Here is a 144179-nt window from a genome sequence, read left to right as displayed (position 1 = left end):
GGATTTCTTTCTCTTGAGAAGTCAACTGAAGATCTAATTGCTCCTCCTGTGAAATTAATGTGTCATTTTTCTCGGACTGCTTTTAAAATTCTTTTATATTTAGGTTTTAGGAGAATTGCTAGGATGTACTAGTTATTATTTCTTTGTATTATCCTTATTTCGGTTTTCTTGGCTTCTTAAGTCTTTGGGTTGATGACTTTTAATCTCTTTAGAGCCATTAACTCTTTAAAACATGATTTATGATCCAGTCTCACTTCTTTACTGCTAGAACTCCAATTTCCTCACTCTTCTCCTTCTGAGACTTCAATTACATCTGTATTAGAACTTTTAGCTGTGTTTTGACAGTTATTGGTGTTTCACATATTTTTCAACTATTTTCTGATTTACTCAGTACTTCTGTTTGGATATTTTCTATTAACCCATTTTACAATTCATCATACCTGTCTTCTTCTATGTCTAATGCACGTAAATGTATCGATTAAAATTTCCCCCAAATAGTGTATATTTCAGTTCTAGAATCTCACTTTCTGTTTTACATTCAATTTCTCTATTCAAATTCTTTATGATTTTGCCAAATTTGTCTATATTTTACTGTATTTTCTTAAGCATACTAGCCAGCTATTTTAAAATCCTTTTTCCCCTAATTCTTATATCTAGTTCATCTATGAAACTTTCTCTCTTTTCAAAAGTTTTATTTCCTTCTCTTAGTTATTAGTCATTTTTTCCATAATTGAGATATCTAATAATTGATTAGATGTCACATATTATGTATCAAAAAAACTGTGGAGACATAATTTTCGTCAGAGGATATCTTCCATTTAAATAGAGTTATCTTTTCACTGCTATGGAGATAGAATGGGCAAAAATCAGTAAGGACATAGTGGATGATTACTAAAGAGACACCCTAAATTCTCAATTAAAAGCCTATTGAGGCCACCAAAGGTACAGATACAAATGAGACGTAGACAGAATCTTACCCAAACCGCATCTTAGTCCATGTTTGAACGAAGGTGATCAGTTATTCATTAAATTTTTTTTTAAATTAAGACTTTATATTTTAGAGCAGTTTTAAGTTCACAGAAACACTGAAGAGAAGGGACAGAGATTTCCCATATACCTTGTGACCGCACCCATGCATAGTTTCCCCTATTATCAGCATTCCTTACCAGCGACATACATTTGTTATAACTAATGAATCTACACTGATACATCAAAATTACACAAAATTGTAGTTTATATAATGGTTCACTCTTAGTGTTGTATATTCTATGGGTTTGGACACTGCATAAGGCCTCTAATTTGGCACATTCGAAAATCTTATCCCTCTGTTTATAAAAAATATTTATTATAAAATTATGAATAATGCAAAATTATTTGTAGCAAAAACCAAAAAATATGTTTGAAAACAACAGTACTAAAAATCTGATTTCTGAGGGAAATGTTAGGACACGTGATTGATTGATTGACTGAATGATTGGTTGGTTTGGTTGATTGCTTGATTGATTTAATAAGAGAGAGACAAAACACTGCTTCTTATGGTGAATATTGATTTTTTTTTCCTTTTGGAGCAGGCAAATGAAAGCTGTTGTAGCCAGAGAGGGAAGGAGAAAATAAATGAAAAAGGATGGTAAATTTTCATACCATGAATGCTAGATGTTAGGTTCTAAAATGTTTGCAATATATTGTGAAGAATGAAACATATGATGACAGGTGTTAAGCAAGAGAAATGGAATTTTTGTTAGGTTAAGTAAATTAAATTTCTTATTTAAGAAAATATATATGATTGATACAAATTAACCAAATCTATGCAATTAATAAAAGCATCTTAAAAATATGTTTTCACTTGGTTAAATAAAATGAACACCTGGATTTTTATATAAAGAAATATGGCAAAACACCGGTCATTGCTGTTTTTGTAGATACTATACATGTACACTGTATATAGATATAATGTATAATGTAGAAGATAACACTCTAACATAAGCTATATTTTAAAGGTTGCATGAAAACCATGACTGGCTTGTTAATTCATTTGCTTGTTTAGACTCTCAGAAAACTTATTTTGAATCTGAAGAAAAAGGAAGTTTGATTTTTCAGCTGAACTGTGACTTTTGCAACTTGAAATTCTGCTCAAATTTTCAATTATGTTTTTAAAAGTCCTTTAGACATTTTAATCTTGGCTTATGAAAAGGTATGTTCTTATATAAAAGTATGTTCTCTTTGATCAAAAATATCTCAATTGTCTTCTATCCTGAAACACACCTAATTTGCTTGACTTTATGGTCCCAGGTAAAACCCAAGACCACTGATGAGGAAGTAGCTATTATACATATGCAGAGACAAAGCACAGCACACTGAAGTCAGGGTTAGGAGTTTGATGCAATAGGAAGAGAAAGAGCAAAGGAGATTCTGAAGGGTTTACCTTTTATAGATCCAGGGGAGCTAATTTGGGACAGTCTTATAAAGGAGGCGAGTCACTGGGAGAATTTTCAAGAAGGGTTCAATCATCATTGGGCAGAAATCGGTGGAAAACCTGTTCTAGACAAGAGTGAAGAAGGAATGGTGGCATGTGGGAAAATGCAAAGCAATTGTGAGAAGATAAGATCTTGGGAGGTGATATTTCCTCTTTGGCAAGTTGATTTAACGTTGAATTGAGAAGTGTGTCAAAATAGAGAAAATCTCTCCATTTACAAATAAATGCAGAGAAGCCTTCTAAAGATTTCAACATTAAAAATGTTCCTGAACCCAAATCTCTCACACCATAATCAACAAGACAAAGACAAGTCTCAAATCCCAAAATCTTTGAAAGCTGAAGTTTTATTGGTGGCAAAATCTGACCTGGTCTGAACCCATACAGTGCTACTTGTGTAGTGTGCAGCTACTTGTGTAGTGTGTAGTCTTTCTTTACACACTTGATGAGACTATTCGTAAGTGTGACTTGACTGCAGAAATATTAATGTGCTTGATTGGAGTTCTGCCCCAAGACCTGGTGGAGGGAGTTGGAGGGTAGAGTGGATTTATGTATTCTATTAAGTATACAGGTATTAACTTTAAAAATTACAAATTTTTCTGAGGTCTGAAACACATTTGGTCTTAAAGTTCTCAAATAAAGGATTGTGGACCAATTAGAATCAGCTTTCATCCTTTTCCAGTGAAATAATACCAATTCTTCTTTGTTTCTTTTTTAAAGGTACTTGTTTTAACCTTTAAATCCATGCTGCAGATTCCCTGTGACTTCTTTTGAACTTTTTTCAAATTATTTAGGTCCCTTTAAAAGTTAAATTTGGAAACAAAACTGAAGTGAATATCTGACCAGTTATTATTTGGTTTATTACCATTTCCTCGTTTTCGACATCTAGAAGTATTTCTTAAAGGATTGTTGTATGCTCTATTAAAAGTAGATTAAATGGACATATTCTTCCTCAATATTAACTTGCAAATGGTCAGTATCTGATTGGTGCTTTGCATAGAGTAGGCTGTCAAGAAATGTTTGTTGAATTAATTAAAACATGACTGATTATAAAAGTCCTATTCTAGTTTATGCAATGATTTATGTTTGCTTTGTAAAATGTTATGTTTTGATACATACGTATTTTAATATGATTCCTCTATTTTCTTCTTCTATTTGTGCAATTCCTTTTTTAACTCAAAGTACTTTACCACACTAAACTTGTCCCTGCTACACTTTATTTCTGATGATTCCTCTTTATTAAGGTTGTTTTGAATTTAGGCATAAGCCCCAGATGATATCTGTTGTTCTTATGGTTATCTCCAAATCTAATGTGTGCTTTCACTATTTTATTTCCTAAAGGAATGACCAAGAAAGGTATAAGTTGATGCAGAACAGCAAAATTTGAAGTGTTCTGAAATATTTATTTTATACTTAATGCTGCTACCTTCATTCTGTGAGGGAACACACTATAAAGATAGATTCTCAAAATTGACAATAATTGTAGTTTATAGACATGACATCAGTATTTCAATTATGTTCCATTACAACTGAAAAATAAGCATGGCCTCTTTCCCCATGAAGCTCACATTCTAGTGTGGAGTTAAACACACAAACAAATTATTACAATACAGGATTTGAGTGCAGTCACACAACTATGTCAAAAGTACAGTGTTTTATAGAAGCTTGAAAGAGGGATTCTCCAAAAGAACATGATTGAACTCCCCATGATGAAGGGAAAAGAAAGATGTTTTGGGAATATTAAATAATGATAACAAAGGTACTAGTGACGAAGAAACTAAAGGGTACACGAAAACACAGAGACATGAGGGAAGACTTTTAAGGAACTTTAAGCCAACCAATGTGACTACGTCAAATACAGATACGGGCCAAATCAGAAAGGACCATCTGAGGCCACAGTAGAATTTGGGGCTTTGTCTGAGGGCATTGAAGCACATTGATGCAGGACCTTTGCATTTTAGAAAGATATTTCTGGCTGCATTCCTGGGGACCAATGGGGGGTTCAGGAACTGAATTTCAGGTGAGGTGTTGCAATATTCAGTGAGAACATTGATGGCTATGGTTGTAAGAACAAAGCAGTGAAAGGACAAGGGATGGTGAAAAGGATAGAGATTCACCTGTGAGTACAACATAGAGCCTTGGTAGTTTGAGATCAGTCATGGTGGTAGTTTGAAATCATGCTAACACCACAGACATTGGCAAACACAGAAATGGGCTTTTCCCCTCTGGACGGTCCTTTTTAAAGATTTACCACTAAAAACATATTTGAAATAGAAACACATTTATATTCTATATTTCTTAGGTTTGTAAAGACAGTTTTATTATATTAGTTATATTAGCTCTGAGACCAAGCTATCTATTAAATTATTTTAATTATTTGGAGTCTTTTACAAAAACCATGTCTCCTCTCTGTTTTGCAAGGAGAGAGAAGAAAAGAATTAGATTTGGGAGTTATCACAAGACTGGAAAAAATATGGAAGAAGCTTCTGCAAGTCTCTGGAGTTTCGGGCAGCCTCCGAGTTTCCAGATGTTTATATTCGCTCAGAGGGAGTTTAGAGTTAGAGTTGTTTGAACAAACAAAAGAAGTGCATTCTAAAGAAAAGGGTTAGATTTAAGAATGTTACCTTAAACCATAGTCTCTGTAATCAAAAACGACATTTAATCCTAAAATCTAAGTGGATTAATTTTGGAGATATATATATATATATATGTACACACATATATAGCAATTACAAATAGATATATTTACATTGTAGGTCATGCCTTTCCATTCTCAACAGAAATAATTGTTTTTAGTTTCTATGTCTGATTATAAATGCATTTATAATGAATTAGCTGATATAAAGTATATACTGTAATTAGTCACAGATATGAGAATTTGATACTGAAATTAACTTTAACAATATGCATAAAGTGCTCTCCTTTTTCTTCATTTTCCACATTAGAAATGTTTAATTTCTGCATATTATAGCTGCCCTTCCCTACCTCCCCCTTTGTCTTCCGTTCCTCTCCCCTCCCCCTCCCTTCTTTATTTTCTCCTTTCCTCCCTCTCTCTCTGTTTCATTAGATCTTAAATTAAAATTTTGAGTTAACATTATAATCGCATGGTTCAAAAATTTAAAAAAGAAAATTAAAGTACGCAGTGGAAAAGAGTCCCCCAGCCCATCCTCCATTATCCTTGTTCCACCCCTTCTTCCTCACAGGTGAAAAGTGTGACGTAGTCTCATTGCTGCTTTAAACACATTCTTGTCTATACCAACTATGAACATAACTTTTGTTTAGCATTTTACGTATTCATTTGCTCCCATACTTTTAGGACGGATCAAGATACAGGATAGGAAATGATCTAGGACATCAGCCCTGAAGCTAGTGGGATTTTAATAGTCTCAACTTTTTCCTTCTATTCCACCTGGGAATTAACAGAGGTGAGAGAACTGAGGTTTATCAGGAGTTAGAACAAAAGTAGATGGGATGAAGTAGACCCCAAGGTGGGGGAGACTGTCAGGGACAAGCCTTTGTAAGAGTGGCTCCATCCTGCATGGTCACTGCTTTCCTTCTGCCAGGCAGTTCTCCCAAATGTGCAGGTGAAGAAGTTTGTAGGCATAGATGCAAGGACATGTCTGCACAGAACTAAGAACTCTCAGGATGGGGACAAAACTCTGGAAAACCCAATCTACAGAGAGTGGGGTGCAAAAGACAATGAAAGAAATTTGATTTGAAAGAGGTTCCAATATGTCATCCACCCCACAAGTATATTTCATAGCTACCCAATCTAGTAATACATGAGTTTTATTCCCCCACTAGTTCCATGTTAATAAACACACCAGCAACATTTTCGTAAAAAGAGTACTTAGATCTTATACCTAGTCTAGTAATATTAATAAAATAAAAAATACTTTTCTATTATTTTTTATAAATGACATTGTTCACATGACATTTCTACAGTAGATATATTTTGTTTCTTGACTTAATTATTGGCTCTCTTTGTTTCCAACCCGCATTTTCTTATTTATGCATTTTGTCATATATATGTTCATCTCTGTTACCCACTTGAAGTTTTTTTGTTTTTGGAAAAAGGTGACAGATGGATAAATTATGAAAGAAAGTACTTCCAGGAAAGAAGTATTGATGGTGATATTTTTTTGAAAATTTTTTTTCTGGAACAATATATATAGAACTAAGCAAATTAAACAATCCAAATAAAGAAATGTTAGAGCTGATATTCCATCTGGGATAATAGCCATTTGAGTTTCTTGGGAATCAGTTATTTTCATGAAATAGCAATAGTATTAGTTTGATCCTGATTTGCTGAGTGGCTGTGCGTTCTCCCCTCCCGTCTCCCGTTTCCTCTGAAAATGTTCACTGTTTTAAAATCTCGGATGCACAAATAGGAGGTCACGGCTCATAAGTTTTTGTTTGGTTTGGTTATGACTCAGAATTCTATACCTACTGGATTATACTCACTCAACTGTCAACTTTTTCAGAAGGAATTAAAGCAAAACCTCATCACATTTACGGAAATGTACAAGTGAACATGTTGATTGAAAAAAGCAGATTTTCCAGCAGTGTGTACAATATGGCATTGTTTTGTTAAAGAAATACATATTTCTTTATAAATAGTTATTTCACAGGATAAGATCTGGAAAGGCATGTGTTCAGGTATTAGAAGAACCTTAGAAGTATCTCTGGGCAGTAGGAATATTTTCTCATTTATTACAGAAGCTTCATTATAACACAATTGATCATTATGAACTCACATGTGTCAGGTATAAACTCCTCATCACTCCCACATAGGTTATATTATTATAATAGCTAATATCCTGGGCCTCTTACTTAAATGTTACTACAGAAATTCATTTCACTAAAAAAAGTTAATAAAATCATTCAGCCAGTCAGTCAACGAATGTGCCAGAACAGTGCTTGGTGTTGGGATATAGTAGAAGACAAAATATGTATAGACATTTACAGGTTCATGGAACAGAAAAACAGAAATATGAATTATGGATTGCATTTACCGCAGTGTGTAACGATTTTACTTCAGTTCCTGTCTGTTCCTCGCTTGCGTACCTTCCAAAGCAGATCGGAAGACCTCATCAGGCAGGTTTACCTTGGTCTTCCTCTTCCCCAGGCCCAGAGTAATGTCTGGCATGTGGCAGGCAATCAATTAATGATTTGAGTAAGTAAATTGACGAAATACATAGAGAATTAGAACTATGAAGTAAATGAGTGGGGTGGTGATGTAGAGACAAATGGGAGGTGAACTTTAGCTTGGGTGGTTGGGAAAGGCCTCGCTGAGGGGCTTACGAGTATATATTAGCCAAGACCTGATGGAAGAAAAGAAAGCAAACCAGGTTAAGTCAAAGAATATTGATGTTGTTGTGTTTTTTTTCTTTTTCTAACTCTTTTAACCTTAATTTTTGCCTTTGTGTTTTGGAAAGTAAGGTTTGAGTCCTGTTGTCTAGGCAGATATGCCTCAGGAAAACGTCTTCTTTCTGTCTCCTCAGATACTCCCTCTAAAAGCATACTAATAGTTGTTTGAAAGAAAAAGTGAAATATAATCTATATTCTTTGAAGCAATATGTAAAAGAGACACACTTTTTGTAATTTCCCCTCCTGCTCTGAAATAATTTCTGGAAGAAAGTTTATTTATTTATGATTTTTTGAGTCGCTCAAGACTACAGATAGTATTTTGGTTTGGTCTGTTAGCAAATTTAAATGAACTATAGATCAATTATATTTTATCTTTTTAATAAACTTTAATAAGTGGGTAAATTATTATCAATAAATGAGTTAGCAAATTCAACACTTTAAAAGCATTATGTGTGTGTGCATGAGAGAGACAGAGAGATAGAGAGAATGAGAGAGAGAGAGAGAGAGAGACAGAGAGACAGAGGAGGGAATAAAGAAGGGAAGGAGGGAGGGAAGGAAAGCAAAAGAAGGAAAGAGAGAAATGACACTAAACCTTATCAGAGTGGCAAAAAGGTTAGCTCCTGTGCTGGTCTAGCTTTGTTTTCTTCATTTCATCTCATGTTATTCTACGTCCCCTGATGGCAGGTGATATGAATAAGTGAAGCAGCCATGTGCCTGCATATACTGTTATGCAGTCTCTGCATTGAGCAACTGCAGGGATCTTCATGTAATCTTTGTAGGTGAGTATATCTACTCAGACAATTCTCTGGACAGTGGTAGTATATTATCTTTAAAAAGGGCAACCCTTTCTAGTTTGCACAAAGGAATCATGTGGACTAGTGGTAGAGCAGGGACTATGGGTAATGGGGAGGAGCATATTCTGTCCAGGGAGCATCTGCTCCTCAATGGCAATCAATTGTTTTAGTGCAAAAATGCCATTCCATGATTGAAGAACATGGATCTTTTTCAAAAGAAGTTAGAAATACAGAATTTTATGTGCAATCTAATTTTTAAATACCTGTTCAATTAAACACATAAAATAACCATGACTCTAGGCTGGACGTAGTCCATAAGTCACTGATTACAGACCTCTGCCCCTGACTCTCGTAAACAAACTCTTTGGCATGAATAGGTCAAATAGGCTTTTTGCTTCAGGCATCTCTGTGAACCCCCAGAATGCAGCAGTATTTTTCTTTTGAGAAACTTTTGTCTAAGCTCCTGTTATGGCTGTTTCCTTGTAGAGTTAATATATTGTTCTGGTTCACTCACTTTCCTTCCCCTTCCATGTATGGAAGCCCTTTTGGAATGAAATAATCTCTTTTATTTACCCAGCATGATGTCACTTTGCAGTTCTCATTAAACGGCTCTTTCTCTGTCCCTCCATTGTAGCTTCACAAGTTACTGGTGAACAACTGCGGGCATAATATTGAGCAAAATTCTCTAAAATGGCACAAGCCAGGAAGCAATTGTAAAGTACAATTTTCATTCACAATGTGATAATGTTTCAAGAAATGTCATTTCTCCAAACCACAAAGATTGTATAGGTTGTGACATTTTATCAACAATCGGCTATATTTAGGTGATCACTGCCCTGAGAACTGAGAGTAAAAGTGTTAGTACCTTTTCTTTTAGGGTAAAAATCCTAATGAAGATGCAAAAATGACCTTGTAATTCCACTCAGTATTGTCAAATTCACATGATGACATACAGAAAGCAGAGAGAAGGTGACAGTTGCATAAAAGAGCTGAGGTGGTGAGGGAGAAATCTGTGTAACATCTACAGCAAGAACTATCCATACTGAGGAGAGGCAGGTGCAAAAAGGCCCTGAGGAAAGATAGAGCCACAATGTCAGGGTGGCTGGAGCTGAGTGAGCAAGAGGGGACGCTTGTAGAATGCAAGGTAAGCTTGATAATGATATGGCCAAATTCACTAGGATAAATAGGATGCTTTAGGATGTTGCAGGCCATTGTAAAGAACCTTTCCTTTCACTCAGGATGGTAGAAAGCCCTTTGAGATTTTAATAGAGAAGTAATCTATGACTTTGGTTGTAGCAGGATCTCTCCAGTGGCTGTACTGAGATTCACCTTTGGGCTGGGGTGGTCAGGGGGCATGGGCAAGCAGACTAGTGAAAAGGTAACTGCAATAATTCAGGGTGGAGATTCTGGTACCACAGACCTGAGTGGTAGGAGTGGAGGTGGTGACAAGCAGTCAGAGCCTGGAGACAATTTAAATATGAAACACAGGATTTGCTGATGGATTGGATACGAAGTGAGAGACAGTAATAAGGATGACTCAGAAGTTTAGTAAGAGCTTTTTGTGTGAAAAGGAAATTAGCTTTTTGTCAGTTGTTTGTGTTTTGAATATTTCTCCCACTTTTTCTGTTGAATAGGATTATGGGGATTTTGCCATGAAGTACGTTTTAATATATAAAGTAAAACGTATCTTTCTTTCCCTTTATACTTTCTGGATTTTGTATCATGCTCCAGCATTAGAAATAAAATTATCTGTAGTTTTCTAGTATTTCTATATTTCAATTTTAAGTTTTTAATTTATGCATCTGGAATTCCTTTCAGTTCTATTTCCTGATATTTAAATATTTGTTGTTCTGGCTTCTAAGCAGTCTTTATTTCTTGGTTACTCTTGAAACTTAATTTGTATTTAATGGCTTGTGGGCTCGCCATGACAACATTGTACAACTGCACATACCTTCTCATATCAAACTCAATGACACTCTCCCTGGTGTCCTCAAAGCTCTGTGAATGAAAGAGGGGCTATGTAATAAACCTGACAAGCCCAGGGCTTGACAAGCACAGTGACCAAAAGTAACCTCACAGGATGACCGGATCGTAAGTTCTAACTGGGCAGGTTGTGGTGGGCAGTCAAGTTGTAGGCTCATAGCTTCCTTAGCAAAGCTCAGTCTCTACCTTGCGTGAGCCCTGTCCATTGTTCTTATGCCTCTAAGATATCATACATTTGAAATGTCAGAGTAATTTTCTTTTCTAGACCCCTCTCAGGGACAACCTCCAGCATGTCAGTAAAAACCACCAGAGCATGGGGCCACGAAACATCTCATTGTTACACACCATCTCTATTTACTGTAAATGTTGAATTTAACTATACTGCACCCCCTAATGTGAAAGAAATCTGTGTTTCTCCATTTTACTTTTTATTCAATCCTAGAGATTTCCCTGCTTTGCTTTCTCTCGCCTCTTTAATATACCACCAATGGATTTCATGTATCTTCCTTATGTTTTCTCCTTTGATTCTAAATGTATAAAATGAACTGCAAAACTACCATTCTTCGGAGCATTTTCTCAATTTATTGAGATCTTGCTTCTGGGCATATCTTCACAAATTTGTCTCAAATAAGTTATTATACAATTTTTCTGTAAGTTTGCACATTCTTACATCAATATCTCAAAGCCTTCATTCACACTGAATGTCCTCTCCTTGAAGACTCAGTCCAATTACCACTTTTTCTTGCAGTGTTCTAATCTTTAAGTCATTTCTTCTTTCTCTTTGTTTCCATAGGACTTCATATTTACCTTTAAATTAATTTGGTAATGACTGCTTTACATTGTGTTGTTTGTTGCTTATCATTCCTTTTGGACTGAATCTTTTGAGAGTAATGATGGTGCCCGGCGTAGAAGTTGTTGTATGACAATATTCAGTATGTATTGTTAAATGACCTCCACCTACAAGAAGAATAACTTTTAAATTATCACTCTAGTAATTGGCAGGTTGCTGTTTGATAAAGTAATGAGTACTTTATTCATAGATTCATCAGCTATACATTGAATGTCTAACAAAAATGAAAACAGTCTGCTAGACTCTGGGGGCTTAATTTTGAGCAAGATGGATAGGGTTACCATAGTTATAACACATGCAGATGGTAATCGTGGTCATTAAGTTACATTTATAATTAAGTATACTCCTCATTCCATAAAGGCATTTAAAAATAGCTAATACCGTAATGGAAAAAAAATGTAGGAAGCATTTTCTTTTCCTCACCTCTATCTTCTTTCTAGAATTTTCTAATTAAGACTTCTCTTTCCTAAGGCTGTGGGCCCCATGAAGCTGAGATAATAAGGGGAGGGTACAATGGGTGACTGTAGCAACACTTTCTAAGGAAGAGAATAAAGACAGTCAAAGTAAATATAATTCTGAGTTAGTCTGTAAATGGCATATAAAATCAGGAGGGCAAAAAGGTTTTTTGATTGTCTTATAGACCAGTGGTTCTCAGTGGAGGAGGTGGCAATTTTGCACCCCAAGGGACATTTGGTAATGTTTGTAGACATTTTTGCCTGTCACAACTGGCTGGGGGGAAGGATTGCATACTACTGGCCTCTAGTGGGTAGAGTCCAGGAATCCAGCTTAATATCCTACAATGCAGGGGGCAACTACCTGCAATGAAGAATTATAGGGCCCAAAATCTCAATAATGCCAAGATTAAGAAACTGTGCCTTAAACGAAGGTTCTTAAAATATGAAGTCTATTTACCATGAATTGGCAAGTAAACCCTGCAACTATTTGTACCAATTTATCTAACATACTTATATCTGTGTTATTAAAGTCAAAATATTGAAGTAGATTGAATAAAGAATCAATTATGAAATTACATTATCATAAAATTATATTTGAGATTAAGCCTAAGGTCACAATGTAAAAAAGAGAGAGATACATCTGGAATGCATATCAGGTTGCTTTGCTAATGCCAATGTCATATAAACCATATTTATTGGTGTTACGTACTGTGCAGTCTATCCACGCAAGCAGACCTGCATGGGAACTAATTTATAATCACAAAGTAAACTTGTGAGCATGGAATCAAACAACAACAAAAACTTTCATTACTTATCTAAATGCTTAATGTGCATGTTGCTATACTGAGTAAACCACTTCATTCATCATTAAATCATAATTGTTTTAGCTATTAACTTAGATATTAACTGTATTCCAAACCTTTGACTATAAACTAGTCGTTACAAAAGGAAACACCAAAATGACACACATGACAAAACATTCTATGTCATTTAGGATAATTTTGTTGCAAGTGAAAAAAAAAATAACGAATCTCAAAATGTCATGGGCCATAAGCGGGTTTGCTATTTTACATAAAAAGAAGTCAAAAGGTGGTTTGGGTTTGATAACTAAGTCATCATGGATTCTGGGTCCTTTGGGCTTTCTGCTCTGCTATTCTCTATCTGTTGGCTCCTGTCCTCAGACGTGTTCTCTCATGGTCGTAAAATTACTGCAGCCGCACCAAGAACACATTCTCACATAGCAACGTAAAGCATAAGAAGGGGAATTCATTTTCATGAGTCCTTCTTAAAGCAAAATAACATTTCTCCTAGTTATTTCAAAACAGGGAATTTCCTCTTGTCTCGTTGAACAAACAGGTCATATGCTCATTCCTAAACTAATCACTGTAAAGGAATGGATTTACCATGATTGTTCTAGGTCAGATTTTAGTCTTCAGGCTTCTTTATACCCTCTCAGAGTCTTTGTTCATGAAATTGAAACTGATAAATTTTTTAAAATATCTATTTACGAATTAATTTTAAGATAGTAAACACATAACATGTTAACATAACATACTTTACATTAAAGCTATATTTCAAAAAATATTTAGTGAGAAGAGTGGCATTATTTTGCAATTTTGTGAATCTCTTTACTGTCTGGGTTAAGAGAATGTATCTAAATTCTCATATCTGCTTCTGTATTCACTCTGCTGTGATATGTTTTGTTTTTTTTGACTGAAATATATGAAGAAAACCCAGCCTCACAGAGATATATAGTTAGAAAATGAGAAATATTTTAATAGCCTTTTCAGATAGTTGTAGCTATTCTTCTTAGATATTACAACAAAACATGATGAGTCTTAGTATCTTAGAGGTTAGTTGTAATGTGGGATCTGAAGCCACATCAATGAATTTTTCTTATGCTGTCACATTAAAATCAATTGGTTTATTTTGCATTTTGAATGAATTTTTTACACATGCATGATTTTGTAGTATGTCGAATTGGTCACTTACAAATATTTATTCTCTGTTTATACAGATCTTCCAAGAGGTGACACATTTCCTTATATCAAAATATTACACCATCACATTTTTAATATCATCACTGATCTCATCACAAAAGTCTTTAAGTATTGGGAGTCTGAGGATATGCTTTCTAAAATTTGAATTTTCACTTGAAAGTTCAAATTTTATCATTGACAACAAATGTTCATAACTGATTTCCTTGAAGTGAGACACTCACTTTGTTTATTATCGAGAAAATGTCTGCTAAATATCGATGTCTGATAACAATAGTTCACCCCCTGGAAGTGAATCATCTTTCAAGTAAAAATGCTGTTCCATGAAAAAAGTGGCTAATTCAGCTCTCAACTCAATCACCAAATGCTTTTCCTTGAGCCAATCATTGCACTTTAGCATGCAGCAGAGATGCTTTAAGTGAATAATGGTAAATCCATTGCATATTAATGGGTTTATTTTGTCATAAAGAATGTTAAAATGACAGGTATTCAAGAGTCAAAATTTAATAAAATGAATAATTTTTATTACCTCATGAAGTAAATTCTTAAGTGAAATGGGATTTTTTTATTTTTCTTTTTTTTACTGTGAGTGTTTAGTGGTAAACAACATAATTTGGGCCATTGCTATCAGTTTTATCCACCATTGCTTTTGCACCATCAGTTCAAATGTCAACACAGTGAAAAGGGTACATTAGTATTTTTATGAAAATAATATTTTCAAAATATTCTCAAGGTACTGATATTTCATAATTTTCATAGTCTTGGATATTATCTGCTGACATTACTTTGAGAGCCACTGCTGTAAATTAATTGAAATTCACCCACTGGGGTTAGAGAGGAACTAACCCCTGGAAGCAGATAACCACTCAATACCTGAACAAACCTAGGCTTCTATTAGAAGGAAGTATGGCATGAATTGATAAGTGAGCAACTGATGTTCTACGCTATGGTTTTGTAGTACTCTCAAGATTAGCTTGGTTTATCAAGTGAAAATATTTCCTCTCAGGTGATATAAACCCTTATACATGTTTATGAAAATGTGTAATAAAGTAGGTGAGAATTAAGGTGGAGTTTAAGAGGGGAAAACATACATAATATAAAATGTGTCTTACAGTTTGTGATGCATTCTATACCTACTAATCTTATTCCCGTGCTGGTTAAACATGTTTCACTACTATTCCTTATTTTATTACTTTCCAACTGTGGTTTTAGGGAAGTTGCTTAGCCTCTTTAAGTCTCAATTTTGCACCTTGTAATCTGTTTTACTGGGTGGTTATGGATAAGCATATAGATTTTTTTTTTCTAGCAAGGGAATAACTTGATGCTTAGAGTTATTATGTTTCATCCAAAAAAAAAATTGGAACAAATATTAATCTGGATGGAATTCAAATGGGGTCACCATTAGTTACTGTTGACATATTAATACATTCTCTTTGAATTAGACAAACCTTTTTTTCTATTGTATGCTACTTTTGTACATACCTGTTGTAAGTACAAGGATATATTCAACTCCTGGATGATTTGTGCAATTATTTTCTTTGGAAGATGAGAGCATGTTCAGGGAAAGACTTCCATCTTCAGTTTTATTTGAAATATGTGTTTCCGTTTGTTTTTTACTGAGTAGAAGACAATGTCTCTTCAAGAAAACAACAGATGACCTTTAACATATGATGACAGAAAGACTATATGTGCTCAACGAAATTTACATAATTTAATATTCAGAGGTGAATTTAAGGCAGAACTCCTAAGTCCTCAAATTTTCTTAGTTTACTTTTAAGAGCCCAAGGATGCAGCATTGGGAAGTATATCCCAATCAAAATAGTAAGAGGAGATTTTTATTTATTAACCTTTGTAGAATCTAGTAAATTGCCTAAGCTCTTCTCTATTTCTTTTATTTGTTCAGATTTGTCTCATCCTTTTAAATGCCAGTTTGAATCCCTTCACTTCTATGAAGTTTCCCATAACTTCTCAAGGCCTTGGGAATTTAATTGTCTTCTGGATACCTACAATTTGTACCAAGTATTCTAATTTTTAATTCCATGTATTCTTGTTGTTTCATGACATCTAAGTTTATCACCTGGATTAGATAAAAAGTTTCTTGTGGTCAGAAATCGTAATATGTAATTTATTGTTTCACATTGCTTAACACAGAGATGAGTACCAGGTTGGTAATTAATAAGTATTTGTTGCTGATTTTTTAACTCTTTATTATAGAAAATTTCAAAATAATGTAAGAAACCCAAGAATCCATCACCAGTTTCAACAATTATCAACTTATAATCAATTTTGTTTCATTTTTATCCCTACATATTCCCCATACCTGGATCATTTTGAAGCACGTGCCTAACATCTTATCATTTTATCTGTAAATATTTCAGTATATATCTCTAAAGATATACCTTTCAGGTAAGAAGGTGAGAATACATTGAAAGACATAGGTCACAATAAGATTATAATACCTAAAGATAACTAAATATACATACATGATATATAACATTTTATTTGAGTTCAAAATTTTCTTGATTGTCTTATTTTACAGTTTGGTAGAATCAGGATCTATATAAGATTCAAAATTACAATTGATATAAATCTCTTAAGTGTCTAATAATCTCTAGGTGATTCTCTTCCTGTTTATGTTGGATTTTTTTGGTTTGTTTTTTCTGTGATTTATTTGTTGAAGAAAGGATTGATCTATACTGTTGAGTTTCCATATTTGTTTTTTGTTGAATATATTCCTGTGGTGTCATTTAACAAATTTCTCTTTATATTTCAAAAAAAAAAAAAAATTGTAGTTAGATTCTAGAGGCTTAATATGACTTTTTTTTTCTTTTATAAAAATTCTTCAAAGGTGAAAGTTAGGTTCTTCAATCTGGAGATACATAATAACTAGTTGTCACTTTTTATGATTTTAGCAGCCTTTGACATTCGTTGCATAAATCCATTAATTAGTGTGGTGACATTCTAAATCTAGACTTTATTAGTTGAAATACTTCTATAAAAAGAAACGTCCTGACAACAACCTGCGCCTACAAAGGGGCCCAACTTCCATTGGTTTAGAATTTGTACCAACTTATTCAAGAATTGTTAAAAACAAAGGAATAATTAGCTAGCAGTTAAGGGAGGTTAAGAGTAGTGTGTGATGCCAATAGAGAAAGACCAACCAGAAACTTAATGGCGAGATCGGAAAGAGACAGTCAAAGAGAACAAGGTAAAACCACAGTCATCCACTGTGCTCAGGGAGACGGTGTGTGCCCCAGGTTGTGTCTCCTTAAGAGTGATGTCAAAGATTGCATACTGTGGGGAAAATAGACTGCACTAAATTAGTCTGGCCAAGGCACTAAAAAAAATAAACAAGCAAACAACATCAACAAACATGGACCATACCATCAGTATTCAGAGTGGCTACAAAACAAAAATATCCAGCTTTCAGCAAAAAATGATGAGACATACAAAGAAACAGAAAAGTGTAACCAATGCTCAGGAACAAAACCAGGCAATAAAGGAGGCCTATGAGGAGACCTAAATATTGAACTTACCAGACAGAGACTTTAAAGAAGTTATATAAATATGTTTAAAAAGTAAAGGAAACCATGTTTAAAGAATTAAAGACGCAATAATAATAATGCCCCATTAAATGGTAGAAATTGAGGAAGAGAACAAAATGAAAGTTCTACAGTTGGAAAATATAATAACGAAAGTGAAGAGATCACTGAAGGGCTCAACAGTAGATTTAACTTGCAAAAGAAAGAATCCATGTACTCGAGGATAGTTTGATAAAGATTATCCGATGTAAAAAACAGAAAGGAAAAATAAAGAGAGCCTCAGAGAAATGGAGTATGCCTTTAAGTGTATTGAGATATGTGTAATAAGAATACCAGAAGGAGAGGAGTAAGAGGAAGGGGAAGAAAAAAACATTTGAACAAATAATAGCTGAAAACTTCCAATTGGATGTAAAACATCAATCTATATATCCAAGAGGTTCAGCAAACTCCAATAAACACAAAATAGATGAACAGAAACATATCCATACACAGGCACACCTTAGTCAAATGTTGAAAAACAAAACAAAGAAAACATCATGTGAACAAAAGAAAAGTGTCTCATCACATATAAGGGAACATAAGATTAACAGCTGACTTCTCATCAAAACAATGTTCTGAAAGAAAAAGAAATTGCCTGCTAAGAATCTTATATCCAAAAAAATTATTTTATAAAAATGAAGAGAAAATACATTCCCAGATAAACAAAAGCTGAGAGAATTCATCAACAGTAAAACTTCCTTGCAAGAAACACTACAGGATGTCCCCAGACAGTAATTTGATCCAGAGAAAACAAAGGGTGTCAGTAAATGTAATTATGTAAGTAATTAGAAAAGACAGTATAATTGTATCTTTCCTCTTTTCTTCACATAAAAATATTAAAAAGCAATTGCATTGAAATACACATATACTTGTAAAATTGTATTGTTTGGCCTATAACATACAGAAATGTGAATATTTGATAATGACAGCACAAAGGAAGTTGGTGGAAACAAAGCTGTTTTAGACACTAGATGGTAACTGAAATTCATATAAGAAAGTCAATATAAGAATAACAACAACAACAACAACAACACACACACACACACACACAGTGCCAAAACAATGTATATACATTTTAAGAAAGGAAACCTGTATTAAAATTGTAATAATATGTACTGATAACAAAAGATGAATACAAGTCACATTTGACTTCTGCAATTACAAGAGGTGCTCAAAGTGGTTACCATCAGTGTCCAGACACTTCTGATTATGGTGAACTACTGCTTGAGCAACATTGCGTTGACCAAAGTGTCCACTTGTATAAGAAACACCCCTGATATATATATTTCCCTCCTTCTTTCAACTTCTTGAAAAGACATAAAATTATGTAATGTAATTATTTTAACAATATATTATTGGATTTGTCACAAATGTAGATATAATATGTATAAAAATAATACCACACACACACACACACACACACACACACACACACACACAACAGGAGATAGAGCTATACAGAAGTAAAGTTTTTATATCTCACTAGAATTCAGTTAGTATAAATCTAAGGTAGGTTTTAATAAATTAAGGTATAAGCCACAGAGCAACCACTAAGAAAATAATTTTTAAAATGCAATTTAAAGATTATTAAAGGACTTAACACATTACACTAGCAAATATTTTCAAAATGAAAAAAAGGCAAAAGAAGTAACAGAGGAACAAATAACAGAGGGACAAAAATATAGTAAATAAGGCAAAATGGCAAAGTTAAATCCAATTATATCAATAATAATATTAAATGTGAATGCATTATTCAGTACAAAAGGCAGAAATTATCAGTTTGGATAAAAAGCTAAGAATCAATTATATGCTGACTATAGAAGACACTTTAGATTCAAAGGTTAAAAATAAAATGATGGAAATGATATGACATGCAAACTGCAACTATAAAAAAACTGAAGTAGTTATACCAAAATCAGAGAAAATAGACTTTAAAACAAAACTTGGTGCTAGAGATAAAATTTAATCGACAGAAGGAAGACTCAAATTATTAAAGTCAAGGAAAAAAAGAGATATTAGGAATACTATGAAATACTGTTTGACCACATATTAGATAACAAATGAAATGGACAAATTTCAAAAAGTTACAAACTATAAAATTGACTCAAGAATAAACAGATAATGTAAGTAGACAGCTGACAATTAATAAGATTGAAATAGTAATTTTAAAACTTCTTACAAAAAAAAAACAAAAACCTAGGCCATATTGCTTCGTTGGTGAATTCTACTAACCATTTAAAGAAGAATATGTACTATTTCTTCACAAACTCTTCCAAAAAATAGAAGTGGAGGGAATACTTCCCAACTCATTCTCTAAGACCACAATTACCCTGTATCAAAACAAGACAAAAACAACAAAAGAAAACTATGAAACACTATATCTCATAAATATAGATGCAAAAATCTTCAACAATGTACTAGTAAACCAATACAGCAACACACAAAAAAAGATTATACACCATGGCAGAGGAATATAAGGTTGGACTAACGGCCCCAAATCAATTAATGTAATATATCCTATTAATAAAATAAAGAACAAAACTATATGTTCATCTCAAGCAGAGAAAAAGAATTTGACAAAATATAATACTCTTTCATAATAAAAACACTCAACAACCTAAAAATAGACAGGAATTTCATCAATCTAATAAAAGATGCCTGTGAAAAACAGCTAATCTCACACTTAATGGTAATAGACTTAAGGCAACTGTCAGGAGTAAGCCAACCTATCTAGAATAAGATGAGAATGTCTCTTCTTGCCACTTCAACTTAACATTATACTAGAGGTTGTAGCCAGGGCAATTAAGAAAGAAAAAAAAAAGTATTCAGATTGGAAAGCAGTCCACAGAAATTGATGATAGTGAATAAACAATTTCAGTAAGCTTGCAGGATCTTATGATCAATATATAAAAAAATCAATTGTATTTCTTACTGCTTGCATTAAAGAATCTGAAAATGAATTTACAAAAATAGTTCAATTTATAATAGCATTAAAAAGAATAAAATAATTAGGAATAAGCTTAATTAAAGAAGACCTAAATAAATAGAAAGACATCTCATAGTATGGATTGGTCAACTTAATATTGTTAATATTGCAAGGCTCCCCAAATTGATCTACAGATTTAATGCAATCCTTATGAAAATCATAGCTGGCTTGTTTTTTGGTGTTTGTTTCTTTTTTGTATAAATTGAAAATCTGATCTTGAAATTCATAATAGTAATGCAAGGAACCCAGAATAGACAAAATAATATTGAAAGGACCATAAAATAAGAGAATTCAGTTCCTGATTTCAGAACTTACTACAAAACTACAGTAATCAATAGCGTATGGAATGGACATAATGATAGACATGTACATTAATGGAATAGAAATAAGCCCTTAGATTTACAGTCAATTGATTTTCAACAAGGTTACCCAGGTCAATTAATGAGGAAAGAATAGTCTTTTCAACAAATGGTACTGGGACAACTGGATAGCTATATGTAAAAGAATGAGGTTGGACCCCTATCTCTCACTATACACAAAAATTAACTCAAATAGGATTATAGGCCTAAATGGAAGAACTAAAACTCTAAAATTCTTAGAAGAAAACATGTACCTTCATTATCTTGGATTAGGCATTGTTTTCTTGGATATGACACCAAAGACAAAGCAACAAAAGAAAAAAATAGATAAATTAGATTTTATTAAAATTAAAAAATTTTGTGCTACAAATGTTACTGCCAAGAAAATGAAAGAACATATCACAGGATTATATAAAATATTTGAAATCATATATCTATCTGATAAGGGAATTTTTTCCAAAATATAGAAAAACTTTTACAACTCAACAATAGAAAGATAAATAACCCAGTTAAAAAAAAAAAATGGGCAAAGGATCTGATATTTCTGTAAAAAAGATATACAAATGATCAATAAGTCCATGAAAATATGCTCAACTTCATTAGTTATTATGGCAAAGCAAATCTAAACTGTGAGATACCACTTCACATTCACTAGAATGTCTATAACTAAAAAGACTAACAATAAAAAGTGTTGATGAGGATGTAGAAAAATTGGAAGCTTCACTCATCGCTGATGGGAATGGGGATATTTCAGCCATTTTTGAAAATGGTTTGGAGGTTTCTCCAAATGTTAAATATAGAATTATACATGAACAAGCAATTACACACCTAAGTATATATCTAAAAGAAATAAAAAGATAAGTATTCACAAAAACTGGTACCTGACTTTTCACAGAAGTTCTCTTTATAATAGCCAAAAATTAAAACAATCCAAATGTCCAGCAAGTGATGAATGGATAAACAAATGTGATGTATCCATAATATATAAAATTATTCAACAATAAAAAGGAATGAAGTACTGATACATACTACAGCATGCATGAATCTTGAAAACATTATGCTATGTAAAAGATTACATTGGATAATTTTATTTTATATAAAATGACTAGAATAGGAAAATCTATAGAGACTGAAAAGTAAGTTAGTGGTAGTCTAATCTACTGGGGCCGTGGGTGAGCTGTGGAGTAATGATAAGTTACTGATAATAGGTATGGGATTTCCGTTTGGAGTGATAACATGTTCTAAACTTAAGAGATAGTGACGATTTTTCAACTCTGTGAATATACCATAAATCATTGAATTGTAAACTTTAAATGGGTGAATTTTCTGGTGTGTGAATTGTATCTTCATAAACAGTTAATAAATTTCATTTGATAGATCTAAATACAATCAAGTCTATTTTTTAAATTTTTCTGTTCTTTTCCATAGGTCTATTTAATCACAACTACCACACTGTTTTAACTGCAGAAATTTAAGTTTCTGAGTTTGGAATGGCTAGTTGTCTCACATGGTACTTCTTATTTAGTGACTTCTTGAATGTTTACTTTACTATTTGAATTTTATTTATTATTTATTTATTTATTTATTGGAGTGATGGATTTTATTTTATCATTCAGGCTATCCCCAATTTACAAGCAAATTGTAAAGGGAGAAAATGGGATGCTTAGAATTAGGAAAGTAAATACTTCCACCAATATTTTAAAATACCATCTTCCAGGTTCTGAAGAAGTTAAGATTTTGTTTATATATTGTACACAGAGTTATTGTTACTCATTCAAGGCTACATTTTATATTTTTAGTATTTTGATTCCTATGAAACTTTTATCTTCTAGTCAGGGATTCACTGGAGCAGGAAGAGTTGTGGTCACCAGGTTAACATAGATTCTGGTTTGGTGCCAGTGCTGAACCTGGAGCGATTCAGCAAAAGCCTCAGAGCACAGCAAGGCCAGTCACCACCTGCCTGGGGTCTGCTGGACTCCAGTAGTTTTCCAAGAAAGAGTGCAATGATGTGGGCGGGGCTAGCTGCTCAGGAGAAAGTGCCTCCAGCTGTGGGATCCTAGCTGAGTCAGCAGGGCAAAGCAGTGAAGCTCACCAGGCCAGTCAGATTCAGATATTGGCCTGTGCGGGGTGAACTAAACACAGGAGAGGTGGTGTCTGCCTGCTGGCTGCACGGAAGAAGGTTCCTCACTAGGAAAATGACAACTGTCCTCCACCTGACGCCACACATCTCAGTCTGCCTACTTCCCGTATGCCTCCAAGACCCTCTGAGTGACTGTCCCTCTGCTGGAGCCCAACGTGAGTGTCTGTGAGTGACTGAGTCTGTGCGTGGTCCGTTTAAGAGGACTTCTGGGTTTCTCACTGCCTTCCATTCCACCCAAAAAGTTGGAATCCCCAGGTTTCACAGCCAGATATTGTGAGGGCTTTTCTTCCCGGCACCAGTACTCCGGGCTCAGGAGCCTGGTGGGGGGCTGGGGTCCGGAAGGAAATTTCGCACCTGAGTTATCCCTCCTGATTCTCAAACGTCACACAGACGTTTGGGGCCCATTCCGCGTCTCCACCCCTCCTACCAGTCTCTTCGTGGCTTTTACTTTCTATTTTAGGACTTCTGTTCGGCTAGACTTCAGATGGTTCTCCAGGTTGATTGTTCTATAATTTAGTTGTAATTTTGATGTGTCGACTGAAGGATGCAGGCACAGTATTTATCTACTCTACCATCTTGGATCACTCCTCAAAATATACAGGTTTTTAGATAGTAACCAGCACTAATTGGTTTGGAGGTAGGCTTTCCTTCTGGATTTGTCAATTCTAATATAAAATTTGTCCTCCAAATTTCTCTCTTCATCCTCTTCATTTTCTTGGAGTTATTGTTATAATGACACATACATAGAATTAGATGCATATCTCTATAAATACTACATAATTGTGACATAGTAGAATGTATAGACTTTGAAATCAAGGAAAGCCAAATTTTTACTTTAATATTTGTTCACTGAATGACTTGGGGAAATTATTTAATTTCTCTGAACCTCAGTTTCTTCATAGAGAAACCAACAGGTAATTTTCTTCATCTGAAAACTGATAGGTAATACATTTATGTCAACAAGATTAAAATCTTCTAAATGCCTAACAGTTCCAGACACAGAGTAAATACCCAGTCCAGAGTTGTTATTTTCATTATCATTATTGCCATTTTTCATAATCTGAAATTAAGTGACTAGCTTCCTTTGATGGATTTATAGGCAATCTAACTGCTATGTATGTGTCTCCTTTGGGAAGTTATTCGGTAGGGAGGAAACGAGTTTATTTTTCCTCTAAATTGTCTAACACTTCCACATTGCTAAATCCACTAGTTGATTTTTAGGCTTCATGTTAACACTTCACACAGTTGCTGTCTCCTCCTTGAAATACTTTCTGCACGTGCCATTCTGATAAATATATAGTGATATTTCATTGTGGTTTTAACTTACATTTCCCTAATGGCTAGTGATGTTGAATATCTTTTCGTGTGCCTGCTTACTAATTGTGTATCCTCGAGCAAAATGTGTATTCATGTCTTTTGGCCATTTTCTAATTGGTTTGTTTCTTCTTCTTTTTAATTGTGGAATTTTGAGAGTTCTTTATATTTTGAGAATTCTAGATGCTAGTCCTTTTCAGATATGTGGTTTGCAAATATTTTCTCTGAGAATGTAACTGTCTTTGTATCCTCTTAAGAGGATGTTTCATGGAACAAATGGTTTTAATTTTGATGAGATACAATTGATTTTTTTTTCTTTGATGGATCATGCTTTAGGTGACAATTCTAAAAACTCTGCCTAAACCTAGATTCCAAAAGTTTTTTTCCTGTTATTTTTCTAAAAGTTTTATAGTTTTCATTGCACATTTAAGCCTGTGATTTGTTTGGAGTTAATTTTTGTATAAGGTGTACGGTTTGGGTTGAGTTCACTTTTTTTTTTGCCTATGAATGTCCAATTGTTCCAGTATCATTTGTTGAAAAGGCTAGTCTTCCATTGAATTGCTTTTGCACTCGTGTCAGAAATTATCTGGCCATACTTGTGTAGGTCTATTTCTATATTCTCCAGTCTGTTTCCATTTAGCTATGTGTCTATCCCTTTGCCAATATCACACTGTTTTGATTACCACAACCATGTCGTAGACCTTGATATCAGGTAAAGTGATTCCTTCTATTTTATTCTTCTTTTTCAAGATTAATTTAGCTGTTCTATGGTCTGTGCCTTTACATATAGATTTTAGAATAATCTACAAACTTTTAAATGCCTTATTTGCCACTAGGGTATCCCACATTTTAACAAAGGTTTCACTGTGCTGACATTGACTTTATCACACAGCAGAGAAAGGCCTGAGAATATGGGAGAATGACCCATTAAAGACTCAGTTATGGAATTAGTTGGGTAAAAACACCTTTGAGGATGGGTTCCTTTCTGACAAGATACAGTATGTTCTCTAAACCAGATACCAGTATATGGTAGTGTTTCTTTCCTTCTTAGCCAGAAATCATGGATCTAGAACCAAAGGGTAGAAGTGGTTGTGGCTCTTCTCACGATTACCATTATGGACCTCTTACAGAATTTCTCCTTGTGGGGACAGAGCCAGGAGTGCAGTTTCCAGGCTTTTGGCCTCACATGGAAAGATGCTGGCTCAGGTAGAAAATGGCCATCAACTGTGATTGGATGGCCACCAGCTGTGGCTAGTTCACCGTCAGCTGTAACCTGTGAGCCATTGGCCACTAATATAACTGCTGTGGCTACACTAGCAGAAATATGGGGGCTAGCAAGAAGATGGTGGCGGGCAAACGCAGATTGCAGTTAGCACGGTGGAGTGCAGTTAGAAAGGGGTGGGTTGGTTGGCAGAGAAGCAGACGGCAGGTTGCAGATTGTGTGGCTCCTGCTTCCTGTGTGTCTAACTCAGCCGCTAGTGAGAATGTAGTGGTATGACTCTCCTACCTATGGCTCCGTGGGTGTTCCTTTTTGGCCTCACCATATCCTGCGTTCTTATGTGGGGAGTGGGACCAGAGACCCCGCCTGATGCCCTGCATGACACTCCTCCTAGTTCTATAACTTTGGATTCTGTTGACTGAATGGTGTTAGTTTACAATATAGGCTTACATGAGGAATCAGAATATTGGTTCCATTGAACTGGGTGTTAAGACTGCCACCTGGCCATTTGAAGCTTCTAGTCGCTTTTTATCAACAGGCAAAGAAGGAGTTTACTCTATTAGCTGGTTTTAATTCTGATTATCAAAGAGAAATATTGTTTGTGCTTCACAATGGGAGTGATGAAATCCAGTCATAGAAACTGTCATTCCTGGAGTGCCTTTTACTACGTCCCTATCTAGAAGTGAAAGTTAAATGAAGACTGTAGCCACACAGAGAAGACAACTGAGAGCTAAGTTCCTTTCACAATGAAGGTATGAATCATGAAGAGTGATGTCTAACTGTGGGGCTGGCAGAGAGGAAAGAGAACACGGAATAGATACTGAAACACAAGGTTATAATTACCAACTGCAGCCATGTAATCAAATGCAAAAATGAGGATTAGAGTAACTATGCATATATTTTCCTTGCTTTGTTATGATATTTGTATATATATGTTAACTAATCTTTCCCACATACCCTTCCCCTCCTACGTAACATACTCATAAGATATATTGGGAGTTGTGAATCTAATCGTCTTTAAGTGGAAGGATATCAAAGGGTGGTTGTGGTTTTACTGCAAGAGAAATGAACATTACTGTAAAATGGAAACAGTGGCTTATGGAAGTTTGGGTCTCCTTTTTTTTTTAGATGATGAGAATATCTTATACAAGAGATGGTTGTATTAGTAGGTGAACATGTGTCTATTTCATTTATAAGTTTAAATATGGTTGAAGGGTATGTGTGAACTGAGTAGCTACCAAGGAACTGGCAATCATTCTGGGTCCTTTATCTATCTATCTAAGTATCTATCGATCATTATTGATCATTATCTATCATCTATTTCTCTATCTATCATCCATCTATTATCTATCATCTATCTGTCTATCTATAATCATCACCTATTATCTATCTATCTAGCTAGCTAGCTAGCTAACCATTCATCCATCCATCTATCCTAAGAGTTCCTTTCTGATCAGTGAAATGGGAAGCGATAAAGACCTGGTTGTGGCATCTGACATTGTTTCCTGCCTACCCAGCTCAGTGAAGCCCTGCCTGCTCATGACCTTCCTATAGATGTGTTGCAGCCCATCCCCAAGCCTTCTCCAGGACCTGAAGTCCAGCCAGTGGCTCATTTCCCTGCTTCCTCACTTGGCGGCATTTGGAACCGCACTTGCAGCATAAGCCTGAGCCAGCCCATGGAATAGTGGGGTCGGGACCATTTCCAGTGAAAACTCTCAGGTTTGTAGGTTAAATGAGCCCTATTAAAAAAAAAAAAAAAAAAGGTTTTTTCAGGGGGCTCCCTCCATTTAGGGAACTAAGTTCAATGTGTTTTTTAACTCTCAGTGACTTGGTGTCTGGTTCCTTATCTAACTGACTTTGGGGAGCGTTGTCTCATCAAGCTAGAGAAAACGGTCAGTACAGTTAACAAATAGCTGTCACACCTGGTGCGAGTTGCTGCGGTGAGATACAGGTGAGCGACATTCCATTGTTTCCCTTTATCTTCACCTGAGGAGTCTCCTCTAAACTCATAGACAGGAGCCTCATTTCTTGGAAGGAGAACAAAATCAGAAACTGAAGGAGGCTACATGCTTGGCTTATAAGATCAAAACGAATAGTCCAGGAAAGATTGGGATGGAGACGGGATCTGGCAGAACCAGTGTTTTTCTTGATCCTTCAAATATGTAAGAGCCCTCTGAGCAGGAAGGCAGAGAAGAAATCTCTAGGGAAAGAGCTTGATGCTGGCATACGTATTTATGTTGGGTTGAGGTGGGGGGTTGCCCCATCCTCCTCTTTGGGACTAAAATAAAGAATAATAGAATGATGCGTGGATGTGGGCGTTAAAGGGACAAGTGTCCTGCTTTCTTCTTGTTTTTCCTTTTCCTCAGTAGGTGGTAGAATAGGCCTGGCTGCATGAGGGCACAGGTGTGGACCTGAGTGCAGCCTTAGAGTCACATCCCCTACAAAGCTAACTGAACAGCCAAATATCTTCTGCTGAGGCCAAAGATGGCCCAGATTTGACACTGAGCACAGGAAGGTGAAGATGGTTCTGGAAGGGGGCAGATGGGTGCTGTGGACTGTGGGCTGCAGGCCAGGGGAGGAAGTTTAAGACAGAAATGAGTAGCTCTTATCAATTTTGCCCCACTGAATACACTCGCAGCTGAGAATCAGCCTGTGGGGACAGAGCCAGGAGTGCAGTTTCCAGGCTCTCGGCCTCACATGGAAAGGTGCTGGCTCAGGTAGTAAATGGCCATCAACTGTGATTGGATGGCCATCAGCTGTGGCTAGTTGGCCGTCAGCTGTAACCAGTGAGCCATTGACCACTAATATAACTGCCGTGACTACGCTAGCAGCAAATGGGGCTACCAAGAAGATGGTGGCTGAGCTAGCAAGAGCGGATTGCAGTTAGCACGGTGGATTGCAGCTAGCAAGTGAGGTGGGTTGGCAGAGAGAAGTGGACGGCAGGTTGTGGATAGTGTGGCTCCTGCTTCCTGTGTCTCCAATGCAGCCTCCAGCGAGAATATAGTGGTATGACTCCCCTATCTGTAGCTCCGCGGGTGTTCCTTTTTGGCCTCACCATGTCCTGCTTTCTTATGTGGGGAGCGGGACCAGAGGCCCCCCGTGCCACCCTGTATGACACAGCCTCACAGAAATTTCTCTGTGACTGAGTTTCAAACTTAAAAGACTGAGTAAATTTGAATAGTGTACTTACAAGTGTGACTAGATTAATTTTTCTACCTACAGGTAGAGATGGGACTCAGAATAGAAGCCAAGTCCATATATAGAGAGAAAAAGAAAATTAAATAGCTACACACTTGCATCAATAAATATTTGGTTTGTTTATAACAATTGTCTCCTTTTCCAATCAATCTAATGTAGCGCCTCTTGTTCTATAGTAAAAGGTGGCAGAAGTATTTTTATTTTCAGCAAATGCAGAAGTTATCTTAGTACATATTGGATTGCAAGGGTGGTGAGTGTTAAGTCTTTTGAATAGAGCTCAAAATGCTATGATAGCCTGCTACTGTAATGAGTAGTGTAACTATTTTAAAAGAGGTTTCATAATTGGCCCTCCATAGTGCTTCATATATTTTAAAGCACATATATTATTCAACAGTGATTTTATTTCACAATTGACTGACCCCAATTTTTCAAATTCTTTAATGAGCTTATAAAAATGCTAACATTAATTATATATAAAATAATAAAAATTATTATTTTACTATAACAATTATTAATATTCTTCTGACTTACTTTTCCATTTCAAGAGAGCATGAAGTGATTAGAGTTCAAATTGTTTCTCTAAAAATAACTTTTTATGAGAAAACATTTGGAGAACTTAATAAAATAAAACTATAACTAAAAACAATAACTAGCATTTTCCCAAGTGATTTGTAGAGCAGAAGATTCATTTCAAATGCTGTTTTCATAGACTACTTTAAAGCAGTTGGCTTTATTCAGCTTCTATTTTTTTTTACTTAAACAAAATTATGCAAATATCTTATTATGTTATTTTAAGTCATTTCTTCACAAAAGAGCACCTAAGGTGTTTTTTTTTCTTCAAGGAATATGTGATTCTAGAATGCCTAAAAAGACTCAGAGCCCTCATTATTATTTGTCTATAAATTGTTAACTAAAAGGCTTTCTTGCAGAAAACAACACATATGTAGCAACTTTTCTAGAAGAGGATAGTTTGTCCATAAAGCAACTTGTAGTTGCCAGAAAACACACCTATTTACAGTGTGGATTCAATCTGTCATTCGAAAATTACTCTCCTTTGAGATCATAATTTTCTTCACTAGGGAAGATTTTTTTTTTTACCTTAATTCATATTAAAGCCTCATTCAATGACAGAAAGTTATAATGGACGACATCTCATGTCTGCCTCTTGATTCAGTAGTATATGCAAGCAAATGCATGATACTAACTCTTGATCAGTGTGCCCAGAGATGAGGCTCTTTTCCATTTTTCAATCATTTAGAAACATAAATTGCACATAATACTCAATACAGAGGAAAAAGATAAGCTGTGTTAGATCCATTTTAAACCATTAAGGGAGGTAATTTCTAAAATGGTAGCTCATGAGGGAGAATAAATGATCTTTATTAAAATGAAGGAAATTGCATACTTCCAAAATTATTTAAGTAAATAATTCCAACAATGGAGGAAGCAAAATTACCCCTTGGCAAATCTTGATAAATTATTTCTGCTTTTGGAATAGAGTTATCCAGGCACATGACCATCTTTGATTAATAATGAATGTGGTTTTAAGACCATCATAGCACTGTATTGTGTTACGAAGCCAGCACTAATCATTTGGAATAGAAGCAGCAAATGTGATTACTCTGTAATCAGAATAGATCAGCAAATGATGGCTCATCAGAGGAAAGTGTATAATATAACCATAATCCTATAAATTGTCCTTATATAATAAAACATGCAATGCAGCCCGAGTAGGTTCTGTTCAAAATGATTCAGCAATAACCTTAATGGAATCCTCTCAAAGAGGTGACTGTGTTGGAGGGGCTTCCAAAGAGGCCAGGGACCGAGAGAATGAGGAGGTGACCTCAAAGGCATCAGGGTAAACGTGAGTTGATATTTGGATATTTGGATTGCATTCCTTGCTTCTTTGTTCCCCTGAAAAATGCTGCCCCTGCTCTCTGTGTAACATCTTGCATCTTTTATCAGTGGTTATTGCAGAGGATATATGAAACTGACCTCAGTGTTTGGTTTTGCATTCATCTCTTCTGTTCACATGGACACTTTATGTATAATAGACAGCGCCGTCTCTCATAGCTTGGGTTCTCTGCAGGTTCTTTGTGTCAGAGGCACATTTAGACAGCCAGAGCTGGAGTTCTTCACATTCCTGCGTCATCTCTATAACCTTGGTGGATCCCTGTCTGTAAATTTGGGTCAAGTGTGGGAGATGGGGGAGCACCTATCCTGCTGCTCAATAGCTCAGTTTCACCTTGAGTGAAAGAAAGAGTACACGTTTACATTAATCAATTCATATTAAGGAGCCACAAGTTCTATGCAGAGATTTTTCAGAAACACAGACACTGACCTTTATGAAAGTGTTGAATTTTCAGGTTTCCTTCTTCTATATTTTCTCACAGTGGCCTTGTAACTGTTATAAATGGAGGTTGTTATGATCATGGAATACAATGGAAGTAAAAGGGGATTGGGAAAGCTGTTTCTCTGTGAGCAAGGCTAACTACATGTGAAGTTTTGTAAAAGTTTATTCTTTAGAGCTCGTCTTGAGATATTACATGGCCTTATAATGCACAAAACCCCAAAAGTTACAATGGTATCTGTCTTTACCAATTTCCCCTTCTAACTCCATGGAGGCTTTGGCTAATGAGGAAGTTCCTATTTCAAGCTAAGTGCCATATTTTACTAGATTTGAGACAGCATTACAAGGAAGTTGAAATAAACGTGATGCAAAGTGAAACATATAACTTTCTCTTTCATTTCTAAACTAAGTTTATGGAGAAGCAATACAAAGTAAGAAAAAGACCCAGACTAAGAGTCACTGACTGCTGAGTCTCTCCCTCAGGCCTACGTTTTCTTGTGTTTTCTTACAAGTATATGGGAAGGTTCATGTATCCCTCCACACTTCCATGGAGGGTGTATATCCTCCCAGAAAAGTGATCAGCCATCTGTTGTTCTCTATGCTCTTTTCTTCAAATACCGTTTTAGATAATGACACTTTATAAATGCTTTTTCTATGCTAATGATTTATAAGTGGTGTAATGAATTAGGAGTAAGGAGATATGAGTTCTAATATATTCTTTTTTTCATTATTCATCTCTTTTGCAAGTAAGGTTTTTGTGTATCAGTTTTGTGTAAAAGGTAGGGGCATTAAAACTTTATTTTAAGGTAATGTGTGTGTGTGTGTGTGTGTGTGTGTGAAAAATGCCTCATAGTTTTAGTGTCAAAATATTCAAACATTATCTACTTTAATGGTTTTAAGGGGATTGATGACACATATATAAACCAGATAGATTTATTTGGATAGTCATCTTTATGTTATGTCTTTTAAAGTTTTAATTTCTCCATACATAAAAAGGACTCCTATAATCCCCAGTAATCAGAATTTGAATTAAATCTATATTGAAATTATATGATTCGTATGCTATTTGAAGTAGGAAAGAGGCCAAAAACTTTTATTCCGTACATTTAGTATTTGGGCTAAGGAAAAGCATTGTTTCTCCATCTGTTTATAAAATTAAATGTAGCCTCCATTGTAGAAAATTTGGAAAGCATAGAAAGAAAAGAAAATCTAGCCTTACTACCAATTTTCAAATAAAGTTTGACATAATTTTTCTTTCTTAAAAGAGAAGAAGCCTGATGTCTATGGATACCTAAGGTTTACCTTAAGGTTCAGACCTATGGTCTGTCTAGCTCAGTATCTACTACTTCTAGAATATTCCATGGAAGTGCAATTGTCAGTGTAAAGTGTGGGATTAGGAACATGTTGCCTAGGTTTTAATTCTGGCTCTGCTAACTATTAGAGATAGAGCCTTGGGAGAGTCACCAACCTGTCCGTGCTTCCGTTTCCTCCTCTAACATGGAGTTAATAATGTTTACCTCGGGGTTTATTGTGAAGATGAATTGAGCAAATACACGTAAACAGGGCTTGGCATTTTTAAAGCATTCCTTAATATCAAGCGTTGATATCACACTCAACAGTCTAGTTTTGTTCCGAACATATTTTCTTTTGACAACTGATTTCAACACTTTAATCTGTGAATTCGAATAAATCTTTCGAAACAGTGTCCATTTCTCCTCTGTACCACTGGTTAAAGCAATGAGTGCCTCTGTTTTACTACACTCTATTATTTGTAGGACCTTCCAAAATCAAGACTCTCCCCTTCTTCTTAATACTTAGTTTGTTAAGTACATTTGTTAAGTATCCACCCCACTAGGCTAGTATCCTAATCGGTTCTTTATATGTCCTCAGAAGGAAAGTTCCTTACTGCGTGTTTGTGGATTTACCTTTCCTCATGCCTTGTCTTGTATCATCTCATCAACTGTGAAATGCACTGAAGACAAATAGCATATAATTCCATATATGAATGCCCCCATGACTTGGCGAATTAATCGATTTTAACTTTTGTCAAAATGCAGGAAGAATCTCATGCAATGCATAACTTTTGAAAAACATAACAATTGGTACCCAGTTCTAATCTCAAGGGACTGGAATTTAGTACTATTGATTTTCTTAAAGAATGTGCAGAGATCTTTCAGGACCACACAGTAAATGTCTGGGAAGGTCAGAACATTAAAAAGCATAACTGAGTTTCTTTTGTCTCCTTCCTTTAATGCACAGCTAAGGTGTTGTTGTGTTGTTTTGTTTTTCAGTTAATTAAACTCTACTGTCTACTGAATTTAGTGATATCCAGAGAACATTCTAAAAAAATCTCCTAGAAATATTTCAGGCTTGAGATTGGCTTTATTTCTGGGGTTTTCTCAAATGCACCAACTCAAGTTTGGGGATTTTTTTTTCTTTTTTGAATTTAAATCAGAAAAAAGAAAAGTTTTGGGCTATAGAAAAGACATTTGTGCTATGTAGGTCAACAGCAAACCATGGGATACAGTGTCAGCACCAGGACAAAGGATGAGAAAATGGGTCCTTATAGATAGACATTCTACAACGTAATATATCGCAATTCAACTTTTCAGTATTTGTATCACATCATGGCCAAAATATTGCCATTTATTTTATAATATATGTTTATGTGGTTTTTGTAATATGTTTTCTAAAGCATGGAAAACTATTCTACCACATTTTAATTCTTAAGTTAGAGGATAAGTACTGGCATGCAGAAATGCAAGCAAATTGAGATTTTCTTTTTTTTTAAACCATCCATTCTTTCATATAAACTATAACATTATATAAAAATGGAATCCTGAGTAGAACCATCCCTCAAAAAATGTAAACTATTATCGAGGTCTATAGGAAATAAGACACAAATGGCAAATAGAAATGTCAGAAGAGTGAGCTATTCTGAATGGTAGGGCAATTCAGAGCAGGGAGAAGTTGTGGGAAACTTTTTTGATAAAAAGTATTGGAAGGCTCCATGAGGGGCGGGGAAGCCACGGTGTGGATTGTGGAGGCAATTGAGGGGCCCTGAACACAGTGGAGTAGCGTAAGAAAGGCAAGGGGAACCTGTCGTTTTATTTGAGAAGAGTGGTAGGCACTTGTCACCACGTTGTCGAGGGCTCTGAATGCCAGAGGAAAGAGCTTCAACATGATCCTGCAATCAGTAGGAAGCCATTGATAACATTTGATGAGAAGATTGACTTGAGAAGATGGATAGTTAATCTAGCCATGTTGTTTAAAATGGATTGGATGGGCAAGCGGCGGGAGGAACAGAGAACATTTAGAATGACTAAAGAAAGGAAATGTAGCTTTTACTGAGTATTTATGCTTCCTACTTTCACACCATCTCATTTACTAATTAACACAGCATTTCCAGTGCATGGGAAATTGCAGCATGAGCACACTTTTGTACAGGAAATCAAGGCTCAAACTTGAGAAGCGGTTTGACAAAGTGTGAAGCTCTGTGGGGTATTAGGAACCGCAGATCTTGAAGCCTTAAGGCATTGAGTTCACAGCCTGGTTTTGCCTGGCTAACTAGGTCAGTGAAGTTGTAAAATTTCTCGGTGCATCAATGATCTCTTCCCCACACACCAAATCTGGAAAAAACCTGCCTTGTGGGATTGTTGTAAGGATTAAATGAGAAAACATGTATTAGAGCCACTGATACATTTTAGAGGCTCAACAAATGATTTGCCCAAGGTCACACAACTAGGATGAAATGGAGCCAGAAGTCAGACTTACATCTTTTGCTGCTCAGTCAAAGTCTCTCTCCGTTTCACTGCTCTGTCTGGTGAAAGCCTGTAGCTCAGGGGTAAGCAAGTGGTGCAGGGGAGAAGGAGCTGCAAAGCAGACAGAACAGACAGAACTGAGATTAGAGAGGTAGGACTGCGAGGAATTGGCAATAGGCCCAGTGAGACTGAAGCCAGTGAGATTGTAATGTGCCTTTTACGTGGACTTTTGTAGGGAACATTCTGGAACTCATCGTGAAAATATTATTTATGCCAGGCCACCCTGACACACTGCGAGTACGAGGATATCCATGTCAAAATGTTCAATGATGACCTCAGAGTTACAGGGGCTGGTTGGTTTTGTTTCCAGTTCAATCCTCTGTGTTGTTTCATGTAACTATAAACTTTACATCTCATTTATGACAAAGTTTTACAAGAAACGATTTTAGATGGTGGGGTGACTTCTTCCCGCAGATTCTTCTCTGCTGGGAATCTACTGTGTCTCCTGTACTCCATGTGAAAGTCAAATGAAGAAAAATGATTTGTCTTGGATAATACATGACATCTGACTATATTAAAATAGATAACGAAGAATTGATGTTTAATGTGAATAACACTAGAGAAAATTTGGTAATACACTGGCTCGTGATGGCAAAGGAAGCCACTCTTTCTCCTCCCACCCTGTCCCTTCTTTTCTAAAGCACAAAACTGTGCTTGTATTATTAAAAGAAATGATCTTTGTACATCAAGTTAATGAATTCTTTAATCACTTTGCGTTCAGCATGAAGTTACAGCATATTATGTTGTAACTTGGTGTGCTGTGGGAAATGTCAGCTTCGACTACCTTGTCTCCACTCCTTTTTAACGCAGTGCTGCTCTCACTGCACCAAGAGGATTTACCATATTTACCACCTCTGAAGTGGTGAGTGAAGGCTCCAGCCCCACTGTGCAGGCTGACCTGAGCTGGCAGGTGTAAGAGAAGAGGCGATATGGGCCGAGTGAGATCTTCCCCTCCTTCATGTGGATCCTCCAAAGGCAGAGCCTCAGCCCAAATTCTTTACATTAAAACTTATTGGGGTGACAATGGTTAGTAAAATTACATAGATTTCAAGTGCACAATTCTGTCCTACATCACCTATATGTCACATTGTGTGTTCACCACCCAGAGTGAGTTCTCCTTCCATCACCTTACATTTGGTCCCGTTTACTCTCATCTCCCACCCCACTCCCTTTACCCTCTTGTAACCACTAAACTATTGTCTGTGTCTATGAGTTTTTGTTTCTTTGTTTGTTTGTCTTATTTCTTTGTTGCTTTTAGTTTTATTCGTATATCTGACATATCAGTAAAATCATATAGTTCTCAACTTTTTCTGTGTGACTTATTTCACCGAGCATAATCTCAAAATCCAGCCATTTTGTCGCAAATGGCACTATTTCATCTTATGGCAGAGTAGTATTCCATTGTGTATATGTACCACATCTTCTTTATCCAGTCATTTATCAAAGGACACTTTGGTTGTTTCCATGTCTATTTTAATAGTTTAATTGGATGTCTCCTGAATCCTTGGTTTTACTACAGGGTCATTGAAGGAAGGGAGGAAAGGAAAAAAAGTGGGCATCCAGATTGTAGACTGGCACTTCACTGCAAACTTGATTAATAAAGTCGAATTTCCTACCCTGAGTAAGCCTTTCTATCTGTAAACTGGTAAAATTTTATTTAACACAATTTGAAAGGTATTTGGATAATATTAACAATGACTGCCATTTTAAATAGTATTCCTCCTGTAGAAAAACAAAGGGCCATTCACGTATTTTTCATAGACTATAAAATTATCCCAGGAATGTAGGTATTCTAGCAGACTTGCTCATCACCAATCAAACTTGCCTTCCATGAGGGAACTTTTAATTTGATGGCTTTGTGAATTAGGGTTCTAAAGCAAAACACAAATTCCATATGTTTTTAATAATAGTTTTTAAACACGTGGCTAGTAGCATTATTTATAATAGCCAACATACGGAAACAAGTGTCCAATGGCAGACTAAAGTATAAAGATGCGATACACTTTATACATAATGGAACATTACTCAGCCACATAAAAGAAGGAAATCTTTCCATTTGCGGCAACCTGGGTGAAACTGGAGGACATTAGGCTAAGTGAAGTAAATCAGACAGAGAAAGACACATACTGTATAATCTCACTTACATGCGGGTATTAAAGAAAAAGAGTTGAATTCACAGAGAGTAGAATGGTGGTTGCTAGGTAGGACCTGGAAGTTGAGGTAAATTGGAAAATGTTGGTCAAAGGGTACAAACTTCCAGTTATAAGAGGGATACATTCTGGGGACTGTATTATATATTTGAAAGTTGCTAAGAGAATAAACCTTAAGCAGCCTCACCACACACACAAGCACTAACGGGGTGTTGGATGTAATAATTAATTTGATTGTGATAATCATTTCACAGTGTGTATGTATATCATATCATCATGTTGTATACTTTAAATATATACAATTTTATTTTGCAGTTGTCTCTCTAAGCTGTAGGAAAACATGAGGCTGGTGAAAATACCATTTAGTTTTTAAAAATTAGGATTCTGTAAAAATACACCTAGCATCTCTGTTCATCCCAAATGACCTATAGCAAATATCACAGATCCAACCCCTGCCTTCTCCAGGAATAGTTTCTGGGAAAAATTAATAGAAGCAGAAGTAGAGTACATTTAATGAACTATCTGTAATGAACCATTTTTTGTAGGCTCATTGCTTGATTACCATTGGGCTGTTTCTGTTTTCAGGTAGGCCCCAGATTTGTGAGAATGTTTACTTTTCATGTTTTCTTTATAATAAACACTCATAATTACTTCTGAAGTAATAGCTAGTTGACTTGACATTACATGTTATTGTGATAAATTATGAAACTGCTCTGTGCTTTTTAAAATACACACACACACACACACACACACACACACACACACACACACAAAGAGCCATGGGAACACAAAGGATAACTTGATTTGGGGAAGGGATAGGACATGGTAGGTTTCCCAGAGGAGGTGCTATTTGCTCTGGACCTTGACGGGTTTGTAATAAGAAGATTACACGTACCAGGGGTGCCAAAAAAATATGTACACATGACTTGTATTCATCTTTTGTTATTGCTATATATTGAATATTACAATTTTAATACAGTTTTTTTCCTTAAAATGTGTATATATTTTTTCCGCATATATATGTGTGTGTGTGTGTGTATATATATATGTATATATGAAGAGAATCCCCATCCCCCCTTTTTTAATCAAGGCCCCTTCCTCTTATTTCTACAAGATAGTGTAATTATATGAGATAATTTGACTAAAATTATTAAAAATCTAAAAGAGGTATTTTTTAACAAATAAGATACTGAAGCTTGTAAGTGATTGCAGCTAGTGGTTTATCTACTGTAAATGTGAAATCTGTCATGCGTTATTTTTGCTGTTTTGTAAGAAATAATTTCCATGTTAGAAAGTACCCTTTAAAAGAGACTTTCAAAGGGAGAGAATCTAGTAATGTAGGCATTTAACATCATAGAGAAGTACTTCTTGAAATTCAAGGAGAAAATCAGTAACATTTTCTTACACTTTGTACACAGTTCTGGTTACCATGGACATACCAATTCAAGGTTATTTAAAAGCAAACAATGTGAAAAATTGATGCAAAGCAATGAAGAATATAAATTATTCCAGAAATTCTGCGTTAGTCTGGTACCCGTTAGTGAAAACCTATTATAATCTGTTTGATTTTGTCTTGATCTTCTGCAGAATAATCGTACATATGTGTGTATGTATGTATATATGTATGTATGTATGTAGCTTCTAGATTGCTTTTAAGATTGCTGTCTCAATGGAAGATCATGAACAGTCTTAATCTTTGTATTTGTAAAAATACTCCTCAATTTATTTAAATATGAATGAGAACAAGGTGAAGGGCCAATGCTATCACAATCATGGCATTAAGTGTTATGTGAATTAACTTATTTTTTGTTCATTTAACTAATACTACATATTGAGTACTAAGTAGGTGTTAAGAACCTTTTAAATATTAAATCTTCAAATACAAATAAGGCATGTTACAAAATCTTCAGTAGCTGGCCTAGTGGAAGAAAAGGATGTAGGAAATATAACCGATGTGATAATGATGACTGCTATGAGAAATCCGTACAGAAAGCCATGGGAACACGAAGGATGGCTTGATTTGGTCATGGTGGGGAGGAGGAAAAAGACAGGACAGACTTTCCGGAGGAAGTGTTGTTTGTGTGGACCTTAATGTGTTTGTAATATGGAAAAAAGAGGGATAAAGCATTCTCAGAAAGAGAAGTTCATCTGCCCAAAGTCATGGCACACCAAGTTGAGATAGAGGAAGTAGTTTGATGTGACTGGAATAGGTCACATCTAAGAGGCATCAGGAAAAATGAGCTGGTTAAGGCTAGACTGTAAGATGTTTTTTGCGCCACACCAAGAATACGTTTTTGGACTTGTTGACAATCAGAAATTAGTGAATATTTAAGAGAGGAAACAAACATTGATACATAAGTGATTTAGAAAGATAAACAATATGTGTGGATTAAAAGTGCAAGACACTGGAAGTAGGGAAATAATGACAATTTCAGGTGAGTGGTGGTAAGAGCTGGAGTTAGGCACCACTGTTAGTGTAAAAGAAAGGAGGAGAAATTGTAGAACTTTTTTAGTGGTTAACTGAATATGGGTTGGAAGAAGAGAGGGAATCATAGATGAATGTGTTTTCCAATGCGATAGTAATGCAAAGTTTTTCACAAGTACAGGCTTTCATTGGAGTCCTAGAATGTTATGTGGATAATCAGAAAAAAAAATATTGATCAATGGAATTTTGTTGGGTATGGAAATATACATATATATGTTTTTAAATTTTAACCAAGATTTTATTAGGCCAAAATCCCTTTTAAAAGAATGATAACATAAAAGTCTATCCTGTTTAAAGAGTTCCAACTTGCAGAGTAATTTGGAGGCTGAGTCTTGAATGGTGATGATGTTGGCATAGGAGACAGTCATTCAGATGCTCCTGCAGAGGCTCAAATAAATGGGGAAATATACTGCGGAGTGTCTGAGTTCTAAAAGGAGTACCATGTGAGAGTGGAATGAGGAAACTTGGCTGGTAGTAGAGTGGAAATCAAAAACTAAAAACTAGAAGAAATGGATATAGCAAGACCCTATCATTACAGTTTATAAGGCACTAGACAATTGATATTAGAGAAAAGTTGTATGACTGTCATAATATGAGAACTTTAACCAATAAATAAAACTTTTTTTCCAATGTCAAAAATATTCATACTTAGGAAATATCTTCTCCCCAAACGAATGCCTTTGCCCATGTTTTATTTCTCCAAGTTTTCAATTAGTGCATCTTTCTACAAGCTCCATCTCATCCCAATTTCTGTGTTGAGCCACTCATGGCTAATGCATTCTTAGCCCCCTCCATTTCTCTATCTCCGATCTGGTGAGGATCAACCCTTCTTACTCCAGTGGCATGAGACTCTTGTTGCTGACCACTCTCAGACTCCTCTGCTGCTGGTTAGATTCCAGAACCAAGTGCCTCAGAGATAATTACTTCTGTTGCTCCTGGAACCATAATTCCTTGTGTACCTTAAGTCTTATGTGTCAGATGTGAGCTTCTTATCAGGTTCCTGGCCCCATATCTTAGTCATTCTCTCTTCCCTAGACTGCAGCTCTCCTTCTCCACAGCCTGGGATTGTGTCCCAGAACCCAGTGCTGGCACCTGGAACTCTAATTCCCTGTGGATAAACACGTGGTATTGACTAGCCCCATGACTACCTCACTCTGATCTAATCAAGGTGGGCTCTGCCCCTCTGCTAGGACTCTTAACCCCCTCCTCGGTGCCAGCGGCGTTCTTGAATTGTGCTCAGCATGTTTGTGCTCTCTCTTCACCACGCTTTGCTTTTCCAGGTGCTTCATCATTGTTGCATTTTGTACTCAGTGCAGTCTTCACCCTTTGCCTGTCCTGATCCAGTTGATCAAGGATCAGATCCAGTCCTGATCCTGGTTCTCTCACCCCCTTTCACTTCCTTGGTTTGCAATAAAGAGACTTCAGGCTTTATTCAACAGTCAGAAAGAAGATGAAAGAGGCAAAGAGTAAGGAAAGAGAGAAAGAGAGACAGAAGCAGACATGCTGCTTTTAATAAATTATAAGCTATAATCACCCTTCTTACTCCCACTCTGCAGCCCCAGGCCTGCCATGACAGACGCCAGAGGTACCACTAACATGACCTTTTGCCATTGCTCAGGACACAGAGGAAACTATGGGGACCGAATAGAGAACTTTTGGGAGCCTGACTACCACTCTTCTCAGATATGACAGAAAACCCTGGTCCCTTATTCATGGCATGGTGAGGAGCGTGAGCAGCAGGATCTCCATGGAAACATACTGGGAAGCCATCTTCTAAACACAGTTCTGATTCTGCTTCATGGGAAACAGCTCTTTCTACTGTAATTTGTTCATGTATCTTCCAACGTTGTTTCAGGCCCAGAGTGGAGAAAGAGCACCATGAAGGCTGGTGGTGAGAATAGATGAAGCCAACTAACTCTCAAAAGAGGAGAGGAGGACTTAGCTCAATATTGATATACTTAGTTGGGAAGAAGATAATTCACATAGTTTTGATATTATTTTAAATAAGTAAAGATGGCTAGGGATCCTTGGAGAACATTGTGTATTCTTCTCTTCCATTAACAGATAACTTGCTTTGACCAGTCTGCTAATAAAATGTTCTCTTGGATTAATGTTTATATAAATGTGAAAAAATATAATTATCAACAAAGCTGAAGGTTCTATTCAATCTTTTGAATGACTTTTTAGTTATATAATAAAACATGAATATATTACTATGTGAAAAACTAAAACGTACATAAGGTTAAACTACTATTTAATCATCTCTTTTAAAATTGTACAGAAAATTTCTTTCAGTTATTTCTTTGTGTTTCCTTTTCACAAGTTTTTTTTTTTTTTTTCCGTTATTTTCATTTGGTACATTATACAAAGTGGCCCTCAAAGAACTCTGGAGAATTAAATGTTTGTCTTTTCAAGATAATTTTAGGTTGGTCTTAGATAACCTGATTTTGTTTGTCATATATCCTTCCTGGTAACTTGCTGTGTTGCAACTCTGGAGGGCAGAAATGTCAGAAAGGCAGAGGGAGAGAGTTGACAGTTCACAGCTGGATATTGTGTTTGGGCTCCCTTCCAGAAGTAAAGGAATATATGGAGATGCTGTCTCTGCTAAGAAAGGTATACAGAGACATTCTTTAGTTAACAGAAGTCTCACCTTGACTACCGTAGTAGTCTCCTACAGCTGCCTTAATAAGCTACCACCAACTTAGAACAATACCACCGGCTTAGAAGAATAGAATGTATTGTGTCAGTTCTGAAAGTTAGAAGTCCAAAATCCAGGTGTTGGCTCTTCTCTCTCTGAAACCAATAGAGGAATCCTTTCTTGCCTCTTCCTAGAATCTGGTGGATTGCTGTCAACATTTGGTGTTCCTTGGCTTGTAGATTCATCCCTTGGATCCTCTGTCTCCACATGGCATTTTCCTGTGTCTCTTCTCAAGAACATGGGGTTTTCATGCCCTGCCATATGACGTGCTTAAACTCAGAATTCTAAGTTCTTACCAAACCTACCCCAGGCTCCTTACTGTGAACACAAGCCTGTCATATCATACAGACTCTGAGCTTTTATTATGTGAAGTCATCATCCGTACTGGCCAAATCTGGAATTGTGTTCCAGTTCCTTAAATCCTTAATCCCTTTGCTCTCTTAGACCTTTTGTACTTCCTTCTAGATACCAGGCCCATCCCCTTAATTCCCTCCTTAGACACTGAATACTCCCCATGTGTTGCATCAGAGCAATTAAGGGGGTCACTCTATTTAGACACCATTTCTGTGGAAAGCTGTATGCTGAGTTCCAAACAGCCAACTTACTGTCGGATTTAGAGTCACAATCCATGATTATATTTTAAATTTTTGAGGCTTCGATTGGAAAGCCACTGGAGATGAACAAATCAAGACATGATCGTGAAAAGAGAGTTTAATATTGCAGCCAGATAAACTTGAAGTTTATCCATCATATCTATTTTAATTATATTTTGTGCTAGAGTAACTAGAAACATATGGCAAACAGCTAACTTGAATTACTTTTTACTTTGCCAAAACAATTTGCTCACATAATCTTGCAGCAAACATGGGAACTAAACAAAAAAGGAGGCTATTCTGAAGTGTCTCTGAAGGTTCCTAGATAGCCTCCCCCTTTCCAAAATCTGTGTCTTTAAGCTGTATTTCCCAGGGTGTTCCACCTAAGTAAGGCCTTCCTGGAAAGGGAAAGAGGAGCCAAAACCATGGCTTTCAGATACCTCCTTCCAGCTAAATGGGCAAGATGAGTGTTGGGAGATTTTGAACAGAAAGCTATTCCGATGTCCAAAGGCCAAAGTCTTGGGTATTTAGCCCATGGCTACCCGCTTGTACACTTCCACTTTCCCTCCACAGAGTAATCCTACTTCCTGAATATCAGCGATAAAAACTACTTTTGTTTACCAAGTGCCTTTGGAAGCCAGTCCCATACTATACACTAGTTTATTAATCTTTCTTTCTTAATCTAGTTAAGATGCACTGCAGAAATTGTAGTTTTGGTGATATGTGGCTGTGAAGTTGGGAAAAGATTAGGAATGAGAAAAACAAATAGTTTTATAAATTTACCATTTCAGGTGCAGTCAAGGTGGATTGGGGGCCGCAGTAACAAGGGCTGGAGGGGTGAAAGTGGGCTGCGTGAGGTGCTGGGTCCAAGAGAGGGAGTGTTTAAGCACTGCGCCATTCTTTCTGGTCTGCGCCCTCCCAGGTGAGAGTTCGGTGCTATTGATCTTTGAGGAAGGTGAATGAAGGTCTCTCCAGTCTGAGAATGGGTGTTTCCTGTCCTTTTCTTCACAGCAGGACTGGAGTCTGTAACTAGAAGAGCCATCTTCATTCTCCAAATCTATTTCTTGATTTCCAATATTTTGTACTCGAATTCCCTGTCACTCTGACATTACTCCCTTATGAAATGAACAGAACCAAGAGAGTATTTTGTAGGCAATGACTGTGGGTTCTGAAAGGGTAAATATAGGCTTTCTAGATCTTCTAGAGCCTTACACACAGCTCTCTTCTTGTGTAAATGATGATATAGCTTGCTCAGTTTAGTCATCTGTAGAGGTAAACAGAATAAGGAAAGTTCAACCTGCCTTGACCGAAATTCAAGTATGCAAGAAAGAAAACAACACATTTTTTTCATTTTCTTTAAATCTACAAATTTGCTTCTGAGTTCCTATCCCCCTGAGTTGTTGAAATGTTCACTTTGGGGCTATCTAGTCTCTGGGTCTCGTGTAGGACCAAAACACTGGGGAGGCTGTACCAGGCACTGATGTACTCCCCAAACATTTCATCACCAAGATACTGTTTGTACCGGCCTGCATGACCCCTTCACATCTTGCATTTTCAATGCTTCTAAGCTATGCTTGGTGCATACAAATTAATAGTTCAACAAATAATTCTTCCATATTATTAAAAAGGTTATGTTTGGATCTTAACCTTTAAATAACAGTAACTATTAAGGACTAACAGTAAATATTAAGGACTATGCAGTATTCAAAATATTATCTTAGGCTCTTTCTATGGATTTCGATGCAGCCGATGGGAAAAATTTAATTTAACAGGGTTTTTCATCTTTCACAGACTTTACTGACAATCTTTCTGGATGAACATGATCATAAGTTTAGTTCCTCTTATATTCGATTTAAATACTAGATGTTTAGTATTATTTTCTCCTCAAATCTATAGTCAAATAAGTGTGATATTAAGTTGACATAAACTGACATAGTCATTGGATAAAGGTAGAAAATATGGCTTAGCCTAATAAACTCAGAACTCTGTAGAAACTGCACCAGACCACCCCAATCCATGTGACACAGGGACAATACACATAGCTGAAGATTTTGCTCTGGAGCCTATAACCCACCACCCAGAATTGTATGTAGAGTGCAGTGTAGTTTTGCGTCGATCTGGGAGAAGCTGTCTATAGCTTCCCTTAATACTTCAACATTTCCATAGGAGCCCAACATAATTGCAGTATCCTTCCAAGGGGCCCTTGTGCTTAGTGAATTTTCATGCTTGATTATGACACTCAGGCCTCTCAATTGTAAATTTAATACCATAAGGTGATCCATATAAAACTGATTAAATTGCATGAAGGGGCATGATTTTCTCTCTCAGAATTTAGGTGTCCAAAAATCTGTCTTGCAGTTCTGATAGTTACTGACATGAATTCCTTTGGATTATAACGTGATTTAGTGTTTTTGTCTAGAAAATAGGAATTATATATTCTTCACTCTTTAAGTCATAAAAATGAATTGTGATGAATAAAGCTATTGAAGTCCTGTGAAAGAAATACTTGACTGCAAAGTATTCCCACTGTCAAGGACTCCGAATTGCATCTCTGTTTATTTAGTTTTTATTTCGTGGGCGAACAGGGTTATGACATGTGATCTTGTCCACATATTGCATTCCCACAGGCTCTAGAGGATGCTGCCTATCATGAATGTAGAACAATTTAGTAGAAATGTTAAGAGCTGGCTAAAAGGGAATTTTAAAATGCAGAAAGTAATTTGACAAAATTGAAATCTTTTATAATAGCACTGCAAAGATTAACATAATTACAGCACATGATAGTTCTGACACACTTTATCATTTCGTTCTTCACATCTGGAGATCATATGAAGTAGATTAGGAATTCTACTATAATTTCTACCAGCATGTGCTATTATTTCTTTCAATCAACCATGCAAGGCAAAGCTCACTCAAGCACATTAAGTCATTCTCCAGAGCATGATTTCTTTTGGTTATTTTAGAGCAGGTAATTTAATGGTGCTCTAGCACTCTCCCGTGACCAGCTACGAATAAGACCTCCAGGTACTGCATAGTTTATTCTTAGAGGTGGACTTAAGGACATTAATTTGCAAATGAATCTAAAATTCTCTATAATCTGTCTCTCTTCTCTTTGCTCATGCTCGCATATGCATACACACCCACAGCTGACTGAGTTATAAAGTGCTTTCTAATTGAAGGCAAAATATTTCTCTTTTCATATGACACTGAAGTGTTGTTTAATTACTGCATTGTTGGTCATTAAACCAGTAAGTTTATAGGAAAATACTGGAATAAATGAAAGAAACCCTTTTATTACATTTAATCAAAATATTTGAAATATATTTAGCACTTGTCATAGTAAGATTGTTATTGAATTGTATATGTGTATTAAGGATATCCATTATACTTGGACTGGCCTGTTTTAGAATGACTTTGCAGAGTTGGAATATAGAGAAAATAATGATTTAGTGTCTTGCTGAAGATCCCAGAAGTGTTGAAATATGTAGCTTTAAATTTAAAAAATATATTGAGTATTCTCAGACATTATACAAATACTCAATGAACTGAAACATTAAAACATTACGAATGATTTTGTATTAAAAGAAAAGTGGCTTGGACTAATCTCTGCCTCAAAACTTCATCAACTTTTCTATATCAAAGAATTTTTAAAATGGAAAATATATACGCACTTAATCATCAAATCATTCTATGCCTCTTGTTTCTTCCTTAGGTAAGAAGGGGAGTGCCAAAAAGAAAAAAAAAGTAGACAAGTTTGTGCTTTTATTATTTGAGTCCTTATAAGAATGAATGATTTAAATAATTATTGTTGATACTCTGTTTACCAAATGAGTCTGCTGAATGATTTCTTGGTGAAACCATCAGTGTGAGTAGAAAGAAGGAAAACACAGAAGCTATTTCTTTCCGATTTCCATCCATACCTTCCAGCGGTCTTTCATTATATTATGTCTGAGTCAGCATCCCTCACTTTTAGGATATTCCTCACCTATGTGCCCCCTCTTTGATTCCTCTTTTATCACATTAAGAGGAATGATGTCACTTAGCAACAAAACACATGCAATGACTGGGCATGACCTGAAGAATCATAGGATCAAAAAATGCCCAAGAACTGTAAATGTCAGACATTCTAGATTTACAGCTAAATTTTCAGTATTGTCTACCATGACCATCTTTCTCAAATTCTCCAATCCATCAGAATTAATTGTCTGCCGAACTCCACATTCATTCCTGAGTCATGTGCTATATTACTCATACACTCTCCTCATCTAGAATGCCTCCTCTCTGCTTATCTTAGCTAGGTCTCATTCCTCTTTCTCTGGCTGGTCATATTCTCTCTACTTCTTCCAAGTCTCCCTTCAACATTTAAGTCCACAGTGACTTGTCAACAGTGAATTTCATTGACCTGTTCTCTTTTTTACATATTTAATCATGTTTTGCATTATGATATTTAACAGAATGGGGAAATTTACTCACCTGAATTTCAGAAAAGCTGCTCTTTTTATGATAAGCAATCAGAGCAAGGAACTGAACCACATCCCTGGGAGCTCTGTTCAGTGGGAAGGGTCACGGGTTGTGGACGTGAGGAGCAGAGGATGGAAGACAGAGAACAGGAAGTGGATGGAGGGAAATATGGCAGTGAAGGGATTTTGTGGGTAGTGGTAGAACTACCGTGAAAGTGAAACTCCTGGAGCAAATTTGGAATATCAGAAGAAGATGTTTTGGGAATTTTATGATTTACTATGTTATTTCATCTCCTGTGCTATTTCGACAAGAAAACATACTTAAATAGCATTTTCCAAGGCTATCAAAATGAGATGTGTGTTTCTTTTGAATACACTGAGACAAGGCTCAAGTAGATGCAGGTTTAAAAGGCTTATAGAGGATGATAAAAATCCTTGAATTTTTTTTTTTTTTTTTTTTACTTATCTGAATGTTAAGCTCTTTTTATGTGTTTATGATATTTTCCTTAGTTAACTCATGAGAAGAGGAAATAAAGTTTGCTGCCTTATAATATGTGGTCTGAAGAACAGGACTAATCAGAGGATAAATGCTGCCTGAGTACTTCTGTAGAGAGTTCAGAAAAAATATTTTGAATAAAAGACTTCTGAAATTTGCTTTAAAAATAGAGTTACATTATGCAAAACTGTAAAGCCTACTTAATGTCTCAAGGAGATGTCAACTTACCACTTTTAAATAAGTGATTTTTCTGGACTTGAAAGTTGAAGTGACATCTTAGCTAAAATATCCATACAAATCTTTAATTCATGGCAATAAAGAATACAGAGTGCTAAATCTGCTACTTTAGAAGAGAGTAAATAAAAACAAGTGGCCGTTGATACTCGACATACTCCTTTGAGTTACTTATGACATTTTTAATTTAGTTCCCTTATTCAAATACCAGTGCTACTGGAATCTATTCTGGGCATATTATGTCAGGATGAAAGAGCATTCCCAAAAAATACAACTAGAGCATCAGGACCCATTTTTTTTCCCCTAAAAGTCAGACAGTGGAGTACAATGGGTAGTTTCTTATGTTGGATAATTTTAGGTAAAAAAAATTAAAATCTTTCCATCTGCACTTGTTAATAAAATAATGAATCATGGTGTAAACGTCTGAGGAATAAAAAGAAGTGGGAGGCACCAGAATCTATTTCTGGACCTACACATGATTCATGCAGTATATTTGGACAAATATCTAAATACTTCTCTGTCTTATTATCATTAGAACAATGATTTATTAATTCATTCATGCACTCATACAACATTAGTGAGTAACCATAAGGTACCCACATATAAAGATGAAAAGGCATAGCTTCTGGAAATCCACATTCCAGGGAAGGGAGATAACTATACAAACAAGTCATTATGATTCATTGTGGCAAGGAATATAACACATTTACTCAAGGTACAGTGGTGGAACAAAGGAATATGCAGGGTAGAAAGGGCCAGGGAAGAGCTCCAAGAAGAAGAATTACTTGAGTCGGTCTTGAAGAGTAGGTGGAAATTAGCCAGGAGGAGTTGGGATTCATTGTGGCAAGGAATATAACACATTTACTCAAGGTACAGTGGTGGAACAAAGGAATATGCAGGGTAGAAAGGGCCAGGGAAGAGCTCCAAGAAGAAGAATTACTTGAGTCGGTCTTGAAGAGTAGGTGGGAACTAGCCAGGAGGAGTTGGGAGAAGAGGATTCTAAGTAAAGGGAGCAGTATATGCAAATGCAAGAAAACATGAAAGAGCATTTTTGAGAGGGGTGTACTGTAAATTGTTTAATATGATAGCATAGAGCATGTGGGAATGGGGAGCAATGCAGAATGAAATGGGAGAGAGAAAAAAAGCCAAATACTAGAGGACTTATACTCTATGCAAAGAGATTAGTTGAATATTTTAATCATGATTATAATGTGATCTTATTATGTTTTCTTAGGAAGATTACTTTGCTGATCATGTGACAAATAGATTGCAAGGTGCAGAGAATAAAGTTAGGCAAGCCATTTAGAAGGAAATTACAATAATCCAGGTAGATAATGATGAGACTCTGCACCAGAACAATGGGAATAAAGAAGCTTGGGCAGATATTAACAATGTTAGGGAAGGAAAATGGACAGGAGATCGATGGAATCATTCAAAATGGGAGGCATGAGGCGAAATCATTGATCTAGAATACCTACTTTGATTAGTTGACAAGGTTGCCAGTTCATTTTGTTAACTTATTATTGGGAGAAAGACAATGGATTGATATTTGTGTGTGTTGAGTTTTAGGTGATGAGCAAAAATTCTTGAGACATTTCATTTTTCTTTCTCAATGGAGTTTTCTAAAGATTAATTTACAACTTTTCTCTGAGTCTAGGTAATTTCAATGAACTTTGTATTTCCAGACTTTTCTCTCACAGAAAGGTTTACCTATGCTCCCTTTTTAAAACTTTACTTCTGTTCGTTTTTCCCCTTTTATCTTAATTTTGGTCTCTCATCAGGTGACCGGCAGTCCAGAATCACTGGAAAATTTAGAGGAGGACATCTACAAATAACTTCATAAGAAACCATTCTGGATTTTCATATTGCCACTAACTGTTATTAATTTTTTTAAAGCAGTCTTATTTTTATTGATGTATTAAAATGAGTATTTAAGTACTATTTGCCCATGAACTTTCTATCGCTTATAAAACCCTTCCAGACTGTGGATAGGATCACTGTTTTCAAAATGAAATGGCATGTGATTGTTCCTTAAGTTTTCATGTTTTACCAAAAAATATCATTTTAAGAAAACTGTACAAAGGCTCTGTAAAGAAAAGAAGGGAATAAGGAAGAGAGGTGGGGAGGGAAATAAAGAAAAACTCTCTAAACCAGATATGAGAATAGAATAGGAGGTTTATATTCTAATATAACACTATCCTTTCTTCTGAGTATCTTCCCATTTCTTACTTACTCTCTGAAATAAAAGTTCTGTTTTAACATTTCTTCTTTGAATGTCTTTTGTCAGTAATCAAGATGACTTGAGTTGATTGTCCTGAATAAAGTATATTCTGTCAATTTGGAATTAATTGTGAAGACATGTCATGCCATGAAACAGTTCCCTTCTTTAATATAAATAGAAGATAGAAAGCAAATTACAGATAATTCAATCCATAATAGGCTGACCAAATGCCCTAAAGGGCAATATATTTATATACTCCAGTGTGTATTACATATACTAAACTTAAAAATAAATAAATAAATAAACCAGAAATAGTTGTGCTTTTAGCAAAAAATAAATCTAAAAATAAGTATCAATTTAAAAACGGCCAGAGAGAATATCTCTTTGTATTTTCCAGTTCAAAATTCTAAAAGGAACAGCTTTCCTATTTCTGCATGATTACATCAGTTTTCAAATGCAATCAAGCTCTTATTAAGGCCTGATTAGCAAATTCTGTTACTCGCGTTATCTGTTCACTCCTCCATCTCACCCCTCATGAAACACCACTATCATTTCATGAGGAGAGAAATATGAAGTCAAACGTTAATCAGCCTCATCTGCAATTTTAACAGTGCAGGCAAAGTATTTGGTGTGGACAACTTTGAAACTAATGACTAGGATAAAACAAAAAACAACAACAACCAAAAAACCTGTCTTAAAAAAGAACTTTGGTTATATTTTGCTCACCGAATACCATAAATATAAATAATTGATAGGTGGCTGTAGATTCTTTTTGAAGTAGAAAAGCATGGCTTTAATATGGGACTTTGTATTCCATAGAAGTTAATGACCTTTAATTTATCCTTTTAACTTATTACACAAATATACATTCATTATGAAGTTATTTGTTGACCAAATAATGTAACTATTCAAAAATCTAATAAATTACTCATTTAGTGTTTATTTATTCTCTTTCTTGTCTATCTCTTTTTCCTCAATTCCTTTCCTCTTTCTATCTGCTTTGCTTCTTTAAAAAATATACATATAAATTATTTTTCAAAGTTTCTTTTGGGTATTTCCAGTGGGTAATGGTTAATCTATTTTAAGAACACAGTAAAATGCTGCTTTATATTGTGAACAATGTAAATAAATTATACTGTTGGGACAATTTCCAATTGCAGATAACCTACACCTATGATATTTTGGTGGGTTTAATTGAATATAAATGTATTGAGGCTTAGAATTTTTATAGCAGTATATTATGTTTTTCTAATAGATTATAATGTCAGAAGTTTTAACATATAATTTAATTTCACCACTTTTGTAATTCAATGTAAACAAAAAGAAATTTTCTTTTATTAGCTTATTAATGAGATTTATTTGAATCCCCAGAATATTTTACAGTATATTATAATTTATTAAGTATGTTTTACATGTTATTATATGCTTATTTTATATTCTTTAAAAATAGACTTTTTCTAAAGTTAAAATAATCCATTCAAATGGCATAAGTGATAAAGAGCATATGGTGTTAGATAAATCAACATTATCAAGTGAAGAAAACTGATAGAAGATAATAGCTCTTCTCAGAAAAAAAATATTGAGAAAATGAGATTACCCTAAAAAAAGATTTGGATTTTCTCACTCATTTTCAAAAACTGTGCATTTAATCATATTTATCTAAGTATATATAATTTATAAAAAGAAACAGATTAGATATTCAAAATAATATAATTAATGCTTTAGTGCCATTTTTGTATGATTGCAGTTGTATGTTTATGATATAACTAATCATCCATTTCCAAAGATTTAAACATAGTAATGATAAAATTGCGTTTAGACTTGAAATCTGGCAAACTAATTCAAAATGAGAAGAGGACTCTTTGTAAGAAAACTAAAAAATGTGATAGTTTCTCATAGAGGTTGAAGAGAGAAGAAAAATATTGAATTCTATTAGAAAAACCCACCACTGCAGCAGGACTGCAACACTGTGTTGAAAAAGAATGCTGGATCAGGTGGCGAAAGAGACAGGTTCATTTTCACTCAAGACACTTTCCTTGCTGTGGGCCTCAGTTTTATCATTATAAAATGAGAGGTTGTATGGAGTGATTTTAATTCTTATCCAGCTATAATATTTTTAGATTTTTTATCATGATGCTTATTGATAATAGGGGTATAAAAAACATGGATAAAACCTCTGAAAAAACAAAACAAAAACAGCCCCTATATCTCCAAAGCTTGACTGAAATGACAAGGAAAAATACAAATAGAAGAACTTTATATCATCAACAGAAGCTTGGAGCAATGTACCATGCATATGCCACTAACTTTCAGGGATATCTACTATATAATGCAGATGGGACCAGACAATTGAGGTTAATGAAGCAGTAAATGCCTTGGGGAGCCAGAGAGGGAATCTTCACTGAAAATGTGTAACTTTTCCTAATTAAAACAATAAGGGATGCGGGTAAATGCTGGCCAAGAGATAGATAAAGAAATATTAATCCCCAGGGAGGGAGCTGCACAAAGCAAATAAAAACCCAGTGGATGGCAAGTTTCTCTCTCAAACATCTTCTCACTAAACTACAGAAGGGAACTTCTCTCTGATATAGCAGTAATGACTACCCAATAGGAGGTGAGGCAGCAAATGGCTGTTTCCTGCATGTAATGGCAGAACCAACCAAACAGAAAAGGCCCTGATTACTTGTGCCTTCACCCCCTTCAAGGGGAAAAAAAAATCAGCACAACTTAAGACACTGGCCACCTCCCAACTACCCACAGGCTTTTAGATTACTGCACTGATAGCAGAAACTTGCAGGAAGGAACATAAAATCAGAACAAACAATAAGAGCTTACAAGACAAATCTCCCACAACACTTTGGGAAATTCCTACCAAGCTTCATCTCTCCTCAAGCATGGCGGGAATAACTGGTGTGCCAGAACTGCCTCCAAAGAGCCAGTTGTTACTTTTTTCGGAATTTAGGCACAGTTTTTTCATGTCAGTAGTTTGAAATCAACCACTGTGGAGTTGAAAAGTACAATAACCACAATGAAAAATTCACTAGAGAAGCTCAAGAGTAAAGTTGTCCATGCAAAAGAAAGAATCATGAATCTTAAAGATAGATCAAAGAAATTAGGCATTTTGGAAAACAGAATGAAGAAAAATAAAGGAGCCTCAGGAAAATGTAAGATACCATTAAGTGCATCAACATACATGTAATGGGAGTACCAACAGAGGAGAGAGAGAAAAGCACAGAAAAAATGCTTGAAGAAATAATGCTATTTATAATAGTATTGAAAAGAATGAAGTACTTAGGAAAAGGCTTTTTTTAAAAAAAGTACAAAATGGGCAGCCGGTTAGCTCAGTTGGTTAGAGCGTGTGCTCTTAACAACAAGGTTGCTGGTTGGATTTCCACATGGGATGGTGGGCTGCAACCCGTGCAACGAGATTAATAACGACGGCTGGACTTGGAGCTGAGCTGCGCTGTCCACAACTAGATTAATGGACAATGACTCCAAGGACAATGACTCGACTTGGAGCTGATGGGTCCTGGAAAAAACACACTGTTACCCAATAAAATTGAAAAAAAAAAAAAAAAAAACATACAAAGCTTCTATACTGAAAACTACCATTGAACAAAATTAAAAACCTAAATTAATAGAAATTCATCCCAAGTTCATGGATCAGATAATTTACTATTGATAAAAGTGGCAATATTCCCCAAATTAATTTGCAGAACATAATCCCTACCAAAATACTAGCTGCCTATTTTCACAAATTAAGAAGGTGGTACTAAAGTTTATATTAAAAAGCAAGAGACCCAGAATAACCAAAATGATCTAAAAGAAAAAGTTGAAGGCTTCACACTTCCTGATTTCAAAACGTACTACAAAGCTACAATAATCTAGACAGTGTGTCATTGCATAAGTATAAACATATAGATCAACAGTTTAGAATTGAGACTCCAGTAATAAACCTTTATATTTATGGTAAATTGACTCTTTTTTTTTAGTTTCAGGTGTACAAAACAATGTAATAGTTAGATATTTACACCCCTCACAAAGTGATAACCTCCCTCCCCCAATCTAATACCCTTCTGACATTGTATATAGCTGTTAACAATTCCATTGACTCTATTCCCTATGCTGTACTCCACATTCTGTGAAAATATATATAATTATAGATAACATTCAATATTATTCAGCTTCAGGTGTACAGCCGTATGATCAGGCATCTACACAGTCTATGAAGTGGTCTCCCTAATAAGTGCCCATCTGACACCCTACAGAATCTTTACGTTATTGATTATATTCCCCAAACTGTCTTTTATATCCCCATGGCTATATCGTGATTACTAATTTGTACTAATCTCTTTATCTTCTCTCCCATCCCCAGGCCCCCTCCCATTTAGCAACCATCAGTCTTTTCTCTATACCTCTGAGACTATTTCTATTTAATTTGCTCATTTATTCTGTTCCTTAGATTCCACATATAAGTGAGATCATATGGAATTTGTCTTTCTTGATCTGATTTATTTCACTTAGCATAATATTTTCTAGGTCCATCCATATTTTTGCAAGTGGTAAGATTTCATTCTTCTTTATGGCTGAGTAATACTCCATTGTATAAATGTACCACAGTTTCTTAATCCAGTTGTCTGCTGATGGATTATATCAGTTGTTTCCTTGTCTTGACTATTGTGAATAACACTGCAATAAGTATAGGGGTACATATATTTTTTTGAATTAGCTTTTTGGTTTTCTCTGGATGGATACCTAAGAGTGGAATTGCTGAGTCATAAGGTAGTTCCATTTTCAATTTTTTGAGATACCTCTATACTGATTTCCATAGTAGCTGCATCAACCATCAATCCCACCAACAGGGCACAAATGTTCCCTTTTCTCCACATTCTTGCAGCACTTCTTGTTTGTTGATTTATTGATGATAGCCCTTCTGACAGGAGTGAGATGGTATCTCATTGTGGTTTTTATTTGCATTTCTCTAATGATTAGTGAGGCTGAGCATTTTTTCATATGTCTGTTGGCTATCTGTATGTCCTATTCAGAGAAATGTCTCTTCATGCCCTCTGCCCATTTTTTCATTGGGTTGTTTGTTTTTCTGGTGTTGAGTTGAATTAATTTTTTATAAATTTTGGATATTAACCACTTATCAGATGTATCATTGGCAAATACCTTCTCCCATTCAGTAGGATGCTTTTTTGTTTTATTGATGGTTTCCTTTGCTGTGAAGAAACATATGTAATCCCATATGTTTATTTTTTCTTTTACTTCCCTTGCCCGAGGGGCTATATCATTAAACATATTACTAAGGGTAATGTCTGCAAATTTACTTCCTATATTTTCTCCTAGGAATCTTATGGTTTCAGATCTTACATTTAAGCCTTTAATCCATTTTGAATTTATTCTCATATATGGTGTAAGTAGGTGGTCCAGCTTTATTTTTTTGCATATGTCTATCCAGTTTTCCCAGCACCATTTATTGAATAGACTGTCTTTACCCCAATGTAAATTCTTGTTTCCATTGTCATAGATTAAATGACCATATAGGTATGGATTTATTTCTGGGCTCTCTATTCTGTTCCATTGATCTATGTGTCTGTTGTTATGCCAGTAACATGCTGTTTTGATTACTATAGCCTTGTAGAATGAGTTGATGTCAGGTAGCGGGATACCTCCCACTTTGTCCTTATTTCTCAAGATTCCCATGGCTATTTGGGGTCTTTTATGGTTCCATATAAATTTCAGGATTATATGTTCTAGTTCTGTGAAAAATGTCATTGGTAGTTTGATAGGAATTGCATTGAATCTATATATTGCCTTAGGTAGTATGGACTTTTTGATTATATTATTTCTTCCATGAGCATGGTATGTGTTTCCATTTATTTGTATCTTCTTTAATTTCTCTCTTCAGTGTCTTATAATTTTCTGAGTACAGGTCTTTTACTTCTTTGGCTAAATTTATTCCGAAGTATTATTGTTTTTGAAGCAATTGTAAATGGATTTGTTCTCTTAATTTCTCTTTCTGATAGCTTATTATTGGTGTATATAAATGCAACTGATTTCTGAGTATTAATTTGTATCCTGCTATTTTACTAAATTCATTTATCAGTTCTAATAGTTTTTTGGTGAAGTCTTTGGGGTTCTCTATATGTAGTATCATGTCATCTACATATAAAGACAATTTTACTTCATCCTTTCCTATTTGGATGCGTTTCATTTCTTTTTCTTGTCTGATTGCTGTGGCTAGAACTTCCAGAACTATGCTGAATAAGAGTGGTGAAAGTGGGCAAACTTTTCTTGTTTCTGATGTTAAGGGGAATGGTTTTAGCTTTTCCCCATTGAGTATAATGTTAGCTGTGGGTTTATCATATATGGCCTTTATTATATTGAGATGATCCCTTTATTCGCACTTTGCTAAGAGTTTTTATCATAAATTGTTGCTGGATTTTGTTAAATGCTTTTTCTGTATCTATTGATATGACCATGTGAATTTTATTTTTTTCATTTTGTTAATGTGGTGTATCACATTAATTGATTTGCAGATATTGAACCAACCTTGCCTACAAGAAGTGAATCCCACTTAGTCATGGTATGATTGTTTTAATACATTGCTGAATTTGGTTTGCTAATATTCTGTAGAGGATTTTTGCATCTAATTCATTAGGAATATCGGCCTATAGTTTTCTTTTTTTTGTAATGTCTTTGTCTGTTTTGGGGATCAGGGTGATAAAGGCCTCATAAAAAGAATTTGGGAGGCTTCTCTCCTTCTGGATTTTTTGGAATAGTTTGAGAAGAATAGGTGATAGTTTGTGTTTGAATGTTTGGTAAAATTCACCTGTAAAGCCATCTGTCCAGGAGTTTTGTTTGTTGGGAGTTGTTGATTACTGATTCAATTCCAATGGTAGTAACAATGTATTCAGATTTTCCATTTTTTCTTGATTCAGCCTTGGCAGTTTGTGTGTTTCTAGAAAATTATCCATTTCTTCCAGATTGTCTAATTTGTTAGCATATAGTTGCTCGTAGTATTTTCTTTTTTTCTTTCTTTTTTTTTTTTTTTTGTATTTCTGTGGTGTCTGTTGTCCCTTATCCTCTTTCATTTCTGATTTTGTTTATTTGTGTCTTCTCTCTTTTCCTGGGCCCTCTCCTGTGAACTGAACTGTGTCCCTTCCAAATTCTATGTTGAAGCCCTAACCACCAATGTAAATGGTATTTGAAAAGATTATTAGGTGTAGATGAGATCATGAGAGTGGGATCCCATGGTGGGATTAGTGTCATTATAAGAGGAAGTGACACCAGAGCTCACTCTCTCCAACCATTTGAGGACATAGGGAGAAGGCAGCCATCTTCAAGCCAGGAAAAGGGCTTTCACCAGGAACTGATCTTGGGCTTCCCAGTCTCCAGAACTGAGAAATAAATGTCTGTTACTTAAGCCATCGAGTACTTGGCACTTTTTTGTTATAGCAGCCTGAGGTGACTAAGACACCCCCCTTTATCTCCCCCCACTAAAGCCAGAATGCTTCTTTTGAAGCACAAATTTGATCATAGTCCTACCCTACATTAAACACATCAATTATTTCCTCTCTCTCACTGTTTCTCTCTCTTTCTCTCTCTCTCTCTCTCTCTCTCTCTCTCTCTCTCTCTCTCTCTCTCTCTCTGATACAAAAAAGGTTTAGATCCCTTTGCCTAGCCCTCTCCTATTGTGCCTTGATGAGCTCTATAATCACTCTCCGCCAGGCCTATTAATCTCCCTAGTCTCTCCCATGCTCAGTCTCAGATCTTGACACTTACAGCTACTGATTACACAACGCTCCCAACTTTTATTTATCCTTCAGCTCTCAATTTAGATGTCACTTCCTCAGCAAACCTTTCTGGCCTCTCCCACATCTACCACTGTTCTTCCCATAGCACCTTACGCTTACTAATTCAAGATAAAATCATGTTTATTTATTAAAATAGATGAGGGCAGAGTAAAATTGTGCAGTATTTAACTTTAATGAATTAAATATTTTGTCATGAGCATGGCAAAGAAGCAAATATACAGTCACCAACCCTCCCCCGACAAAACCAGACCTCCAGAAAAGGTTGTAGAGCCTGCCTGAATTGAAAGACAACTACTTCATCTGGTGTGTAATTGATCTGCTTCAATGATAAGAAAAGATAAAACAAACTGAATTAGGTTGAGAGTGGGTAGAGGATAGATAAAATGATGAATATTATACTTTACAGATGAACGAAGGGGTCTTCTAAAAGATCTATCCAACCCTACCCACACTCCCACTTTTTTCTTGCTAGTAGAATGCAGGTATTGGGAAGTCATGGTTTCCAGGCCCACCTTCCTAGCCCTAGACATTAATTTTGGTCTAAACTGATAATAATTCCCTCCTCCGTGGAAGTGATTGGTTTCAGCACAGATGTGTGACACCACCCTCACTAAAGACTTGTTAAGGAAATCTGTTGGGGACATTGTGGAATTGTTTAGATCTATCAGAGCAGATGATGCTTGCAGATGCTATAGCAAGAATGGGGGTGTTGCAGATTGAGTAGAAAGATGGAAGCAACTGGGTCCTGGATTATCAAACCCCGGACCTACTCTTGCTCTGGCATTTTTGGTTTATGAAAAAAAAATTTAAAAACTGTTAACACTATACTTTAATCTGCTAATTTTCACCTGAGAGCATTCCAACTGATTCAAAAAAGACTTTTAAAAACTATTTTAAAAAAATGTTTTTATACTTACAGAAACCTTACATAAGTTATCCAAAAAAGTTGCCATATAATTTCACTCAGATTCAAATATTAACATTACTACACTTGCTTTCCCATTCTCTCTCCTCTCTCTCTGTATATATGTATGTACAATATAGATACATGTATGTATGAAACATTTTTCTGTCTTTTTTGAGAGTAAGTTGTACACATGATGCCTCTTTTTCTATAAATGAAGACTATCAACCTCAATACAAGTCTCCAAAAATCGGGAAATTATTATTGATACAGTACTATTATCTAATCTCATAGACCTTCTTCAGTTTTCATGAATGCATTTATTAGCAAAATAAAAAAAATTTTTGTGGTCTAAGATCCAATTTATGAACAAATACCTATGTCTCTAGTCTCTTTCAGTCTGGCACCATTTCTCAGTCTTTGTTTTTTCATAACATTGACACTTTTAAAGAATGAAGAGCAAGTATTTTGTATAATATTCTTTATTTGAGCTGTCTAAAGTTTCTTTATGATTAGATTCAGGCTGTACATTTTTGGCAAGAGTACCATAGAAATGATATTATGTCCTTCTCAATACATCCCATCAGGAAATTCCTGGTATCTGTCTCATTACTGATAATGTCAACGTTGATCATTTGGTTAAAGTGGCATCTTCCAAGTTTCCCTGCTGTAGCTCTTATTTTTATATTTGTAATTATTAATTTATGAAATAATATTTTGTGACCATGTCAATTTCTTATTTATCATCTAATTTTTCCTATCTAGTTTCTCATGCTGATTCTTGCATGAATCAATTATTACTATGATGTTTGACAAATGATGATTTTCTAATTCTATCATTACTTTTGCATTTATTAGTTGGCATTCTAATGTATGGAAGAGTTTTTCTTTCTCCTCAAAGTATACATTTATTTGTTTATGTTTGTATGAACTCATAGATTCCTATGCTATTAAATGGTTACAATTTTTTATAATAATTTTTTGCTCAATTTGTCTCATACTAGCCAGTGGGAAACCCTTTAAACCAGTTCTTCTGTCCTTTTGATATGTTGCTGTTATTTTTTTATGACCTTACTTCTTACTTTCTGTTACAAAAAGATGTTCCAGTTTCCTTTTGTGTTTTACTATCCATGCCCTGGAAGCAGCCATTTCCACAAGGAGTGGCTCCTTTTTGTGGAGAATGGTATTTAGAAAGCAAGATGCCGGCATTAAGTAATCTCATTGCTACTAGAATGTCATTACACCTAGGTCCTTTCAGCAGAGAGTAGGAAACACACACACACACACACACACACACACACACACACACACACACACACACCAATAACATATGAAACTACCCATATGTATTAAAAGCCATGAGTTTTCTGATAACTCAAATTCTAATTCAATGCAAAAGGGTTTATTTCAGCCTTCCCCCTTTTCTCTAACAATGAGAAACCTCAATCCCATTATACATAATATATATTTTGCTCAATCTAACAACATGCATTAAGCAATGTCAGAATTGTTAACCTGGAACACTGTGAAAAACAAACCTAGTCATTAGAATTCAATGTAGATTATAGTTCTTGTTATCTTTAGCTTGAAGTTATATAATCAAATTACTGTTTCCAAATGTTACTTAGTTTACTTAGTTACTTAGTTTAACTCCTTCCCTGCTTCACTCTCTGCAATGTGGTGATGTTATTCATCTGAAATAGCTTTAGACTTACTTGTTCTGCTTGTGTTCTATACTTTTTTAAATTTAAGGGATTTGGGGGGTTCTTTTGAGTTTGTAAAACATAGCATGATTCTAAAAGTCAAACTCTGCACAAAGTTATATTCAGACACGTCACTCCCCTACTTCTTCTACCCCATTCTTTTCTCCCACCCTTTATATTCTTTCTTACTTACTCGTACGTCCTGTAGGTAACCAATTTCATTAATTTCTTGATTATGTTTCCTATGTTTCTTTTTTGCCCACATGAGCAGATGCATGTATATTCCTATTTCTTAGTCTTTCTCAAGCAAAACTAGCAACTATCGGTGCTCTTGCACTTCGCATATTTAAACTTAATATTTCTGTAAATCACTCTAAGTCAGTTCAATAGACATCTTCCCCATTCTTTTTTATAGTTGCACGGTATGCCATCGTATGGCTATACCAAAGTTCGTTCAACAACATGCCTATGTATGGCAGTTAGAGTCTTTCTAATATTTTGCAATTACATACAGTGCTGCAATGGATAACTTCATGAATATATTTGTTCTTATTGTTGAAGTATGTATCCTTAGAAGTGAAATTTCTGGATCAAAACATAAATGCATATGTAGTTTGGTTAATATTGCCAAATTCCTTTCCAAAGAGTCTGTATGTGTTTAATTTCTGCCATAAGTAAATGAGAGTACCTATAACTTCACAAATAGCCTATACTATCCTACATTTTATTTTTTGCCAATGTGATAGGTAAAAATGGTAGGCAGAAAAGAGTGTAGCTTTATCTTGTATTTTTCTAATTAAAAGTAAGGTTGATCATCTTTTAAAATTTTTTTTAAACATTCAATATTACTTTATATTGACTTCAAGTGTATAGCATAGTGGTTAAACATGTAGATAATAATGTAAGAATGCCCATAACATTACATTATTACATTATTATATACATTATTACAATAATGTAATAATGTAAGAAATGATCCCTTGACTAGTCTAGTACCCACCTGGCACTATGCAGTTATTACCATATTATTGACTATATTCCCTATGCTTTACTTTACATCCCCATGATTATTTTGTAGCTACCAATTTGTACTTCTTATTCCCTTTACCTTTTTGATCCTGTCCCCCAACTGCCCTCCCATCTTTCACTGCCACAGATCTAGTCCCCATCTGACACCATACATACTTATTACAATATAATTGACTATATTCCTTATGCTACTCCCTACAACCCCATGACTACATTGTAACAACCAATTTGTGCTTCTTATCCCTTATCTTTTTTTCACCCATTCTCAACCCCCCTTCTGTCTGGCAAACATCAAAATGTTCTCTGTAACTATGAATTTGTTTCTGTTTTGTTTGTTTATTTTGTTCTAGATTCCACATGTAAGCAAAATCACATTGCGTCTGTTTTTCTCTGTCTGACATACTTCACTCAGCACAGTACTCTCTGGTCCATCCATGTCACTGCAGATGGCAAGAACCCATTCTCTTCTATGGCCGAGAAATATTCCATTGTATATATGTACCAACTCTTATCCATTCATCCATCAACCCGGCTGCCTCCGCATCTTGGCCATTGTAAACAATGCTATAACGAATATATGGCTGCACATGTCCCCTCAAAATGGCATTTTGGGGTTCTTCAGATAAATATCCAGGAGTGGGATTAATGGGTCCTTCTTTGTCACTTGTTATAGCCTTTGTTTTAAAGTCTATTATGTCTGGTATAAGTATTCCTACTGCAACTTTTTTTGTTTGTTTCCATTTTCATGAAATATTTTTCTCCCATCCCTTTACTTTCAGTCTGTGTGTATCTTTTGATCTGAAGTGAGTCTCTTGTAGGCAGCATATGTATGGGTCTTGTCTTATCCATTCAGCCACTCTATTTTTTGATTGGAGCATTCAATCCATTTTCACCTAAAGTAATTGTTGATATATAGTGATTGCCATTTTATTCATATTTTTTCTAACATCTGGTATAGTTTAAATTAATTTAGAATAATTTTTTTTCCTTAAAGTTGATTAGAACCACCTGTGGAATTATCTAATACGAGTGTCTTTTTCAGTGTTAAAACTTCATTTACTCTTTCAATCTTTTCTGTGCTAATTGAGACACCAACTGTTGCACATATTCCTAGGTCAATTTTTATAATTAATATTGTTAGGAATAAGCTATTTCCTCTGGAGTTTCAAATCCTTTCTTATAAAATTGGATAGAATTCTATTAAGCATTTTCATAATTAAGTTTTTTTTAATTGTAAATCTATTTTATCTCTTTCTTATTTTTATTAAAGCTCAGGAAGCTTGTATCTCCTTTTTAGTCCAAAGAACTAGCTTCTTCTCTCCATTTTCTACCATGGTAATTTTCTGTTTTGTACTTACATATGCATACTTTTTTTAATGTATGAGTTTTTAAAACTCATTTTCGTTCATGCTTTCACTTTGTACACATACCTACACATACAAATGCATCATACATGCCTACAGACAAAATGTTTAGAAAATTATCAATAAATATAACCAGCCTGCTTTCAAACATGTTACTAGTGCCTAAAAGTTGGCCCTAAAGGGATCAGAGAAATGGCTTGTTCAAAATTATGTTTGTGGGGTTTGTTTTTTATACTTTTGCTTGCTTTATGACATACTTCATCTTTTTTTTTTTTTCATTTGAGAAAATGCAACCCCTACATTAGCAGTCCAGAGGTCAGCAAACTACCATCCGCGGCTCAAATCCAGCCCACTACTTGTTTTTGTATTAGCTGTAAGCTAAGAATAGTTTTTACATTTTTAACAGTGAACAAAATCAAAAGAATTATAATATTTTGTGACATAAAAATTACGTAAAATTCATATTTCAGTGTCTATAAAAATGTATTAAAGCAGCAGAAAAATATTGTGCTTGATTGAAAACTATGCATTGTCAACACACTGCCCATCTTTTGGGGTGATCAAGCTTTAGACTTTCATTTTCTTTGACTTACTTTGCAACTCTCTGTAAGTTGTAGGTGACTGGTACACATGCAAACTCTGTCTTGTCCAGTAGAATATTGATTGACTTCTCATTCCTTTGTAGGGGGGAAAAAGTTTTGCTTCCATTTTCAACTCATTTACTTCATATAAATTGATACTTCTTCACTTTTTCTTTGAACTCTTTATAACATCTGTCTGTTTGCTCATATAATAAAATCCTTACACATGTTTATTTTTATCTATGTTTAAGAGTTGTTAACCTAAAAATAAAACACCAAAATGAGAGGCAACAGGTGTTTATTTGGGATCAAAAAGAGTTACTATTTGAAAAGCACAATTCAGACAGAAACCCAAATAGTGTCCTGATTACAAAGTGAAGGCAAGGTTTTTTGTTGTTGTTTGTTTGTTTGAAAAAAGGAAGGAAATAGTTACACGAATAGAGGAAAGAAATGTCTCTTGGTGCTAACAAGCTGTGTTCCTCTTTAGCTATACATGGCTGCTTACTTCAGAAAGAGAGTCCGTGATCATAAGTCCTTGTGGTCAGGCTGGCTGCTTTCCTGTCAGCTTTATGAACAGTTGTTTGTAAGACAGTGGTGGTTTTGCCCAGTCCGAAGGTTATTTTGCCCAGTTTACACATTCCAAAGATTCAAGGAGCAACATGTGCAAGGCAGTTTCTCTAGAATGGATACTCTGGCTTCATTTTAAAATTGCTTCACTTGTGTCAACTTTTCACAGTCATGAGTTTATCTTTCTCTGAAAATTATCTTTTAACAAAACATAGCCACACTCGTTCTTCTCTGTGTCACCTATGACTGCTTTCACACTACAATAGCAGAATTGAGTAATTACAAGAGACCATCTGGCCTGTAAAGCTGAAAATATTTACTATCTGGCCCTTTTTTGCAGAAAAATTGCCAACTGCTGTTCTACATTACACCAACCATAGCCGAACTTCAGGGATTCCAATGAGAAGTCCATTTTCAAACAGCTGTCTGATGTTTTACATTGCTTAAGTTACACATTTAAGTTTTCATCCAGCAAAGAAAGCAATTGGATGTTCAAAATGCAGATTAAAATAACTACGTTTATGTCCAGGTGTAGAAATTGGCATTTTAAAAATTCATATCTTCACATCAAATCATAAACTTCTTAACTAGACTTTTTAAAAGAAAACTGTAAGCAGATTCCTATTGAATGTGAAAAGAGTTGATTTCAGTTGTCTGGGCCTGCTTTTCCCAGGAGCAAACAGAACAAGTCGAACTGGAAGACTCCAAGGTCATAAACTAAGAAAAGCTATTAAAGGATGACTTGACAGGTTATTAGAATATTTATATTCTTTACGTTAAAAGTTGATCTCCTCACACGTATAATTTAAGATTCAGTTCCAAAGGGTTTTATTCATATACAGTCAAGAAAGCCTCTAGCTTTCTTGGTGAAAAACATGATTGTTATCACTAGAGGGAGCTAGTTTTACATAAAATTATGGTAGGAATTTAGAAAAAGAGAAAAGCGGTTTGTTATGCGTGTTAAAAAAATTATAAACTTTTCAAAATAGTCCCACTTCCTGCCAATAAATATACCTGCCAAGTAATTGCTTTACTTTATTAATTAAAAGTTTTCCTCAAAGAACTGTTACCTCTTTTCCAAGAGGATTTTTGATACTTTAAATTTGATAATGGAATAGACATTTTATGGGGTGTCATTTAATTTCATATAGCACTATTGATGTTCATAGTATTTTAATAGTTCTTTAAAGTTATTTTTTTATTTTCTTTGAAACAGAATTTTGTCATTGTTGAGCTTGAACAATATGCTAAACAGAGTTTCAGACACCAGCAAAATTTTTGTTAAATTGCCTATTTACTTAATAGAGAAAATAATGTTCCTGTGTTACTTTGAAATGCCTAATTTTTGGTGCGTGTAAAATGGAAGTACAAGCATTTAAGTTAAGGCACTCATCCCTTTTTAGAGTTAAAAAAGAAACTGAACTGAGTTCTCTATTTTTTCCAAGGAGATTGTGAATTTGTTGACCACAAGTTACATGTTTTAAACAAATTAGCATTATATGCAGAACACAAACATCTACCTATTTAAAGCAGGGTTTGCAAACTATGGCCAGCAGGCACCTATCTGATGGTTTTTGTAAATAAAGTTTTATTGAAACACAGCCATGCCCAATCACTTAAGTATGGCATATGGCTGCTTTCACACTACCACTATAATTGTGTATTAAGTATTTGTAACAGAGATCCTATACCCTGAAAAACCTGTAAAGTACTTACTATCTGTCCCCTTAAAGAAAAAGTTGTGAACTCCTATTTTAAACCATACTAATTAAAATATGTATTGAATGAATGAAGGAATGAACAATTTGAGTTATCCCCATGAGTGGGTAAGCAAAGAGATAGCACTAATATGTTAGAGAATATGACGCATTCTTTGAGCCAAGCAAATTTACTCTTTATAAATTTTGTTTTAATCATATTGATGTATGTGGAAAATACCTATTTTTTAAATAAGTATCTTAATCATACCACCAGCTCGGTATTACATAGCGGCTTTTCCCTCACAGTACAAAAGTACTTCTATACATCATCTCATTGCCTGTCAACATCCAATAAATAGTTTTGGCTAACTAGGAGGTATACGGAACTTACTAAATTCACCGTGTTTCCTTGAGAATTTTTGGTTGGAACAAAACCTGCTAAGCTCCACTAAGTAATAGTTGAGCTAATTTGTCTCTCCATACTTTCCCTGATGCATAGATATCAATGCTTATAAATTCCTTATGAATCCCCTTTCAAGTTGAACAAACCCCTAATTTAGAAATAGAATTGAGATTGGTAAAATGTGTTTGACCAGTTGAATGGAGGTTTACTAAGTAGAACTGTCTCACACAGTAAATAACTGTGCTTTGTTAATTAATTGACCAATTTATGTGCAAGCGCGCACACAGATTGCCATTGCTGAGTTCACTGGCTTTCATAAATTTTTTAAAAATTTAGATTATAACCTCCCTTGATAGTATTTTTTGGGGCTACTATACAAAGATTTTTGGCATTTCTTTGATCTACCATAACCTTTTACCCTAAGATATGTTTTTAAAATCATAAAATAATCTTGTCTGTATTTGTGCAGCTGCTCTTGACTCAGGCAGAGAAAATTTAAAATATTGCTAAGTTACACAATTGTTCATTAGTTGTTCATTAATTATAATTGGATTTATCAATATGAAGTAGAAAAATGGGTAAGGATTTGATTTAAAAGACAGTTGCTTCTCTTTGAGAGAAATAACCAACTGGAAACCAAAACACAGCTGACAATGCCTCTTTTCTTTCTTGCATTCTGGTCTTTGTAATCAATGGTAAACAATATGATTTGTTGTTGTGTTTGCTGGGGAGAATATGAACAGTTATTAACAAGCCAAAGTTAATTATTCAGTAGAGTTTTTCTATTGAACTTGTTGATTTGAATCACAATGGGGTTTCAAGCAACTTGATCAACCTTTGTCAGAATTTTTAAGTGTTGAAAAGTGGTGAAATGTACAACTTGGATGAATGGTTTTCCTTAAAGTGGTCCTAAAGTGTGCCGTACTTTGACTCTCTAAATGTGCTTTAACGAATAAGAGACATAGAGATAATATCAGTAAGTCAATATCAATAAGTCAATAAGCAAATCAGTGAACGCTGACCAGATATGATTCTTGGAACTCAGAATGGCAATATGTCACTAACCCCTCCATATTTTGGATTCCAGAACGACCAAAGACTTTGGCCAAACTCTTTACGCCTACTCTATTTTTAACCCTGAATATACACTTTTAAAGGAAAGTTGATGGTGTCAGATGGGTACTAGATGGATTGGGGTGATCCCTTCATAAGTTATATAAATGTCTAGTCACTGTGCTGTACTCCTGAAATTAATATAATATTGTACGTCGACTATAATTGAAAAAAATTTAATTAAAAAAAGAAACTTGAAGCAGGACTTCTGAATAACACATAGTTAAGCAATCCAAAGTGGCAGGGATGTATGTACATCCCTAAATTGTATGTACATCTCTCAGCTTTCAGAACTGGTAGCTGGTAATTGGGTCACTATATTTCCAGTTTTGTTTCTGGTTGGCAGACACAGAGTTTTGGGAAACCTAACTAGGTTTAAGTCAGGCTTTGTTAAACCTAATGCCCAGGAAGAGATTTCTAGAGGTCTGTGAAGTCTTGGAAATGGCACACAAATTTTATGTTATGTTTATCTGTATATTTTGCTAATATAATGCCCACAGTCTCGCCAGATCCTCAAAGGAGTTTAATGAAACTAAAAATGTTGAAAATGATAGGTAAAGCTATTAAAATAAATTGTCTCATGGAAAAAGTAAATCGTTCCACTTAATTTTCACAGCAATTTTTTAGATTGGCTAAGTATCATAGTGGAAAGGTTAGTAGTGATTTTTTTTTTAAATTTATTGTGGTGACAATTGTTAGTAAAATTACATAGATTTCAGGTGTACAATTCTGTATCACATCATCTATAAATCCCATTGTGTGTTCACCACCCAGAGTCAGTTCTCCTTCCATCACCATATATTTGATCCCCCTTACCCTCATCTCCCACCCCTCTAGTAGTGATTTTTGTACTTCAGTTTCCTCATCTGCAAAATGGAATATAACTGTACCACCTCATAAGGTTGTTATGAGGAATAAATGAATTAATATTTATAAAGTACCTAGTCCTTGCTATATGACATATATATGATTGAAAAAAGCCTCATATTGATATATGATATATATATGATACATATATATATATATATATTTCTCATGTAGCAAAACTAGGCATGTTTTTTTTATGTAAACATATATATGGAAAAAAACCCAAGAAATTCACATCCCCAGGTTTTAGATGATGAAACTGATTTAAAGGTTTTGCCTAACACCACATTGTTTATAAAAGGAAGAACCAGGTATAAAATTTGGGAGACTCGTTTGTTTGTTTTTGTTTGTTTCATTAAATTCTGCTAGTTATTGGCTCTGATCGGTTCTCTATGGGTGGCTCTTAGCTTCTATTCCTCTCTATTCTAACCTACCCAATATTTCACTTTAAAATCACCTTCCACCTTATTCTGCTCACAAACCTTCATGATTTCCTCATTATCTAGTTTCACTCAAGCTTTAAATTTTTACCAGATTAAGAGTTAAAAAGGATTGTTGGAGCACTAATCTGTGAGAGGTGGTGAATTATCAAAGGAATACTAAAATCAAATGTATTTATCCAAACTCCTCTCTTGGAGAGCAAGGTAAGGTGCCTTTAAAATACCTTTAATAATAAGGTAGAAGAAAAGAACTTCTCAGACACCTTTCCTCCCTGCCCCATCCACACACACTCTTACCCCTCAAATTAGCTCAATCTAAATTGCTTTGGCTAATTTTAGTGTTTTTCTTTTGTTGAAAGAAGTGTGTAAACTTAAGGTCAACTTTCCATTTTTTCTTGACAAGAGAAGATAGATTTATCCCAAGTACCTGGGGTCTTCTTTCTTCCTTCTCCATACAGCTCTCAGCTGCAGGACTTTAAATCTTTGAACAAATATTTAAAGAATAAAAGTGTGAAGGGGTACCAATTATTAACCCACCATCCTTATCATCCTTCCTGGGTGCCTTTGAATCTTTAACTAACCCTGCTTCTGACCATGAATTACAAAATCTTTTGCTATACAATCCTGCCCCACCTGGGTTATCTGTTATTGCCTGGAGTAGAATCCATGCCAGCATTCTAGTCCATCTCTCACCCTCATTCTTCTTCATCCAAGCTATCCCAAGTGCGGGGAGTGGTTTTCTTTGTCGTGACTGCCACAAACCTTATGCAATAGAATAAAGGACGTTTGTAGAGTCATTACCAAGCAGAAGTAACCTCAAGTCCTGGTTCCCCTATTTGCTGGCTGTGTGATCTAGAGAAGGAGATTTGTCTCTCTGAGTCTCCTTGTCTTTTTTTTTTTTTAATCTATAACATGGGAAAATAGCATTTACTCAAGGGCTGATGTAAGAATGAAATGAAATAAAATAGAAATATATCCTGACATAGAGCAGCCGCTCAATAAATGCTAAGATTTTTTTCATTAAATTGTACTAGCTGAAGATTTAATCTACAAATATAATGTTACATTTTTTAGTGTTTTATAGTTTACACAGAGTTTTTACATGCATCATTGTGTTTGTTCCTCATGACGATCCTATGAAATAAAGAATATGATCCCTGTCTTACCAATGGAAACTGGGTTTAAATGGTTTCCTCTTGACCACACGGTTTGTGTCAGAGATGGAACGGAAATATGTTTCTTTTAATTTGAAATAGTTTTCCCTCTTAACGATGCCACATTGACAGTGAAGAAACTTTCACTGGATTAGACAGTGGTTTTAAACCCAGTTTTAACCCTATTTATGTCACTTAACATCCATATTTCCAGTTTCCTCATCTGTTAAATAAAAAGGCAGAACTAGACAATTCCTTTATCCCTTCCCAAGTTTTAAATTATTTGGTTTTATAGTTCTTATACTAAGTAAACTAAAACTCTCCCAACTTCCATAACATCTGCAATATTAAATCTGGCATATTTTTCCTAGTTAGCATGAGGAATTACTCATATATTATTGCTTAAATGGTCTTTCCTTAAGAATAACTGAATGAACCTCAAAATGATAGTGTAAGAATGTATACTCATGTAATGATATTAAAACAACTTGTGAAATTTTCCCAAAAGTTTACTTTCTATTCCCTAAAATTCTTTGGTCTCAATTAAAAATGGGGAACTGAAAATTGAAACTACCAGGATACAATGTTGTCATAAATTACTATATATGCTAAGGCATTCTCATAAATCTTTTATGTTTAATACATTTTCCCTTAACTGATAATTGTTGCCAAGAATTGATGTGAAGAAAAACATGAAGGACCACCTTTTACACCCAGATGGCTTTGGCTTCTCTGTTTACATTTGTAGTCCCTTAACAGAACTGGAAGAGAAGCATATTACAAAACAAACACTGGACTAATCAATTTGAATTTCCCCACAACCTCACGTATGGCCAACTATCCCCAAACTTAATCTGCCACTAAATATCTCTCGTATCTGAAGGATACTTTGGACTATCAATGCTGTAGCCTCTTGTTGAACTATTAAAGTTGATTTCTATTAGGTTTCTTTTCATCAGGCTCTCTCACATCCTCCTTTCTCCAAGTGAGTTTCCTAAAACACAAATTAATCATTTCCCTCCACTATCTAAGACCCTTCATTGTTTTCTTCCTCTGAGTTGCTGCCTTCTAGATAATGACCCCAACTCTTAGCATGTAGTTTCTTCATGATTTGGTTTCTCTTCAGTCTTATATCTGGGCCCCACTACTATATACCGTATGGATGTATCACTCATACAAAATTTTCTCATGGATCCTTGTCTTTGCATGTTTTTCTTGTTTCCTATTTCTCTCAAGCTCTTCCGGACTTCCTCCCCATATAGAGAACCCACGTCCTTCCTTTCACTGCAACTCTACTATTAGTTACTCTGAGATTTCCCGTGCCTTCCCTTCTACCAAAGCAAAGTTAAATACCTTATCTCTGTGGTACCATAGGTTTATGCATGTACCTTTTACAGGATTTCTGCAGCCTTTTAATTAGCTATTTGCCTGTCTATATTTCTCATTAGACTGTGAAATCTTGAGCTCTGTCTGATTCATTTTATATTCCACAGCCAATGAGATGCCAGTAATGTTAGGTTGTTAAAGTAGATATATATTTAATGAATAACAAATGCAAAAGTTTAATATTGACTCCAAAGTTTATTGAATATGTTCTTCACTGGTCCCTAAATCAAAGACAGAATCAACAATGTTGTTGGCTTAAAATAGTTGGCCTGACAGACACAAATGATGGTAAGATCATTAATTAATAATATGAGCTACAAACTGACAAAGCTTATGTACATGATTAATGGCCCACTAAATGCTTTAGACAGTAAGTGCTATAAATTCAGGGTGAGAGACTGGTGAACGAGAGTGATTTGGTAAATGTTTTTGAAGAGGTGATTTAAGCAGAGACTTAAAAAGCTAAAGAAGAAGGGAAAAGATATTGGCAGATGGGGAAAAATATGATGAAAGGCATAGAGACAGAAGCAAGTAAAGACAGTTCATAAAACAATGAGTTGACAAATTATGCTAGACTGGAAAATTAGCATGTGGCCACATTGTCCATGCCTGTTTGTGCCAAGCTGAGAATAACATACCATATCTGGAAAGCAGAAGTAAGCTATGACAGACAGTGCTTTTGGATCACAGATCATGATAACCTGAGTTGTGCCATTGAAAGAAAATCTTTGGGTAGCTATACCACTAGAAGGCTTCTGCTAGAGCATTTTTAGATCTGTCTTATGATGGAGTCCATGAAAATATACAAAGTGAACTGTGGAGCTAACAGAGTTAATGTCCAATTAGACATGGGGCTACTGGTTAAAGAGAACAACTGTAAACAACTCAGATTCAAACCAGGAAAATCAAATGATGGTCATAATGTTAATAATTAATACATATTGAGCGAATTGTATCAAATGTGTATTATTTTTAATCCATACAAAAATCTTCAAGTTAAGTGTAGCACCTTTATTTTTATTTGATGAGAAGAGTGGCATTCAGAGAAGCTAGGTAACTTGTCTTGACTTAGTCCCTGATGTTTTTCACAGATGTCTTTGACAGGATCCTTACTGCCTTTACCCTCAACTTGATCATTTTTCCATAACCAAAAAACAAAAAAACCAAAAAACTCCAAAACAAAACCAAAAATATCTAAGCAAAACAAAACTATATAGCTGAACATCTAGAACTTCCAGTATCACAAGGATGTAGGATATGGTTGAGTCAGACTTCTTGTCTTTGCCTGTTTTTGGATTAACCCCCAAGCATCAGTTTCATTTCTATTTTCTGGTCATTCCTGATACAACTCCTTCTACTACTACTCACAAGCATATCTTCTGCAAGCAACAGTAAAAAAAAAAAAACACAAAAAACAAAAAAACAAAGGAAGTCAAATGGAATAGCCGATTCATGGAAAATAATGAAATTCATTATTAAATGTGAATCACCAGGGCAATCTCCAGGCAGAAATGTTCATCCCAGGCTTGGAAATGTAGGCTAAGCATTCAGGAGGCAGACCAAGGATATAAAACATAGCCTTTAATCTAGAGGAATTTATTGAAGAGGTTGGAGCCAATGGAAGCCCCAAGGGATGAAACGAAAGCAATACGTACCATTAGGGACAGCCTAGAAAGAGAAGCCATCAATATAAAAGGAGCAGGAGACAAAAGTGGTGCAGAAACTACAGGAGGTGTCTTCATAATGGGGTGGTGAAGAGTATCAGTTCTTACAAAAAGGTCAAGGAGGACAGGAATTAAAAAAAAGATGAATTAACTTGTCAATCAAAAAATAATAGGTAACCTTTGAAACTGTGGCTGTAGCACAGTGCCTAAGGTTTGGCATCCTCTTAATTGTCCACCTTTGTGCGTTGGCTTAAATGGAAAATTATTTCTAGACTTGATCTGGAAACTGGAAAACGGTCAGCACAAGTCAAACCCTTTGTGCCAGTATAAACCATCATTGCTCCAAAGAAAACTATGAAATAAATAATGCTTACATTTAGCCTTTGTGTGCCAATTCCTCTCTGCAAATTAATGCCCTCTTTCTGTGACTGCCTATGTGGAAAGCTGTGCCTTTCCCAAACTGTATATAGCTTGCTTCCTCCTTCCTCTTTCTTTTATTCATACATCCATTCATTTATTCACCAATCGAGTAAATAAACATTTACGACTTGTCAGTTCTGCCTGTTGCTTTCAGTAATGCAATGAAAATATTTATGTTATTGAAGTTCTCTCATCTCTGCCAAAAACAGAAGTAAAAGAGCTGAACTTTCTTTGATGAGTCATAACAATATTTTTTTATTCCCCATAATGCAGGTTAAAAATAATAGAGTGGAAGGAAACCCTAAGAAAATCCAAGGAAAAAAAATTTATTTTCCAACAAAGAATTGAATTTTAAGAGAACATTTATGGCTTTATCTTCAGATTTAATCAGAGGTTGTGTTAGCCAAAATTATTATGTTGACATTGTCTTTGAGGTCAACAACCTCCTTTTTCTAGTATTGAATCTATTTTATGGCACCAATGTGCTTCCTCATTCTTCTGTCTCCTGTCAAAATCTATTCAGAAAATGTCTACATCAGTCATCGACACTTTATTTTAACTGGAAGTTAGTAAGTGTATTTGCATTTTAAGCCTTCATTTCAATTATTGAGTAAATAAACTTTGTCTCTTTTTAAAAATGTAGGGATCATCAAGGAGGTAAAAAAAAGAACTAATTTCAAAGTGCTTCTAGGCCCTAATATTATGCACAAGAAAGCCAGATCTCCCAACTGCTTACTGCTTTCCTTCCCCGTAGCACAATGGTCTGATGCAGTCACTCTTTGCTCACAGCAATGGCATAATGGAAAGGAGATACTTTCAGGGAAAGCTTTAAAAATAGTATAATCCTTTGGTGCATTATTTGAAGGCTCACTTTTTTTAATCACTCATTTTGAGTTGTGTACAATGCTCTTAGTATGCTGACTTATTTTCTCTCAGCCTTCACATCTGAGAGCTATTTCTCTTCAAGACAATGCTAGAACTAAGGATTTAAAAAAAAAAAAAAAAAAAAAAAAAAACCTCATAATTTTTTATTTGATGATAAATAAAGAATGTCTTTTCTGTTGTTATCCTAGAAAGCTCTTTATAGAGAAGTCATCAAAGCCTGTTTGGGGCCAGGCCAATCTGAACCATGTGCTGCTATAACTTTCATGCTTCGACTACAGTTAACAACACTGTATTGTACATTTGGAAGTTGCTAAGATTGTAGATTCTTAGAAGTTTTTGTACATTTTTAGTACTGGATCCTTGGGATATCATGTATAGATATTAAAAACATATTGTACTTGCTTTCACTCCCCCTTCAAAAAATCAAATGGTTTATTTAGCTATAACAGAAAATTTAACAAATATGTATCAGTGCTTTGAAATACTATCTCTAGTCTACAGTATTTAACACCTACAGTGTTTAGCAGTCGTTTCGTGTTGTGTTAATGTAAGAAGTAATTGAGGTCAAATATCAAGTGCTTCAGAGTCAACCTCCCCCACAACCCTCCATATTGGTTTTGCTTTCTACTTGATTTTCTGGAGTTACTACAAAAAATGGAATACATATAAACCTGGATGAAATCTTACAGATTGTTCATTTATTTAACGAATGTTTGCTAAAGGGTTTTTGGTTGACACTACGATGGACGTTAGGCAGTGATATGACTACTCTCATAAAACTTGAAGCTCTCAGAGCCAAAACAAAGCACAGGAAATAGCTAACTTCTGTTAGGCACTTGCTGTGTTGAAGGCATTGTTATAAGGGCTCCGCTTGTCCTTTACATGTTTAATCCTCACCAGTCTGTGGGGTAGGGACTGTTACTTTCCCCATTTTACAGATGAGGAAACAGCAGTATAGAGCTATTAAGGTATTTGGTCAACCAGCTAGTAAGAAGTGGAGTCAGAATTTTAATCTATGTAGTTTGAATCCAGAGTCTGTGTTATTAAATAAAGAAATTGCGCAGACAGCTGTAAAATCACCACCATGCTAAACATTATGAAAGAGAGGGATATACTGCTATATGAATATATAGTAACGGATTTGGAAAAATGGGGAACATGGTCGCTTGCTTCTGATTGCTGAAGGATGAATTGGAGATAACTAAGCTCTCATTTTTTTATTGAGGCATAATTGACATGTTACACTAATTTAGTTTCAGGTGTATAGCATAATGATTCAATATTTGTATATATTGCAAAATGATCAGTCTAGTTAACATCCATTACCACGCATAGCTGCAAACCATATTATTGAAATGAGAAGTTTTAAGATCTGCTGTCTCAGCAACTTTCACATATGAAACACAGTATTATTAACTATAGTCACTATGCTATACATTTCATCCCATGACTTATTTATTGTATAACTGAAAAGTTGTACCTTTTGTCCCCCTTCACCTTTGAAGGAGGATGGACAAACATCTCCTATAACCCTAAGCTTTCATTTTAACAATGGAGTGTTCATGAGTAAAAGCCATTTCTTATTATTTACACTATTTCAGAGAGAACAAGACAAAGAAAGTGTGAAATTGCCTAAAAATGTTTACGGTACACTCCTCACAGCTTAAACCACCCCTCTTGGATTACAAGGCTTTCTCCTCCTGGAAAGCCCACTCCTGCTTTGCCTTTGCAGGGAAGCTACTTGCAATCAGTCTATGGTAAGACAATAAGAAAAAGACCTAAGAAAGAGTACAGAGTTTGTGGTTCTTTTCTAGCAGACACCTAGCCCCTTGGGGATGGAGTGTGCCCCCAGCAAGGGAGTATGTGTGTGTATATATATATATATATATATATATATATATATATATATATATATATATATACTGAAATATATATATTTCAGTAGATTGTCTATGCTGTGAAGCTTTGCTGTGGAAGATTAGTATATAAAACACTGAAGCAAACACACCTACTGATGTAGAAATATGTAATGTCTTTTTTAGGAATGTTGGCAGTAATCTTGGATTATTTGTTTAAAATCATTCCTCTCTTCTCAAGAGCTTTCAATTTTCGTAAGCTGTGAAGCTAAAACTCATTAATGACCCCAGAGATAAGAGTCTACTTGGTGTGTTTACTCCAAATTTGTTCTCCACCAATGTTTTGAAATTTAAATAAAGAAAAAGCATATTCATGTGTAAACAGAGGGTTTGAACTTGAGTGCTTTTGTGATTTATAAAGGCATTATGATTTTGGAAAGTCCTTCTGAAACAGGGTTAACATCTCGGGCTTACTCTGGTCAGTCAGTCCTTACTTCCTGTTTGCTGCCCAAGGACACTCTTGGCAGAAAATGTGGGCACTGTACTTTGAAATGGTAACCTTTGTCCCGGAACCTGCAAAGTCAGCCTTCACTGCTGAGTGAAACCAGCTGTCCTATGAAGGGAGCTGCCCTAGGAAGTGACCCAGATGACAAGATATTGAAGGTCCCCAGCCAATAACCAGAAAGAAACTGAGGCTTTCAGTCCAACAACCCACAAAAAAATGTAGTCTTAGCACAGCCACATGAGTGAGCTTGGAAGCAAGTAGCCTCCAGCTGAGCCCCGAGATGTCTGCAGCCCAAATGATGTGGCAACACCTTGATTACAGCCTCACGGTGGCCATGAGCCAGAGGATCCAGCTAAGATGCACTCCGATTCTTGACTCCTAGAAACTGAGAGATAATAAAGATCTGTTCTTTTAAACCACTAAATTTGGAGGACAATTTGTTGTGGAGCAATAGATAGCAAATGTCCCCTCCCCTCAAAAATGGAAAAAAAAAATTAAATTGGATCTTGAAAGAAGTCAAAGGCTGGTTTTGCAGGTCTGTAGCCAGATGGAGATGGCTGACTTGTCATAGTGTTCCTTGTTTCTTGTTTTTCCTTCTTGTTTTCCCGCTACCTGCTTCCCCACTCTTTCCTTCACCCCTCAGGCTTGGAGGGGTGTGTATGGAGTAGGGCACGATGTGCAAGGAACTCGTGGGAGCTGCAGAAGTGCCCCAGAGGAAAGGCCGCTGGGGGCATGACGAGGTCTGGAGGTGCGGCACGGGCAAAGACCCCCTGCCTGCTGCTTGCAGAGAAGTCCTATTTTTATCTAGTTCACAAAATGAGATTCCACATCAAATTTCATTTGAAGATAGTGTCTCAGTCAATGAGCCAGTCTGAAAAGCTCAGAAAGTGCGCAGTGCACTTGTCTTTCACTTGTTCTTTCTAGAGTAAAGGACTAGCAATTCAAAGGGATGAGCATTGTTCCTGGGTCTGCCACACAGCTCTCTGAGTCCCAGTTTCCTCATGGCTCAATTGGAGGGTAAATTACCCATCATATCCCCTGTCACAGGGTTGCGGGCAGGCCCGTGTGTGAGGGCTGATCCTGCCATCTGTTCTTGTGGCCTGCAACGCTCTAGCCCCAGTGTCGCAGAGCTTGCTCTCGTGTTTCGTTCAGGCTTCTACTCAAATGGGAGGCCTTCCCTGACCCCGACACACAGCTCCTGACCTCACCACCCCTCACTCCCTGTCTCCATGAACTCTGTTGATGTGTTTTTCATCTCACTTACCATCACCTGATGTGTGTTGTGTTTCTTTGTTTGAGATTCTAAATTTTACTTTTTGTAGCTGCCTTGCACTGGGATACAGGCTCCAAGAGAGCAAGACTTAGTCTACTTGACTGTATTCTATGTCCTCAGGAGTGAGAACACTGCCGGACACCCGGGGGTGCTCAAAGATATTTCTTGAATGAAATGAGTGAGTAAATGTATGAATGAGAGAAATGACACGATGCCGTGTGCCCCTACTATATTTAATGAGAAATACTAAAATAAGTTATTCTTCTTCTGGAGCGCCTCCAGGATAACTGCACCTGTTTGCCACAAGCACAAAAGTAACAGATTTACTCTCACCTCAGGGAGAAGTTAACACCCTTTCATATTTTCAAATGAACCAAGGGTTTCCAAAGCAGGTAATCTGGGTACAAATTCTCTCTTTTTCTAAAATTCTTTCTTTCTTTTTTTCAGTTACAGTTGACATTAAGTATTATTTTACATTCATTTCAGGTGTGCAGCATAGTGGTTAGACATTTATACAATTTATACAGTGATCCCCCTGCACTAGTACCCACCTGGCACCATACACAGTTGTCGCAACATTATTGACGATATTCTTATCCTGTACTTTACATCCTCGTGACTATTTTGTAACTACTAATTTGTATTTCTAAATCCCTTCATCTTTTCACCCAGTTCCCCAATCCCCCTCCCCTCTGGCAACCATTAGTTTATTTTCATTTCAATTTGATATTTCAAAAGAAAATACTACATACAATTAACGAACAGCGGCCACTCTCCCCACATTCCAGCCCACTCACATTATTACTCTAATGTCCCCTTGAAGAATCTGTGGTGAGGTTGATATGCCAAGCCTGTATTACGACTCCCCCACCCTGTTGGCATCTGGAGAGCTCCCAGACCCACAGCTGAGGAAAGCAGAACTTGGAGGCAAAGGAGAAACAAAGTCGCCCAGTTATGTTTCTTCATAATGTAAGGCTTTGTTTTGTGATACAGTCTGGATTCCTGGATTGGGTTTGAGAAGTGATTTATAAATAATTTAATATGAAACAAAACTAGAGAACAGCAAACAGTTTTTGTTAATAGGTCTTCCTACTGTAGAATTAAAAATTAATTCAGGATTGCTAAACTTTTGAAAATGGCTTGAAATGATTTCAGATCAACTAATGCATTTCTAAGTGTTTCTGTGTGTGACTGGTTTATATTACTAACCCAATGTTTTTAAAATAGAATTTTTTACAAACATTTTTAAAATCAGAATCAGTATTATTTTTTCTCCTCAATGATTTCTTCCTCTATGGAAAACAGGAAACCTAATATCTGCCTTTTTCCTCCCTTGGTACATACCTGGTTTTCAAGGAGAAGCTCATTAGCAGGTAGCCCGAGTCGAATCCTGATTTTCTAACAGAAAAGGCTGACCTGAAGAACAAAGGATTAGCTCATTATTGGGCAGGTATGCCCAGGGAATCCCAGAGAGTTTCCACAACAGCAAACCGTTCTCACCTTCACCATTCCCGTAGGTGAGCTGAGACTCAGCTTCCAGTAACAGCCGAGGAATACTGGCTGCTTCCAACTGGAGTCTGTTCTGATTAGGCTGGTATGAGTTCAGATGAGTTGTTGCGTGTGTCATCTTAATTGCTGAATATTGTAAGTTTTGCCCTCCATTGTGTCCCTGATTCCCTTTGGGGATGCCAGTGATTTAAGAGATGCTTAAGACTAAAGATATAACCTCAGCTATGGAGGTTGGCTCAAGGTATTGATATGTGAGGGAAATCTCAGTCAAAGCAGAGGGAATCTCAGACTTTGGCTAGGAATTCCAGGGCACGCATGCTCTCCTTGGTCTAGACGGAGTGACGTGCAGTTGTGAGGGCTGGACACGCTGCAGTCACTTTGTCACCACAAGGAAAACCAGCCTGAGGAAGAAGCTGATGCATAGAGAAGGACAGAGCTGAGAGTATAACAGAAAATTATAGGTAGTGTCCAGAACAAACTGCACCTGAAGCATACTGTACCTCTGAACTACATGAGCTAATATAGTCCCTTAAATGATGTAGCCAATTTGATGTGGACTTTTTATAACTTGAAACAAAAATAACTCCATCTGATGTAATAACTATGCATAGTATAAGATGGGTACTAGATTTATAGACGGAAGGGAGGTTATGGGGCAGGTGAAAAAGGCGAAGGGATTAAAAAATACAAACTGGTAGTTACAAAATAGTCATGGGGATGTAAAGTACAGCTTAGGAAATATAGTCAATAATATTGTGACAGTGTGACACAGTGTCAGATGGTTGCTGGACTTATCATGGGGATCACTTCTTTACGTGTATAAATGTTGAGTGACTATGGTGTACACCTGAAACTTATATAATATTGTATGCTAGCTATATTCTAATAAAAATCTTTTAAAAATTAAATTAAAAAAATAACTCCAACTGATAAATGAGGGATTTATCACTAGGTATGTCTAGGGTACTGTTTTTACACGTATTCTATGGATGTCCAAAGATGTAATTATAGTCAGGAAGCTACAATTTACTGAGTGTCTATTATTTCCCAGTTGCTGCATATTGTTATTAAATTTAATATCTAAAACAGTCCTGTGAGAAGAGGAATATTATCCCATTTATCAGACAGGCCAAATAAAGCTTAGAAAGGATGCATTTCTAAGACCAGCCAGCCAGATAATCAAACCAGAATTACAACCCAGGACTGCCAGACTAAAATGTTACATTATCCTCAGTAGCCCACGCTGCTCCACCTCTCATGCTCTACCCTGCTGTCATTGACCAGATTGCCAAGGGCGGGGAATGACACCCTGATGAGTTTTAGAGGTTTTCATATTTTGGGGAGCGGGAGGAGGCCACATCACAGCACAGACTCTTTTGAGAATCTGTTGAAATCTCTTGACACTCTTCTGAAAAAATACACGCAATGTTCATAAAACAACTCTCGGAGTATACCGTAGTACCAGCGGGTTCACTGACCTCCGCGAAGTTCCCGCGTGCATCTCTTTATCCCCCTACTCCAGGTGTGCGAACTCTAGTGTGTTCCTTGTAGAGCCAGAGACAATTTTCAGTTAAAGAGACGACATAATCTGATTTGCATTCTGCAAACATAAGCCTGTTAGTTTCCAGAGGACAGACCCGAGGGGATCACGGTGCAGATAGGAAGCTGCTTTAGCAGGTTAGGGAAGAACTGCATCTGGGTGTCTAGAGGGCATGAGAGTGGAGTACCTCCTGGTGAGAGGGCAGAGGAAATGTGTAATGTGCAAAAAGTGACAAAGGATGTGACTTACAATTACATTTTACGTGTCTGCTACGCCTTGACTGATGTGAATAAACAAGGTTGAGGGGCAGAGAAGCAGAGAGATGTTTCAGGTATAAGAAGCGTTATCTGAGAAGATAAAAAATTATGAAAGAATATGGGCCAAGGGAAAGTTGAGGAGTATGTTGTTTCGTTTTTTTTCTCGAGAGTATTTTAATTTTTATGCAATCTGCAATTCCCAGGACATATTGGCCTGGGAGTGAAAATGGAAACAGAAGAGCAGAAACAAACAGTAATTTTCTGAGTCTACTTTCTCTATTATGCATATGCCTGGGGGAGCAAATCTCGTTTTTTCTGCTGTAACTGCACAGGTGACTCCTGGGAGCTGCAAGGCTCTGCTCAGGAGGTAGCAGATCTCACCTCCTGTTCAGATCTCTAAGGCTGGTCCACAATCTGTTTTGTTCCATGCTGTCAGCACTTCTGAAGGACCACAAGGTGGTAAAAGACCCTCCTTTGTATCTCCTGAATAAATACCCAGGTGGTTGATTTTAGTGAGGGAAAGGAGGTAAACTTCTGAAAAGTTACTTTGTATTATATGGTTGGCAGTCCTTTCACTAACCACCCTCTTTCCCACATCCCTCCCACTTTACCTAGGAAAAGTAAAGACAGATGCTCCATTGTATTCAAAATTGCCACACTCCATATATCTCTGATCTAGGAATTAGCTTGTATACTTCAAGTATCTTTCCTTCAAATGTCTCCTGGTATCTCCTGCAAGTTGGCCAATGGAACACCATCTTAATGGGTTCTCTGGACATCTCCACCAGGTGTAAACCCCAGAGGGAAAGCATTTTGTGCTTACCTCATGCTATATCCTGAGATAACATCATGATAAAAATATGAGATCCGGGAATGTTGTTTGATGTTGTTACTTGATTGTTGGCATAGACTTATGTTTTTGAAAATCCAATGTACAATGTATTTTTCAGCATTAACAACATAGCAACAACAACCATTGAAAAGTTGTATTGATTTAATGTCTAGATGTTTGTTATATAAATAGTTCAACATCATTTCAAGAAACCAAATTATACACTGAAAATAGAAACCCAAATTATCTTGGTTTGTGCTGATATATGAAACAGTAAGTGAGAGCAGAAGACTGTGTTGGCTTTTTAGAGCCAGACCTCCCACCTGGAGGGTTAACAGTATCCCTAGTTTGTGTGGTTTCACATGCCATGTTTGATGTTGCTAGGGTATGACTATGTATGCTATTCGGAGTCTTCTTCCTGAGAGGACCCCACCACATTACTAATTTGCTTTGAGTAAAAGAAAAAAAAAGTAAAATGAAAATATAATCATGAAAAAAAAGGAAGTTTAAAAAAAGCAAAATGTCATATTTAGAATTTGCCTCAAAATTTACACTTGGAATCGTCAGTTAATCCCTACCATTATCTTCAAGATTTGCAGATGCCAAACATTTTAAAATTTCACTACACACTGAGTGTCATGTACCAAAAGCAAGGATGGAGAGTCAGAAAACATTTTACAGAAATCTTGAAGCAGCTTGACAAAACAAGCAGACAAGCAATAAGAAGCAATAGCATTACACAGACAGCCAAGTGTGCTTGGAGTCAGTCAGCAATGGGAAGAACGTTCTGGAGGAAATGCTTACAGCTAACTGGGAGTGTGATAGAGATTCAAAGAAGCAACCACAAATCCTCCAATGTCCTTGACACATTCTACAAAGGGTCTTTAGCTGCTTCTCAGCCTTTTCCATTCTATTGGGCACACTTATCACAATCACTGTGGGTAAGGACATCTAGTGAGCAACACCGTAGCAGCTATTGCTACAGATTCTTTGAAAATCTCTGAATCTAATCATTCCCTGTAGTGACTTTAGAGATTCAGGGACAGAAGTAACTATTTCAAATCTTTAAGGGACAGATCTTGTTTTTCCAGGTTTATTGGGATGTAATTAACATATAACATCGTTTAAGTACAAGGTGTAAGGTGTGATGTTTTGATCCACATATATATTGCAAAATGATTACCAAAATAAAGTTAGTTAACACATCCATCACCTCACAGTTACCTTTGTGTGTGTGTGTGTGTGTGTGTGTGGTGAGAACTTTTAAGATCTATTCTCTTAGCACCTTCCAAGTATACAATAGTGTCGTCAATGGCAGTCAGCATTCTGCACATTAGGTTTCCCCCAGAACTTATTCATCTTATAACTGGAAATTTGTACCCTGTGACCACCTTCACCCATTTACCCCACCGCCCCACTCCTGCGCTGGCAACTACCACCAATCTACTTTCTGTTTCTATGAGTTCAGTTTCTTTAGATTCCACGTATAAGAGAGATCAAACAGTGTTTGTCTTTCTCTGTCTCACTTGTTTCACTTAGCATAATGCCCTTCCATGTTGTCACAAATGGAAGGATGTCCATTTTATGGCTGAATAATATTCCCTTTTATATATATATATATATATATATATATATATATACGAGTATATATCTCACAACTTCTTCTTTATCCATTCATCTATCAACAAACTCTTTGGTTGTTTTAATGTATTGGTTATTATTGTAAATAATGCTGCAATGAACATGGGAATGATTTTATTTCCTTCAGTCATATAGTCCCTCATTGATTTAGACATTTGTTCATTTATTTCAGTAATGATTATAGTTTTATGGATAGAGGTCTTGGAAATAATTTGTGAGATTTATTCCTAGATATTCATGTTTTTATGCTCTTGTGAAAGTACTGTTTTTCAAATTTAAGTGTTTGCTGCTGATATTAGAAATATAATTAATTTTTGTCGATAATTGACTTTGTATCCACCAACCTTATAAAACATAACAATTTTACTAATTTAGTTATAGATTAGTATAAAATCACACCACCTGAATTCCAAACATTTATGTTTTTATTTATGTATTTGTTTATTTGTTTATTTATTTATTTTGCTTTATCATACTGATGAGGACTTCCAATATAACACTGACTAATCCTGACTTAATTTCATGGATTTTTGTCAAGTTTCTTTCACTGGAATTCAAATTGAAGCCATTTGGGAAAGATGCTGTTTTTAAATTCTCTTTCTTCAAAAAAATTACGATTGAGCTACAATGGTTCTGTTACTCACAGAATTGTTTAGGATTTCTGGATCCAAGAAAATTATGCTTCCCTTTCCTAAATTCTTTTTCCATGTGGCTTTAAGATTTGTTCCTTACAGAGTTGGAATAGTTACTTCTATCCCTGAACCTGCAAAGTCAGCCTTCACTACTGAGAATGAAAGGTCAGGAGGTCTTCAAAGAATCTGCATCAGTTCCTGCTGCAGTGTTGTTTCTGGAGGATGTCCTTACCCACAGAGATTGCCATATGTATGCCCTGCAGATTTAGCTGAGGAACAGCTAAAGGTCTCCTATAGACGGTGCCAAAGCCATTTTCAGAATTGGGGCTGTACCATTTTAATTTATGTTTAGTGCTTTTTTAAAAAATTTATTTTTTTATTATTAGTTTCAGGTGTACAAAGCAACATGATTAGACATTTATATACCTCACAAAGTGATAACCACAATAAATCTATTACCAACATAACACGTAGAGTTATTACAATATTATTGACTGTATTCCCTATGCTCTACTTTATATCCTGTGACTATTATTATTATTATAGTTGACATTCAATATTATTTTATATTAGTTTCAGGTGTACAGCATAGTGTTTACACATTTATCAATTTATGAAGTGATCCCCAATGATAAGTCTAGTACCCATCTGACACTATACATAGTTTTTGTAATATTATTATATTCCCTATGCTTTACTTTGCATCCCCATTTGGTATTTGTAACTACCAAATAGTACTTCTTAATCTCTTCAGTTTTCTCACCCAGTCCCCCAATTCCTTCCCATCTAACAACCATCAGTTTGTTCTCTGTACCTATGAGTCTTTTGTTGCTGTTGTTCGTTTATTCTGTTCTTTAGATTCCACTTATATGTGAAATTATATGGTATTTGTCTTTCTTAGTCTGACTTATTTCACTTAGCATAATACCCTCTAGGTCCATCCATGGTGTTGCAAATGATAAGATTTCATTCATTTTTACAGCAGAGTAATACTCCATTGTATGTACGTACCACAAGTTCTTTATTCAATCATCTATTGATGGACATTTTGGTCATTTCCATATCTTGGCTATTGTGAACAGCGCTGCAGTAAACATAGGAGTGTATAGATATCTTTTCAAATTAGTGTTTTAGATTTCATTAGATCAATACCCAGGAATGGAATTTCTGGGTCATGTGGTAGTTCTATTTTTAATTTTTTAAGGAACCTCCATACTGTTATCCACAGTGACTGCAATGATTTGCAATCCCACCAATAGTGCTGAAGGGTTCCCTTTTCTCTACATCCTCACTAACACCTGTTGCTTGTTGATTTATTTATGATAGCCATTCTGACCTGAGTGACGTGGTATCTTCTTGTGGTTCTTAGTTGCATTTTCTAATGATTAGTGACGTTGAGCATCTTATATGTCTGTTGGCCATCTGTAGGTCCTTTTTGGAGAAATGTCTGTTCAGGTCCTGTGGCCACTTTTTAATTGGATTGTTTGCTTTTTTGGTTTTGAGTTGTATTAATTTTTTATAAATTTTGGATATTAACCACTATCAGATATATCATTGGCAAATATCTTCTTTCATTTAGTACAATGTCTTTTCATTTTGTTGATGGTTTCCTTTGCTGTGCGTAAATTTTTTAGTTTGATGTAATCCCATTTATTATTTTTTTTCCTTTTTTTCCCTTGCCTGAGAGGATATATCAGTAAAAATATTACTAAGGGTAGTGTCTAAGACTTTACTGCCTGTGTATTCTTCTCTGAGTTGTAGGGTTTTAGGTCTTATATTTAAGTCTTTAATTCATTTGTAGTTTATTTAATTCATATGTTAGCATATGTAAGAAGGTGGCCCAGTTTCACTTTTTTTGCATGTATCTGTCCAGTTTTTCCAACACCATTTATTGCATAGACTGTCTTTACCCCAATATATATTCTTGCTTCCTTTGTCATAAGTTTAATGCCCGTATAGGTGTACATTTATTTCTGGGCTCTCTGTTCTGTTCCATTGATCTATGTGTCAGTTTTTATGCCAATACCATGCTATTTTGATTGCTATGGTCTTGTAGTATAATTTGATATGAAGAAGTGTGATACTTCAAGCTTTGTTTTTCTTTCTCAGGATTGCCTTAACTATTCGGAGTCTTTTTTGGTTCCATATAAATTTTAGGATTATTTGTTCTAGTTCCGTGAAAAATGCCATTGGTATTTTGATAAGGATTTCATTGTATCTGTACATTGCTTTGGGTAGTATGGACATTTGAAGTATATTAATTCTTCCTATCCATGAGCATGGTATTTGTTCTCACTTCTTTAATTTATCTCATCAATGTCTTATACTTATCTGAGTAAAGGTCTTTTACTTCTTTGGTTAAATTTATTCCTAGGTATTTTATTATTTTTTTCTTGATGCAATTGTAAATGAGATTGTCTTCTTAATTTCTCTTTATGATAGTTTGTTATAGATGTATAAAATGAAATCAATTTCTGAATATTAATTTTGTATCCTGCTACTTTGCTAAGTTCATTTATCAGTTCTAATAGTTTTTTGGTGGAATCTTTGGGGTTCTCTCTATATATAGTATCATGTTATCTGCAAATAATGACAGTTTTATTTCTTCCTTTCCCATTTGGCTGCTTTTTTTTTCTTATTTGATTACTGCGGCTAGGACTTCCAGTGCTATGTTGAATAAAAGTAGTGAAAGTGGACATCCTTGTCTTGTTCCTGATCTTAAGGAGAATGCTTTTTAGCTTTTTCCCATTAAGTTTGATATAAGCTGTGTGTTTGTCATATATGGACTCTATTATGTTGAGATATATTCCCTCTAGTATCACTTTTCTGAAAATTTTTATCATAAATGGATGCTGGATTTTGTCTGATGCTTTTTCTGTATCTACTGAAATGACCATATTTTTTTTTATATGGTATATCATGTTAATTGATTTGCAAATATTGAACCAACCTTACATACCAGGAATAAATCCCACTTGATCATGGTGTATGATCTTTTAATGTATTACTGAATTCGGTTTGCTAATATTTTCTTGAGGATTTTTGCATCTGTGTTCATTAGAGATATCAGCCTATAGTTTTCTTTTTTTGTAATGTCTTTGACTAGTTTTGGAATCAGCATAATGGTGGCCTCATAAAATGAGTTTGGGAGCCTTCCCTCCTTTAGAATGTTTTGGAATAAGTGGTTTAAGAATAGGTGTTAATTCTTTTTCAAATGTTCGTTAAAATTCACCTGTGAAGCCTTCTGGTCCAGGACTGTTGTTTGTTGGGAGTTGGTTGATTACTGATTCGATTTCATTAGTACTAATTTGTTGGTTCAGGTTTTCTGTTTCTTCTTGATTTAGCATTGGGAGATTATCTATTTCTAGGAATTTATCCATTTCTTCCACATCGCCCAATTTGTTGGTATATAGATGCTTATAGTATTTTTTTTTTTTTTTTTTTTTTGTATTTCTGTCTTGTCTGTTGTCACTTCTCCTCTTTCATTTCTAATTTTATATATTTGGCTCCTCTGTTTTTTTCTTGATGAGTTGGTTAAAGGTTTGTCAATTTTGTTTATCTTCAAAAAAAAAACAAGCTCTTTTTTTCATTGACCTTTTGTTTTTTGTTGTTTGTTTCTTTTTTTAGCCTCCATTTGTTTATTTCCACTCTGATTTTTATCATTTCCTTCCTTGTACTCACTTTGGGCTTTGTTTGCTGTTCTTTTTCCAGTTCTCTTAGGTGAAAAGTTAGATTCTTTATTTGAGATTTTTCTTGTTTCTTGAGGCCTCCATGCCTATGAATTTCCCTCATAGGATTGTTTTCACTGTGCCTATAGATTTTGTGTCATTGTGTTTTCATTTTCATTTTTCTCAAGGTATCTTTTTTATTTCTTCCTTGATCCCATTGTTGACTCATTCATTACTTAGTAGCATGTTATTTAGCTTCCACGAGTTTCTGTGTTTTTCAGGGTATTTTTTTTTTTTTGTAATTGATTTTTAGTTTCATACCAGGTGGTCAGAAAAGACGCTTAATTTAATTTCAATCTTCTAAAATTTCTTGAGACTTTTTTTGTGGCCTAACGTGTGAGCTGTCTTGGAAAATGTTCCATGTGCACTTGAAACGAATGTATATTCTGCTGCTTTGGGGTGAAATCCTCTAAAAATATCAATCAAATCCATCTACTGTAGTGTATAGTATATCATTTAAGGCTGCTGTTTCCTTCTTCTTCTTCTTCTTCTTCTTCTTCTTTTTTTTTTTTTTTTTGCTGTTTCCTTCTTGATTTTCTGTCTGGAAGATCTGTCCATTGGTGTCAGTGGATTGTTAAAGTCCCCTAATATGATTGTTTTACTGTTAATTTCTGCCTTTATGTTGGTCAATATTTGTTTTATGTATTTAGGTGCGCCTATGTTGGGTGAATACATGTTTACTAGGGTTCTGTGTTCTTGTTGGATTGATCCTTTTTTCATGATGTAATGTCCTTCTTTGTCTCTTACTATAGTCGTCATTTCAAAGTCTATTTAGTTCGACATAAATATTGCTACCCCAAATTTTTTTCTCAGTTCCATTTGCATGACATATATTTTTCTACCCCTTTACTTTTAGTTTATGTTTGTCTTTTGATCTGGGGTGCATCTCTTGTAGACAGCAAATGCATGGATATTGTTTTCTTATCCACTCAGCTATTATATGTCTTTTGATTGGAGCATTTAAGTCATTTACGTTTAAAGTGGTTATTGATAGGTATATAGGTGTTGCCACTTTATTATTCATATTCTTGATCTTCTTTTGTTTGTTTTCTCTGTTCTTCTTAATGAAATCCTTTTAACATTTCTTGTCGTATTGGCTTGGTGGTAATGAATTCCTTTATCTTTTTCCTGTCTGGGAAGCTCTTTATCTCTCCTTCAGTTTTAAATGATAGCCTTGCTGGGTTGAGTAGTCTTGGTTATAGGCTCTTGTTTTTCGTCACTGAATATTTCCTGCCATTCCCTTCTGGCCTGCAAAGTTTCTGTTGAGAAATCAGCTGATAGTCTTATGGGAGCTCCCTGGTAAGTAACTAATTGTCTTTTTTTTTGCTGCTTTTCAGATTCTCTCTTTGTCTTTAACCTTTGCCATTTTAATTATAATGTGTCTTGGTGTGGGCCTCTTTGAGTTTATCTTGTTTGGGACACTCTGTACTTCCTGGACTTGTATGTCTATTTCCTTCACCGGGTTAGGGAAGTTTTCAGTCATTATTTCTTCAAATAGGTTCTTGATCCTTTGCTCCCTTTCTTCTCCTTATAGTACTCCTATGATGTGAATGTTGTTATGCTTGATGTTGTCCCAAGGTTCTTTAAACTATCATTTTTTAAAAAAATTCTTCTTTCTTTTTATTGTTCCAATCAGTGTTTTCCACTAGCCTTTTCTTCTAAATCAGTGATTCAGTCCTCTGCTTTATCTAATTCACTGTTGATTCCTACTAGTGTATTCTTCATTTCAGTTATTGTATTCTTTATTTCTGACTAGTTCTTTTTTATGGTTTGTATGTCCTATTTTATACTTACTCTTTGTTGAAGTTCTTACTAAGTTCCTGAAACATTCTTATAATCAGTGTTTTAAACTCTCTCTGTGGTAGGTCAGTTGCCTCCATTTGATTTAGTTTTTTTTTTTTTTCTGGAGTTTTCACCTGTTCTTTTATTTGGGACATATTTTTTTGTTTCCTTATTCTGGTTGCCTCTCTGTGTTTGCTTTTATGTATTAGGTAGATCTCCTATGTCTCTCAGTCATTGCTGGGTGGCCTTATGTAGTATGTGTCCTGTGTGGTCCTTTGGCACAGTCTGCCTAATTACCTGTGCATGTGTTCCAGTAGTGTCCCTTATGTTTCTTGTGTGTTGTAGTTGAGTCTTGATTGCTTTTGGCATGTCAGTGAGTGGGATTGACTCTCAGGCTGACTGGCTATGCCCACAGTGTATAAGCTGCTGTATGGGGACTGATCCCCCCAGAGGAGGATTCGCTCAGCAAGCTCTTGTGCCCATTGAGACCACCCTTTGAGTACAGGTGTGCCACTTGTGGGGCTAATCAGGTAGTGCTCTCGTGTGTTCTGAAGCTGGCCTCTGGGTGTGTTGTTTCTGGTGTCTCATGCCATGCAGGCCAATTTCAGCTTTGCTGACTGGCCCAGGGCTACCTCATGGGAACCTCAAAGCTGTGTGTAGTTGGTTGCTTCCTGTGCTATACCTGGAGATGTGTCGCAGTGACCTCACTGTGAACTGAGGCCAGCTGCAACTACTGTTGGGCCTGGGGCAGCTTAGCAAAAGGCCCAGGGATTTCCTAGGACTCTTTGCACCTGCCTGCTGCCTGTAAGGCTCAGCCACCAAAAGGACCTCCTTAGGTGTGCAGAATGGGCTGGTTGACCAGTGTTGAGAGTACCTCTGGCAATGCATCACTAGCTGGTCTGGGCACTGTCCCAGGGAATCATAGAGCATGACCCATGGTTTTTACAAAGATAATACAGATTTAATTCTTGTGTCAGTGCTAATTTTGTTATCCTTCTGCAAAATGCCCAGAGAACACTGTGGCCAGCCACCACTCACCTTGGGCCCACAAATCCCAAAGAGCCTCCCAAGAGAGACAGCAGTGCCAGCTGTGGATGACTATCTGCCACCAAAAGTTTTCTAGGCCACCGTGGGCCATTGGCTGCTGTAAAAGGCTTACACAGCTTGTGGGGCAGGACTGGCTTCCCAGGAGCTGAGACTGCCCTGGGAGATGCAGCACTAGCTGAGTGGGCCAAGGATCCAGGATGTCACTAATGTGCAATGCAGATTTTACCAGACCAATGTGGTTTCTGAGTTGGTCTTTTAGGAGAGGGTTCAACACAGGAAAGATGGTGCCCTCCTTTTAGCTATATGTGAGGCAGGCTCCACACAAGGACTATGGCAGCTGACCCTCCAGCCTTTGTCCCAAGCCACACAAGTCAGTCTTCCCCCATATGTCTCTGGCACCTCTCAAGTTGCTGCCCCTCCACTAGAACCCAGGTGAGCGTTTGCAAGCAAGTGAGTCTGTTCAAGTGCCCTTTAAGAGGGCATCTGGATTTCCTACAGACTTCCATCTCACCACAATTAACAAATAGAGTCCTCACTGATTTTCACTGCCAAATGTTGTGGGGACTCCTCTTCCCAGCATAGAACCCCTGGGCTGGGGAGCACAGTGTGGGACTGGGACCCCTCCCTCTTCAGGAGGACCTCCACCACTGAGGTATCCCTCTCGGTGCTCAACTATTGCTGTGGGTTTGGGGTCAGCCCATTTCGCAACCCTGCCCCTCCTACCTGTCTCAATGTGGTCTCTTCTTTATATCCTTAGCTATAGGGGTTCTGTTCAGCTAGACTTCAGATGACTTTTGATGTTGATTTTTTTATAATTTAGTTGTGATTTCAATGTGGTCCTGGGAGGCCACAGGTATAATGTTTACCTATTGCATCATCTTGGACCTTCTCTCCATGTTTAGTGCCTTTTCTATGTTATTTAAGAAATCGTTTCTTGCTCAAAGTTTAAGGTCATGAAGATGTCCTCCTATATTATCTTCTAAAGGCTTTATTGTTTTAACTTTCACATCTAGGGAAATAATTCACCTGGAATTGATATTTTGGTTTGAGGTAGGAGTAAAGCCTCAATTTTTCCAATAAAGATATTAACTGACCCAGTAGTTTTATTGCAAAGACTATCCATTTCTCATTGGTTTGCAGTGTCAGTGTTGTTACTTATCAAGTGTCTGTATACACATTGGTGCTTTTTGGGCTCCTTATTCTATATTGATATATATTAGTCAATCCTTGAGTCAATACCTAATTGTTTTAATTAATGCTGCTTTTTAGTAAGTCGATGCACAGTAATATAAGTCTGGAAATGGTCTGGAAGACAGGTTCTCTATGCTGTAGGATTCCAGACCCTGCCTTGGGACTTGGTCCTGGTTTGGGTGTGGTGAGGAGATTGGAGAATGGAGGGCACAGAGACCTTCCTTAGAGAGCCATCAATATCTCAGCTTTCTTTGCTTCTCTGACTCATTTTCCTTCCCAGCAAAGAGACAATTAATCTAGTCTTCAGAATGGAAAGCCGTGCCCTTTGACTAATCATATATCTTTCCAAATCTATTTTTTATGTCCTGAGTTCTTCCCTATACTCTCCTGAGAGATAGACTGTTGAAATCGAAATGCCTTAAGATTTACTTCTGCTTTTTATTGCATCATCTCTTTCCTGAGGTAATGGGTTATGACTGAATTAGTATCGGAACAAACATTATAAGAAAATGTTGAGGAAACAACTTTAAATCATGTCAAAATATCACCCTACCTAATTTGTCTAGAGTTCAGAAGATAAATTTGGGTCAAAGATAAGCATCCACAAGTCATGAGCAAACTGAAGATAAGTTAGAGTGAAATGTTAGGAAAAGGCTTATTGTAAATAACAAACTAAAATCAATTGAGTCACTTTATCTGAAAGTTCATTAACTATAACTTGCTCATCACTGGTCCAAGCAAGTTTTCAATCAGGGCAAGTTAAAATAGCTATGTCATAGCTGTCTTCAATGAACTAAATACACTGCTTATATTTGGTTATTTTGGAACTCCCTTGAACTTAAATTAGTGGAGACTACAAGTGGTTTTAGTGTGAACACTTGGTGATTTCCTATTTAGAGTTCCTGTTATAATCAAATTGGCCAAGATTGACAATGTGCATTGTTTTAAAATGTCATGTTTAAATAAAGAATGAAAAAAATTAATAAGAAAAACACACTCTTTCATATAATATATATTCCCATGTAGGGTATGTACAATAAAATTAATAGTTTTTATAATTTTATAATTTTTTAAATAATTCATTTTAAATAAGTTTATAAAAATTAATTATTTTATGAAAGAATTTCTTAGAAACTAACAAAAGTGAAAAGCTAGTTTTAAAGCCTAGGAAATTCCTATTAATTTGCCATTTTCTTCCATCAGTAACCATTAAAAGCACTTTGTGATGCTTTCTAGGCTATTAATCCCTGTCATAGACAGAACTACATAGCACCATCTCTATGCAGGTATCTCCATTGTCTGTATTTTTCCTCCTAGAATTTGGATTACAGATCCAAATACTTATCAAATGTCCTGATTGACCATTTACTCAGGTGCCCAAGATCTGAATGTCATTCTTGAGTTCTCTCTTTCCCTACCCCTCACATTTAATAAATTACCAAAACATCTTGATTTATTCCCAGAAATTCTTAAATCTCTTCATTGCTTCATTACCTACTACACCATCCTGGGCCAGGTTTTTATTATCAAGGGCCTGAAAAACTGCAAAAGATATTCCTGCTTCCACTCTTATCCTCTAATCTGTTATCCAGGTGGTAGGCAGCAAGGCCTTTCTAAATTGCAAATCTGACCACTTTGATCCCATGCTTTCAAATTTTTAATTATATCGCATTGCATTCCATTGTTGAAACACCAGCCACCTTTTCTGGCCATCCACAGCAGAACTATGTATTCTTTATGAATTTCTCTTCGTAGAATCAATTGTGATTTGATTTTCTCTCTCCTTCTCTATAGGAGAAGAAACTGTGTTTTTCCTGTTTATCTTTATATCCCCAATGCCTAGGGCATAAACTCAAATAAATTTTTGTTAAGTTAATAACAAACTCTATGTCAACTATAACGGAAAAAATAAATTTTAAAAAATATATAAAATATGTATTAAAAAATAGACTGAACAAATACGTTGGATTTTACATGGCCAATGCTTGTGGAGTCAGAAGGTGATTTTTTCCCCCTTGGTACAGTAACTATAGTTAAAGTATGTTGTCACGAGTGGATAATAATTCACTCAGTGAACCTGACCTTTAATGGTTAACTAAGAAAATGAATCAAGACTTAAATACAGTGATTTATATAATAAAATATAGATAACAACTTTCCTAAACTTAGTTATATAAATCAGTAATTCTTCACTACTATCAATAAATTAGCACAGAGTGACCCTAATCTTGAGTCACCCTGGCCTTCCTGAAGCTTGTCCACCTCACTGATTCCAGAACTCTTTATTTACTATGAACTTTAACTCTTATCAAAAAGCCTTTGGGTGACAAAAGCCCTTTTACTAACACTTACTGTCTAGTCTCTTCCTAACTCCACCATAAAGAGAAGCCATATATATATTTTTTTTTTACTCACGAGAGTGAAAGAGATCATAGTTCACTCAGAAGCAACATGAATATTTGTAACTGTGTGTCTTTTACTAAGAGTATAGTTTATATCTATCTGGACATTTGTCTGTCTTTACTTTCTGGGGGAAAAAAAACTGCTTTAAGCTTTTTCTCCTGTCTTCAAATCACTAGCTTAGCTGAGTCATATAAAATAACTTTGTATTGTCTGTTTCCTCAGCAGCCATCATTAGTAGAACCATGTGCTTTTCTTTCTTCAGATACAAATCTTCTTTGAGAACTGGGAAATACCTGTCCAACATCCTTCAGAGCAATCATTTTGAAAATATATCAAAAAACTTGTTTAATGACATAGATGTAAAGCAATTACTTCATAAGCAGTCATTCCAGAATCTCAGTTCTCAGCGAGGTAAATTTCCACCCTCAAAAATGCAGTATCAGCTCCACTTTAAATACAAATACACTTATAAAGACACCTGAACATAAGTCTTGGCAAAGAACTGGGACCTCTATTATCTTGAAAATCCCGCTATGACCATTGTGGCCCCATGGGGCTTGCAGTTACAGGTCCTCTTCATAAATGAGTCTTGAATAACTAAAATGTTATCACTATAAATACCACTATCCAGAAATGCACACCAGTTTTTAAAAACAAATCCATAACTAATTTTTTTTTTTTTTTTGAGAAATATAGGTCACATCCTCCAGGGGGTAAAAAAGAAAAAAGAAACAAAAATGGGGGTAAAAACAAAGGTAAGGGAAGAAGAAAGAAAGCCAAATGAGCAAGCCACAGAGATTCTTCAGTTAAATAAGGGAAGAGTAGAGGTCAAAGAAGTGAATGATTGGGGGGGACCCACCTGGAGGAGGGGAAACTGAAAAGGAGCCAGCCAGAGAGAGACTGGAGAGGAGGGAAAAGAGGCAGAATGACAGGCTGATTCCTGAGAGCAGGTGCCACCTGCCAGGCCCACTGCTTTTGTTCTTTTTCAGCCCTTTTCCTGCTCTGCATTCTGCCCTCTGGTTTCTATTTACATTCAGTCATTTCCTTGATCCACAGTTTTCATCCTGGATGTAACTTTTTTTCTGTGATCAGCATCTGTTTTGCTTCAGATGATGCTTCCTCATGTCCTTGAAGCATTTCCTGAGGTAGAGCTCCAACTGTTTCAATTCCAGGTGTCATCAGTGCCAACCATTAATCAAACATGTACATTCTTGTCACCCACAGAGGACTAGGCTGTTTGTTTATAGTTCTGTCTAGAAGAATTCACCATAAAAATGAGGGAGAGCTTTAATTGCTCCCAAAATGTATAATCATACTTGCACATTCCACAGAATAGAAAATCATTTCTAAATAAAAGAGAATAAAATATGATCACAAATTCCTTTATCTGTGTAAATAACCTGTATAAAAACCCTAGAGCATTTGCAAATCTTCAAAGAGATTGAATGATTTACCTTAGAAATTGGGCATGTTTTCAAAGCACTTCTATTCACTTTCCATTTTCATAATTGACTTCATATTTCTTGGCAATCTATTTATAGTTTATGACTTTCTTGCTCTCTATATATACCTGTGTGCCTGTCTCTTCTTCATATATCAGCAGCTAATTGTAAGAGTAAGCTTTTTTATTGTCACATGGGTAACCAGAAAGCTATGAAAGACACATTTAGACAACAACTGTTCAATCCTTATACAGCAAGACCAAGATATCCGGTGAACTATCATGATAGAAACAGTTTTATTTTGTTTACAATATGTTAAGTGATAGGTCTGTTTATTTTAACACTGTTTTGGATGTCTTGGTGGCTGTACTTACTATAAAGCTAAGCATTTTCAAAACAAAAACTATCTGTGAACAATCTTAGTATCCCATAATGTGCCTATTACAAAATAGGGCTTTACATCCCATTGGTGAGTAATTAAAATTTATTGAACGAAAATGCATTTTACCAAGAACAAGAAAACAGAAAATTAATGAGACTGAAACCCGTTTACCTTTCTACATTAAATGCTTGCTTTAGTATTTGGCCCAGAGTAATTTTTCACAAATAGAGCAGTTCATAAATTGAGAAGAAACTAATACTATTGAAAGCATTAACTAAAATATTCCCTTAAAAAAGAAAATGTGCAATTGATTTTTCTCCACTTGCTAAAAACACAAGTCTGTACCAAAAGGCTTTTGAGATATGAGTATATTGGGTTTTCTTTGGAGCACAGAAAGGTAATAGAAACTTTCTGTTCAGGAGTTTTAAAAACAGTATTCTGAAGTGTATATTTGTCACTCATATTGAATCTTTACTCAGGTTACTTATTAAGTTGTTTATTTTTTTATAGGTGGAAAAAAATGAAACAAAAATAATAAATCACACAGATAAATGATTGATGAGGCTCTCCAATACCAACTGGTTTGAGAAATTCAGCAATAAATGCCTTCTTAGCCTTACTTCTACAACACGGCAAACTCATAGTTCTCTCCTACTATGAACATACGAACATTCTAATAATATAAAACAGACCTTCTTACTTAGAATTGAGAAGAGTTTTATATATATGTGTGTGTATATATATATTTGGTTTCAGAATCAGTAAATTACTTATCAGTATATCAGCACCATGTATGAGGAGGTAGAATTTCAGAAGAGGCAAGGTAGCAACTTAAATGGTCACCTGTGTTCAGTTCATATGATTAATCAGTAAAGCATCTTTTTATTCACAACTATGAATGGTTGAACATCATATCAAACTCAGCTACAAGTGGACCCTTCTGTTTGTTTAGGTCATATCTAATGATGCTTGGGCTCTACCAGCTAATGATGGTGTTGCTGAAAGCATCTGTTGTTTTATCTTCCCTAGATAAAAAGCCTTTCTCTGATATCTACAAAGGAAATACTTCTTTTTTTCTTTAGTTTCAGGTATACAAAACATAGTGATTAGACATTTATATTGTGATAACCACAATAAGTCTATTACCCATCTGGCACTGTACCCAGTTATTACAATATTATTGACTGTATTTCCTATGCTGTACTTTATATCCCTGTGACTATGTTTTTTAATTATAATTGGTATCCAATTCTTATTACTGTCCATCAGCATTTTGAATGTTGATTTGATATGTGCTAGATGTTCGTTATTACCAGAATGGAATTATTAAGAAATTTCTTTTTGTTGCAAGTGGATGTATATAGTAAGATGGTAAGTATGAACACAACAATGAGTTTCAAGTAAAGAGTAAGTTGGGTTAGATTGAAGATGATCATTTTTACATTGTGGTTTAAAACTCTTATTCTTCTGGAACTTGTCCAATTAGGAATGTTTTTATTTAGGTTTATATTAAAATTATTGGGTGACATTGATTAGTAAAATTATATAGGTTTCAAGTGTACAATTCTATAATATATCATCTATATATTGCATTGTGTGTTCACCACCCAGAGTCAGTTCTCCTTCATTACCATGAATTTGACCCCTTTACCAACTTCTACCTACCCCTTTTCCTTCTGATAACCACTAAACTGTTGTCTGTGTCTATGAATTTTTGCTTGTTTGTTTGTCTTATTTGTTTGTTGTTTTCAGTTTTATATTCCACATATGAGTTAAATCATATGGTTCTCGACTTTTTCTGCCTGACTTACTTCGCTTAGCATGATAATCTCAAGATCCATCCATTGTCACAGATGGCAGTATTTCATCTTTTCTTAGGCTGAGTAATATTCTATTGTGTGTATATATATATATATATATACCATATCTTCTTTATCCATTCATCTATTGAAGGACACTTTGGTTGTTTCCATGTTTTGGCCACCACAAATGATGCTGAAATGAACATAGGAGTACATATGTCTTTACCGATAAGTGTTTTCAGTTTTTTTGGTAGATACCCAAAAGAGGAATTGCTGGGTCATATGGTAATGCTATTCTTAAATTTTGAGGAACCTCTATACTGTTTTCCATAGTAGCTTTACCAATTTACATTCCCACCAGCAGTGTATGAGGATTCCTTTTTCTCCACAGGCCCTACGGTACAACACTGTTTTACTTGTCTTGTTGATGATAGCCATTCTAACAGATGTGAGGTGATATCTCATTGTGGTTTTCATTTGCATTTCTTTAACAGCTAGTGAAGTTGAGCATTCTTTCATGTCTGTTGGCCATTTGTGTGTCTTCATAGGAGAAGCGTCTGTTCAGGTCCCCTGCCCATTTTTAATTAGATTATTTGCTTTTTTGTTGTTGAGTTGTACAAGTACTTTATATATTTTGGATATTAGCCCCTTATCAAAGGCGTTGTTTACAAATGCTTTCTCCCATTCAATTGTTTGCCTGTTTGTTATGTTGATGGTTTCTTTTGCTGTGCTGAAGCTTTTTCGTTTGATATAGTCCCATTCATTTATTTTTGCTTTTACTTCCCTTGTCTTTGAGGTCAATTCATAAAATCCTCCCTGAACCCAAGGTCCATAAGTTTAGCATCTATGCTTTCTTCTATGCAGTTTATTGTTTCAGGTGTTATGTTTAGGTCTTTGATCCCTTTTGAGTTAATTTTGGTACGTGGTGACAGACAGTAGTTTAGTTTCATTCTTTTGCATGTGGCTTTCCAATTTTCCCAGCACCGTTTATTGAAGAGGCTTTCTTTTCTCCATTGTATGTTTATTGAAAGTTATCTGCCCATATATAAGTGGGTCTATTTCTGTGTTCTCAGTTCTGTTCCACTGCCCCATGTGTCGTTTTTCTGCCAATCCCATGCTGTTTTGAGAAATATTTTTAAACAGATTTTCTTCTTTTTTTAAATATATTCTATTATGATACTATTTATGATGAGGACAAAAATCAAAGTTTTATTAATCATAAGACAACTGTATTTTTCCTATCATATTATCTTGGAATATATTTTAGTTTTGTAATTAAAACTTTTAAGTGTAGTCCATTTTAGTGAAAATGTTCTTGTCTAGAGGAGTAAGCTCATAAAGATCTATCTATGGCAGTTTTTCTGACCTTTCGTGATCTAAAGCAGTAGTTGGCAAACTTTGTAAGGCTAACTTACACTTATGTGCAACAACTTACTCACTAAGAATAGTTTTTCCATTTTTAAAGGATTTTTAAGAAAAGAATAATGTGCAACTAATATTTCATAAGTGGCCCACAAAGCCTGAAATATTTACTGTCTGGTCCTTCACACACACACACACACACACACACACACACACACACACACACAAAAAAAAAAAAAAAAAAGAAAGAAAGAAAAGAAAAGAAAAAGAAAGAAAAGAAAAAAAAAATATTTGCCAACCCCTGATCTGCAGATAACCACCACTTTTCAGATAATGATAAAAATATATCTCCACGTTTGTCTTAGAGTCACAGTATCTCAATGTTAGGAGTACTTGACCATTACTTATCAGTCAGATGCATAATCCTCCACAACTGGCCAGATTCTATTCCAGTTGCTGGTTATATCGCTGATACAATTTAAAACAAAAAGAAAGCTGAAATTCTTAAACCATGAAGTATCATCAATGAAATCTTCCGCTGACAAAGAAGTAGATTACATATTACAAAAGACACTGGATAATGAAAATAATATATTAAGTCACATAACACTTCATTGTTCTTAAGGCACTCGGACTGGACTTTCCTGCAGTGAGTCATCCTAAGGCAAAGTAGAAAAGCTCCAAATGCACACCTCTTCTCTTCATTTAGCTATCTTATGCCCACAGCAAACTTCAGCTACTGACCTTAGAACTTTCCAGTGAGCCTGGATGCAGCCCTATTTCTCTCTTTCCACACACTTCTGAGGATTAGTCACTATCAGTCCATCACACTTGTTGGTTAATACCTGAGAGCACTTTGTCACATTGATACCTGAAAGATTAAATGGAGGGGTAGGTGAAGGGACAGTTGAAAGGGGGTCTCTCAGGTTGTTGGGATTGAGAAAGAGAAAGCCACAGGTTAGAGATATCCACATGAGGTAAGAGAGGGAGAAAAAAAGGAGACAGTAACTTTCAGGGAAATCAATTAAGCTGTCCTTTTGGTATAAACGGGCAGATATTTCAGAGTTGGCTTTTAAAAATAGGATTGGCAACTAGCAAATGACTGCATGGCTTTAAGTTTCTGAAAGGCAGAAAATGGATAAGAAAACGTTTCAAGACTTAAAATATGAGTCCAGCAATGAGAGAAAGGAGGAATGGAAATTACAGAGACATATCTGAGGGAATTGATGTATGTATGTATATATTTATGCCCCCAAGGATTAACCTTCATAAAAGCATAGCCACAAGGCTCAGGAAAACTGCATCTAATATACAGTGTAGCTCTTTAAGGAGATATACATTCAAGGTATTCAGCAGAACCACAGAAACTTTAGGATGCAGTAAAGTCAGAAAAGCAAAAGTATCCAAAGGTGCCAACTGCCTAAAGAAGAAATGAAAATATCATTAACCTTTGTGACAGTTTAGAAAGGCTGAGTCCTTTCATAGGAGAGAATGCTCAATGATTACTGTGGATCAGATACGTAATAACAAATACGTGGGTCGTACAATGATTTCGTTAATTAAATGTTTTAATGTAGAGCATGTATGATAATTTAGAACTGGACTGAGAAATATGCAGCTTCAGAAATCACACATTTCAGGAGTCAGTCATAAACCAAATGATTATGGAAGTAGAAAGTGCTCTCAGTGACACCATACCTGCCTCCTTAGGTCGTAGTTGAGTTCCAGGCTCAAAGAGTTGAGACAGAATCCCAGCATTGCCACCCAGCCCTGCTAACTCAACATCCTTTCTGTTTTACGCTGTGACTACCATGTCTCTGAGATGTATAGACCCACCCCTGCCCCAACCCAGAACCCAGGATACTACCTAAGAAACAGAGTTCTTATATTCCTTATGCAGTATGGAAATTCTGTTGTAAGTTCTCAACGAAACCATTAAATCTTCCTGACTGCTGCCTAAAATAAGACTATCCATCATCCACAAGTGAGTTTAGAAGCATATTTAATTTTACATCGACGACATAATAAATGCTATGCTAGCCACTATAGGATGATATAAATAGAGAAAATCAGCCATCTTGAAATAAGATACTAACTAGGACTTGCTGTCGATATAATCAAATGAAACCAATTTTGAAAGACTACTGCAATGCTCCATTTTTTTTTTTTGGTATTAAAGTTGTCTTACAGGTTTTTCTCAACTCTTTTCAAACATAGATTTCTGAAAATCTAAAGAGAAAGCCTAGAAAAGAAAAACATATTTATCCATGTACTAATATCAAATAAAAACAAAACTATAAAAATATTTCTGAGATTATACCTGCTTGATACCAATGTGCTGCCATCAGAATGTGCACTGTAGGAGTAGAGGATTAAGTTCTGATTATCCATTGAGGATCCAGAAAGTTGACCAAATATAGGGAATTGCCTTCGAATCAAGTTTTTGAAGTGAGCATGAAAATGCATGGCTACCAAAGACCAGTATTTATGAGAAAGAAGGTATTGATTTTTAAAGAGGGCTAAAAGATTAAGAAATTCCTGCCTGCAGAAAATGAACTCAATTTCCATGACACCAAGGAATCTATCATTGCTACCTCTAAAAAATGAAAGATATGGACAATAAAAATAAATGCAACATAGTAAAACATACATTGGTCGTACAAGAGAATCATAGTGCTAAACCAATGAAAACTAAGTCCTTGTAATAACTCTGAAATTGTCCCCACTGCTTCAAAATAACACCCCTTATATTATGAAGTTGGTCTAATGTGACATTTAAAAACATGATTATTTCTGATGTTAGGTTTAATAAGTAATAACAGCAAAGAGCCAGTGATTGGCACCCAAATATAAATATTCTGGTCATTTTCCAGAAAAAAAAATAGAAATGGTCCACATCTTTGAAAATGTGCTATATATAGCAATCAAGTATCAGCCTTTCAAATACTATGGAGTAATTACTTTGTCTTTCATATGGTTTTCCAAATATGTACTATGTGACTTCACTATATCTTCTAGAAGCCAACTATGGGTTTTGCCTGTACCACACACATTCTTCTACCACAAATCAGAAATTTTCATTATTGGCAAAGCTACTCAATCTTAGCAAACCAATTTAAAACACACTACATGGCAGAAAAGCAGGTTAGACAAATGATGACAATTATTTTTTTTAATGGAAAATCAAGCATAAGTTAAACGTACAATTGCTTGAACTGAACTGAGAAATAGAATTACTCAACCTTGCAAGGCTGATATATATGCAATAAACTTGCTCCCTCAGATCTTTATGGCCCACTAATTCATATTTTTATATTTCTGACTTTAAGCTGAGTTAACAGAGATAGTCTACAAGATGGGTTTATTTATGTGCTTGGCAATACTTGGGGTAGGTCTTTCAGAATCATAAATTAGAAAATGTGTTCTTTAAGTTGCTGTGTAAGACTCATAATGGGTCATTAACAGGGAAATGGAAACAAAAATAAACCATTTGTCTGAATAAGTGAGAGAAAAATAGCACTAAGAGGAAAAAAAATCAAGAAATCTTATTTTAACCCCTGAACTCTAAACATCTAGAGTAAACTACACAGTTTTATGTAGAGTAGGACTAAACACAAATCAGGGTGAGATTAGAGGTTAAAAAACTGATATGTGCTATTCAGAAGCCTTTGATAAGTTGAAGCCTTTTAGAAAATAATATTGGCCAAGCATCAGATTTTATGTCCATTATGTTTCTGAAATGTACCAATAGTACCAGTGTGACATGACCAGATGGGAACGAGTTTTCATGGCAAGGTGTACACTGCTAGTCCTGTTATTTACTCTTGGCAGGGACCAATTTAATGACAATGATGCCTTTTATAAAGCATAAATAAACTGAGAAAACAGATTCCTTATTTCTAGGTCAGATGAAGAAAGCTCAATATTGTGTCTTAAAATAAAATAAGTATTGATTGAAAGTCACCTTTATTTCTTGGGTGTGAAGAAATTGCATGTATGTCGTTAAGAATGTGATTGAGAACAAGAAGCACGCAAAATATTCCTATTGAGGCAGAGACGACTATGTTTTCAAAACTCCATTTTTTTTTTTTTCCCCTCCTGGGTATTCAGCTACACTATAGTTTTCCTTTTTCCTTTACAGTGGCATGAGGTCATGTGAATTCTGACCAATGAAATGTGGGTAGAATGATACATGCCACCCCTCTACTGCTCAAATAAGCCTCCTGGTAATTGTCTGCTCTCTTTCCTCTAGTCTTCCAATAAGATGTAGAGAACTTCAGACTTTAAGACTCTAAGGCAGACTTTAAGACTCTAATGCTTCCTTCATTGAGAAAGTCTTACTGTAAATAGTACATCAACTAAACCATGTGATAAGTAATGCAGTTGATTTATATTCTTCCACAAGCGGACAGATAACAATTTATAGACCGCTACACTTTGAGTAGTACTGCCCGAGGGAAGGTAGAGGAAGTTGGATCCCTGAATCATTTCTTAGAGCAGATCACGAGACCAATCACAGCCACATTAGACTGTTGCAGGATATAAACTTGATTATTTCAGTTCAGCCACTACCATTATTGTTTTGTTTGTTTTTTAAGCACTTAGACTATCTTGGTTAATATAGATTGTTAGAAAAAGACTCTAACCTACAAACAAATACACAGTATTTTTGGATGATCTTAAAATGTTGACAAGCTCTTATTTTCCACAAAGTAGAAACTGAGCAGATCACATATTCTAACCATGAAAAATAAACTACTAATTAATAAAAAGATGTTTTTAAAAAGCTAATTAAATGAATGATAAGAGCTTTTAATCATCTATGTTATCTTATGTAATTCTTTAGCTGAAGAGGAAGTTTAAAACTTTAAATGTCACATATTTAGAAAATGCCAAACAATAAGGTCATTATGTATCAAAACTCAGGAGACTGAGGGCAAAGCTGTTCTGAAGTGCATTTATACCCTTCAAAGAAACATGCATGAAACTGAAAAGATGAGAAAAAAGAGCATACAAACCTAAGGAAAGCAAGAGGGACAAAATAACATAAATAAAGGAAAAAATAATGAATATAATAATTTTTTAGAAGAAAAGCTGTAGACTTAATAAATAAACCTAGAAATCAGATTTTTATGATAAAGCAATGCTAAAAGCAATAAAATAGACCTCTAAGCAAGTCTAATCAAGAAAAGAAAAAAAGCGCCCCACAAATTCGTAAAATATACAAGGAAATATTAAGAAGTTGTTTAATTTGGGAAAAAATATAAATTATCAACATTAACTCCAAAAGAAGTTTATACCTGGTGGATAAAGAGTCATGGTTATATGCAAGTTGTCAAACTATATAACCTCTATAAATATATATGAGGAGACAACATATATTGTTTGGGTTTTTAAATCTCCTAAATCAGAAATGTAGATATATACTTATTTTAGAAATGTATAGCATATATTTCTTCTAAATTATCAGTGAAGAAATTAAAATATATAAAACAAAAGGATCAGCAATGAAAAATTTTAGAAATCAATGTGTTAAGCATAAAATAACATGACCAAAGAGCCACACATATCTTCTGTAACAACAGCAAATATGCAAATAATATAAATTCATATCAAATTAGGCTCCAAAACAGATGGAATAATATGATGTCTACAATATTACTATTGACTTGGAATCTTTAAAGGTATTGAAAGATCTATCAAACAAATGGAAACACACAGAAAGGACTCAGAATATTAAAATGAGTCATTTTGAATGTAAGTTTTGAAATATTAATGGGACATTTGTTATTCAACAATAAAAAGGAATGAAGCACTGACAAATGCTACAGTATGGATGAACCTCACATGCTTCTTTCTAAGTGAAAGAAGCCAAACAAAAAGACCACTGTGTCAGCCTAAGACGACTCTCAGGCTTGATGATTCACTAGAAAAACTCACAGGAACCAGAAGCTGTTGTACTCATGGTTATGAATTACTACAGCAAAAGGATGTAGATTAAAATCAGCAAAAAGGAAAGGTACATGAGGTGGGAGGAAGTCTGGGAGAGCCTAGGTATAAGCTTCAAGTGTACTCTCTTGTGACGTCATATAGGGTGCACTTAATTCTCATAGCAACAGTGTGTGACAACACATGTGCTGCCAACCAGGAATGCTGACACAAGCCTGGGTATCCAGGATTTTTCCTGGGTGTCAGTCACATAGGCTTCAGCTATTCAGATTTCAGCCCTCAGGAAAAATAGGAGTTCACCACAAATCACATTGTCATTGTAAATTTTTGGGGCAAACTGATACAGCATGGCTCAATCAATGTCTTAGGTATACAATAATACTCTTACCAGGTTGAACATTTCAAGGGCTCAGAGTTCAACTCCCACAAGCTGGCCAAGGGCCAGTCCTGCAAATAGCCCTCTCTTGGGAATACATAAAGTTTGAATAACCTAATGTGATGTGCTAACCTTTTTCCTGCATAGATACATAGTGTATGATTCCATTTAGAGAAAATGTCCAAAATAGGCAAAATCATAGAGACAGAAAGTAGAGTAGTCATTCACAGGGAACAAGGGAACGGGGTGGGTATGAGGTTACTTCTAATAGGTATGAGGGACTTTGATGAAAATGCTCTTGAATCAGATAGTGGTGATGGTTGCACAGTCTAAAAATACTAAAAACTACTGAACTGTACACTTTAAAATGGTGACTTTTATGATATGTAAGTTATATACAAATTAAAAGCATGTTAAAAATATTTCATAGTTTAATATTTAAAAGTTACTGTTTGGATAATTTATTAATAGGAAGTGTAGAAAAGAGAAGATAATTTATGAAGACATTGCAATAGTTCACATAAACTTTTTAAATCAATTAAGAAAATGTAGTCAGAAAAAAAAAATATATATATAATACCCATCTTGGGTGAGGTCTGCATTAAGAAACAAACCTCTTTTACTGTTGGGAAAGGTTGATAATGAAACATTAAGTGAAAATAATTTGGGCGTATTCACAAAAGTCTTTAAATATAAATGTTTGGTGAAAGAGAGCCAATTAAATAAATTGAATACTATATGATGACATACTATGTATACACTCATTAAATTATTTAAAGTATCATTAATGACATGGTAAAATATAGTGTAATACCAAACATACAATAAAAAGTCATAAAAGTCAAATATTTAATAATACGCAATTTTTAAAAACTCTACAATTGTCAATAATAACTAGATGGAAACACAACCAAATATTTATCAGTGATGAAGGAATTTAATTATTTTTATGTTTGCTTCCAGAAAATATCACTTTTATATTCAGGGGAAAAAATCCCAAGGATTATAATAATTAAAACATAAATACAAAGGAAGTCTATGGTAGAACTCAGGAATCTAGCACCTTTCGCTACTGCTTACAAGGTATATGTTGTAGGTTCTGTGATTTGATCTGGTTATGCTTTAATTTGCTCATTTGGAAATAATACAGTAATACCTAATTCAACTGGCATTGTTATGAAAATCATGAAATACACTGCTGGCAAAGAGGAGGAGTTTAAAAAGTGGCAGATATGAAGGAATCATTTATAATATTCTTTAATTTTTCAGACTATAAGCAGAAGTAAATTTCATATGACATTTTACATTGATTCTGGATATTTTGACTCTGAGTAATTTTTACTTTGGAAATTTCAGAAGTAGGAGAGGCAAGTTAGGATTAGCCTTCAAAAACAAAGAGTATGGATTTTATATTATATGCAAATGGAAATTAATAGACGTTTACAAACATGGAGATAATCTTTTCCCATTTAGGAAGATATATCTGATGTCAGAGTGGAGAACAGACCAGGAGCTGCAAAGACGATGAGGTAAAATGATCAGATATGTCTACTGACCAATGCTTAAGGAAAAAAGAGGGGTCTGAGCTAGGTTGTAGTAAAGATGTAAGGGGAAGCTGAGTTCTCAAGTCACTGTTGTCTTTTTCACGAAAAACCCAAATGTCCTCATCTGTTAACTAGATTACATGTTAAAAAGATTAAACCACACTTTCTTCCACCAGTTTTTTTCCTTTCAGTTTTTATGGAAGGGGATAGCAGTGTGCTTCATTCACACATAATAGAAAGCCTAAATCAGGGGAAAAGATCGTTTTTTTCTAAGTGCATGGGTGGAGAATGGTGCAATGATGATTGAGGTGATGATGATACATTTGTGTAGAACTTTACAGTTTACAAACTGCTTTTGCAAACATTGCCTTATTTTGATCTCTCATCAATCTTATGTGATAGGTAGCTTCATAACTGTGTTACCATTTTAGATGTGAATAATCTCAGGTTTAGAAATTTTTAAATGACTTACTCAGGATTATCCCACTAGTTAACGACAAATGCAAGACTCAAAATTATGTATTCTGATTCCATGTCCAGTGCTGTTACTCTATAGGTAAAACATACATAAAAACTAAGTCATCCAATCACTATAGAGAATGAAAAAAAAAAAAAAATACCCTCAACCTCACAGTAAATATAACTTCTCCCTTTAAATTGTAATGTATGGATTAAATTCACTTTTAAAAATTGCTTTTCTTTTTCATCACCTACATGAAAAACCTCAGTCTGTCAAAACACAGTTCACTTTGTAAAATACCAGTTGTTCACCGGGGGACTGCAAATAACTCAAATGATAAAGACTGAATCGCTTTCTTATTTTTTCCTCCAGAACAGATACAGAGAGTACATGTGATATGCTAATGAAGTTAAACAGCATCATGAATAATTCTCAAAAGTCTGGGGGAGCCTATGTTTTTATATTGCTTTCAACATCTTTCTCTGCACAACTTCTCTTAGTCTTTCAAGTTACACATTTGTGAACAAAAAGCAACTTTATATTATCAACATCATTTCATATTTTTACAATTCTCACTGAATACATGTAAGAAAATTTTGACAATAAAGAACATTAAGTTAGAAAATATGTACTATGTTGAAACCTTTCTGCACATGTAGTCATAAAAATAGAACTCTTGAGCTAATTTCCTTTGAATCTTTTTTCCTCTGTTTTGACTTAATTTGCACCTTTCAGAAATGTTTCAGTGAGTTTCTGATTCAGAATATATTTAATCAGTGGGTTTCCAAGGAATAGCTAATATTTAGTGCATAGAAGGACAAAAAACTCTCTTAATCTGAAAAAATTAAGATCTTAAACATAAAATTTTGTTATCTCTTTTCTTTGTAATGAGTCATATGCTAATATAAGAGGAAGATTGCTTTAATGAATAAACCAACCCTTGTTGAAATTCAATACATTTTACTCTTTTAAATTTTTTGTCATCTGATAATAATATTAAAATATGCTGTTATAAAAAGTGAATCAGGGCCGGCCAGTTAGCTCAATTGGTTAGAGCGCAGTATTCTTAACAACAAGGTTTCCAGTTTGATCCACACATGGGCCACTGTGAGCTGTGCCCTCTACAACTAAATTGAAATAACTATTTGACTTGGAACTGATAGGTCCTGGATAAACACACTTAAAATAAATAATTTTTTTTTAAAAGTGAATCAACGTAGTACAGAGATTTTAAATTGTAAAGCTAATTATCTCACCTTCCTCTACTACATTATCAGATAAAACCTGAAGGACTTTGTTACTGGCAGACCTGTACAGTAAAAAATATTAAAGGATGATCCTAAAGTTGGAGGAGAATGCTAATAGAAATTTAATTCTCCTCATAAAATGAAAAGAACTGGAATGTTTAATATGTGAGTAAATATAAAATGCTTTTTTTCTCATTATTTAATTTCTTTAAAAATAAATGATTGGTTCAATTTCAAAATAAAACTTGTGCATCAAAGCACACTACCAGGAAAATGAAAAGACTACTTACACAGTAGGAGAACATTTTTGTAAATAAAATAATGTATCTGATAAGGGTCTAGTGTCTAGAAATATGAAGAAAACTTGCAACTCCACAATGAGAAAACAAAGAACCTAAGTTGAAAATAAGCAAAGAATTTCAATAGACTTTTCCCCAAAGAAGATATATTAAATACATATGTCTAATAAGCACATGAAAAGATGTTCAATATCATTTGTCATTAGGAAAATGCAAATCAAAACCACAATGAGATACCACTTCACACCCATTAGGATGGCTATAATTTTTAAAAAAAGGAAAAAATATGTTTATGTGAGTGTTGGTGAAATTGGAACCATCATGCATTACTGTTGGGGATGTAACATGGTGCTACCACTCTAGAAAATAATTTGACAGTTCCTCAAAAAGTTAAACATAGAGTGTAGCATAGAAATAAAAAATTCCACTCCTAGGTATATACCCAAGAGAACTGAAAACTTATATTCACAAAAAAACTCCTATACAGATATTCATAACAATGCTATTCATAATGTCCAAAAAGTGGAAACAACACAAATGCCCATCAACTGATGAACAGGTAAACAAAATATGGTGTATCCATACAATGAAATATTATTCAGCCATAAAGAGAAATGAAAATTAGAAACAATCTAAATATCCATCAAACTATAATGAATAAGCAAGATATCTATAGGACTATTCATACAATGGTCTCCGAGTCACGAAGAATAAACTTGATAAATTTTGGAAACATTATACAAGAAACTGAACTCAAAAGGCTAAATATTTTATGAGTCCATACAGGTAAAATGTCCAGAAGAGGCAAATCTATAGAGAAAGAAAGAGTAGTGGTTTTCAGAGTATAGAGTAAGGGAACTGGGAGTGACTGCTAACAGGTACAGGGGTTATTTGGGTGGATGATGAAAATATTCTGGAATTAGTGGAAATGATGTACAACATTGTGAATACAGTGCAAGTCACTGAATTATATACTTTTTGCTTTAAAAAAAGAAAGAATTTAGGCAATGTAATTAAGTGATTTCCTCATCTATAAAATGGGAAATAATATCACCTGAAAGAGTAAAGGTTATGTTAGTTGTTAACACTTAGCCAAAATAAGGACTTAATCAACAAACACAAATCCGTCCCTGCTCCCTTCCCCTTACACGAACTGCACGGCCCTTCTTGCCTGTCACATCTCTTTCATCTTCTTCCTAAATCAACATTCACCAGCAAAAGCACACATCCTTTCAAGGAAACAAATGTTCTTAGGATTTCTCTAGAAGACTGTATTCCCAAGAAAAGCCCTCACTCAGCCAAGGAATAGTTAAGGGAAGAGGACAGCACTTTCCATTGACTGTAACAACTTTGTAAGATGGCAGAGAGCCACATTTTTAATTTACTCTGCTTTGGCTCATTTTTGGCCAATTTTGAACTCTTGTTGTTTGTGTGTTTTGTTTTGTTTTGTTTTGTCTTTTAAGGGAAGCCCTACTTACAATACCCAGACAAGAGGGATTTTCAGGACATTTAAGAAACAGATGCATTTAACGTGTTGGGGGCTTTTAAAATAACCTATTTTTGCTTATATTTGAGAAATTCCATCACAAAACAAAGTCCTACTATTAGTGTTCCATGAGAATATATCACACTGTTATTATTAATAGTCAGCAAGAGAAGTTGGTATTTATTTAACCCATCTGCTAGAACATCATAATTTTAAAAATCAATCTCAAAGTACGTTTTTACTAAGTGCCATAGATGTGCCCATCATGGTGCTAAAAGTATAAGGATAATCAAAGAAATTATCCTTTGTAAAAACATAAATTACAGGCACAGAAGAATATTAGCTAATCATGTGCGAACAAACAAAACATGTGCTACCACAACCCAATGAGGACTGACTGGACTATTAAAAATCACAATGAGCCCTTTTTTTCCCTTGCTCCATATATTCCTAAGAAGGGCTTGAAATTCACTTAGTTTAGGATTTCAAAATTAAATTCTTATATGTTAGACCTATTATATTTTAAAAATATAGGCAATCTCTACTCATCCAGAATAATTTGAGCCAATGATTTATATAAAGCTACCAACAAAATAAAAAAAAATTAATTTAAAACATTTGGATAATTCAAATGAAAATAAATTATTCATTTTAAATCATATGAATAATTGATCTACTTATTTAATTACATAATCTTGAGATAGTTGTTTCTTATTCCACATGCCATCTTGTGCTTGGAGGCTTTGGAGTCTGGAAGACTGGAAAAGGTGCTCATCAGGAAGGAAAGAAAGAGATGCTAGAGAGCAGGAACCCAAGGCCTTTCTCCTCTGGGAAGGAGGTCAAACCAGAAGAATATGTAAGACAGTGTGGTAAACTAGTGCTCCGGACCACTCCAGGAGCACTTCTGCACAGCTGTGGAAAGCTTTGTGCAACTTCCTGCTAACTTCTCCAGGAAAAAGCACAACTGCTTCTGCTTTGGTTACATTCGTCTCCTTAGTAAAGAGACCTAGCGGCCATGTGTTTGATGATGTGTGATACATTGGTGAACTTTTCAGAAATAGTCTCAAAGGAAGAAGTTGGCCTTTCAGTCAATCAGCAACAAATAAATTAGCTGGAGTAGAGATGGTTCAGAGATTTAGTCACTGCCGGGTTCAACCTGGTTTCCAGTGATGGATGGGAGTGGAGATCTATGCAGTGAGGAAATGGGAAATTTTGAGATGGCAAAGAGGTAACTACATGGGAACAGGGAGAGGGAAGGATTTCTCCAGCATCCTTTTTCCTTGCTTAACTGCTCTTTAAATTCCTAATTTAATCCCCCATAGGGAGTCCCAGTAGAGAGCCCTTTCTGAGCAATGAAAGGAGGTTCCATTAGAAATGTGATGGTATATTTTCGAGATGATCAAGGAAGGAGACAAACTTCACTATGAAAATAATAAATTCCAATATCATTTAGCACCCATTACCTCACAGCTTATGAGTCAATGTTTGTGCAGACTTCTGAGTTCAGAGGCTGAGCGAGTAAATAGAAATAATTATCATTAAATTCCGAGCTCTGCTGTCCTCACCCTGAAGGCTGTATTTACAGAAACAGTCTCAAGCACCTCTCTGAAGAATCATCAGCCATGTTGACCAAAGAGGAGGATCCTGTCTGAGAGCGCTGCAACTCAGGAATCACAGCATCACGCTGGTGTTGTAAAAGACCACGGGGTAGCAGGGGAGTCACACAGGCTCAACTACAATTGCATAGTTCGTTCTCTCTTACCAAAGATGTGAGGGATTTACTTATCTTTATTAAGCCAGTTTCTGGATGGATACAATGGAGATAATAATAGCATTCTTTCAAGGCGGTTATGAGGATTAAGAATAAGGTATATAAAATTCGTATCAAAGTACTAGGCCTTATTAGAGTTACAATAAATTGTATCTATTACAATGGGGGTCACAGGTGTCCCATAAAAAGTCCTCACATTCCAGCCAGTCTTTATTCTCTCTCTTACCTTTCCTTCTACATCTGTTGGCTCTATGTTAATATTTCAGTTTACCTTATTGCCTTGTACTTCATTTTTATCTCTCTGACCATGTGAAGAATAATTGGGCTCCATTGTTTGCTTGATTTTTTTTTCCATCCCAGCTCTGCTCTTTGATGCTATGTGTAGCATGATGATCTGTATCCAGTGGCCAAGTCCCATCCAATTCCTACATCTAGTTTAGAAGTGGGCAGTCGGGGGATATCATTGAAGAGTTTATAGATGAATTAGGCTGTGAGCTACACCTTGAAGGACAGACACAACTGAAATTAGAAAGGACTATATCTTTGCTTTTCAGTATTCCATATAGATCACCAAGTTTTAATTTGCATTTGCTGTTCCAGTGCCATTCTTCCTTACTTCAGCATTTTGACAGTGCATTTCAGTGTTCCAAGAATAGATGATGTCATTGTCAGGAACAAAAGAAGTTGGCTTAAATTTTATTCATAACAAACTGGGTTGATTATTTCTTGATGATATGACCGCACCTTGATTTTAGTGTTACAATCTGCGACTCCTGCGCTGGTAGGATCCTAAGTACAGTTGTTTTCAAATTGTGATTTGAGGAGCTCTGGAGTTCTAAGGAGATATCCTAGGACGCCTCCCAGGGAATGTGGAAGGGGAGGCCAAGTCAGGACCCAGGCTGCTGGACTCTAACCCAAGCATTCCACTTCTGTTGCTTCATACTCAGTTCTAGATAAGACTTTATTTACAAAATAAAAAAGAATTACACAAAATAAACAAACTATTTCACATATGAGGAACCATCATCTAACCTAACAGCATGCTCAATATTACACTCTTTATCTTTAAACATGTGAGTATTGAGCTCAGCAAATATTTACTCACCATCTACTCAGTGTGTGGTAAGGTGCTCAGGCCTGACAATGACACAGAGATAGTCCCTGCCCCTGAAGAGAAGATTGCTGGCTCAATATCCCTCCTCTTCTTCTTTCTTTCCAACAGAAGCACAGTGTGAAGTCAAGAGTCAATGTGACCAATTAAAAGACAACATTTCCCAGCAACCCCTGTAGATAGGGGCAGCCAATAAAAAGTAAGCTAAGATGGGTGAGACTTCCAGGAAAGTGCCTTAGAAGGGAAATAGACAGGACGTGCACCCGTTATCCAACGCTTTCTCTTCCCTTCCTGCTGTCTGATATGCAGATGTGATTACTAAATTTCTCTGATTACGTGGCATCTATAGGGATGGAACCATGTGCTAACTACATCATTTTCAAAAAATAGAAGGGTCCTGGGAGCCTTATGATCGTGAAGTGGCCACACCAGCCCAGTACTGCTCACTTCTGGATTTCCTTTACATAAGGTAAAAGAAAAAAAAAAAAGCTTCCAACTTGTTTAAGCCACTGTTATCACTGTTATTATTATAATTATTATTTTAATATTAGGCCAAACCTAATCCTAATGGATATAGAAAGGTAAAGAAGCAAATTTAGGAGGATGATAAATTATGGTGGTGATAGAATTTATAGGGACATATGAGGCTCAGTGGTAACCCAGACACTAGGGTTTGGGAAGGGATTCTTGGAACAGGTGATGTCTAAACTGAACCCTGTAAAATGAGTTGGAGTGAGCCAAGCAAAGCATATGGGAAGAAGGTATCAGAGATGCAGAGCAGCATGTGCAGAAACCTTGGGTATGGGATCTAGGGAGACGACCCAGTACATTCTGAGAATTTAAAGTATTTCCATGAAGATAGAGCAAAGAGTGCATGAGTGGGAGAGGGAGTGGTAAGGCATGAGAAGGGATCATAAACTATCTTGTTGGATTGGAAAGGGAGGCCACTAAAGGATTTTAAGCAGGGGAGTAATATGATGCGAGCACTATTTGGAGTTAGACATGTCATTCTAAATTAACGTGATGGAAAACCAATTAGGAGGCTGTTTTAATAATACTGACAAAAAGTAGCGCAAACACACACACACAAAAAAAAGATTAAGAAAAGGGAAATTTTTAGAACGTAGTTATTGATCAAATGGGATAGAGAAGATGAATCTGTGTGATCTGTGAGGAGGAGGGGAGAATTAAGGTTGATGTCTGGGTTTCTTGGTGGATCATTTCATTCACTGACATCAAAAAAACAGGAAGAGGAACAGGCTGCTGTCTTCAAAAGTCACCAAAAGTTGAGTTAGATCTGCATATGGGAACACATGTAAATGCCAATCATAAAAGATAAGCCTTCTGAGCCTGCTAGCTCATTCTTGCCATGATTTAGCTGTCTTATTTCCTCTTCTTTCGTTCTGTGTTGTGGTGTCTATCCAGTGACTTTCTTCATCTAGTATAGAACATGATGGATGATACTCTAAATCAAAATTTCATCCTTTAACATAAAACACCTGTCCAGATTTGTCAATGTAAAAGGCATATGATACAACTGAGGAAAACACATGTTTCAATAATAATTCTGCTCTTCCCTGTCACTAATCTTTTTTCCTTCTTCTAGTCGGACATCAGAAAACCCAAAGAAGACTTTGTATGTAGCAAGGACACATTAATCTAACTGTCTAAATCTCATTGCAAATTTCTTGTGCGGAAATATTTACACAATTTCCTTGCAGTATACATTATTTTATATTTAAGAGTGATTGTCAGGGAGACTTAGTTTAATTCTAGTCATTGTAATGAGGTCAGATTCAAGAGGAAATTCTCGTGGAGTCCATATTGCTAAGGGGGAACAATACAAGATTACTTTGGATGGGTGCAGAATGAATAATTAGGACGGTCACTAACTAACAGTAGTTACATGCAAACCGCTAGTATATCTACAGTCTGGAAGCCAAGGAAAGCAGGTAATCAGGCAGTAAATAAAGAGGAATGTTCATGTGTTTAGCTTTTTTGTTAATTTCTTCAACAATGATGTGTTGAGCACCTATTACATTCTCATGAAGCTGAGGATGCAGCAACTCAGACAAACAGATGAGTAAATACGTAGTTACTAATTAGAATAAATACTCTGAAAGAAATGTCAAGAGTAATAGAAGACTGTAAGAGAGGGGCCTGATTTAGATTGAGGAGGGTCCACTTGACCGTTAGGGTTTAACTGTGGGTAGCAAAACCTATGCTGGGCAGCTTAAACAGAAAGGTATTCATTGCAGAGTATTAAATGGCTTTCAGAATGAGTGGTAAAGTCACGGATCTTAAAATGAGCTGCCAGGAACACTCCCCAAAGCCATACCACAGAACTGGACCATGAGGGGTTTTAGTACTGATGCCAGAATCAGAGAGATGATATTCTTGCTGCTAAGTAGCCCCAGACCCACAGCCCCTCTGCTAAGATCTACACCTTTGAAATGGAAGCCTCACGTCCTGCTTTTCTCTCCAGTTAACTCATTTCTGAAGCCTTCCATGAGAGCTTCTATCTGGTAAACATAAATCACATTGAGAACCCAGGTAGCAAGGGACTACAAGTAATGCAGTTTTGAGCTTTTCAGGTCTTCAGTTCAGGAGGCCACACCAAAGGAGATTGGAAGAGGCAATGAGCCAGAGTAACACGTATCTGCCACAGGTGTAGGGGAAGGCCTTCCCAAGGGAACACGTGAGACTAGAGGGAACAGTGTTTGGCCAGATGAAGAGAAAGAAGAAGAGAATCACAGGAAAGAGATCAGCATGCATGCAGGCCCTGAAGTAGGAAGTACTTGGCCCACCTAGACCTTAGAGAAGGCTGATGAGTCTGGAGGCCAGTGAGTGAGGGGCACAATGTTAAGAGGACACCCTGGAAGCTGACCCAGGCCAGATCAGGTGGGACCTCGTAGGCCATGTGCACAATTTTAATAATTTAAAATATAAATTTAATAATTTAAATTTTCTCCTAAGTAACACTAAAAGATATTCAGGGGTTTTAAGCTGAGGATTACTATAATTAAATTAATATTTCTAAAGCTAGCTTGTTGGTGTGTGTAGAGTGGATTTTAGAGGGGATCCAGATTAAAGATGGGGAGGGCTGTTGGGAGGTTTCTGTAGTAAAGCCAGTGAGTGGTGATGGTGGAGATGGAATGAAGCGAAATGATTCCAAAACATCACCTGAAGGGAGAGAATCAACAGGACTTGGAGGAAATCAGGGACAAAAACAATGTACTAGGATTTCCTATAAAAAAAAAAAAAAGAAGAAGAAGAAGAAGAAGGAGGAGGAAGAGGAGAAGAAAAAGAATTACTACTGTATAATACAAAAGCATTGCACTCCCCCCAAAATGGTAATTCTGCCATCAGTATTGTTAGAAAAGCATGGAAGTATATGGAAGTATATGGCATACGCTGGAAATCATACACTAGATTCTCAGTGCATGCCATTTGTTTATCAGGTAATCTTAACTCTGTGTTGTCTTTTTTCTTTAGTTCACCCTTTTATTCAATTTTTGATGTGTATGTTTACTACAAATAAAAATTATTGTATTCTATGAAATACACTTTGCACTCAGAAGGACAACTGTAGGCCTCCAGTTTTGTTACAAAGGTGCAAAAAAAGAAGGAAAATGATAGAAGAAAAGAATGAAAACAGTTGGGGTGAGTGAAAAGATGGATGAAAGCCTGTAGGTCATAGAGAAAATGCGGAACAACTGGAGAAATCAACAGAAAATGAATAAGAAGGATAAGAAAGAGTTAAAGAGCTAAGGCTCAGTTTTGAAAAGGCAAACAAAGTAGAATTTAAATGAATATATTTCATGCTCCAATGCATGGTATTTCTGTTCAAGACCTTGTTTGTACATTCTTAACCTGCATAAGAAACGTTTCCTATGCCTGCACACCTCTTGTGAGGAGGTGCTATAGATCATTTAGTGCAATGTGAGCAACATGCCATCTCTAAGGTGAGGAAGGAGAGATTAACATTAAAATGCAGAAAAGAGATGAGAAAATTGAAGCAATGCAGAGATACTGGAATAGGAGGAAAGTAAAAGCAGTCTGACAATTTCCAAATTTATCTCCTCTACCTCTTCTTTATTTATTCTTATTTGATATTCTATGATTTGGCTTCTTCTCTCCATTCTTCTGAAACTATTTTAGACTCTGATAACTTCTTAATTTCTCAAAATAAAGGCATTTTCCACAATTATATTCTGTCTATTCCACTTAAAAATGAAGTTACATAGACATACCTCTTTTTCCCTAAATTTAAATACTTCACTAATTTACTAATTATAAAAGTAATACATAATATTTGTTTTTCTAAAAAATCAAATAGTACAAAGGAAAAATTAAATTCACCCCAAATTCCACAGTTCAGGGCAAAAAAAACCTGCAAACTATTAAATGAACTGCTTCCTGACATTCTTCTTTTCATGGATATACACATAGAGAAGTATATGCAGTTTCATGTACACGCACTCACTGTACATACTGTTTTTTCGAACCTGTTTTTTTCCTTTCATTCAACAAGATCAATAGAGATTTACATCATGATTTTAATAATAGTGTAGCTTTCATTTGCTTCTCTTGATGAACATTTTGGATGTTTCTAATTTTTTACTAAAATATTTCAGAACATAAAGAAAGAAGGAAATCTAAATTCTTTGAAGATGTTAAAACACTGATGTCAAAACCTACAGAACACACCCAAAGAAAATCACACACTTTCCTCATTTATGAGTGTTGATATACTTGCAGTATTATTATCACGGTTTTATCCACAGTAGTTGGATCAATGTACTAAAAAGATGTTTTACATTTTGATAAATATTTTAAATAATGTTTAAAAAGTTGCTCAGATGTGTATTTCAAGTAAGAGTTTCCCGAGTTTTCCAAAACCTTATAGATACTAAGTTTTGTCATGTTTTTCAACTCTTCAAAATACTCATCGTTTTTTTCATTTCTTTAATTACTAATAAGGTGGAATACCTTTTCAAATATTATTGGTCATTTGTATTTTCCTATCTGAAATACCTTTCAACTCCCTTGTTTTTCTTTTTGTTTGTTTGTTTTTTACTATCATGGTATATATATTTTTAAATTAATTTTAATCTATTTATTAAAAATTAGTGAAATTACCTATCTGTCATATTTCAGCAGATATTTTTCTTGGTTCCTGAGGTTACCTTCAAACTCATTTATTGTATTTCTGGAGGTCAACAGTTCTTCTCTATTGTTATTTAGTCAATATCTATTTACCCTTGCCTTTATATTTTTTCTTCTCTTTCTTTCCCTCTTTCTTTCTTTCTTTCTCTCTCTCTCTCTCTCTCTCTCCCTCCCTCCCTCCCTCCCTCCCTCCCTCCCTCCGTCCCACCCTCCCTCTCTCTCTTTCATTCTTTTTTGGTGCAGTATGCTTGGAAGCTTAGAAAGAACTTCCTCAGCAGGATGTTATACAAATTTTGACTTACCTATTTTTCTAATAACTTAAGAATTTAATTTTCTACAAATAATTGATCAACCTAGAATTTATTTTAATGTTTTATTCTTCTAAATGGCTACTTAGTTATCATATAACCATCTTTTTTTCATAATGAGTCTTCCCTCCTCCACGTGACTTTAGATGTCATATTTGTCACACTAAATTCCCATACATAGGGGTTTATTTCATGATATCTCTGATCTTTTCCATTAATGCCAGTCTATTTCTATATCATACATTTTTATAACTGCCGATTTGTAATATATTTTACAATATATATATGAAAGCAGGTATCTTCTTACTTCTCTTTTACATTAGAATTTCCTGGATATTTCTCTACATTAACACTTCCAGTTAAAATTTAGAATTTTTTTTTTCAAATTAGGGAAAAAATCCAATTGGGGTTTTAATTGAGATTTAATACATTTATAAATTATTTTAGGGAAAATTGACATTTTAAAAATATTTAGTGTTAACTGTAAGACTAAGAACTGTCTTTTTATTTATTTAAGTCTTCTTTCATGGTCTTTGGTAGTTTTAAAGTTTTTCTCACTAGTCCTACATATTTCTTTTAAAGTTTATTATTATCTAGATAATTTAATGTTTTGGGTTTTTTTTCCAGCATTGTGAATTATATCCTTACTTATGTTGTATTTTCTAATTACTTGCAAAGAAAACTATATTTTTTATGTTAATTTCTTTCTTGGACACCTTCATAAGCTCTTATTTTACTTTATATTTTGCAGTGTTTTCAATGTTTTCTTGAAAACTCCACCAGGTGAGGCCGGTTAGCTCAGTTGCTTAGAGCATAGTGCTCATAACACCAGGGTTGCCGGTTCCATCCCCACATGGGTCAGTGTGAGCTGTGCCCTCCACAACCAGATTGAAACAACTACTTGATTTGGACCTGATGGGTCCTGAAAAAACACACTTAAATAAATTAAAAAGTTAGAAAAACAAACTCCACACAGATGATAGCTACAAAAAAATGATAATTTTACCTCTTTATTTTTAGTATCAAGTATTGTATTTTATTTTATTATCTAGTTGCAATGGCTAGCATAACAATGATGCTCTTAATTTTAATTGAACTTTTCTAGTACAGAAATTTAAAACTCATAATGAGGGAATGTCTGCCAGGGCATATTAATAGGTGTGCTGAAACAAAATGTCTCTGTTTTATTAGTTTATCCATTAAATAAAGTTAAACAAATTTATTTTATACAGTGTCTCATATTTTTGTTTTTGATTTTTTTTTACATTTTATCAACTTTTGAGGACATTTTTAATGAAGAAATTTTTAAGTTTATCTGACCATGTTTCCCAGAGTTAGTCTTCTTAGATAAGCAGTTAAGCCCAACACAGACTTTTAGTGTTATAGCATATTGAATATATACTGAAAGAGAGAGAGAGAGAGACAATGTGTCTGTCTCTGTGTGTGTCTGTGTGTCTGTGTCACAATCCATATAACCCTTTTTGTAAAAATCAGCAATGCATAGTGAGTTTTATTAAATACTTCTTGGGAGATTTATGAGGACAATAATATTTCTTCCTTTGCTCTTTATAATAATGGTTATTTATAGCAATAGATCGCCTAGTAATGAATCTCCTAGCATTCTTGGAATGAGTTTTTGTTAATCACGGATTTACAAGACTTTCCATGTTTTCCTCAATTCTAATTAACATTTTATTTAGGATACTACATGAATATTTATTAGTGGTGCTGGACTGAAATTTCATTATTTTTTATTCTCATTGAAACATATCGTTTTTGAGTTTTGCTGACTTCATTTAAAACATTATGGAGATTGCTTTCTTTTCTTTTGCTCTGGAACAGTTTAAGTCACTTAGAAGTTATCCATAGCTTGAATTCGTGAAAGAAATTAAAGGCCAGCAGTAAGAAAATTAATTTATAACATTCTCTTTTTCTTCTTGAGTCATTTCATAACTTATATTTCCTGGAAATTTGTATGCTTGATCAGCTTTTCTTTCTTATAATGTTGTGTAAAGTGTGTTGTTTTCATATTTTAATATCTTTTCTATTATGCTATAACTTTGTTTTCTTAATTTTGTTTAAACTCATGATTTATGTATTTATTAGCATTTCCAATAAACTGCTCTTAGATTTATCATTTTATTCATTTTAACCCTTTTTTTGGTATTGGTTTCTTCCTTATCATGTTTTTCTTATATCTATTTTATTGATAATTTTGTATTGTTGAGTTGAATAGTTGATTTTTTTTTAATTTAGTAATGAAAAATGTGAGACTATTGATTTTTCTGAATACATCTTTGGATTCATTATGTGTTATGTAGGTTTTCAATAATATATTTTTTCTTTTTACATTACAATCTTGTGATTTTTTTTTTTTGGACCTCCAATTTAGGAATTACTTTAAAAATTTCCAAGTTTGGGGGTATTCATTTTAATTTAATTTTTAAATTTATTTCTAATTTTAATGGTACTATGATAAAAGTCTTGTCTGTACTATTTTTATAGGTTAGAATATGTTGACATTTTCTTTCATGCCTAATACATAGATAAATTTATGTAAATGGTTCATGAGCTTTTGAAAAGAAAATATATTCTTTTCTGAAGCGGTATAGAGTTAAATAAATACCTATGTTAGTCAGAACCTGGTCTTTATTTTTTTTATGTTTACTTATGTTTTTTTCTTGGTCAGTGAAAAATTGAGATAAGTGTTTTTAAAGTTCTTCTTTTGGTGTGTTTCTCTTTGTTCCTCATTATATTTCATGTTATTTATTTTTGATTTTATATCCCCCAATTTTCTTCCATTTTTGTCTCTCTTAATAAATGGTAAGGCTGCAAACCCAGTTACTGAAACCAAAAATCAAAAGTTTCCTAATCCATTTCAACAGTAAGTCTTGTTAATTCTACCTCCACAAAAATTTCAAATCTACCCACTTTTCACTCTCCCCACTAGTACCATCCTAGTCCAAGCCAGTTATCTCTTGCCTAGATTACTGATATCAGTTCTCAAGTGATCTCATTCCATTCTTGATTCTCACATAGAAGTCAGAATGAACTTTCAGGCTGCCCTGCTTAAGACCTCCCAATGGCTTTCCATTCCAACCCCACTTAAAATACACCCGCAGTTATAGCTCTCGTTAGGTTTCCTCTCTTTTTCAGCTTATATGTATAACTTCTAGTGCCCAGATTATTGTTTATGTTATCTATATTCTAACGTATTAGTGTAACTTTGTACGTTTTCTAATAAATTTGTTATAATGCTAAAAAAAAAATACACCCACACTTTTAACTCTGTCACACAGTATACAGACTTGGCTTGAACCCTTCTTTCCGTGACTTCAGCCTTCCCTTTCCTCAGCAACCCCAGTCACATTGGATTTCTTTCTCTCCCTCAGACAGGACAAACTCATTCACATATAGAGTGTGTGTGCTAACTCTTCCCACTTTCCAGAATGCTCTTCTTCCTGTTTTGTGCATAGAGGTTTCCTTCTTGTTATTCAGATCTTAGCTGAAATAGCAATGCCCCAGATCTCTGGTCTGATAGACACTTGTTATATCACATTAATTTACTTCTCTCTATAGCACTCATTATTGGTCATTTTATTTTGGGGTGCTATTTTATTAATATCTTTCTACGTTCCATTAGAAGCTTTTTGAGAGCAGAAATATCTCTTTTTAAATTGCCCAGTAACAGGAAAATGCCGGCATGTGGTAATTTGCCACAAAGTCAAAATGTGTGGGACGGGTGAAAGAATAAATTTTGTGCAAAAACTATAAGACCATATTTTCATTATGGATTATAATAATAATCACTAAAAAACAAATCTCCATTTTAATGCTGTTCACCTCGAATTCAAGTTTGATTTAGCATAGGACATCTGCTTCTGTACAGGATGGAATAACAGGGGTAGGGATTTATCTCCCACGTTGCACAGCTAGAAAACCATAGAAAATATATGAAACAATAGTTTTCAAACATTGAACAACAGACAACAAGAGATAGTGATTTGTAAGAGAAGAAGGGAAACAAGTGAATTTGGATCTATGGGTGCTCTAGCTTAGAGCAAGTTCCTGGTCAGTACCACAAAGATGACAAATGCAGTGCCCAGCAGTCTTGCTGAGTTGAAGAAACAGAGTTTGTATTTCAGGAAAGCCAAGATGAATAGAATTTGCAGAGAAGAAGACCAGGGAGGAAAGTGATGCACAGAGAAAGCCTGGGAGATTTGCAGAATGGGAACCTCAAGATTTTGGCTCAGTATTGGTTTTCTATTGTATATAAGAAACATCCCAAGGCTAAGGAGAAAACCACTGAAAAGTAATAAGCAGAACAATCCCCAGAGCTCACAGGGCCAAGCTTTGTTGTGCTCCCACCATCCAGAGTGGAAATACCTCCTAAAACACAGAGCAATTGTCAGTCCTCATTAGAGCATTGTCTCAGTGGTGAGGTCAAATTAGCCCTAGAATAAAGGCTATCCAGGACCTGATCTATCAAATCTTAAAAAGCAAGATTTGAAAGAATCAAAATGTTTCCGAGGAACTTACTGAGTCCTAGAAAAAAATATATTAAAAAATATTTAAAGAAATGAAAAGAAAAAAAAAAATCCAACACCAAATGGTGTATAAATAAATAAATAAATAAATAAGATTTAGTATAGGAGATGGAAAGGAAACAATATCCAGCATCCAATCAAAACTTAACAGATATGCAAAGAGGCAAAAACATATGTCCCATAATCAGGAGGGGAGGCAAAAAATAGAAACAAACCCCAAAATGACTCAAATGATAAAATTACATAAGAGAATAAAACATATATTTTTTTTTAAATTTCCCATTGTTCAAGAATGTAGAGAAAAGCATTGAAATGATGAGGACAGAAGTGAAGGATATAAAAAAGACCCAAATAAAACCTCTAAAAATGAAGAATATACTGTGATAAAAGATTATACACTGCAGAAGGAAAGATTGGAGAACTTGAAGACACAATAATAGAAACTAACAAAATGAAAAACAGAAAAAAATCTCAACAAAAATGAGTGCCTCGATGATGCATGGGTCAATATTATATAGCTTAACATCTGTACTTTTAGTCCTGGAACAAAAGAAGAAACAAAATAAAATATTTGATGAAATAATGGCCAAAATTTTCCAAATTTGAAGAAAACTGCAAGATTTAAGAAGCTCAAGGAACACCCAGCAAAAGAAACATGAAAAGCACATCATAAGCCAATTGTTGAATTTATAATGATTCTTATTAGTTTTCTGTTTGATTTTATTTTGACTATTCTTTTATTTAAAACTTTCTGAAACCTTTATTTTTGATATCTCCTTTATAGGCGCATATAATTGAGTTGAGTTTTGTTTAATGTGAATCGTTTTGTTTTAAAAGATGACTATTTTATTTCTAATTATTATTAAACAGGCATATTTGGTTTTTCAGTCTTCATTTATTTTTGTTTCCTTTTTTTTCTGTAGTTAGCTATATAATCTGTCTTTCATTTGTTTTTCTCTACCCCTGTGACTGCACCATTGACCTTCTCAACCCCTACCCACATCCATAAACATTCCCCTAAGTAATCTGCAAAGTGTAGACCCTAACATCTTCCATTAGTGGTTCTTTTACAAATTTAAACATATTTCTCCATTTATAAACTTGAAAGTAAAGATATATTTATTGTTTCTTACCATGAAAGATAAATAAATTAAAGCAATTTTATCATTTTGGACTCACCAGTAGTCATTTATTGAGGCTCTCGGCTTGCCCATTTGAAAATTCCTTATTTTAAATGTATTTTGTATATGGCTAGAGTACATGTTCAAATAAATTTTTCTAGGTCAGACTCATATAGACTTTCTGAGTCATGTATTTGAGTCTATTTTCTAAACTCTGACATGTGAAAAACGATTGAATATTTAATTATGGTTCACGATTTTATATTCAAAACTTGTTAATGTATTATTCTATTGCTTTCTCTTACTGCTGAGTAGAAATTTGATATGAACCTATTTTTTTTTTAAATCTTAACTCATAGTGATCTGCTTCTTCTGCATGGATAACATGATCTTTTTAAATCATTGAAGATCAATAATTCAGGATAATCTCTCCCGTTCTCTCTCTCTCTCTCTCTCTCTCTCTCTCTCTCTCTCTCTCTCTCTCTCTCTCTCTCTGAGTCTTTCTCAATTACAGGACCATGTCATTTTATTAAAGTATTTTTATTCTAAAATTTCTTTGAATATTTTTTTTCTGTTCTGTTTTTCGGAAAAATCAACTGTCCATTTGCTGGATTCTAATGTATTTTACCAAAACTCATTTTTTAATATTTTCCTTGGTATTTTTAAAAATTAATTTCTGAAGTCTGTTACTAATTCCATTTTCTAGATGGCTGATATGTGTCCTGGTTTAAAATGCACTCTTATATTTTATAACAACTTTAACTTTCTCCCTTATTTCTTTCCTTAGTGCTACTATTTTTAGTTGATTAAGTAACTAATAATTTTATAGCAAAAATTTTATATTGTATTAAAAATACATGTTTTCTTTCAGTTTCTTTATGGTGTAATACTGTTCTAATCTGAAGTTGTCTCCCATCTTATAGCATACTGTATCCACCTTAGGTACTTCTTTTGCTGTAACAGTTTTTATTTTACAATGGGAGTCTTTCTGTTCACACCAGTAACAATAACAATTGCCACTATTTTTCTGGCTGTACTACTCTGATTCTTACTGCTGTGACCACTAGTACAACGACTCCTACCAAAAATGCCATCAAAAGTAATCCTTTTTGATTACTACTCCTTTCCAGGATCTGTACCACTCAAAATCCTACCAGGAATCAAAATCCAATCAGAACATGCAAGAAACTTAATGTAAGTGGTATTTACAAAGTTGTGGTCAGGATTAAGGAAACTGAGAAGGGATGCTGAGGGAATCAGATATCAGCAACAATGGAGAACCCTTCCCACTCCATATCCTAAGGAGGTAAGAGGAGGAATTGGTGTTACTGGAGAACAAAGCTGGGGCACCCAAGGAAGGATGGCCTGCAGTCGTGAACTGAGTACCTCAAACATATTATGTCTTTTAATCACCACAATAAGATGGGTGTTACTAGTGCCTGATTTTTATGTATTTGGATGTAATGCATTATATAAGTGGTGTCCAAGGACACAGAGCTAAAAAGTTGCAGATCTAGACCTTGTCACCATCTCTCTGACTTCAAAGTCTATCCTCCTACCTTCTGCCGAAACAGTTTCTTCTCAGATCCTTATGGAGTCCCTTCTGTAGGCACTGCCAGAGGTATTGGCCATGGAATAATGAACAAAACCAACATGATCTTTCCCTTCATTCTCCTTCCTTATCTTTGGGGGCAGATCTATGTTCTGCTATTTTCCCTAAAATAGTATAGGAAATATCTTCTTGACTCCCTTCAGACTTGCTCTTCCCAAACAAGATGGCGTTCTGAGTGTTGTAGTCATATGTTCTCATTCATTTTCCTGGGAATCAAAGGAAGGGAGGTGGGGAATTAATCAGTGTGGTAAAAAGAGATTTTTCCTGCTGTTTCTCTCAAAAATTGTTGGGAGTCCAGCCCTCACATCCAGCAAGCCAGGTCGAGGGCCCGTTTGTTGCTACAACATCATATACAGTGTTGCTGAGAATTGGCTTATTCTGCTTCAGTGTGTTCACCCTCAGATGTAAAGTGAACCAGATTGACATTTTATGCTTCTGTATTTGGTCATCTCTTGTCTGAAGTTTGTTTCACACTAGACCTGCTTCCAGATTTTACACCTCCTAAGTAAGAAGGGGCTTGGCTTAGAACTTTCTCTGACATTCTGGCTGAGCTACAGTTGGGGAATTGGCTCAAGACAGAATATTTTCATTCTTTTCCACAGTTCATTCATGCTTATAGCTCTATCTGTGGATATTGTTGGTGGCTTTCATATTTGTTTGTTTCTGCAATGTCTTTATTTCTTTTAATTACTGATGACACTTGTTGCATTGTGCTGAGAAACTATATAGATTAGATTGAAGTTGTGTCTTGATGAAAATCATTGGAAGTGTATATGAGGTTAAGACCTTCCTAAAAGTCAACATAGATCATTTTATTTGATTTTTTTTTTTTTTTTTTTTTTTTTTTTTTGGCTAGCTTTACTGACATCTGGGAAGGGAATTCTTGTAAATATAACCTTATGCCTACAAGTTTCCCACACATGTTTAAAAGAATAAATGGTTTGGAGAGAATTTGGCTATAGCAAATAAAGAAAAAGAATGAGACCAAGTCCCCCTAATAGGTGACTTAATGAAGAGGAAAATAAGAAAGTAAGCACAGAGCTATTTTTCAATGAATGGGTTCAGATTTTCTGTTCATGAATTTGAGATGAAAATAGGATGTGAAAATAGAAATCTCCTGGCATATACCTGCAAATAAGGATTTCATTCAAACTCGAGGGCTGACTTCAAAGAGAAATGGGGAAAATCGAGCAAATTGAGTGAGTAGTAGAAAATCTTGGGAGACAGTTACAGAGGAGGAAGAGGAGCTGGACTCAGCAGAGGACATGCAAAGACAGCTAATGGAGTGCTACGCAATACTGTATTTCCTTTGAGATATTTTTTATTGAGTTTAATATCAAGAAATCTTTTCTCTCAATTACAGATCTTTCCTGCTGTTATTTCCTGCTCCTATTTCTTCATTTTCTACTTTATGTGTGCTTTATCTTTCCCAATTCATTTTGGCACGTGTCCATTATTAAGCTCACATATCAATAAAGTGGCAATTCCCACTGAGTATCCCTATCAGAGCAAATTACGTATTGTGCAATATAAAACCTCCATCATGGAATGAGTGTTAACAAACCATTTTCATAGGAAATGTTCTTACAGACAAATTTATGCTCAGTGATTAGTGCAGGAGTCTCATTGCTGAATTAAAAGGCATTTTCATGCCATTTCTCACTTGATGCCTAGATACCTTTCACGCTGTTAATTCTCTGTCAGTAGCAATAGTTACAGCCAAGGTCTGCTGGTCACAGATGGACTCTCCTACTCTCAGACCTTTACTCATTTATTCAACAGACCTTAATTAAGCCTCCATAACATAGTTTGCCAGGTGCTGAAAACAATTCAGAGATAATATCAAGAGTCTCTTTTTTCAAGGAGATTACTGTTCAGGGATTATTAACAGTCATTAAAATCTAATTTTTAAAAATTTGTTTTCTTTTTATTGAGGTCTTTTGGTACCTCTAAAACCTATGTAGCAATGTAGAAGTAACTATCATTTTCAAATGGAAAAAATCTAACTAATTTATCCAAAAGGGAAAAGAACCATGAATTTAAGAATAATGGAAACTAACCCTTACCTTTCAAATTAAATGCTTTTCTCAGAAGCAATATCTGGCTTTGATGGAGTCACCTTTGACGAATGTTAACCTAGAGAGTCAGTATGTCCTTCAATGACTGAGAATAATTTAAAAATATTATAATTACTGATTGATTTTTAAGTGAATAAACAGTATAGACCCTCCTTTTGTACAGCATGATGCCAGATAAAAGAGAATTTTAAAAGTAATTATGATATAAATCAAGAACCAGAAATAGCATACAAAATAAATTTAAATACACTACAAAATACTTAATAGTTTACAAAGCATAACCATAAACATTACCTTATATTGTCAGGTAATTAAAAGGTAATATCACATTATATCATAAGGTAATAGGTTATATACCATTCTTTCTATTGAACTGGAATAAATACAATAGATCAGACAATCAAAACTAATATAGTGGGGCAGACAAAGGACCAAGAAGGATGAAACAAATGTGGACTAGAGTAATAGGAAAAGTTTCCTTAAATTGCTATGCATTGTTCCCTATTTACTTTATCTTTTAAAATTCTGTTTTCCCAGGTAGGTCCTATAGATGCTTCAGTACTCATTCTTGGGCTCAGCTGTAGTGTGGATTTGAATGGACAATTAAGAGAGGAGAAGACACTATTTAAGGCAGGTGGATAGGAAACAAAATAAAATTCCTGTAAAAATCACCATTGAAAGGCCTACAAAAGAGAGGTGAATATCTGACGTTTCTTTCACAGCCAGTTCCTCGTTTTCATTAACCCCACTGCCTGGATTCCTTTATGCACCGAGTATGTTGTGGCAAGGCTAATTTCTCATGGATGTTGTGTTTTGACCACAACTCCTGCCAGGAATCTGGGGAAGTTTTGTTCAGATCAACCCAGACAATTACGCATTCTGTACACATGTTTAACTAGAACAGTGATCAGAAGTGACACTTTACTGCAAAATGGCTAATTTGGATAGGATGAGTGAACATTCCCTTGGTCCCTATAATCCTCTTTGGGCCAAACAAAATAATCAAGCACACATGCTTACGCAGCGGAAGTGCTTTGAAATGCCTCAGTTTTTGTGTGTTTTTATTATTTTTTTCAAGGACAGCTTGAACTATTGTATTTGAATGGTGATGGTGGTAGTTACTAAAATGCTGAGAGTCTGAGGTCATAGCAGGTCTCTCCCACGCCTCCCTTTCTCCTTCTCCTGTCTCTGTCTTCTTGTGTTGCATCTCAGGCCTCACGTGTACAGGTCACAGGTGTAGGTCAAAGAAGATCACCGTTGGGAAATAAGAGAAGGATAAAGGAAATCTTACCATTTCTTAGCTCTTGGGTGTGGAAACATTTTACATTTCTTCAGTCAAGGGGGTGTATGGGTCAGTCTGTGCTCCTTTATTTGAACTTGATTCTGACAAGGCATTTAGACAAGACAAGAATTGGAATTTATTTGAATAGATGTGTCTATTTTTAATCTGTACACCCAATCACACTACATTTAAAACTTAAAATTAGCACATAAACTGGACACAGTGATGCCCTATTGCACTCTAGTTGGAAAAAAAAAAAACAACCAACAAAGAATAGCCAGAGAATAAATACAAATTGTGTGGTAAATAACTGCTAAGTTGAAATTAAAGCAATAAATAACCAATAATGTCATATTTATTTTTTATCCTATGCAAATACATACTTTTAAAAAAACATTTCTGTTTGAATAACTATTCTACTCTCAGATTTATTACTATCTTCCAAAATGAAAACCATCCAAATTTCAACATACAAGATTTAGCTGCAACAGCTGTACCACTGAAAAAAATAGCAAATTCAAACCTACGATGGACATACTTGGCTAAACAGCATTTTCTTCATTGTTGGCTTTTGGTTGTTGTCATTTTGCCTGATTTGATTGGGACAATTGACATTCAGTATCTTAAAATTTCTAACCCTCTTTCACAGTCGCTGAGTGAAAAGAGAAAAAGAAAGAAGTAATCCAAAACTATTCAAATAATGACAGTAAAGAAATTCTGCAGGAGAAATAAAATCTTTTATACACCAAGAAGGCAAAAGGCAAGAGGGTAAAAAGAAACTGGCAAGACAAATTTGAAGTAGAAGAAAAAAATAATCAAAGTTATTATGTTGTTACAAAAATATATCAATAAAATAAAAGCAACGGCATAAGGAAATCAAAGGGAAAGGGAGAAATTCTAGAAATTCTGGTCAAGAGTTGCACAGGAAACAGAAGACACGGGTTTCAGCCTCACCCATCACTAACTGGTTGTGTGATTTTCTGTAGGATATTGAATCTCACTGGGTTTCACTTCCAACTCTGTAAAATCACTTTTGCCTCAGAGGTGTAAGATCACTTCAATTTCTCAAATTCTTTGAGAGAAGACATTTTTGCTTCTCCTTGTTTCTTTTTTGTTTACTACTGAAAATTAATAATAATATACTTCCTACTTTTGACTGACTGAAAATAGCAAAGTACTAATTTAGTACTGTCTGTTTTACAGGATTAAAACAGTTAACAAGCAGGATGGGTAAATGAGTCCTTGTTTCTCTAGGTCTAATTTCCTATAACTAATTCCTCTGTGTGTATGTGGCACACTGATACACTAAGAATGCCTGATCGTGGACTTGTATCCCAGTAATACTAAATATTTCTTTAATGCTCTCTGACAAAAATGAAAGCAAGAAAAGAGAGTGAGATTAATTTGTCTGTAATAACTGAGAATCAAATACAAATTGAGGGCTGTGCTTATATAAGGGCAAAAGAAATTATTCAGTGTTTTTGTGTTTTATAAATATATTTCTTCTACTTTGCTTTTAAGTATTTCATTTAGTATTTCCATTTTTGTTATAATTTATGACCAAAATTAGATCATCCATCTAAATTTCTTACTAGAGTGTCTGGTACATGGTAAATGTTCAATAAATATTAGCTTATTATTATTAACTTGAAAATGTGTTCATATTTCAAAGCTTTTGCTTTCCATGTAAAAAGATGATTTAGCAAAGGCACATTTATATATTAGCAGTAAGGGTAGAAACCATTAAAATAATAAGGAAACATGATTGGGAAAATAAAGGAAATAAGGATATATAAATTATTATTAAAAGGACATTTTTTGCCATGATTTGTTTTGTTCCCTGCTTTGTCATTAATTAGTGTACACACACACACACACACACACACACACTCACACTCACTTCACACTTTAGAAATCCATGTCCACATCAGGATTTATGAATTTTATGAAAATTTATGAATTTTGAATGAAATTTATGAATTTTATGAAAATTTATGAATTTTAAAAATTTTAAAAAGCTTGATTTATCACAAAAGGAACTATCTTTGGGGGCTACGTTCTTTGTTAGCATCTGTTTTTAAAAAGTTGCTTTATATTTTTGTTTAGAAGGGCATTTTCGCCCATTCTATTCAAAGGAAAATGGCAATGCTGCTTTGTGAACAGAAAGTGGGTATCTGACCAGATCTAGCTTTAAAAATAATGACATGAAGCCCCTTCAGTGTATATAAAGTTTCCCTCATGAGGCAGAAGTTGGTGGAGTGAGAACCACACTTGTGAGGAAAAGCTTGTTCTGACTGGGAAAAGAGGTCCATGACAGTTTCAGATGATTTAGAAAAATTGGGTGTCCTGATCTTTATTTATACATTTTGGTCCCAGAAAAAGAAGATATGGCAACCACTAAGGCAGGTGAATGTGATTCAAAGTCGTTCCTTAAATTACTCGAAAATTAGAGTAATAAAAAGCCACTTCTGCCATCCCAATGGTTCCAATAAGGACTGAGCAGCTCAAGCCTTTCAGAGGTGGGAGCTGTCTCACTGATGGACTAGTTTAGGGAAAGATAGGCTACTAAACTCCAACTGCTTAAGATACTAATACCTCGGACCACCAGGAAACTATGAACACATCAAGTTCTAATGTTCTGCAATACTCAAAGCCAATGCATGAACGAAAGATGAAGTTCAGTCTTAAAGGACAGTGAGGAAGCCCAAAGATGGACTAATCAATGATTGATATAGTTGACATGGGTATGAGAAAAAAGACACATCATACTTTTCTTGATATTTCTTTAACTGTTACTATAAAGTTTACTAATCATTTGGTTTGCAGTTAAGAGAGTCTTGTATACGACAGGCACTCTGTTGGGTAATAAGAAAATGTTGGATGACTTGAAGTTTCCTATCCAAATGGAACTCAAAGTTGTGTGGATTAAAAAAAAACAGAACTAAATTATTATAGCACTAGTGATGGGTGCTACACATATCCAAGTAAGTACAGAGTACAGTGGAAACAGTGCAGGGAGCAGCCCGCACTGCGTAGGAAAGGTGGAGAAGGCATGTGAAGCAGGAGAGATCTGAGATGGGCCTTAAAAGGTGAGGAATTTTCTAGGCAGAGAAGAGGGAAGACGAGAATGTTCCACACAGAATAAACAGCATACACAAAGTAAAAAGAGAAAAAGGGCAGAGACTATCTGGGGAAAGGTGAAAGGTCTGGAGTGAAGGACCTGTTGGACCTGTTGTGAAGAGACCTGTGCCAGAAGATGAGGCTGCTTGCTTGGCTAGATTGTGGGAAGCTTTGTAGTTCCTGCTGAAGACTTGGAACTTCATCCCGTGGGCAAGGCGGATGAGTTACAGTGAAGGATGTGTGCTTTTGAGAGATGGCACAGGTGACAATGAGGAGAGTACAAGACAGAAATTAAAGATAAAAAGGACAGTTTGAGAGAGTCTTTTGATCATACATGTGAGAAATGACAAAGGCGTCGAGTAAACAGTGTCAGGGAAGTAGAGATAACAGAGGGGGTCCTTTGCGGGATTAAATGATAGGACTTCATGTGGAGGGTGAAGGAGAAAGAGCATCAAGGGTGACTGGTTTCTGTTTAGAGGGATGATGCTGCGTCAGGAAGGGGTGCAGAGGGAGAACAAGAGATGGGTTGCCATACAGTCAGGTAGGGCTTGTGGCAGCGGGGGGAAATCCCCGTGATTTTTTTCAGGAAGCCAAAAACGATCCAGACTAGTGATCCAGATTGGGGGTTCAGTAGCTTGTGGGTATTACTTAAAAGTTATGAGGGTGAATAAGAAGACCCATGGAGCATGTGCTGGAAAAAAAATCCGTAGAAAAGAGCCATGGAGACAATCCTGGGATATACTGGAGGTGCCAGCAGAGGAACCAAAGACAACAAGACCATGCTAGAAGCAGCGCTGAGAGATGGGAAGAAAACTAAGAGTATATTTTGTCTAAAGCAGCATTTAAGAAATTGGATCATGTGCTATTATGTTAGTGTTATGTATCCAAACATGGGTTTATCTAATCTATGGTCCCACAAAGCCATAACTTGATACCCCTACTCTTGTGGAAATAACTAAAATTGCAGGCATAATAACTATAAGTAAGTTATTCTAGAACTAGAGAAGCAATACAAAATCAATAAAGTGAAACCAATTTTTGCACACTATTAAATATTGACTGAATCCAGATTGATTTAAAAAAATGCATGGAACAAAAAATTATTTTGTAGCATTAAAGATTAATGAAGGTATAGATGCTTAGTCCAAACAAATAACCTGAGCAATAAACATACTAAAGGGTCCAAATTAGTAATGTGCCACTTATTTTTCTTGGCCTCAAATACTACACGGTATAGATGTTACCATATCCTTCCCATCCTTCACAACATGTGCATGTACACATGTATATACACACACAAAGGATAATGCAGAATGTACTACTTTATACACACTTAAGAACATCAAGGTAACTAGCCAGTGAAACTTAAATGAGGTCTCTCTTGCTTCTACTTACAAAGGAAAAACATCATTGCACCACACTCGTAAACAGCATGTGTTTTCTCTATCAGTAAATACATGACATATGTCAAAATAAACTGGCCAAGAAAATGTAAATAAATGATTCAGTCCCACCCATTACCAGTACTAGAAAAAAACTCAGAGCGCGCAACTCAGAGTACAACTCCTCCATACAGACTGTGAGTCAGGAACACCAGGTTTTCACATGATGGGTGGCATGGGCTGTAATGGGAAACTGGGGAATGGAGGGAAAGCTGTAAGGTGGACGGGTGCCATCACATCTGTGCTCTCAGACTCCCCGTGACATTTGGAGACGTCCTACTTTGGGGTCTGTGCCCTCCACACAGAAGTATAAAGCTCCTCGGGGATAAAAACAACTCCATATTCACCTTATTCGCCTTTTTACCTCAATACCTGACACAACTTAAACAACCAACAAATCCATTAGGCTGAGTCAACGTATGCAACTCATAGGTATATCAAAAACCATGATAAATAGGATGAGGAGAGCATCACATAACTGTTCACCATACCTGGGAGATGATTCAACTGATGGAAACCAGTGAGGCACTGCGGTTGTCCATGGGAAGCTCAGAGAAGAAATAAGATGAATCACAGACAGTGAGGAGGGAATGTTCTGTCCTCAAGCAGAGAAGAGAACAAAGAGTGAGTGTTGTCAGTTAAAAGGACAGGAGCTCAGCTGGGAAGAGGACCCTTGCTCCAGCCACGGTGTACAAGGAAATGCCATTCTTTCCACTGACCAACATATTTCTAGGCATGCTTGACATTAAATTCTGGGCTTATCTTTGTGACATTTCCAGTTGTTTTTTGAACATAGTTCCTCTGACTTGATAAGTCATGGGAAACTGTCAGCAAATAACATTGTACCTGGCACGTAGTGGATATCATAAAAACTATTGAGTAAATATATTTGAATTTTTCCTCTCAGACTAGTTCTTACATGACATAGGCTATTATGAACTGTGGCTGAGAACTGGCCACATGTCATTCTTGCTTGAGTTCAAGCCAGTTCAATAAAAATACTACTAGTACTTTTAATAACAACCACCACCAACATTTTGATAGGTGCCAGACACTGTTTTAGATTCTTCATATGAATTAACTCGTTTAGTCTTCACTAATAATCCTATGGATAACTATTATTTTTATGCCAATTTTGTAGAAGGTTCCCGAAGGAACCATAAGGCTACTACAATGGTAGCAATTTAAAAAGTTCACGATTTTGTGATAGAAGTCAGGCTTAATAATTATGCCTTAAGCACTAAAATATCTGGGAACTAACCCATTTGATGGAGGAAAGAAAATGACCAATATCTTGTCAAATTGACAGCTCCTCACTTCTAAGATTTGGCATCAAGGCCTAGGGAGTGCTGGGATGAATCTAAAACTTACAAGGGCAGGACGAGACTAAGCGAAGGCTGACTGACAAAAGTAATTTTAAAGTTCTTCAAGTCATGTATTTAATCCCTTTTGGAGTTTGAGAACTTGCAGTTACCTGGACTCAGACATGTATACAGCGAAATTTCTAATGCATCATTGAAATTCAGGTCAGTGTTTCAAGTGACATAGGAGATTATCCAGTTCAACTCAGGTATGTTCTCTCTACCATGAACACCTCAAGTCAGTGAGTTTTCTTTATATCTAGAAAGAGTGAAAGTAATTAATTACAGTTTTACTGATCTAATAACTAACGTCTAATAAATAGATGAGGTATGTGACAGGGTAAGGGGACTCCCACAACCTGGTAATTAACCAAAATTTAATTTTCTCGGAAGGTGATGGTAGAGCAGAAGAGGAATCTGAGGCTTTAATCTTCCAAGTTGCATGGAACCTGTGAATCTTCTGAAACTCTAAGCAATGGTTTAGGTTCCTGTGTTCTTTTGGTTTTTGTTTTTTATAGGAAGAATATCCTTAGCTTTTGTTTAATTCTTGAAGCAGTCAGGAACCCAGAAAAGGTTCACAGGTATAAATATAGTAAAAGAATCACAGGTATAAATATATTAAGTTAGAATTAAGAAATTTTTCATGATTTACTCTATTTATTAAATTTTCCACACTGAATTGAAGGGATACCAAAAAGTGTTTTCACCAGACAGAGGTTACACTGATCATTATTAACATTTGTGTTCTTTCCTTAGAAAATACAAAAGTCTGACAATTAAGTTCACGAATTCATTCTAGGAAAAGTGCTACATACTTCATTGCTGAATATCACTATGATCACCTTCAAAGTACACCCCTTGGGAAGCTATGTACAGATGCCAGTGCCTAGTCCACCCTTCAAAGCAATTTTGGAACTCTTTTTCTGGAATGGCCATCAGAGCTGTCATCGTATTACCCTTGATGTCTTGAATGTCATCAAAACGTCTTCCTTTCAGTATTTCCTTTATCTTCAGATAAAGAAAGAAGTCATTGGGGGCCAGGTCAGGTGAATAGAGAGGGTGTTTCACTAGTTACTTGTTTACTGGCTAAAAACTCCCTCACAGACAGTGCCCTGTGAACTGGTGCATTGTCGTGACGAAAGAGCCATGAATTCTTGGCAAAAGGTTCAGGTCATTTTCATCCAACTGTTTCACGCAGCCTTTTCAGCACTTCCAAATAGTCAGCTTGGTTAACTGTTTGTCCCGTTGGTACAAATTCATAAGGAAGAATCCCTCTGCTGTCAAAAAAGTTTAGCAATATCATTGCAACAAGTTCACGAACTTAATTGTCCGACCTCGTATACGTTCATATTTTGGTGGAATGCATCGTAATAACTGGATGAGAACCTGTCCCTGATGTCAGATCCTTGGGTCCAAACCCCGGATGGACTTCTTTCTAGCTTTATAAACTGGAAGAAGTCACTTCACGTCGCTCTTGCTCAATCTTCTCATCAGGAAAATGAATAATATAACAATAGCATCTACCTCCCACTGCTGTTGAGAAGGTTAAATTACATTGTTTACAAAGCCCTTATCAAAGAACCTGGCACTAAAGAAATGGAAGCTATTGTGGTTATGATTGTAGAGTTGTGATATACTGTTACATTTAAAAGATAGTTTTCCCCACTTTGCAAGATTTTTTTCGCAGATTGATGATGGCTCAGCGGTCAGTCATGAAGAACTCAGCCTCTACCTAATATTTACTTTATTGTCCTTTCGATTATTTTGTTAGATGCCAAGAAATCTACCATTCATAAGCGGCTTTTGTTTTCCAGTGGTAACATGTTGCCAAGTTTTTGCCAAGTTTCCTCAAATGTGTATTGTAATTTAAAGTAAAACTTGAAACTCTTGGCACCTACATGCCCTTATACTTGGCAAAATAGAACTTCCTATTCTTAAGAAAAAAGGCTCAAAGAATTCCTTTGCGTTTTTACAAAACAACATGAGTGTGAGTGAGGAATTAGGTAAAGCAAAAAGAAATAATTAAATTTCTTTCAGCTCCTTCGTTTTTGATTAGAGGTGAAACATTTCCTAAACATTGAGTTCTCTGAATTTTTAAGGGTGAGATGAGTCAGAAACAAAAAGAAAAGAATTGAAACATTTTCCCAATGTTGGTTCTTTGGAAAGTGAATTATGGTTTGTCTTAGGATTCACCTACAGAGAACGGGAAGGGAGTTATTTATGCATTGGGTTCATTCATTCCTGAAGAGCTCACAGCCTGCCTGCCTTAAAATGGTTGTCCATAGAGACACAAAAAGGAAGACCATGTGAAAATGGGGGCAGAGATTGAAGTTATATTAAAAAATATTGTGCAAGATTTGGGGAGACTTCCTTGTTTTTCTACTGTTATTAATTAAGCCTCCCAAATGCTTACACTCTTGTATTTTGTGAAAATGCCTTTGTATTTGGAAGTTAAGTTGAGGACATGTAGATCAGAAAACACAATCATTGCAACATTGAAGGCTTCCTTTATTTCTCCAAGTGACTGATAACAAGTACAAAATTACACTTGTCTTCTTAGAGAAGCACAGTAAACTGAGAGGACAATGAATTCTCAAAAAGCCAATTTTAGCTCTATTCTCCATAAATAAAATAGCTTTTGCTTTTGGTCATTTCTGGCATGAAAGGTCCTAAATTGCCCCAAATAAGCTTCATAGATCTACAGGGCTAGTGGAATTCACTACGAATAATTTAGTCTATCTCCCAGTTCCTAGGCTGAAAAAATTTCTAAGTCACTCAAAATTACCAGTATTCTCCCAAAACTGTAATTTTTAGAGGTTTGTTTAATAACACATTCTAGGAAATAAAATCCACTCAGTATATCATATTCTCTTTTATCTTGCCATCTATGAAATGTCATCCTTTAACTGTTAAAGCTCCTTAAGTGAATATCTAGTATTTTTTTCCCAGGCCTTCCAATACAAATGTCAAATTATTTATTGTGTTGAATAGAATTATCTTGTTTGCATGGGTACATTTCTGTGCACAAATGACCTATTCCTACAAAAATACTGTTTTCTAACTGTGGCAATTAATGATCCCAACAATCTTGGAGTGATCTGTTGTTCCATTTGCAGGGTAGAAAAGACAAACACTTCTAATTAATAGTGCCAACCTCCTTTTTAGTTCCCTTAAAATTAACTTTAATGAGCACTTATTAAATGCCTACTATGGGTAAGCACCCTACCGTCTGCTTTCACACATGCAAAAAATATATAAACTGTCTTGAATGAGATTATGTTAAATATTAGGTTGGTGCAAAAGTAATTGCGATTTTTGCAATGATTTTTAACCTTTCAAACCGCAATGACTTTTGCACCAACCTATAATAAGACTATATACTACGTCATTAAGAATGACATCAATGCACAATGAAGAAAGTATAGAAAGTATAGGCTTCGGTGAAACTTTGCATGAGATGTCCAAACATGCTTCTGACTTTGAATTTTGAAATACAAATGACATAAAAAATATGTTCACAAATGTTTATTATAATCCATATTAATTAATTAATGTTCGCCAAAAAGGAATTTTCAGAGCAGCTTGCAGAAATTTCCAATAAAGAGGTCAAAGAGAGGTTTAATGAGTATACCCGAAGACCAAAATACAAAATATAAAAATAAGCTTGGTTATGACCAAAGCACATAGGATTGAGTGAAGTATGTCTAATATTGAGGAGACAGAAAAATCCACTTTGATTATTTGGACTTTTCAAACTAAAAAAAAACAAATAAAGATTGAGAGAGGATGTGATAGTTACACAGCGACCCTAGAACCAAGCTCACATGTTAGAAATCACCACACCTTCCCTCATACGATAATAAATTTTAAAATCACCAAAAAATTGAAATGTAAATGACCCTTTCTACTAAGCCAAGTAGGTGAAAAGTGAAAATTCAAGTAGCTATTCAAGTAGTGTAGGAACATAATACATCCACACTTTTCTAAATATCCTGCTATTTAAGTCACTACACATTTTCGCCATCTCTTCTCTCTGTTCTCTCTCAATATATACCCTCTTGACAATCACTTCTATCAACAGCTCTGCAGAATGCCAAGATGTGTGGCCCCATCCTGACATGTCTCCAGCACTAATGCAGAAACCTGCCCCACATTTCCACTTGCATAGCCGATCTACACAAGCTCAGTATGCACCAAATTGACTATATGTCATCCCTCGCACTTAGGCTCCTTCGAATGTACATCCTAATTTGGTTTATGGCACCATGAAAATATCAGTATTCACATTCAAATTAGACACCAAATGGTATTGATTCTAGAACCGGCAGATCTAGAATACATGCTCACTCTGCTGACTTCACTCTCACCATCATAATCCAAGCCCTTCTTATCTTCCCTTGCCTTCACTACTACTTCCTACTTCTTTTACTTTTGTGTGCTGTTAAATCCCTCATCTGACATTTACAGTTGCATCTACCTTTACAGCCTTACCTCTTAGGCTATTGTTTAATGAATACTGGCTTTGTAAATCCATCCCTTCTCACATTGTGGAGTGAGCACACCATTCCCCTTCCCCATCTTATAGCACGTGCTTCTACTGTATTCTAGTCATGTGGTTTGAACAACAACCATCCTGCTGTAATGGATTTTGCCCTCCCCGTCTCCTAATTCAAGTTTTAGCTGTGTTTTTTTGCAACCAAAAGTGTCTCTGTTACATAGCCTAACCTCTAGTTAGAATGACAACATTCAGTGTAAAAGCTCGATTCAATGCCGTCTTGTCCAGAAGAGGTCCCTGAATCTCTTGGCTGTATATAACTAACCTGCTCCAATGTAATAGTTTATTTACATCTCTCTTGTGGCATGCTCCAATTTTTTTCTAACTTCTATAATACTATTAGTATGTGAGTATAGCTTTCTCCCTTTTTAGGCTCTTTGGCGGTAAGACTTTGTCTATAATAAACACCCAGTAAATATTTGTTGACTAAATGAACGATTGGCTGGATGAAGAAAACACTTTTTGCAAAGGATTCTCTAAGGATTTCTGTTTTTCAACCAGATGTTTGGCATTGCAGAGACACTTCCGGAAAGGAAATAAATTAGTTGGTAATAAACTGTGTTTTCTCTCAGCTTTCATTCAAAGCATTGTGAACCAGTCATATCACCACAATGTTCTAGCTGCATGTTTGTACTTCCTCAACTTTCACAGCCAAACACCTGCAGTTAACCAAGCACACATACCAAAGTATTTTTAAAATGACTCAAGCTGATCTGGGGAGTTGACAACTTCTCAACATCCAGCTGAATACCAAACTAAATGTCAATATTTTCACAGAGATTCCTTTAACAACATAGGAAAGCCTGAGCTTTCTCTTCTTTCATTAAGCAGTGCACTGGCCTGGGTAAGCCTGACCGTATGCCTTCCACTGGATTAATAACATGGACATCTCGATGGTGGAGACACTGAAAGGATCTGAAAGTCCTAGTTTTTATTTTCAAATGCTGTACATGAAGGTTTTTGACCTATTATTGTGCCAGACAACTAGACCGAAAGAAAATGCAACTGATCTTTAGCTCCTATAGTCTCTCTCACAAATCCTTCTTCCATTTCAATCAATGGATTTCAGCTGAAAAAAATGCTACTAAAATTCTTTTTCCCTTTAGAGCAGCAGTAATACCAGCTACACCACTACCTATCACTTTTAAACGAGGCTCCATGGCTTTCAAAATCCAGGTCAAATTGTTCTGTTTTTGATGCTCAAGGCATCAAAAATATTTCCTCAAATAAATTTATATTTTAGGACACTCTAAGCTAGCTTTATACTCTTCAAGATTACCTCTGTAAAATCAATAATACCTGGCAAAATTTATATACTGTATAGCTAATACTGTTTTATACGGTTTGTAGTTATTTTTCTGGTGAGCAGACAGAATAGCATTTCATTTCAGATTTTTAATTTCTTAAGAAAATAACAATAAGGAATTCATTATTTATATTGTGACTAGTAAATCAATGAATACATTTAAAATGTAGGGTCATTAATGACCACATAGTAAAAAGAAAGAAAATTATTTTTATCTGAAAAAATAAATATATATATATATATATAATTATATAAATATATATAAATATAAAATATAAATATAACATAAAATTATATAAATATATATATATAATGTATGTATGTATTTCTCTACTGAGCAAAACTCAAAACCATATAACATATTGCTTATAAGAGGTTTCCTTATAAGCATAATCAACTTCAAAATCCTACTTCAAGAATGTTAAATGCCTACTATATATAACATCTCAGTGGGTTTTCAATAGCATCATATGGTTGTCTTGTTTTTCTGAAAGCTAGGTGCATATTTTGGGGGTTGTGTAAAAATAACCATTAATGTGTATCCTCAACAAGTTCCTTTAGACATATTTCCTTAGGCTGCCCTTAAAATCAAAAGGTGAATGCACTGTATTGAAAACATTCTACGTTACTTGATCTAGGTGTTATCTGTGAACTTGTTTCTATGGCTATACCTACTTAAGGTTGTTGCTCTTGTGGTATGCCTCGAAAGCTCCCATCCCCTAATCTATAGTCTACCAGCTTGATAATGAGATTTATAATTCCTGCCATTTTTTTTTTTCACAGCACAGGTAAATTTGCCAAACTGGGGGGAAAAGAAGAAATACCAGAAACTTAGAATTCATTTGTAGGAGATCTTCAAGTTATCTGAATGGCAAATTCCTCTCTAATCTTCCACTCATGAAATTGTCTTACAGTTTGCTGTTATTGTCTATTTCTGAGTTTTTCTGTAATACACAAATTTTTATTTGTCTCTAATTTTGATATTGTACATAGGAAAAAGATCTTCACAAGGTGTAGGAGAGGGATTCAGACTGTTTGGAATCCTAATAACAGAAAACAGTATAATTTTGCCTAAAAATCTTTTGAACTTCTTCCTGGGGTCCCACACAGCATGGTGCAGGTTGAATTTCCTGGGGACTAGTTCTTTCTGGATACTTTTGATCACCCTCCCATGCAACAGTGCGCTGCTCCAGGCTGAGACTAGCCAAGCAGGTGAAAGCCACCATCCCCTTGAATCCTGGACAAAAATAAGGCGAAAATTGGGAGTTAGTCTGTCACTATAATTCAGATTCACAGCATTTAATTTAATATGCATTTATCATTAAAAAAAAAATGTGCTGTTTAAGACACTACACTGAACATGACCTCAAGGACTTACACACTTTGAGAGAAAGCAGAATCTGATACTTAGTTTTGAGAGATGGGATCCAGATCTTCATGGTCTTGTAAAAAAATACAAAAGACCCAGCAAAAAATAATAATTTTTGAGGATACCAAATTCAATAATTTAAGGCCTTCAAGTGTTCTTAACAAATTTGAATTATTACTTTTTATTATTACTATTACTTTTTACTTAACAAGTAAAACCACTATTTGTTTGTTTGATTGTTTTTAGCACCTGTGAGAACTTGAAAGATCAGAGAGCTAATACATATCAGGCAATTAATCCATGTGGGGTACTATACTATGGATTACACGCACATCTTTTTGCTTAGAGTAGTGCTAAGACTGACCTTGTATATGTGTTACGTGCTACTGAGTCTGCCTGGTGACCCTAAGAATGAGCGATGTCCACAGTGTCCTGTCCACAGCAGCCCTGTTCAGCTCCTGCCTATGGCTTCTTTTATGGAGTCAATCCACCTCATATGTGGTCTTCCTCTTTTCCTGCAGCCTTCTATTTTTCCCAACATTGTTGTCTTTCTCAAAGAACTCTGACTTCTCATGATATGCCCAAAGGACAGATTCTGTTTTGTCATTTTTTTTCCAGCCATGTTTCAGAGGCTTAATTTGTTCTCGGATCCACTTGATTGTCTTTCTAAATATTGATAAGAAAACTAGAACTTGTTTTAATTCCTTTAGATCCCATGAGGTAACTTCTAGTTTAGTCTGAAGCAAATTTCTAGAATATTAAATACACTCATCTTCAGACACAAAGGTATGTGCTGATGAATTCTGAATTAGCTGCTTGGGGCTCACTCCATTATCTGTGCTGGTCAGAGCTATGTTGGAGGTAAGATAGATAGATAGATAGATAGATAGATAGATAGATAGATAGATAGATAGATAGATAATCTCCTCCCAAATTTGAACCAAGTGGAAAAAGTTAATAAATGTTCTACAATAAAACACTATTCACACACCACTGTCAACCTTCATAGACTACCTAGCTGGGAACTATGTGCTGATAGGAAACAAATGTTATAGTTATGTAATAATGCAGGGTGGTAAAGCAAGCAAGCAGCAGCCTTTGTTGAAAATTTTATTTTGCTCATCATGGATTTGGGGGGTTAGTTTTTATTTATTTTTAAAACATTGCATTAAAATATGTTAATTACTGAGATTTTTGGTACATTCTTAAATTTTGCTCTTAGGCAAATAATAGTAATCCCAGCCCAGCCCTATCCATT

The sequence above is a fragment of the Rhinolophus ferrumequinum genome, chromosome 2 (assembly GCF_004115265.2).
Source record: "Rhinolophus ferrumequinum isolate MPI-CBG mRhiFer1 chromosome 2, mRhiFer1_v1.p, whole genome shotgun sequence".
Taxonomy (NCBI): Eukaryota; Metazoa; Chordata; class Mammalia; order Chiroptera; family Rhinolophidae; genus Rhinolophus; species Rhinolophus ferrumequinum.
This window is presented reverse-complemented; position numbering follows the sequence as displayed.